The 111,365-nt window shown below is 49.5% G+C and overlaps 1 protein-coding gene across 1 annotated transcript; it reads right to left on the bottom strand.

Annotated features, from left to right (window-relative positions):
• Nucleotides 1–8,835: 8,835 nt before the first annotated feature.
• On the bottom strand, nucleotides 8,836–107,286 carry COL15A1 (collagen type XV alpha 1 chain; the record flags this gene model as incomplete). The annotated part of the gene is made up of 40 exons (XM_081103145.1): nucleotides 8,836–9,955; nucleotides 10,931–11,046; nucleotides 12,473–12,658; nucleotides 14,332–14,391; nucleotides 15,088–15,150; nucleotides 15,296–15,424; nucleotides 16,732–16,796; nucleotides 20,540–20,684; nucleotides 21,554–21,655; nucleotides 21,768–21,817; nucleotides 22,237–22,317; nucleotides 24,401–24,446; nucleotides 27,164–27,205; nucleotides 27,320–27,388; nucleotides 29,085–29,144; nucleotides 29,245–29,298; nucleotides 31,886–31,921; nucleotides 32,032–32,100; nucleotides 34,347–34,409; nucleotides 35,663–35,698; nucleotides 37,983–38,048; nucleotides 39,482–39,565; nucleotides 39,671–39,706; nucleotides 40,733–40,801; nucleotides 41,003–41,143; nucleotides 41,545–41,580; nucleotides 47,380–47,442; nucleotides 48,023–48,148; nucleotides 49,313–49,405; nucleotides 52,284–52,433; nucleotides 52,946–53,107; nucleotides 55,012–55,164; nucleotides 56,611–56,796; nucleotides 58,574–58,683; nucleotides 61,959–62,106; nucleotides 67,681–67,773; nucleotides 69,286–69,360; nucleotides 70,718–71,265; nucleotides 106,810–106,895; nucleotides 106,970–107,286. The coding sequence occupies 40 exons, from the start codon at nucleotides 107,284–107,286 to the stop codon at nucleotides 9,742–9,744; spliced, it is 4,428 nt and encodes a 1,475-aa protein (XP_080959271.1). The 3' UTR covers nucleotides 8,836–9,741.
• Nucleotides 107,287–111,365: the final 4,079 nt, after the last annotated feature.

The following is a 111,365-nucleotide window of genomic DNA, read 5'->3' as shown; positions in this document are numbered from 1 at the left end:
ATAAAACTAACCCAAAAATAGTTCATGTTTCTCTCCTGCTTAAAATCCCCCAGTGGCTTCTCAGAACAACCAGACATAAAATTCCAACCCCTTATTGTGGTCTACAAGAGGCCGGGTGATAAGCAGCTCTGCCCAGCCTTCCTGGTTTTGCTCACTTCACCCCATTTACTCTTGCTCCAGCTTCTTTCTGCCACTTAGACACACCAAGCAGCTTTGCACCTTGAGGCCTTTACATTTGCTGTTCCTCCTGCCTGGGATACTTTTCCCAGACCTGTGCAAGCCTGCCTGGTTTTTAAAAATATATATTTTTATTGATTTCAGAGAGGAAGGGAGAGGGAGGAAGAGAGAGAGAGAGAGAGAGAGAGAGAGAGAGAGAGAGAGAGAGAGAAAGAGAAAGAGAGAGAGAGAGAAACATCAAAGATGAGAGAGAATCATTGACTGGCTGCCTCCTGCTCGCCCCACACTGGGGCTGGACCCCACAACCCTGGCATGTGACCTTGACAAAAATCAAATCCGGGACCCTTCAGTCTGCAGGCTGATGCTCTATTCATTGAGCCAAACTGGCTACGGCAGCCTGCCTGGTTATCATTGTTCACAGGTAACAGGATGTTCAATGGGGCTCTTCCTTGTTTGGGAATCCAGCTAAAGCTTAGACATGAAGACAGGCCTGAGCACGAGAGTTGTCCACTATGACACCAGAGTCCTCTCCTGGGGCCAATAAAAAGTGTCAAAATGCCCCTACCAGCCTCCCCTCTCCCTTCTTCCTAATTTTCATGAGATGACTAAGAGACAGAGAAAGAGGGAGTCAGTCAGAATCATTTGCCTGGTGGGGAGTGCAGTGTTCGTGGTGAGGGGTGACCTTCCCCTTAAGTCAAATAGTGGGGAGGTTCCGAAGATTCAGACATAGAGAGGGGGTCCCCGAGGGAAGGGGAGTTTGGCATGCTGTCCCAAGTTGGGTATCACTTTCCAACTTGTCTTTGGACTTACCTGACTAAGGTCGAGGAGGATTGGCATCGTTACAAGATGGGAATAGAGGCCGAAGGGGAGCTAGGAAGTAAATTCCTCCTGTTGCCTTGGCAAGAATGGGAGAATTTCTCGTTGGGCTAAGCGGACATTACTGAAGGTAGTCGGGCTTGGGCCCACAGGTCCTCCAGAGGACTCACCAGCATTTGAATGCCTGCACAGAGACGGTATCAGTGGCCACTATTAGCCAGAGAAGTAGTAACAGCCAACCTAAAAAGGAAGACAGTTGTGGCCAGGTCAGTAAAGAAATGCTTGGCCAGTTTTCTCTCCTTCTGCTCCCCCCCATCCCCCCCCCCAAAAAAAATCCCACACCAGGTGAGCTGGGCCTTGAAGAAGGAAGGGGAGGGGATGGATATGTCAGAGCTTGATCACACTCCTTCCCCATCTGCATTTTTAACAGTCAGGGTCCCGCTCAAGAACGTTCTGTGTGAGGACAGGGGAAAGGGAAAAGAGACTTCAACAGATTGAGATCGAGGTTTAAAAGTAGGCTGGACTTTCAGTAACCAGGAACCCACAGAATCTTCCGGCGTCTGGCTGGGTGGGTACGTTTGCCCTCAGAGTACCTTGCTCACCCTTTCCCCAGAGTGCAGGTGGGGATCTGATCCCTGCAGGTCCCGCTGCCCAGGCTGCTGGTCCGCTGCCTCCCGCTGCCTTTGGCAGATGAAGGATTGGGAAGCAGGTGGAATAAATGAATCCAGACATTTTTCTTTCACCCTCTCGGCCTCCAGTGCAGCTTCTGGCTGTGGGCTCTTGCTCCCTTATGTCTTCAGGTCCAGCACAGACTAATTGTTGTGGTTTGATCCTAGCCCCTGAGCTCTGGTAACACATCCTCTCTCCTTTGCTCCTCTTTAGATGCTATCTGGAGAGTCTTATTGTGCCCTGGTCAGTTTCTCAGCTTTCCTATCACTGTGTAACTAATAGCCTGCATCCAATTCCCTCTGTTTGAAATACAGTGCTTTTTGTCTTTTATATGCATCTCAACTAATATACTTCCTCACAGGATTATAAGGGTCTATATGCTCTTAAAGGACTATGCTACAAATATAAGTATAGCATAGTCAGGGATAGTATTTGTAAGAAATCAAATTGTTTTATATTTATATTACATTAATATATTAATATTAATCAAGACATCTCAATACAACAGCGTCAAACATCTCACTCCAAATGGCATCTCTTCAGAAGGGTAGCTCAGCATCCCCTTCCCCCAATCAAACTCCTTATTTTATTTTTGTCTTCTTTTAGGAATTTTCAATATCCGAATTCACCTTACCTATTTATTTGTTTGCATGTTTATTATCTATCTCCCCTTCCACTGGAATATAAGATCCTTGAGGGAATTTACTCTGTCTTTTTTTTGGTACCCCTTTGTGCTCAATAAATAATGACTGACTGATTGACCAGCATCAGGGCCATGAGGAAAGGAATGTACACCATCCAGCAGCTAGATGTCCCTTTGGTTGTCTAAGCGATGAGTGCACTTTTATTGTATGTGAGATAAATGAGTAGAATCTGATTTCTAGGAAAATATAAGCAACCCTGGAATATGTGAAGGTAGAATTATTGAAGAATTTTTGAGGAAGAGAAGGACTGGATTTAGTGCTAATTTCACATCTAGGAGATCAGGCTTGTAATTTAGGTTAAACAACAACAACAACAACACGTGAACCTATTTTATCATCACAATTTGGAAAAGTCTGGAACATATTTTACAATCACATTATCAACAATTATTTACTCAAATGTTCCCCTAAACTCATTCATTTGCCTACTATCTTAATCACATGCCATTTATACAATTAGTTATCTAATATTCTTTAAGACAACATACTTTTAAAAACTTAAATACCTTCTTCAGCTTCAGATTGAATAAAAATAAATGTGAAGTTATGAATTTGGTGCTACTTATACCTGCATATTTCTAACGCACATGAAAATAAGTATATAACTACTAGTGCCCTGGTGCATGGATCCATGCACATTGAAAAGAAATTAATTAGAAGGTGGCCAGCTGGGCGGGACTGGGTTAGAGGGGTGGGACACACCCTGAGGCCAACCTCCCGCAGTCCCTCCCCAGCTGGCTTCATCTGGGGCGGTGCCAAGGCTTGAAGGGTGTCTGCCTAGTGAGCAGGGGTATCTCCGGCAGGTGGGGTCCCTCAGCCTGGCCTGCAGGGATCGGGCTGAAACCAGCTCTCTGACATCCCCTGAACATTCCCAGATTGTGAGAGAGCAGTTCTCAGGTGATGCACCCCAGAATTGGGCTCCCTCCTCTCTGGTTCTGGGGTGTGTCACCCAAGAACCACTGCTGCCAAATCACCACAGCTCGGCAGCGCCTGCATTGAGCATCTGCCCCCTGGTGGTCAGTGTGTGCCATACCTACCAGCCGATTGGCTGGTTGGCTGGTCGCTTAGCCTTTTATATATATACACTAGAGGCCCGGTGCACAAAAATTTGTGCACTCGGGGGGCAGGGGGGTGCCTCAGCCCGGCCTGTGCCCTCTTGCAGTCTGGGACCCCTCGGGAGATAACGACCTGATGGCTTAGGCCTGCTCCCAGGTGGCAGAGGGCAGGCCCAATCCCTAGGTGCAGCCCCTGGTCGGGCTCAGAGCAGGGCCGATTGGGGAGTTGGGGCGCCGCCCCCTGTCATGCACAGAGCAGGGCCAATGGGGAGGTTATGGCTCTACCCCATCACACACAGAGCAGGGCCTGTGGGGGGGGGGGTTGGGCGCCGCACCCTGTCACACACAGAGCAGGGCTGATCAGGGGGTTGGGGCGCCTTCAACTGTCCCGAACAGAGCAGGGCAGATAGGGAGGTTGTGGCCCCGCCCCCTGTCACACACAGAGACGCAGGGCGATCAGGGGGTTTGGGCGCTGCCCCCTGTCATGCTGATCCTGGTGCCGGGAGGCCTCACGGCTCCGCTGATCCCGGTGCTGGGAGGCATATTACCCTTTTACTATATAGGATAGAGGCCTGGTGAATGGGTGGGGGCTGGCTGGTTTGCCCCAAAGGGTGTCCTGGATCAGGGTGGGGGTCCCCACTGGGGTGCCTGGCCAGTCTGGGTGAGGGGCTGATGGCTGTTTTCAGGCTGGCTGGTGACTGAAGCTCCCAACTGCTCCTTTTTTTCTTTTTCTTTTTTTATTCTGGGCCAGCTTTAGCTCTGGCTCCAGCTCTGAGGCCTCTGCTGCTGAAAGCAGGTATCTGGTTTGTTTGGGTTCTATAATTGAAACACTGTTTCAACTCCAGCTCTGAGATCCCGGCTGGCTGAAAGCAGGTTTCTGGGGTTTTGTTTAGCTACTATATTTGTAACAATGTTTCAAACTGCAAGCTCAGAGGCCGACAGCGGCAGGCGGGGAAAGTTGGAGTCCTCCATCACTGAAGCAAGCAAGCCTCATGTTAACTTCAAGCTGCCTGGCTTCCGGCCGCCATCTTGGCTGGCAGTTAATTTGCATATCACCCTGATTAGCCAATGGGAAGGGTAGTGGAGGTACGGCTAATTATCATGTTTCTCTTTTATTAGATAGGATTAGGAAACATTGATTAGACATAGTTATAAATTATCCTGAATTATTTCTTATGAGATTTCTAAAATATTGCAATGCCCTCTACTCTGGGAGATATTAATTCTCTGCTCATTTTTATTTGGTTATAATTATTTCACAAATTTTGTTTCTCAGAAAGTGTACCTGATACTATATTTGGAGTCTTGACATTTCTCTTTTGTTCTTAGTCTGGCCGGCTGCAAAATTTTATTATTATAATTCTAAATCTATAAGATTATTTATACATTATCTTCTAATTTTTAATATTGCAAATGAGAACTCCAGTGTTAGTCTGAATCTCCTTATAGAATTCTATCATCATTTGAAATGCAGAAAACTTACCTTTATGCCCTGGGGTGGATTTTTTTTACAACAATTCTGCCCAGGATTATTTATAATCAACAGGTAATATTCTTTCAGCTCAGGAAATTTTCTTTCATTATTATTTTTAATTGTTTGCTTACATTCAGTCTTTTTTCCTATTCTATGGCTCCTGTTATATATAAATATCAGGACATTATATATACCACCCTCTTTTTTATCTCATGAATCTATTATTTGGTCTGTGTTCTGAGAAGATCATATTAATTCTTATGAGTTTACCTGATAACTCACTAAATCAGTTTTTGCGAATATATATGCTGAAATTCTATTTTATTTTGAGATGCATAAAATCACATATTTTATTTTCAAGAATTGTTTCTTGTTCTCCTCAAATTCCAGGTCATGCTTCTTTTGCCCTCTGACATTTCACCAAAATACAAATTTGAACTTTTGAAAAGTTAGCTCCTGTTTTCTGCAATAATTCTTTTTAATACAAACCATTTGCTCTGATTGATCTGCTAGTTCCCTTCTTGAGACTGCTTAATCTCCTCAGATGACTGAAGAGGTTTGGCAAATCAAATATTTGTTGATATTTATAAATATGAAAGTTTATACTGAAAAGGATTAATAGCTCTTTGGAGTGCTGTCAGCAATTGCATAAGTCACCACAAGCTTTCCCCAGCGTATCTTTGCCTGCAGTCCCTGCTGAGACAGCCATGTGGGTGGCAGATCTGATCCCATCTCTCACCTTTTAAATCGTCCCAGGTGCCACACCCAGTTGCAGAGTAAAGTCCAAACACCTTCTCCGAGAGTTCCAGGCCAGTGTGCTCCCACCACTGTGTATCATTCCATCCCCAAACCCCACACTCAGCCCTTTCCTGCTGCTGTATGTGCTTGATCCTTTTCCTTTCTTTTTTTTAAAAAAATATATTCTATTAAATTTTTACAGAGAGGAAGGGAGAGGGATAGAGAGTTAGAAACATTGATGAGAGAGAAACATCTATCAACTGCCTCCTGCACACCCCCTACTGGGGATGTACCTGAAACCAAGATACATGCCCTTGACCAGAATCGAACCTGGGACCCTTGAGTCTGCAGACTGACGCTCTATCCACTGAGCCAAACCGGTTAAGGCTTCCTTTCTTTTTTTCCTTCCTTCCTTCCTTCCTTCCTTCCTTCCTTCCTTCCTTCCTTCCTTCCTTCCCTCCTTCCCTTCCTTTTCTTTCTTTCTTTCTTTCTTTCTTTCTTTCTTTCTTTCTTTCTTTCTTCCTTTCTCTCTCTCTCTCTCTCTCTCTCTCTCTCTCTCTCTCTCTCTCTCTCTCTCCTTCCTTCCTCCCTTCTTTTCTTTCTTTCTTTCTTTCTTTCTTTCTTTCTTCCTTCCTTCCTTCCTTCCTTCCTTCCTTCCTTCCTTCCTTCCTTCCTTCCTTTCTTTCTTTCTTTCTTTCTTTCTTTCTTTCTTTCTTCTTTCTTCTCAACCTCCTCAGACCCTGTTTTCTGGTGATAGCAAACCTCGCATATGTTCGGTGGAGGGATGATTCCTTGCGTACAACTTATCTTGGGAGGGGCTGCCAATCACTGTCATGGGCACACAACACATGCGAGACCAATCAGAGTCCTTTCTAGGAACGATGTGATCCCAGAGGGGAGAGGGAGTCTTCGCTCTCCTTTGTGGCCACTCTCTGGGCTGGTGCTGTAATGTAAAGCTGGAGCTGCCTGGGAACAGCCCCTGCCGCATGAAGGAATCTTGTCCTCAGTTCGAGGGAAGGAAGCCATATACAGACAAAAGCAGAAGCAAGACACACACACACACACACACACACACACACACACACACACACGAGAGAGAGAGAGAGAGAGAGAGAGAGAGAGAGAGAGAGAGAGAGAACACAAAGGGAGGATGGCACTTGAGTCTCGTGCATCCTCTGTCCTTCAATTTGGTTTCATGAGCCAACACATGCCTTTTCTTCTTTTTCTTATGAATCTCACTTGTTTTCCTTATTGGCTAATACGCAGCTTTACTGGATTGCCGGCAGTTCCCTGAATTCCACACTGTCTCCTACTTGCACTCCCTACAGGTTCAAGCAACACCGCGCACGGCGCCAGCCCCACAAGATCCAGAGGGTGCAGGAATCTGGGGTGGCTCCTGTCACTTTTCTTTAGGCACCGCCTCGTGGCCACATCCGGGTTGGCCGAGAGGACTGCCCTGGACCTTCTCTTCATGCTCTGTCTCCCCGACCCCATCTCTCCTCAGTCCTTTGGGCCCTTCAGCGTCGGCCTCCTCTTGGGCCTGGCCTTGAGAGGGGTTGATATGGGGCAGTGCCTTTGCCCTTCTGATTCTGCTCTCGGGCTGCTTCAGGCTTCAGACCTTGAGTGCCCAGCAAGGACCCAAAGACCATTCACACCGCGAAGATGAACTCCTTCTGGCATATCTTTCCTCCCTTATTATGTCTGAGAGCACTCCTCTATTTCCCGGCCTTGAGGTCCATTCAGGAGTTGGGTGAGGGCTTAAGAGACCTTTCAGCCATTGTGTTTCAATCGTGTGACAAGATGTGGGTGTTACACATACCAGGTGATCAGAGGAGGAAGCGTGACTAAAAGCAGGCAGGTTCAGGGGAAAGGGTGAGGGCACAGATGAAGCAGGGTCTGCACTGGCTATTAACAAGAGAGCCAGGCTAGACCTAGGGTGGTTAGGGCTTTCCCAAGATGGGGCAGGGCATAAATAGCCCAGCAGAGGGGCCTCGGCAGCTTGGGAAGTGACAGGAAAGCAGTGTTCAGTGAAGGTCTTGAATGCCAGGCCCAGGATTTTAGTGGTCTTTCTCAGAGTCTGAGCAGGGCTGGGGTTGATACAGGGTCCCTTCTGGGAGGGCCATGGGTTATGCCCGCTCTGATGCACAAAGAGGACTGAGAAGTCAGGACATGAACATCAACACCACTTCCTGAGGTTAAAAAAAGGGGTCTCTCCTACTCGTGGCTCTCCCAGACCCCCATCCCACCTTGCCCCTCTGTGACCCAGGGCCATGTGGGCTCTGACCAAAATGGATGGCTTCACTTCATGGCCTCAGAGCCTCACACTCCCCTTCCTCCACAGCTCCTGTCCATCCAGGCACCCCAGCCCCCGTCACTGTCTGATCAACAGTCCACCTCTTGGGCTTTCCAACCTATATCTGTCTTCATTCCGTGACTCATTAGAGAGTTTCGCATCACTCCTCTATTTAGGAAGCCCCTAAGTGGAGGTTCTGGATATTTTTGGGGTCAATTTCCTTCCTACCTCAAGGACTATTCGTGTAGATTCACTTGGCTGAGTTTCTGAGCCAGCCGAACTGAATGGGAGGAAATATCCCGGCATGCCCTTTGCCTGGTGATGCTGTTTCTCCTGCAGGGTCAAGCCCAGAGGCAGGGAGTCACAGACTGGGAGCTGGGAAGGAGCGGATGGGCAGCTCTGCACGGTGGTTCCTTGAAAAGATCCTGGCACTGGAATGAGACAGACCCTGAGTCTGAAACCAGCCCCATCACTCAGCAGCTGTGTGACCTCCTGACCCTCAACCTTTTCTTTTATAAAATGGAGATAGAAACACCCATCTTACAGCGTTATGAGGAAAGATAAATAGTGCTTATAGTCTGATGTATAATAACTGGGAGCTGATATTATGCTTATTTGATCCCAACCTTCTTGAGAGAAAAAAGCAGACTTGTCCAAAGTCGAGTGTTGAGTCACAGTTCATCCTGTTTCCCACACTGGGGTTCCTCTGCCCACCCCCACGCTGCCCCCTCCAAGCGGGAGAGAACAAGCAGGAGCAGATGAGCATGATGGGAAAATCTTCCTGTTTTCTGATCGTCCCTGAGGACTACACAAGTGGCAGCGACAGGCTTCGTAAACCCACCGGGAGCCATTTCCACATCAGTGGTGGAGAATAAAGGAACTAGAGGGGAAAAAACCAAACAAAAGAAAGCGCCTGGAAAAGATGTTTTTATGTTCACTTACATGGAAAAAAATCAAAGTATACAGTATGAAATATAGGTATCTCAGAAAGGTCATCCTCATGAACCCATTTGTTCAATCGCAGTTATAATTCAAGAGTTGCCAAATGGGAAATCATAAAATCAGGGTGGGGGTGGGGGGAATGGGGTGGGGGGAGGGGGCACCAAAGGGAAAGGTAGGAATTACGTGTTATTTCTCTTCTAGTTTCAGATAACTGGGAGTTTAAACTTTTCCAGCAAGTCAGAGTGATATAAACAGATGCCATACTAAAATATGATGGTAGCAAAAATATAAAACTCCTAAAGCATGACGACAATATTTCAGAAAATAAAAACATTAAAATCTGATAATACCAGAAACTACGGATAGGATCATTTGAGCAGTTCGGTATCTCTGTATGAACAGCAGTTGCAAATGATGGGTGTATATTAAAGAATAAAGCATTGGGTCTGCACATAACTTAAAGAGGGGTAATATTTCTAAACACCGACTTTGTAAGAAAACATGAAGGACATCTTATACTCAACAACAATGGCTGAAAGGAGGAAATTACTTTCTGAAGGATGCAGCCGGGAGCGTGCCAAGGCCTTTTGTCTACAACGTGCTCTCGGCCACGTTGGGATGTGTTTGCACTGCCTGGGGTTTCCTGCAGCGTCTAGCACCAATATTCCCATCAGATGTTTATCTTTGATCTGAGTTGTTGATGTCTTCAGTTTTGAGTGTATTGAGGTACGTTTTCTTTGGTTGCTGTTGTGATGAACGTGTAATAATAAAAAAAAACCCCACCAATATTTACAACATTTAAACATTTTAGATTTCAGTGTCAACTCTTCACATAAGAAAAATTGGGGAACTCTTAAGGTCATGGGAAGGTCACTACTTCCTAGCGTCGGTCATGAAACTGTTTTCGATACAGAGAACAATTAGCCTACTCGCGCAGCTATATGCTTTCTGGTCCAGAATCTTCCCCGTGCTCAGCGGGGAGGCCAATCCCGTGACTGCTGTGCTGGCAGTTCGCCATGCTTCACAGTAGTTATCCTCAAGACGCACTCCATGGGGGTTGGAGCCATGCCAAACGACCTTCTGGGGCCTGAAAAGTAATTTTGTCGTGTTATTTTTTTCTTCTTCACGGCATATTTCAGTGCACAAATTGGCATAAGTTTAGCGAATTAAGTCCAACCCCCTAAGCCCTCCATGGTTTGACCCTGCATCATCTCTCCATCCTCAATCCTCTTTCTAATTACTAGTAGCTGAACACACCACGTTCCAACCACACCCAGCTCATACATGTTCTCAAATCAGACTCTGTGCTCTGTGAATCGGAACCTTCCCTCATGAGGACCCTTTGTCTAAACCAGCCTCTCTTTCATCCTCAGACCAGGGTTTCTTTCTCGTCTTTCAAAGTCCATGAAATGCTTACTCGTACAGAAGCCTTCTTGATTCTCATCCCCAAGTAACGGTGAGTACTTTCCCTGTGCTCCTATCATCTTATCTGCATCTCCATTTTATCATTGCAATGTTCTGGCTGGAATCACAGCTAGTCTGTGTCTGTCTTCCCCTGTAGGCTGTGAGCCCTGGAAGGGTAGGGGCCATGTAGATACTGTGTCTTCCAGGCCTGGCATCAGGTGTGGCATAGAGTAGATGCTGAGGAAAGATTTGCTGAGTTGTTCTATTCTTTTTTTTAAAATATATTTTATTGATTTTTTACAGAGAGGAAGAGAGGGAAATAGTTAGAAACATCGATGAGAGAGAAACATCGATCAGCTGCTTCTTGCATACCTTCTACTGGGGATGTGCCACAACCAAGGTACATGCCCTTGACTGGAATCAAACCTGGGACCTTTCAGTCCACAGGCCGACGCTCTATCCACTGAGCCAAAAACAGTTAGTACTGTTCTATTCTTTATAGCATACATAAGGATTTGAGTGGACTCTCTTAGCTACCTCCCGAGGCTTTATGCTGGCAACACCCCAGAGGGGCAGCTGACAAAAGCATCCCATGATTAGACTGTCTCCTAAAACTGTCTATCATACCATATACTTTGAGGCTTCCACCCCTACTTACCAAGAAGGATCTGTCATCACGTCTCGGCCATCAAAGGAGTATATTGGAACATGTGTACTAAACTGACCTCCATGGCCAGAAAAAATTGAGTCCCAATTATTGAAAAGTACTTGGCCCTATGGAGACAAAAATGTCACATTGGAATCATTATACATCAGCCTGCAAATGGACTAGCTATTTACTCATTTTTTTTTTAATTTAAAGATTTTTAAAATTGATTTTTTAGAGAGGGGGAGAGAGGGAGGGAGGAAGGGAGAGGGAGGGAACGAGAGAGAGAGACATCAATAGGCTGCCTCCTGCACACCCCCACCAGGTATCGAGCCCACAACCCGGGCATGTTCCCTGACTAGAAATCAAACTGGCAACCTTTCAGTGCAGGGGATGACACCCAACCAACTGAGCCACACTGGCCGGGACTATTTGCTCATTCTTTAAGGCCAGATGTCACCTCACACTGAAGTCAACCTCAATCATAGAGACAGAGTGGCGACTCAGGAAATACCTGTTGTCTGATTTTATCATCCATTCCTGAACCCTTTCAGTTTTACTATCTTATTTCTTGAACTAATTTTTCTTATAAAATGTATACAAGGCCCCATCCCATCAAAAGTGTGTTTTAGGTCTTTATTTTATTATTGTTTGAAAATATTTTACATGTATATACTGAGCTTCACATTTGTGTCAATCCACATCATGGAGATAAATCTCTTGCTCCTTTTTCTGAAGGAGCCCTGTTCCCTTCAGTTATTTTTATTCCAAGCATACAAATAATTTGGTCACAAATGGAAGTACTAAAGTCCCAAGGACCAGAGGGTCTCAAAGTACCTTTGAGATCTAGTGGGAGGTCAGGACCCAGGATGGATGTGTGTGAGCAGAAACAGAGCGGTACCTCTGCAGCTTTAAAGGAGTCGGCTACTTCCATGGTATAAGTATACCACTGAAGGATCCTATGAAGCCCTGCCTTGCCTCCAAGTGGGGGCAGAGAAATATCTTCCAGGCTTTGGCAGCTTAGATGTGTCGAAGACACCAAACCTGGTGGCAGGACAAGGTGTCTGCTCTGCGACCAGTGATTACCAGCTATTCTCTGATACCACTCAGCCAGTGCCCTACAGAAGGCATCTCAGGTGGAACCAAGAGCCCCAGATGTGGGGGTCAAGGAAACTAATTCTAAATTGTAGTGACTTTGAGCAAAGGTCTTTCTCCTGAGCCTCAGTTTCCTCATCAGACAAAAGAATAACTTCCATTTTTTATTGGAAGTACCTATTAAGATAATGAATGTAAAGTACTTTGTAAACATTTGAAAACTATGTAAGTGAAAGAGGTCATTATTCCTCCCTCCTGTCTGCTCCATGAGTCATACCATCCAGGCAGGAAGGCTACTGTAAATGTTAGAAAACTAAGATCCGAAGTCACACAGCCAATCAGGGACAGGCTGGGCCTGGAACCAGCACACTTGGGACGATGTCAGAAAGTGGCAACTGCCTCCAGTCCCTGTGGAGACCAGTGTACCCAGGAGGCAACAGGGACAGTATTTATTTTTACCTTGAGGTTTACTATTGGGAGGCTGTATCTCTCCACTTTCCTCACAACTGTGGAGAGATCTTGCAGATGGGAGGATAAGAATGCTCGGTAGGTGGACAACAGTCCTGCATGCCTGGCCTGCTGGAAGCACTGAAAATCAGCTCGAACGTCCCCAGAAAATGGCATGTTCAGAGCAACCAAGTGCAGCTGCAAAAAAATAAAAAAAATTAGAGAAGACAGTACAGTTAAAGAGTGAAAGGCAAACTCCAAGTCCCATAACCATCTCATGTTCCTAATGAGATCCCAGACTTCTTAGAATGGAAGGCACACCGGAGGGCGTCTTATTCAATCTCTACCTGGGGCTCCTAATGGTCCAATCTCTTCTCACTGTAGAGATTCTCTTTCGGGAATCCTACCACTCCATCATTATTGCCATGGCTTGGCTAAAGACTCTAAGTCTAAATCTCCAGACCAGACCCACTGTGGTGTTTCATATGTTCAGATCCTATTCCCTCCTGGAAGTCTCCACTCAGATATCCAACAGGTGCCTCAGGCTTATAGGTGCCTAAGGTGAACTCCTGCATGGTAAAGACAGTATGATAGGGAACATGCTTCTGGTGTCTGCCAAACCCATGCCTTGTTCTTTGCTAAAATGCCCTTACAACTCTTGTTTAAAAAAGTGGTCTTAGGCCATGCAATCTTGGCTAGTTTTGATTTGTCTGGGAGTGAGCGATTGACCCAAGATGACCCATGTAAACCATCTCTCTCAACACTCTGAATTGAGTCAGAAAGTATTGGGCTCTGCAGCTGTAAGATCACATTGAACTAGGGCCAGGATCAGTGCATGACAACCCAAGGTTGTATGTAAGCTTTGAAGATATAACCTATGTCTGTGTGTTGGGGTGGGGGTGGAAGGGAGTTAGGAAGAAAGATTTTTGCAAAAGCTGGTCTGTAAAGACAGTGGAGCAGACTAATAGCAGGGACAAGAGTTTCACTTTCTGCAAATGACTCTGGAAAGGACTCTCAGTTACCCAAGCGGAAACCTGGACATTATTCTTGAACTCCCTCATCCACGCCTCCCCTTATCCAGTCAATTAGCACATTTGCCCGCCCTCCCGCCCCCTGTTTCCTTTTCTTTCCAATCTGCCCACTTTTCTAGGTTCACTGCTATGATCATAGTCCAGATCAGCTGTTGCCAACCTTTTGGAACTCATGGACCACCAGTGGTCCGCGGACCAACGGTTGGCGACTGCTGGTCCAGATACTAGAGTAGCTGCCTAACTGGTGTTAGGACCCCTGGTCTTGTCCCCTCTAATCCATTTGTACACTAAACCCAAAGTAATTTCTGAAATGCTAATCTTATAATACCCTTTTCTTGCTTAATACTTTTCATTGTCCACTGGAGAAGGTCAAAGTCAGAAGTTTGGCTTACAGGCCCTTGATGACTAGCCCGTGCCCTTTGCATACTGAACGTCTCTTGAACTCTACTCCTTCAGTCAGACTGAAATACTCAGAATTATAGAAATGTACACACTCCCCCTTGCCTCCCGCTGTTCCGTATGCCCTCTGCCTGGAATTCCCACTCTCTTCCGCCCACCTGGCTTTCTCCTGCTCTCAACTGCCTTTTAGATCTTAGTTTAGAGGTCACCTCCTCTAAAGGAGGCAGACTTCTTCGACCTTCCTTGCACCCCCCCAGCATCCCTTTGATTGCCTCACCCAAACGACTTAGCACAATGTACTGTAATTACCTATTTTTTTGTTTGACTCTCTTGCTAGTCTGTTTGCACCTTGACAGTAGGAGCTGTGTGCCCAGCATGGGACCTAGCACATAGTAGACACACATTCAGCATTTGCAGGGTAAGTGCATGAATTATACTTACTGCAGGCCTCCCATAATTGACACTTGAAACAGACGTCAGTGGAGGCCGAAGCGGATGTGGCTATTATGTAAAAAAAAGAAAGAAAACAAACAGTTCTGACTATTTTCATTTCATTCAATCTGTTCTTCAGAGTACATTGAGGTATAAGTGCAAAGTTTCTGGAGAAGGTACTTTAGTTTGTCATGGTCTTTGGGCCACTCTTAACTGGGAATGAAAAAAAATAATTCTCAGAAAGGAAGGGAATATTTTCAGTCTTTTAGAAAGAGCACTGAATCAGGGAAGCAGAAGGCCCGTGTTTTACAGCTGACCCATTCCCTTAATAGAGCAAGTCACCTCTTCAGAGCCTGTTTCCTCATCTGCAAAATGGGATGATAGTACCTGTCTCGAAGGTGGCTGTAGGGTCAAGAAATGGACAATGTAAGTTGCCGACAAGTGTCAAATATTAAAGGGTTCTTTAAGATCACTTATGCCAACCATGATATATGAATAAACTGAGGCCGAGAGAGGGAAAGCCCCTCAACCAGAGGTTCAGCTACGACATGGAAACAGATCTCCAGACTCTGGGTCCAGATCTCCCTCCACTCTGTAGTGAGAACATTCTGTGGGCACCTGGTCATTCCTGGGCGTCCACCAGATACCGAACCACGCAGCGCTGGCTGTCCAGAGTTTGGAGAGTGTGGTGCCGGGAACCGGGGGGGGGGGGGGAGGGGGAATCAGTAAATGCTGAGCAAGACACAAGGCAGGAAAACTACTCACGTTGTTGCTGGAAAGCGCGGGAGGTGGAGGGCTGTCGGCAGGAATGGGGATCAGTTCTCCCAGCTTTAAGAAAAAACAGTACATTGAAAATCAGCCAACTGCAAACTGTTCACCTATTTTTAAAATGGAAAAATAACATTCACTGGAGTAGATTATTACTTTTCAGGGATATTTGGAGGCAATTTATTCAAGAAAGTTGAAGAATTACCTGTAATTTTTTCCAACCATCTCTGACACGAATGAAAAACTCGGTGCTGTCCCTCAGGTAGATGAATGTCCCTTCTATCACCAAATGTGCATTCTGCAGCATGTCGTCCATGCTCCTCAGGGCTGTCACCTGCCAGGGCGTTTAAAATTCCAAATACTACAGTTATCATGGGAGCCGTGGCACACTCAGAAAGCTGGCCTCCTTGTCAAGTCCAATATAAGCCACCCGCCTCTTCGTCAATGAAAAGGCTTATGGTACCATAGGGTGATACATAGCGTCCTCATAACCAAAGGACAGTCTTTTTGATAAAACAAAAAAAACATGAATTACTTTGGAACACAACTCTAAATTGTAATAGATATGTTAAAACAAGAAGATCATAGGCTGCGAGTATAAAGACATTTAAAAACTGTGGAGAGTGGCCTTTGTGGGGTGCCAATATCAGCAAAGTGGTCGGGAAGTTTGGCCACTTCCATTTCTGTGAGCTGCTCAGTGGCGCTGACAGGGTTAAATGTGCTGTCTCACGCTGCTGCTCACAGAGCTTCAAATGTGGTTTCATTTGGAACTTCAATTCTACTTAGGTCTTGAATCTTTCTTGCCTCGCCGGGTAGTTACAACATTAAATATCTGGTAGAAAACGAGGCTCTGTCATTTCTCTGTCTAGAAAGCTGCCAAAGGTTAGACCGTCACCTCGGCATAGCCAAGAGCAGACAGAGAAGCTGCAAAAGTCTATCGAAGAGCACCAAGTCTCAAAGAAATATCAGCCAAGAGAGCTTTTAGTTTTCATTCCAACTGAGCAGGATTATAAAAGATTAATTTTCACTTAGCCTTGAAGTAATAACTATGCCTCAAAATGGCTTAGAAATCCCCCAACGGCAGCAAATACCAAAATTCCATTATCTGCTGGACCGCTCTTTCACTTGGCAGCCCGCTTTCCCAACTAAAAGCCCGCAAAGATCACAGAGCGTTCGTAGGACTCCTGACATCCTGGGGAGGTACTGCCCCTCTGCTGGTGCATCATCGGAGTCTCGGGGCGCTCTGCCTGCCCCAGTGACCTGCAGAGCGATGGCCGCACAAGAGACATCCTTTGGCGGAACAGAGGAGGCTGAGTTACCAGCACGGGGCCTGTTGAGATACTGTTGACACTCCAGTGCTTCTGTTTTTGATGTCATATGATTGGTTCTCCTTAGTTTAGTGAATTAAGGAATAAAAGGGGACAACTGAAATCATCAATGATTTTGTATTCAGCATCTTTTTACTTACTAAGTCACCTAAAGAGATAATAAATACCCTCTGTGTGTGGGATTGCACCAATGCGGCCATCAGGGAGGCCTCATTCCAACATAAAGGTGTCGCAGCCCCTACACACTGTAACCGAAGTGCTGAGAAAACCCGTCTAAAGCAGAGGATGGATACGCACTGATCACTATACTGACCAGGTTTCTGGATCCGGGAAGCCCTGGCTGTCCTGGAGGGCCAGGCGGGCCTGGCAGGGCCACAGCTGTGACAAAGCAGAAAAGAGAAGTTAGAAAAAGCCACACTCTCCAAAAAACACCTCGGTGTTAGCTGGTCCTAAGGGGAGCACGCGCAGTGCTGCAAGCATGGGCGCTTGCCTCTGAACCTTGGGCACTCTGGACCCAGCACCGGACTGAGCCACGAGGACTGGTTCGGGGAAGTGCTGGGCTTCTTCTTCTTCTTTTTTTATTGTCTGAAGTTTTACATATGTCTCCTTTTTCCCTGCTTGACCCCCACCCCCACCCCACCCCCCCTCCAGCCATTCCCACCCCGGGCAAGCCCCCACCGCCCCAGTGTCGGTGTCCATTCGGGCTTCTTGATGAGAGCACTGGATGAAGCCCTGGCCAGGACTTTTCCATTTTATAAGTGAACACATCCCCCTGGTTCCTGTTGTTTGTATAAGTCAGTCTGGGTTGCGTTTTCTGTCACTCACATCCAAAAACTACTGAACAGAGGAAGCGGGCTCAGAAAGAGGAAGAGAAGGTGCCAGGCTGCAGAAGGAGGGCAAGTAGGTGAAGTGACAGGAGCCTTGGGGCCAGGAGACATGGCCTCAGGTCCCCGATTTCAGCTGTGTGATCTTGGGGAAACAGCAAGCTCTCCAAACCCTAGCTTCCTTATCTGTGAAAGGTAAGCAGGCATTTCTTCTTCACTGGGCTGTAATGAGAACTGAGGAAAATACAAACTAGGCACGTGCTTTGCAAATTGTACAGCATTCAATTTGCCAGAGGCTCTTGCTTTTGAAGAGTCACACAGCGCTTAATCAGATCGAGGCTACTGCCCTCTTCCCTAGAAAAATGCACTTGCACACACACACACAATTCTACATAAAACGTTAGTGGGATGACTGCTCCCTGAGGCGATCTTTGAATTTTCAAGAAGTTTATGGTTCCCCAACAAAACGGGCAAGCATAAAGAAACATTATTACAGCTATTCTTTTCTTCTCCTTCTACCTTTCCAAACCCCTATTCGTCCCTCAACTCTGCAAGGCTCTTGCAGAGTTAAGGATGTTTTGACTGTATCAGATTTTTCAGGTCATTGCCAGTAAGTTTGCAGTTCCGACACAGGACTTGAAGATCTGTACACAGGTGGTGAATGTCCAGTGGAGAGCAGGTAGAGGACTTGGATTTAGCCATGCCTCTTCCTAGTACTTGTGACCTTGAGCAAGTTTCTTAACCTCTCTGAGCTTCAATGTCTTCATGAACAAAATGAGTTTTATAGTAGTTTCCATTTCATCTCCCTCCCAAGGATGCTGTGAAAATTAAGTGGGTTAATGAATCTGGGAGTGTTCTGTAAACCGTGAATTGCTATTCATTATGGAGTCCTGGGGCCCCTAGTGTAGGGCTACTATGGACAACAGATCCTCTGTATCCTGTACTCTCCCTATAATGTCCCCCCTCCCCGCTCCTGTAATGCCTGCTCATCCCTCAAGACACCGATGGTTTATCAATTCAGCACCTTCTTTCTTTGCAGGACCAGTACCTTCACCTTCTCTTGGGATCTTCCCCTTCACCTCTACAACCATTTGGTTCCAGAAGGAGCTGCCATATTCTCATGTGATCCTACCTCCTGCCCATAGGTTGGGCACCTGGCCCAAGTCAGGCCAATCAAAAGCCTTTCCCAAGACTTGCTCCGTCCCAGGACTTTGCAAACAAAAACTGAGAAGAGAGGCCAAGATCTCTAGCTGACAGTAGAAGCTGTAAGCTGTCAGTAACCATATTTCCTTCCCACCATGCAGAGGATGTGGTCTGTGGTGAAGAAACATGAAGTGTGCATACAGAGAGAAGCTGAGACAAGAGACAGCCAGAGGACCCTCGCAGGGGTTGGGCCCCTGGTTCTGGTTGTACCTGAGGTCCTGCCGCACATCTGCGTCTCCCACCCATTGACGGTTCACCTTTCCTTGACATGCTGTATGTGTCACTTCTGCTGGGTCTAGTCTGAGTTACATTTCTGTCACTTGTAGTCCAAAGATCCAAGACTAAGTCAAGGCCCCAGCCCCAACGTCACCCACTATGTAAAGTTCTCCCTGGTGCCCACACATTGCAGATATCTTCCCAGGTGTGCTTCCACCACACCTGGCTCATGCCAGCCCAAATCACAAGAAGTGATGCAGCCATGCTATTATTGCTGCTAGTATTATTTTCCCACCATGGGCACAGTGGAAACAACACAGGCTTCAGAGCTACACTGACCTGGGTCCTAAACCTGTTGGTGCTACTTACTAGCTGTGTGACCTTGGCAAGGTTCCTAAATGTCTCTGGATCTCACTTTTCTCATCAGCAAAATGGGGATGCTGATACTTTCCTTGAAGGGCTTTGTGAGATTTTAATAAAATAATGTAGTAGACTGACTAGCAGAGTTCCTGGCATTGGTAAATGGAGATTTTCTTCTGTTTCACCCATTTTCCATTTGAGAAAGTGAGGCACCAACAGGTGAAAGAATTTTTACATAGAGAGTTAGAATCAATTCTGGTCCTCAAGTTCCATAAGGCCCAGGGATAGGCAAAGCAGTCAAGAAGTTTCCACCCACACATGAAAAGATACCCAACATAAGGCGTTTTTAGGGGAATGCAAATCAGAACCACAATGAGTATCACTTCACACACACTAGCGTGACTAGAAAAAAAAGGTAATAACAAGCGTTGATGAAGAGGAGGAGATATTGAAACTTTTTTTAAATCCTCATCCGAAGACATGTTTATTCATTTGAGAGAGAGAGATGAACAGAAAGAGGGAGGGAGGGAGGGAGGGAGGGAGGGAGGGAGGGAGGGAGAGGGAGGGAGGGAGAGAGAGAGAGAGAGAGAGAGAGAGAGAGAGAGAGAGAGAGAGATGTGAGAGAGAAACATCCATCGGTTGCCTCACATACATGCACTGGGACCAAATTCGCAACCTAGATATGTTCCTTGACTGGGAATCAAACCTGCAGCCTTTTGGTGTATGAGACAATGCTCCAACTAACTGAGCCACCCAGCCAGGGCTGAAATTGAAACTTCTGTACACTGATGGAGGGAATGTAAAATGGTGCAGCCACTTTGGGAAACAGTCTGATAAGGTTCCTCAAGGAGTTAAACATGTATGACCCAACAATTCCACTCCTAGGTATATACCCAAGAGAACTGAAAACACACACCCACACAAAAACTTGTACACGTATGTTCATACAGTACTATTCATAACAGTCAAAGAGTAGAAACAACTCAAACGTCCATCAACTTATGAATGAATAAACAAAATGTAAACTGGAATGTTAAGCAGCCATAAAAAGGAATGAAATTCTGACACACACTGCAATGTGGACCCTTGAAAGCACTGTGTTAAGTGAAAGAAGCCAAACACAAAGGCCACATAGTATGTGATTTCATTTATATGAAATGTCCAGAATAGGCAAATCTACAGATACAGAAAATACATCATTGGTCGCCAGGTTTGGGAGATGGGGGTAGAGGCGTGTTGCTAATTGGTACAGGGTTTCTTTTTGAGGTGATAAAACTGTACTGGAATTAGAGTGGCAATGGCTGCATAACCTTGTGAATATATGAATTGTAGACTTTAAATGGGTGAATTTTATAAATTATCTCAATGTTTTTAAAAAAGAAAGGAAGGAAGGAAGGAAGGAAGGAAGGAAGGAAGGAAGGAAGGGAGGAAGGAAGTTCCATTGGGGAAGCAGCCCTTTGTCAGTGCAGTTGACATGCCACCAGATGGCATAAGTGTGGGCACCATCGCAGTACTAACCTGCTCCTAGGATAGCTGGAGGTCCTGGTGGCCCTGGGGGTCCTGGTGGCCCAGGAGAACCAGGTCTTCCAAAGCCAGGTGGCCCAGGTAGGCCAGGAACACCGGGGGGTCCCTGGGGCCCAACGATAGTCTCCCCTTTCTGACCCTGTGAAGGCAAGGGCACAGGAACAGAAGAGAGAAAGCACCATTAACCACTAGAAATCCCCCCTATTCTTTTTAAGAGGACATTTGTAAGTAGTCAATAAATACTAGCTATTGTCAACATTATCCCCAATCTTGGGCACAACTCAAGTGGTGAATGCCCAGACACTGTGTTGAATGACACTCCCGAGTACCCCAGAGAGCCCCAAACTAGAAGATCATCTAGCCTAGCCTTTTCAGTTCACAGATAAAGAAGCTGAGACCTAGATTGTGGACAAGACTTTACCAAAGCAAACGGAAGCAGATCTGGAAATGGAACCCTGGACTCCTGGCTTTGCTGAGTCTGCCCTTATGGCAAGCTCTGGGACCAGAGATTGCTTATGGTCCCTGAGGGTCAGTGATCTCATCATACTCTTATTAGAGGAATAACTCGATTTCCTCTTTTGTGTCCTGGAGAAACTTGTTAGCCCAAGAAGATCAAGCCCATCTAAGAGCTTCCTCTTTGATGAAATTTCAAAAGAATGAAATCGCCCCTCTGAAAAATGCCTCCCTCACCTTCCATTCTGTCTCCACTATCTGATGTGTTCACTATTAACATCTTTTCATATTCAGCAATTTCCCACCGTTAACACGAACAAGGCAGCCAGTTAGAGACCTGGAAGTAACTTGAATGCTTATGGCGTTGGCCAGCTCCCTGTCCTCTGTGGGCCTCAGACAAGTCCCCCTCCGTCAACAAGAGGCTGACGCCCAAGTCCCACCTCAGCTTGTGGCTAATGACTGACTCTTGACTCTCCAACTGCCTAGTCATATTGGGGGGTTTCAGGGAAAGCGGTGACTTGACAAGGACGGTGGTGCGGAGGGGTTACTACTCACAGCCAGGCCTGGACTTCCTGGCCGGCCTGGAGGTCCTGACACAGAGAAGTCGCCGGGAGAGTCTCCTTTTTCTCCTTTAAACCCCCTGTCTCCATTCTCCCCCTGGAAGCAGAGAACATTCAAAGAACATTTAATACGAGTAGGAAGAACCAGTCTCTGACATACACCTGAGAACTTGGAAACACAGGCCCAAATTTAGGAGACAAATACTCACCTTCAAGCTGTTTATAAAATGTCTTAGGTAAGCTGGGTCCATTGGAGGGCCTGCAAAAGAAACGCCTCATAAAATTCTCAATCACAATCTCAGAAATTTAAAAAGAAGAGGCGCCACGTTGGCACCCATGATTATTTCCTAGTGGAAGTGACTCTGCATTGATTTAGCTAACAGAGTGGGCACTGGGCTTGGAGGCCGAAACAGTCCTGGCCTGGATCCCCACCTCAGGCACTGTGGGATCTTGGCACATCCCTTTAGGCCTCGTTTGGCATATGGAGCATGAATAATAGGAACTTCTAGTCTCTCCTGACAATGTTCCATCTTGGACATGTCACCCACGACTGGGTCTCTCTTGAACTCTGTGCAGCTTGCGGTCAGGGTGGTTATGGAATTAGCCTTACTTTCTGGCTCAGTTGGATTTCTCAGGGACAACAATCAAAGGCAAGATCTAGCCCAAGAGTTGAAATACCTGGTGGTCCCTGGGCCCCCTGGTCGCCTTTTTCTCCTTTGGAGCCTGGAAGACCCCAGGTTCCTTTTTCTCCTTTAACACCTGCCACCAAATACACATACATTAAAAAAAAAAAGCAGAAAATTCATTTTATATAAAACATTTTTTGAGACAAGTTTTTCAAATGGAGCCCCTTTCGCAAAGTCCACTCAATGAACAAAGGCCTATTAAGAGTTTAAAATCCTTCTCTGACTGATGGTGAAGCAGACCTGGAAAGGCTTGGTCTCGGGGAGACAGACACAGTGAAGCGTAATGGGAGGCAGGATGGGTAATGGAATGTGCCATCATGAAGAAACCAGCAGTGCATCATGGGAGCCCAGCAGAAGCTGGTTAACTCTCTCCCACAGTTTCACACACATGCCCGAGGCTCCACACCAAGTCAGGCCTGCAGCCTCCCCTCGCCTATGCCTGTGCAGCACGGTGGTGTCAGGGGATGACAGAGTTGAGAGATGCCAACTGTGCGACCTTCTACTCCCCGCAGTACTTGTGAGAAGCACCCTTTCTGCAGAACTGGCATCACAGGCAACCCCTTCCCCCAACTCTTTAGAAGGGGGAGAGGCATGAGCTCCTTCTGGGAGTTCAGCATTTAGGAAAAGAAGTGACCCCTCCCCCCACCTCGATGAGTGGTGGACACTACATTGTTGAATTCCTGGTTCCCAAAGGTCTGAGAGATCAACTGACCGCCGCCCTTGAACCTAGAGATAGGCACACAGCGTAGATGAAGTTTGGCTCAGTTTCCCAGCAGGAGGGTGGGGGACGGGAAGAATGTTATCAGGGGAATGATGCTGCCTGCGGGGGGGGGGGGGGGGGGTGTCAGTGGGAGTGGCAGTCACACCCGGCCAGGCCTCACTGATTGGGGAGGGGGGCTGAGGCCAGGACCTGGGAGCCTCCACCGGACCACAGTGAGACCACAGACAGCGGCGCTGCCCCGAGAAGGGGACAGCCAGCTCACCACTGCCCATGTGGCTGCTCATTGAGGGAGCAGGGTAGACCCACAAGTAAGAGGGAGGACAACCGGCTCATTAGGGCCTGCATCCAGACAAGTCTGCTCCCTCCCCTTCCTCCCAGAGAAACCCTACGAGGAAGGGGAAGCACTGGGGATCTGAGAAAGTAAATTCACGTCCACCCGTCCTCCCCAAGGCCCACCTTGCAGCAGAAGGAAGGGAAAGCCTTGAACTGGATCTGAGCATGGAATCTGAAAACAGCCTGGACTTTGTAACCAAAGTGACAGAAAGCCACGGGGCCAGACATCACCAGGAAGGCCACCACCTGGTGGGCTAAGGGTGACAGAGCCCAGCCACAGGTCAGTATTGGAAAGAAAAAAAAGGCTTCCCCTGTTTAAACTGCAAGTGTTCAGAATTCTCAATCAAAAGGGGGACAAAGGGGTGTGTGGGGACAGAGGACCAGACTGAGCGCTCACCTGCGTGCTCAGTTTCTGGAACTTTCCCACTCTCTGTGTGGTAGATGAGCTCCCACAGGCCTTGAACTTGCTCATCAAATGCTCAGAGCCAGGGCTTCTCATACTCTACTGTGCTGCACCCCAGCAGGGCGCTTGTTAAAATGCAGCTTTGACTCAGCAGGTCTGCAGGGAGGCCGAGGGCCCTGCATTTCTAACAAGCTCCTAGGAGATGAAGATGCTGCTGGTCCAAGAACACTTTGCAGCAAAGGTTTTCTGGGCTCCCCTGGCCCTGCCCTGTACTAGCTCTTGATATACTGCATTGTGGTGATTTTTAAACTACTCTCACCTAACAGTGCCTACGGGCCTGGGTGGCAGGGATGGTGGAGGATTCACCTGTCTCAGCCCAGTGCGTGGGACAGCACCAAGCAAGGAGGATTCAGTGGATGCTTTATGAATAAACTAACAAATGGACAAATGGAGCGCTTCCTGCTAACTGGGAGACTCAGCCAAGATGTGTAGGATAAACAGATGGGTGACAGAACCAAACAGAAATGCCCCGTCCCACAGCCTTTGCTCAGCTGGGAGCCCCTCCTAACACATACTAGAACAGCCAGTTCTTCCTGACCACTGAGTCTATGCCCATGGGCAGATAAAAACTATGCCAGCGGAGGCACGACGGTCTGGAAATATGCCAGAGAAATGTAAGGTGAAGGAGGGAGTGTGTACCGTGAAAGGTGATGAGTTCTGAATTCCCAGGATGAGCCGCACCAACCTGGAGAGAGAAAGGCAAAGTCATACATGTGAACCCTGTCCTGGAGTTTGCATGCACAGGTAGCCACTGTCCCCTGCTCCGGGGGAGTGTGTGGCAGGAGGAGCGACATCATGGCGTCAGGCCTCCTGGCCAAACAACTCTGCAAAGGGGAAGCCCAAAGATTTAAGACAATAAATGGCAGCAGGGTTGGTTTGGCCAACCCTGAGTATTGTTGGCCTCCTATTTTTTTTTTTATCAATGAATTGACTCACGTGAGAGGTCAAGCTAGTGATGTACCCTGCCACGAAGCTGGGATGCCATTAGTTTGGCTACTGCGTATGGCCAGGAATGAGCATAATGAACAGGAACTGAGGGTGGTGGTAATCAACAATGGAGGGATTATCATTAGGCTGGGAGGGCTATTCTGGACTCCATATTAAGTGCCTGGGGTCTGGAGTCCAAGCTGATCCCAGTTCACTCCCAGGTTCCTGCATGTCTTTACCTATTAGAACAGAGCCACTTGCCACCATGCTTTTAATAGTCTGTCTTCACCTTTTTCGCAGTTGATATGTGGAATCAGAATGATCCCCCTGGTGCCAGGATTCCCCTAAGCTTTTGGGGGGAGGGTCACAAACTGCTCAGGGGTCACTGATAGAAGATGGGGAAAGGGAAGGGAGGGGACTCTTTAGGGAAAAACATTTCTAGGTTAAGGATGAAAGCCCCAGCGCTAAGCTGATAATGCTGTGGTTTTGCTGGTAAAGTCCCTCCACTCCAGGCATGAGCTGTAAATTGTGATGGTTGGAAGGGGCTGTATTTCAAAGGGGTTTGCGCAATGCTGGATGTGAAAGGAAACATTTCTCTTTCAAGTGTCCATTTTGAGAGCTGGTCAAGGAATGTCGCTGGCCCAGCCCCCATGGTGTCCAGCAGCATGAAATAAAAACACTCTGCAAACGTGCTCTGATCTCCTCTTTGGCTTCTTTTCAGTAACGTCTAGACCAGTGGTTCCCAAACTTATTTGGCCTACCGCCCCTTTCCAGAAAAAATATTACTCAGCGCCCACTGGAAATTAATTTTTTTAAAATTTTAATAGCAATTAAACAGAAAGATATATGTATTAATGTTTCTACCTTTTTTGTAAAATATAGTAAAGAAAGGTGTAAATTAGAAACATTGAAGTTTGAAATTATGAAACTATTTATTGAACTCAGAATAGAAAGGTAATACAAAAAAAGTTAAAACAAATGCACCTGTGGCCATCACCGCCCCCCCTGGATCGCTGCAGCGCCCACCAGGGGGCGGTAGCGCCCACTTTGGGAATCACTGGTCTAGACCGCCACAGGCCATGTTTACTAAAAAGGGTCCTAGTCCGGGTCATGGTCATTGCAGTTGCATTTTTACAATACTCTCAAGCGTGTCTAGTGCTGTCCCATGGTTGGTCCATTAGAAACCTGGAATCGTGTTATCTGGGAGGCCCCCTGGGCCCTAACTCAGTCTCCCCTTCGGTACCATAGGAGGTGGGATGCAGCCACACTCCGGAGGGTTCCTCCAACACTCAGGTGTTATGTTTCTGTTCAATCCATCAGCGTAAACATGACCTGGCGTGCTGTTGTCCGCGCATAGATCCGGGCCCCCGGGTCGCCTTACACAGGCAGACTCTGTCTTCCAGGCCAGAGTTCCCAGGTCCTGGGCTGCAGACTTGGGTGCCTCAAAGTTTAGACATGGACAACGTTTAGGCAAACACACCGCCAAGCTGCATCATTTTAGAGCCTTTGATCCAAGCCTTCTCACCACCTCAATAGGCATCAATTATGAACTCACTTTAAGGAATCTTTAAAATTTTTAATTAATTTCTTTAAGAAATCTTTCTAAATTGTCATTTGCAAGCTCCTGAGAACAGAGGCCATCCCTGTGTAGTTCACCCCTGTGTCCTCAGGGCCTAGTGGGGTACTTAGCATTCGGTAAGTACTCAGCTAATATCTATTGAATGAGCGAGAGAATGATTACGCACAGTTCCATGACTAATGTTTGTGCATAGAGGCCCACCTTCCTGGGTTTCCCCACAGAAACGGGATTCTCCCAATACTGCTGAGACCTCAGGGACAGTGCCACTGACTACCTGGGTGGCCAGTCACAAGCCTGATCCCCTGGGTCACAGTGCCTGCACCTGCTGCCTGGTGGTCAGGGGAAGTGAGTAACAGTTCCAGATCTGTCAGTCCTGTGACCTTGAATAAGTCAGTGAGCTCGTCTGAGTCAGTTTGCCTCCTCATTATAAAAGAGAGAGAGAACCCTGCCTCTCCAGGGGTGTGCTGTGTGGTAATATCACAACTGGGAAAGGACAGCACACGGTCAGTTAGAGATTTTAGCCCGGAGTTCCCAATGCAAAGAGCACTGACTGAATTGCTTATTTTCTTGTCTATATTTTTAAGATGTCTATTTCCCCCTATCATACTGCTCCAAGCATGAATCTAATATGGTTACGATAGCAAAAGACACTGCTTTTTTATTGCGCTAAAGAAACACTGTCAGCCTGTGTACCCTGAGAAGACCCTGTATGTTTCATTGCCACAGTCTGTTATCTAGAAGCTTCTGGTCACTTAAGGGTCTATATGTAAGTGATACAAGACATCAAAGAGGACACTGACGGGTAGAAAGGGCTCAAGACAAAGACCAATCATCTTCTCTGAGTTGCTTTCTGTGCCAAAGCCGGCTCTTTATGACAGTGACCATATGCTACTTACTGGCATCTTGCAGTGTGGCCGGGCTGGTATGGGGAAGACAGCCTGTGGGAAGTGAGGACAAGAGAAGTGAGGCCATGGGGACATCTGACTTGGGCTTAGGTCAGTTTGGTGCCCACTCCCCCCTGAAGGCCTCTCCCCCACCCCGCCCCCACTTACTCCTTTGATGTTAATCACTGCTCCGGGTGGTCCAGGGGGGCCTGGAGGACCAGGTACGCCAGGTGGGCCCTGAGGAAGAAAGGCCATTCCTGAGTTCAGGTTGTTATGAGTACAGAGGCAGCTGCAGGATACTTCCCCCAGGTTTAGGGGACACAATGAGGAAAGGAGGACCCTCTAAAGCCAACTAATTTCTCCCATGGATGAGCCAGTCCCGTCTACAGAGCACGTCTACATAGTTGACCTCATTGCATCTTCACAACAACCCATGGGGAAGATAGCAGAGCAACAAGTATTATCTCTGGTTGACAGATGGATGATGAGGTCCAGAGAGGGGAAGTGACCTGCTCAAGGGCACACAGCAACTTATGGCAGAACTGAGACTGGCCCAGATTCTGACTCCAAGAGCCATGCTCAGCTGATACTGAGCCCACCACCTCTCTATCGGCACATCCCTAGTGTGGAGCGACAAGTGAGGGGAGGGGGTGTCGGGGGGAGAGGGTGGTCCTTCATGTGCTGTGGCACCGCAGAGAGTGCCTGATAAATGCAAAAATAAATGCAAAGCTCTTGCTGGGTAGCACAGTTATTTTCAAAGCCAGGTCATCCTGGCCTGAACACCATGCAGTGTTTGCTCCTCTAAGCCTGGATCCCAAGCAGGATGTGCGAGCAGGAGGGCCAGGCTCCGACCCAGGCATGAGGCATCTAGCCCACTCTGAAGCTGCTCGGATCATCCTAAGGGCAGGCATCAGTGCCTGCTTTTCCTAGTAGCCCAGCAGGCTTGATGGCTATGCGTTACTTCCCCAGTGCTTCAGGAAAGTTGTTTGTCTGGGTTTCTGGACATACAAAGCAGAGACAGCATGGTGCAAACAGAAGCAGCAACGGACTTAGAGCTGCATTTGCCCCTTAGCTCGGTGACCTTCAGTGAGTCACTTAACGTCTACAGGTCCCTGTTTCCTCTTGTGCAAAACAAGGACCCCACCTAGTGTCTCTTAGGATAGTTATTACCAAGACTGAGATAATATCCTCAAGAGCACATGGTACACAGTAGGTGCTCAATAAACTTTGGCTTCCTTATTCTAGACCAGTGGTTCTCAACCTTCCTAATGCCGCGACCTTTTAATATAGTTCCTCATGTTGTGGTGACCCCCAATTTCATTGTTACAAATTGAACATAATTAAAGCATAGTGATTAATCACAAAAACAATATGTAATTATATATGTGTTTTCTGATGGTCTTAGGCAACCCTGTGAAAGGGTCGTTCGACCTCCAAAGGGGTCACGACCCACAGGTTGAGAACCGCTGTTCTAGACCCTTGTTCCCTGCTGATGCCTCCACTGCCTGCCATCCTGTGAGGCCCCACCTAAGTGGCTGATCTACCTTTGTTATTCACTCACAAGCATTTATGGAGTCCCTGGGGATGTGCAAAGCCCCTGGGACCAGGTATCTCCCAAATCAGAAGACCTGGAATTTGAAACCAGGTTTCCCGAGCACGTGCACATGGCGGTCTCCCACCTCCCTCTGGGGTCTGGACAAGGAAGCTCATGCTCCATTGAGGCTTTGGTGGGAGGAACCCTGAGAGTGAGCTGGAGGACAGAGCTGGGCTGGAGGACGTTTGGAAGTGGCAGTGGAAGAAGAAGAAAAACATTTCTGAACATTATGTCCACAAGCCTTGCTCACTGGACCTGACACGCTCTCCTCTGGACCCTGGCCTTGGGGGCTCTGTCCCCGGGGTGGTGTGGGGCTGGAGCGAGGGCTGTGGCACTCACCGGCATCATGACCCCTCGGTCTCCTTTGGCACCCTTGAAGCCATTCAGTCCTGGGCGACCCTGAAACCCACAGAAGATGCCTTAGTAAAACCACTGCCCACCGGCCAGCCTGGCCCACGTGTCCTCTCTCACGTCCAGTGCAAGGAACACCAACACCTACAGGTCGTCCGGGGAGGCCAAATTCTCCTTTGTGTCCTGGCGGTCCTTTGGGCCCCTAGAGGCAAAACAAATACCAACCAGATCAGAAAAGAACAGAAACTCAAGGGCCAGGGAGATGGGGGGGCACCCCACCTGCCATTGTGGGCAGTGGTGACGGTGAACCACCGACGGGAGGAAGGAGGGCAAGGAGCAAGTATGAGGTATCCACCTGCCTGCTCCTTGTCTCCCAGCCTCTCTGTGCTCAGCTGGAAGCACATGCCCCACACCCTCCTGTAAGCTCTACCCCACCCCAGTCTCTGCACCCAACCCTCTCAGACAGTCAGGCTAATGAAGGAACCCAGGGAGCCAGACGCTGGCCAACACAGAACGTGGACCTTTGCCCTAGGTCTTATGTCCCAGGGCTCTCCATGGCCCCCACTGGAATAATGCAGCCCTGCCTCGCCCCTCACTGTAGCCCGTCCTGATAGCCTGCTCCTGCTCCTGCTCCTGCTCCAGTACCTGGTTTCTGCCTTGTTCCTACCTGTCTCTAAGGACCAGAACCTTGGCCTGGCATCCTAGTTTTCCTGCACCCCATTTATTCCAGGGCTGGCTTTCTATGTCCACATGCATCCAGAGCCACCACCCTGTTCTAACCTCCTGCAGGAACCTTCATGCCTTCTGACATACAGGGTGCCCGCAAGGCACCACCTCTTCCCAGAACAAGCTCTACGTCCAGGCCACGCCTTCCCACTCCTGTAGCCAGTTTGCCCTGTCTCCCAGGAGAATGACTGGCGTAAGCCTGGGGCCCATCTTCCTGCTGCCATTAACATAGATAGTCATGCCCCGGAAAACAGCAATTAAAGACTGAGTTGAAACAGGCCCTGTGTGTAAAGCACCCAGCCCAAGTTACTCTTAGGGAAAGAAAAGCAAGGACAGAGGAGTTAACAAGACACGGGACACCAGGTGGTATGTTCTAGTGCAGAGCTCCTCAAACGTCACGGTGCATCGGTGTCACCTGGGATCTTATGGAAATGCAGATCCTGTAGGTCTGGGGTGGGGCCTGAAGCTCTCAGCTGACCCATGGGCCATGAGTAACAGGGCTCTAGTGAGTTTGTAAGGGAACTCTAAGCTACACTAGTCACAAGGGCCATAGCTGGCCCACGTGGCACCTTTATGCAAGTTAGAAGAAGAAGGTGCCCCCTTACTGTCTGTGCTTGGCAAGCTGTGCTTAAGCTGGACTTGATGGGAACAACTTCCTTGGTCACCTGCTGCAGACTATGGCCAGCATTGCTAACTATAGGTGTTTCCCATAGTATTGGATGTTAATCAGTAACACATGACTCTCCCAGTCTGCCTTAGCCTTTAGCTACCCCTCTCCAGAGCATCTGTTCTGCCTGGTGTAAGGGACCAAGGCCTCAGAAGGCCCTGTGAAGAAATGCACTGTGGATGTTATGGGCTATTCATCAAGGACATATGTCTGTTAGAGCAATGTAGGTCCTTTCTCCCCAGGCCTCAGATCCAGCTTCAACCAAAAAAATTAAAAAAACAGCCTAAAAGGTCTCAGAAGAACGAAGGTGTTTATTGGAGGTAGTGGGGTGTAGTGGTCAAAACCTGGGTTCAGAGTCCAGAAGGCTGGGTTCAGATCCCTGTGATGCCACTTACAAGCTGTGTGACAATTGGCAAGTGACTTAACCTCTTTCACCTCCATTTCCTGGTCTATAAATTGGGGATTCTGATAATCACCTCTGAAGGTGGGGAGGATGAAATGAATGAGCTGTGTGAAGTATCAGTGCAGCATCTGACACATAGTGGATTGTCTACACCTGAATTTTCTTTGTTTTTTTGGGAGGAAATAAGATAGGGACGTTTAGGGTTCATCCTGGAGAACTGGTAGCTTAAAAACTGTTCAGCAGCCCAAATGGATTATAGATTCCTGGAGAAGTAAGGCAAGGAAGGCGCTACCCTGTCATCTAGTACTAACTCAATACTCTTCCTTACAGATGGGAAAAGAGAAGCCCAGACAGAGAAGAGGACTTGCTTAAGGCCTCATAGCAAATGAGCAGCAGATCCATGTCCAGAACCCACAAAGCCCAAAGCGACTTTCTGGGTTCCTTTCGGGGGTTCCCTGGGCAGTGGCAATCTTTAGCTGGCAAGACCTGTGATGTAACCATGAGTGCTCACCACCATCCGGTTCTCCTCTCCTTCCTGGACACACGGCTAAGCCACATTTCTGAGGCCCCTCCCACCCAGACAACTGGGTTCTGGCCAGTAGGATGTGCTAGAAATGATGTTCCTCATCTTCCATGATCTCTTTCCACCTCCTCAGCCTTGGCCTACCAGCTGAATATGTCAGTGTGGCCCTGAATCCACAAGATGGCAGAGTCCCAGACTACAAGCATCCTGGGTCCCTGAGTCACTTCTTGGAGGGAACATGCCCAACTAGGAACCACAGTGGACTTCATGCTGCTGTTGTGTTAAGCAACTGAGATTTTTATTTAATTGCAGTCAGCCTACCCTAACACACACACACACACACACACACACACACATTTTGTCACATCCTTTTTATTTTCACAACTGGGACAACTCAGTCTAATTAAACTAAAGTATGAGAATTGCCTCAAACCCCAGTCCAGACCCAGCTGAGAGACACTCTGGCTTACCATTGGTCCTGGGGCTCCGTGGACTCCAGGTTCACCCTGAAACAGGGAGACACAGACTAGTCACCCAGAGGGACATAGTTTGTGGCAGAAACAGAGATGGGATATCAAAGAGGATGTGTGCCTTCAGGGTCTGGTGACATAATTACCTTTTCCCCCCTCAGCCTTTCCAGAGGAATGTCCCCTGTCAGGATGGCACCCGGCTCTCCCTTCTCGCCCTGCAATTCAGAGAACATTTCAATGAAGTTGGACTCCTCCTCGCTGCCTTATCCAGAGGCTCCCCAAGGCCTCTCAGTCCCACAGCCATGACTTCTGTTGTTGCCTTCATCCCAGCCCTCCAACCCCACTGCTTGGCTCAGACATGACCCTCACTAGAGTGCTGTAATGGCCCCCTAAGCAACTGAACATTCTCTGCTCTATTCCCTCCCCTCCATGCACACTCCCAGGCTGGGACGCTGCCAGCCATCCAGGGCTCACAGACTGACATCCTTACTCTCCAGCAACCAGCCCAACAAGGTCCTCCCCACCTCTTGCTGCACGGCATCCCCGGGAACCTCTGACTCCTAATGTATTTGGTGGCTTGCTTTCCTAACAACTTGGCTCGAGGTCTGTTCCTACCAAGAATCCTTATTCCTGTTAAAACTTCTGAAATTGGGAAGGAGATGAAGGTATGAACCCTAGAGGCCTCTCTCAACAAAGGGTCCTGTGTCTCCATGGGGAACTTTGCCTCCAAACTCAGGCTCCTGTGCAACTGGACCAGGCAAAGTTTCTCAGTTGTTAGGAGACAGGGGAGGTGGCAGGAACACAGGGTCCTGCCCTCAGCAGAGCCATCTACTAAACCAGAAGGCTTCCAAGAAGGTATGTGTCCCGAGCAAAGGCCAGGGAGGGAAACCTTCTTTATCACTCCGAGGCTTTGGCCCCAGATTCCCATGCTGGCCCCTGGGGAGCTGGGCTGACCACGTTCAACTCTCCCTCCAATGGGCCAGAAGCAGCCAAAGCAAGCAGAGCAGCCTCTTCTCTCCGTCCCCCAAGCCCACACCTGACATTAGGGTCTTACCACTCCGCAGGTGAGGAAAGGCAGTCCTGAGCACGCCAGCAGCAAGAAGAAGCAAGTACAAAAGCATTAGAGGCAGAGCAGGAGAAAGCGAGTGTTCTGTTAGGAGTGGAGCAGAGCTGCCTGGGTGTCCAAGGTGGCAGAGGTTAGGGGAGGGTCCCTCTAGATCCATCTGACCTTATCACATAGAAAACGGAGTGTTTGAAGCAAGAGCTGCTCTTCCTTGACCAGGCCCCTTCCCAAGCCAGAGCTGCCCTGGACCCATCCCATCCCCATAGCCCCTGGCAGCACAATATCCCAAGACATCACACCAGGTAGCACCAACTTAGACCCCATTCCCTGCACACTGAATTCTCCACCTCCTGGAATTATGGTCCAACAGACACTGGAGGCTCCTCCTTAGGGCTGGTGTGGAATGGTGGGGGGAAGGAAGAAAGAGAGAAGCCTAACACTTCCTAGCCATCCCTCCTCATAGAGTCACCCCACCTCCTCAACTCCCCGAGGAAGGCTCAGGGTTTGCTCCCACTGGCTTTGCACGGACCTCCATTACAGCAATGACCACACTTTCTATTGGCTCTTTGCATGTCTATTCCTCTTATCTTATTTCTATATCCCTAGTGCTCCTTACAGGAATCTGGCTGGAATGGATAGAAGATGGACAAGTTCATAAATGGATGGATGAATAAATGCATTGACCCCAGTCTTTGCAGTCTGTTTATGGATGTCACGTCCACCCTTATCTATAAACACCAACTGGGAAGTTAATTCTCAGAGGCACATGTGCAGGGTACAAAGGCCAGTGCAGTGCTCTGGAAATTCCCAGGACATGTTCTGCATGTCAATATTTATTCCAAAGATTCCGGACCAAGACTGCCATTAATTATACATGCTTTCATCCAACAAGTCTTCTGAGTGCCATTTGTGTACCAGGCCCTGTGCTAAGAACTGGAGCTACAGAAAAAGGACTGGCTGACGTCTGCCCTTAGGGAACGCACACTCTCATGGGGTGCCCACCAGGCAGTCAGACAAAGCACAGCACATGTGATGACACATTCAAGGGAGTGTTGGTTGAGTCTTTTTCCAAACTCGGATGAAAATCAATTTCTCCACCCACAACCCACCTTCACTCTGGAGGAACCTCGAGATTACGAACGTTAACAGCTGGAAGAGTGATTGCTAACAGATATGGAGCTTCTTTGGGGCGTGATGAAAATGTTCTGAAATTAGGTAGTGGTGATGGTTGCACAACCTTGTGAATATACTAAAACAATGAATTTTACAATGTAAAGGGGTGGATTTTATGGCATGCGAATTATATCTCAAATTTTAAAAAATGTTACTTTCAGCCAATTTGAAATGTTTAGTAAATTCTGGAGCATGACCCCACCCAGACACCTGGGCCCCTCTTACCTGTTCTCCTTTGAGTCCTGGAAATCCAGGCACACCGGTGTCACCTTTTGGTCCTCTAGGGCCCTAGAAGGAATCATTGAGGGGTATTTTGCTGTTTGTTAAGATTGAAGAGCTTTATCCAAACGGAAGTATTTTTTTTCAAAAAGCAGAACAATAGAGAGTGCCATTCTCCTGGTAGATATGAATGATACTTTCTTGATTTTAAGAGGTCTAGGAACTGTGGTCTGGAGGAAAGAAGACAGCACTGAGCGTTAGGAGGCCCGGCGGCCCTTGCCTCTTTGAACTTCGGGTTTCTTAAAGGGGCACTACGGAAACTGCCCGGTCCTGCTGCCTCTGCCTCCGCATGGGTCCTCCAGGCCACCCTGCAGCCCACCTCTCCCCACCATTCAGCTTCCATGACTCCCCTCCCTGCTCTGGCTCCCTATTACCTGTGGGACGGTATCTAGAAATCTTAGCTTGATACCCAAACCCATCCCAGCCAGCCTCAGCATCTGGTCTTTCACTCCCCACCATACCACCGGGAGGGAGCCTTTTCCCTACCCTCTCCACACTCCCTGCTGCCTTTGCACTTCTGCCCATGCCATTCCTCCTGCATGAATGCCCATCTACCCCTTTGCAGAGCCAAATTCTGCACACCCAACGGTGACGTCTTCCCACCTCCAGCAGACACATACTATCTGTGACAATGTCATATAACCAGACATCTGCCCCCAAAGGCCTTTCAGCACTATTGCTATTTGGCTTTTCACAAGTCCCTGTCTTGTCTTCTGTGTTAAAGGGTGAGATACCCTGTAGAACACTTTCTACACAGAAATGCACTTTCACCTTCCGTGGTGGAAGCCCCCGAGTGTGGGGCACATAGATTTAATTACTGGATGTCTAGTCTATGCTGCCCCTCTCCCAGCCCCCAGTGCCACCATCCTCTCTGTAGGAACTTTATCTACTGTATCGACTTGAAATGCTTGGCTTGCATAGGAAGCCAACATGCGTAGGAAGCCAATCACTGGCTGGCCCTTGGGTAGAGAGAGATGAGTGACCCAACCCTCCATAAGGTGGTTACAGTGCCGTCGAGGAAAAAAGACAAGGACACAAATAACTGTTACTCAAGGCAGAAAAGGACCACAGCAAAGGTGAAAATAAAGCCCCATGGGACTGACCGGAGGGGAGGATCACTCAGATGGGGGCCAACAAGGGAAGGTTACATGAACAAGATGGCACTAGAGCTTGGTCATGCAGATGAAGAACATTCCAGGTGGAAGGAACAGAATGAGCGCCGCCATGGGGCACAGAGGGAAGACAGTTACTGTGGTACTTACTGGAAACCCTGGCAGCCCAGGCATGCCGTCCGGGCCCTGTGACACAACAAAGACAAAGCAGGTGGTTTAGGGGCAGCATTTCCAGAGCCAGCAGGAGCGCTGCATCTCCGGGGCCCACCCCCGCTCAGCACCTTCAAAGACTTAAGCATGTTCCCGCACAGTGGGGCTCACGATCCATTTTTGCAGAAGAGGATGCTGAGGCCCAGGAGAGAATGGAACTGGGCAGTCACACAGCTGGTCAGTGGCAGAGCCAGGAACTGTGCACAGGTGCCCAGAGCCCCCGACCCCCAGAGCCAGAACTGTCCGCACTGTAGGTGGTTGCCTCCTCTTCCATGAAATTGCTCAGCATCTGAAAACTCTGGGGCGATGAATGCTTCACTGGACTTCAACAAACATTCTCAGAAAACAGGTTCCTAAACTGAGGAATGGGGCCAAAGGGCGTTCTGGGCTGTGTGAGGGTGGAAGTGGGGGCATGTGGGCGAGACTCAGGTCTTTTCCCCAGGCAGGAGTGAGAATTTTAAAGGACCAGTCATTTGAAAGGCCCTGGGATGCAGTGAGTTTGTGGTTCCCTCCACATGGGGCCAGGAAGGACTCTTCTTCCTGCCAGCCCAGATACCCACATACCTATTAAAGGCAGAATACACAAACACACACACACACACACACACACACACACACACACACACACAGATATCCAGAGAGCAACACGTTTATCAGTATACTGTATACACAGCGGGGTCGAAAAGCATGAGGGCACTGGTTGGGACTTGAATCTTCCCAGGGAGGGAATTGCCCTGAGCAGGAAAATCCTGACCCTCCATTAGGGACGAAGGGGCCCCTGCGGGTCTGGACTTGCTGAAAACGAGAGGGTCTTGGGAAGGAAGAGGGTTCTAGGGGTGGGGGCAGGGCAATACAGGCAGACAAGGCCCATCTTAGAATGGAGATGCCAAATCTTCAATTTTAGTCTGTGTTTTGCTTTAGTATCAACTCACCAACACCTAAACCTCCAATAGTGTGGGGAAAACCAAGACCCCTGTGAACTGACTTTTGCTTGTTAGCTCATTTGCTTCAGGGTGTGATTATTGGGGCGCTCTGGGTGATTTTAGTAGAAATCAAGGAAAGGAGGCCCCATTGGATATAGCACAGAAGAGATAACACAATGAGCTGCTAGCAGCAGGAGATACCAGCTCTAGAGGAAGCTCCCAGATGTTTGCAGAGGTCACTGAATGGTGGGGTTCAGGCCACCCTCACTGGGGACTGCAGGAGTGGGTGGCCCAACAGACATCTGGACTGCACAGTTGTGGAAGTATAAGCCTCAATCTCCATGTCAGCCACACAGAGTGCCACAGTTTGCAAAGCAGTTTCATCTCCACAGCCTCTTATAAGCTGCTCCCAAACTAGTGAGGTGTTCTCAGAGAAAGACTCCGAGTGGTGTGTAGCAGAGATGGGCTGGAACCCCAAGGCTTCTACGGCTAGAGCTCTCCCCTGGAAGATGCAATGGGATTTATTGCACAGGCTGCAGGAGGAGGCTTCCTTCCTCTTAAGTCCTATTGTGCCGTGGACCGAGCCTGTGGACTTGCAGAAAAATAATGTCGCTTCTTTGTGTGTCCCTGGTGTCTCAAATGGGCCTAGAAAGACGGAAGCAAGTCATGTTCCCTCCTCTTGTGCCGGTTTGCCCATTAGCACAGATAGGTTTCTCTAATCTCTTCCTGTTCTGTGAAATGAGATCACGTAAATAAAAGCAGGCCAAAAGCGCTGCACAGACGTCAATCGGGTTATTACCGATGATTCTCTGATTTCCATCACACACATTTGTGATGCGCAGGACTGGAAGCTTCCTCTGCACTGGACAACACTCCCTGCATGATCCAACTAACGTGATAGCAACTTCTCAGAAATGCAAAGTTCTCTTTCCGCTCTACTTGGATATAGTCTAGCTAGCTCTATGCAAACCAACCCGACCTAGTTTCAACAGGGACATCTGGGTGGGAACCTCACTCTAGGCCAGTGATGGCGAACCTATGACACGCGTGTCAGAGGTGACACGCGAACTCATTTTTTTGGTTGATTTTTCTTTGTTAAATGGCATTTATTTATTTATTTTTTTATTGCTTAAAGTATTACAAAGGGTATTACAAATGGCATTTAAATATATAAAATAAATATCAAAAATATAAATCTTTGTTTTACTATGGTTGCAAATATCAAAAAATTTCTATATGTGACACGGCACCAGAGTTAAGTTAGGGTTTTTCAAAATGCTGACACGCCGAGCTCAAAAGGTTCGCCATCACTGCTCTAGGCAGCTGTGGATACATACCGGAGGCCCAGTGAGCTCGGGAATGTCGGAGAGATTCATGAATCCATGGGTCATGTTGATCAAAGACTGAAAAGAGAAAAACCAGACAATGAGACAGAGGGTGGCACATGTTCCACCATGTTCCTGGCAGTGAGGCTTTAATTAAACTCAGCCAGCATGGCAGAACGTGGGCAGGCTGATGACACCCTAAACCCACTGCCAGTACACGCTTGCCTCCCGCTGCTTAAAAACAGCTCGGAGCTGCCTTATCACTTTCCTCTTTCAATCAATCTTAAGATTGCACAACACATGAATGCCTTCTCTCTTTCCAAATTTTAAAATCTCCACAGAAGCTTGTAGTGTTCTTGGTTGTGTATACTAGTATTTGTACATGTGTGTGTGTGTGCATATGTGTGTGTCCATGTAGTTATTTTATTTTTTATTTTTTCAATTACAGTTGACATATACTATTATATAATTTTAGGTGTACAACATAGTGATTAAACGTCTATGTAACTTACAAAGTGATCACCCCAATAAGTCTAGCACCCGCCTGGCACCATACATCGTTATTACAATGTTATTGACCGTGTTCCCCATGCTGCATTGCCACATAGTCATTTTATATAATGGCATCAGGCTGTACGTATTCTCCTTCGCCTTGCTTTTTTTTTTCTCACTCAACCTTATAGCACAGAAATCTTCCCATGTGGCATTGGGAGGTATAGGCATTTTTAGTTTTAACAGATTGCCTGCCAAAGAGCTGTCTAAAGGAGTCATATAATTTACATTTCCACAAAGCATGTGGGATTGTCCATTTCATCACACCCTTGCCCACACTTGATATTTTAAATCATATATATAATACTTTTTTACTCTAGTCATCTTTTTTCTAATTATTTGGGATGTTCTGACTTTCTGTCGATTACTGTATTGCATGATTTCTCTCAGAAGGGCCACGATTTTTAACAAATGTGATATCCTAATAGTAAATGGACTGTGATCTGGTCCCAGCCCACAGCCCAGTCTTCTCTACAAATTTCCATCACTCTCTACCCACTCCCATGCCTTGGACACACACATGTATTCCTATTCTGTGTTTTGCCTCATCGTGCCCCTGCCACCTGAATTCTGGAAGTCCTGTCCTCCATGCTTATGTAGTAAAATCATTCTTAGCTTTTAAATCCCTGCTCAAAGACACTTCCTCCAGAAAGTCTTCCATATCCCAAACCATCTTTCCTCCCTTGTGTCCCCACTTATGTTCCTTTGCTTCTCTGTTACAGCCATTCTCATGACTGCAAATGCTGCCAACCAGCAGACAGGGTTCTGGAAGCACCAGGTGAGAGAATAGTGGTTCCAGGGTAGAGACAGACAGGAGGGGCATGCTGGCAGGGGGAAACTCCAATGCCAGATGCCGGCCAGGTGCCCCTTGGATAACCAGCAACCCTGAAGTTGTGGACAACCTTCTTTCCTTTAGCAAAGGCAGAAAATAGCCACGTTCTGACCTGGATGATACTCACACTAGGCAAGACCTCGATGCGCCCTGGTGGTCCCCTAGGTCCAGGAGGTCCCACAATGCTGGTGCCATCCATCCCTCTTTCACCCTGGATACAATAATGAGAGCGGAGAAACAATTCACTGTGCACGGATAACGCTCCCAGAACCAGGCGGGACAGTCCTCACACCCCACCTCAGAGCTGTGACCTCACCTTGAGCCCTGGGTCTCCTTTCTCTCCTTTGAGACCCTGGCAAAACAAAGAAACAAAGATCCTCCTGTTGTTGTTGTTTTTCTATTTACTTTGCTCCCTATCTACCCTTGGATCTTGCCATCTCTCCATACACACTGACATGGATTTTGCCTCAGGCAAGGGGAACAAAAGATGGGGGCAAATTCCCCTCCCAGAGTCAGAAGGAATACCCCTCAGAGGGTGAGGAGACCAGAGTCCTCTCCCAGCACAAGGGCTGGGGGGTGGGGGTCTTCTTGACCCTGAGTCTCAGAGCCGGCATCTGGAGGATGGGGAAGGTCAGACTTCCCCTGGACTGAGTGCTTAGCTCTAGGTCCCATGTGATAAAGATAATGAGGTTCCAAAGGTTGGTCCTCTTAACAGCAGGTGTCATAGCAGAAGATAGACACGTCCAGCCTCCCTGGGACTAGGTGCATCAGGGAGGGGCACCTTCAAGCACTGGCTTTGAAATGGGTCAAAGTGTTGAGTATTGAATGGGGCAGCAAGAAGGAGGAAATGAAGCAGAGATGCTGGATGGTGAAGGACTGGAGAGAGAGAGGGAGAGAGGGAGAGAGAGAGAGAGAGAGAGAGAGAGAGAGAGAGAGAGAGAGAGAGAGAGAGAGAGAGATTGATTCCCCACAGGATGTTTTGTGCAAAACTTCTGTACTGCTCCTCAAAGGAACACTCGGTAAAGAGCACCTAGGCTCCCACAGCTGGGAGCTGGAGGCACAGAGAGGGTGAGTTATTGAAAGTAGCAGAGCCAGTCCCCTCACTCCAGCATGACAGGCCTCGAAATGAAGTTTTCAAAAGACAACCTTGCCCAGCCAGTGTGGCTCAATGGTTGAGCGTTGACCTGTGAACCAGGAGGTCACAGTTTGATTCCTGTTCAGGGCACATGCCTGGGCTGTGGGCTCGATCCCCAGTAGGGGGCGTGCTGGAGGCAACCAATCAACGATTCTCTCTCATCATTGATGTTTCTATCTCTCACTCTCTCTCCCTTCCTCTCTGAAATCAGTAAAAATATATTTAAAAAGTAATTCAACCTACATTTGAAGCATTTGGTCCTGAGATTCTGGGTTCATGCCGTGGCCTGATGGTTCCAGAGCCTTCAATATACTAAGGAAGGAAGAAGAATGAGAAATTCAGGCCCAGTTCCTGAGCACCTGCTAGCGCCAGGTGTGGTTTTGGGAGCTGGAGCCTGGTGGGAATCAGCACAGCCCCTGCCCTCAAACGGGGGTTCAATCTACTGGTCTTCAATCTACTGCCCAGTAACCCTTAGGGCATATTGTTCTTCAACCACAGATAGGGTGCAAGTACCTCAAATTCAGGTTCCATTGTACACTCAGGGCCTGGGGGCCCTGGGGGCCCAGGAGGCCCTGGGGGTCCCATGATCCCGGGAGTGCCAACTTGTCCATTTTTCCCTGGGCGTCCTGGTGAGCCTCTGTTGCCGGGGTCACCCTGTAGGGAAGAGGACAGGCTGACTACCCACCCTGGGTTATACACAGAAGGAAGGACACAGACCCTGAGTCAGAAAATCATTCTTCAGGCTTAATTAGGCTGATGAATCTGATGGTTACTGCTTAATGGTACAGAGACGGCTGTCGGGCTAATTGACATTGCGCTCGATAGGCAGAGGCACTCATGTGCGCACACATGTGTGGAAGGGTGAGGAAGGAGAAACACTGCAGGTTACTCACTCCCCTCCAGCGCCAGCTGTCCTGTCCTCCCTGTGGTCCCTCTGAGATGTTTCTCTCTGCCCCACGCACTGATACCTTCAGTGCTCCAGCCCCACAGTCCGATCACAGTGAACCCAGAGAAAGGGAAGGAAGGAAGAAAAGCTTTTTTTTTTTTTTTTTTACCTTTTCACCGACTGAGCCATTAGGCCCTCTTGCTCCCTGAAAAACAAACAAAACAGAGTCAACAGGTCAACTGATATCTCCCTCATTAGGTGCGTTCAGAAGAGAATTTAGAACTATGGGCTCTTAAGTCACAGGATATTAAAATGGGTCTCTTCCTCTCTCGGTTTGGGCTGATGTCTCAAAGCTGAGTACATTATGAGAGTTGTCAGTTGCAGGCAAGTCATGCTGAAGGCTTGTGCGACCCATTTTTCAATGATTAGCTCATCACCTACCTCAAGAGTAAGAAGGAGTTGAAGTTTAACCACGGGGACTCATAGAGGAAGAATTCCCATGGCAAGCTGTCAGTGCACTGGGTGGTCCCTTCCCGCCGCTCCCCCCCACGCCCCCCAGGATGGAAGTAAAGGGGCACTTCCCCTGCTCGAAGTCATAGGAAGGGGCTTCGAGCAAAACCTTGCTATGTATTCACTAGACTTTTGGAGATATGTAAAAGGATGACTGACTCTCTTCTGGGAAAAAATCTAAAGATCAAAAGCTGCCTAAAATGGCCCCAGAAAGGGGGGGGGGGGCGTGTTGCACTAAGCAGGCTGCATGTCCGGCCCCAGGAGACACTGTCATACATTAGGGGACTGCATTTGGGGTTCTCTCTGGGGAATTATGAGGAAACCTCTAAAGCACCCTCAAGGGAAGGAGCCAGCAATTCAGGGCCACACAGAAGGCCCTGACACCTGATTATGATGTACTGCCCTTCTCCCCAGTCCCATCTCCCTGGGCTAGATTCCCTTTCTACACCCATTCCATAGAAATGGCGGAGTGGATAGTTCCAAAAGAGTCACGCTCAAAAATCAGATGGAGAGTCACATTGAATCTGAAGCAGTGAAGAATGCCAAGGCGAAAACAGGTGGAAAGCCAAAGCCAGAGGCTCCGGTCATAGAGGGAAACCAGGCGAGAAAAATATTGGGCAAAGTGGTGGTGGAAGCCAGGAGGAGGGTGTGGCTCTGACAGGGACATGGTTGAAATTCTGGAGCAAGGCACAGCCAAGGAGCCCTGCCTATCTCCCCTCGCCTCCCACTCCCACTCCCACTGCCAGTCCAAGAACAATAAGAGTTACTTCCTGGAACAAAAAGATAGGGCAGAGGCCCAGGGGCTAGGGAACCCTGAGAAGTCTAGGGGTACACCAAACTCGTAAGATCAGCTGTTGAGGTACCTGCCTGATGGCACATCCAACTCCTCCCATCCCCTTCCTGAAACCTGGATGTCCCAATAGTAGCTACTGCCTAACAACCTAACAATCTGTAAAAACACACACAGAAAACAGACCAAGAGGGAGAGTCCAATTTTGAAAACAAACCCACAAACAAAAACACCACACATCTGAGGGAAGGCAACAACGCCAACAATGGAATGTATGCCTAAGGGAACAGAGTAAAGAACACAATCCAATCAGCACTTGAAGGATGTGATATATATTCTCAGGGAGAAAAGGGAGGATATTACAATCGTGAAACAAACTATTATGAAGTAAGAACAGTGGTTATGTGGAAAAGAATCAAGTAGAGATCTTGGAAATAAAAATATGTAACTGTTGGAAGAAAGAACAGAAGAATAAGAGTTATTTCAATAAGAAGGTCTGAATAACAGAAGAGACACTCCTGGAGAAAGAACTACATAAAGAATAGGTTAGAGGCTCTGCATGAGGAGAGACAGTATTTGGGCCCATTCCACCAGCTCACAGATTCGGGGGCCACCACTTTGGAATATGAGAAGATCAGGCTGGGGATGGACGAGCTCTTCCTATTGGAATTTACATCAACAGGTAGAGTGAAAAGCGGGAGCCCCAAGGATAAGGGGCAGCAAAGACCCCATACTCCCCGAACGGCGGTGGTAGAGCTGTATTTCGTTCCTCCCTGAGAGAACTGTGCCGCGAGGCTCTGCACTATCTTGGAATTCCAACCAGTACGACTGCAAGTCTAGTGGTGACGAGGAAGTATGGAGAGACCAGTTATACAACAGAAACCCCGGGACAGAACCAGGTGCAGGAAGGACTGCTGCATATGGCAAAAGCATGGTTTAGAATCATTATCATATCAGCTCATCATGGTGACGGGATTTGCTAAGGTCGTTACTAGACTTCCTCACACAGGAACATCAAAAAAACGAATAAATTCATGGATTTTTAATTTTTATTTTATCTGTTGTGGTTTCTGAGACAGCACAGCTTAGTGCCTGTGGGTGCCCGTTGGTTTTGCTCATGGTGTTTGTTATAACGATAACTTCAACACGCTACAATGACAAGGGACTGTGGTTTATTTAGTTTCATGGAGGCCTACAATCCTGATTTTGTACCGAACATGGCTGATGCTGAAATAAGGTATAAAATGTGAACTCAGGCCAATAGTAGAAAGTTTAATTGAAATATGCTGTTACAAGCTCTAAACCCATGACTGACCCTAGTCAAGAGCTGCAGGCTGCTCAGGGTCTAGTGAAGTAAGTACCCTGCTCTTTATTATATAAGTACTCAGAGAGTTGCTCAGAGCCAAGTTGGGATTACGTGGCAAAAGGGAAGGTAATGATGATTTACTCACACTTCTCTTACATTGTGGAAAAGATAATGCAAACGCTGACATTTCAGCAGCTCAGTGAGATTACTCAAGGCCACTTTCTCGGAGCTTCACGTTCCTCAGCAATTCTGGGCACTGAAGAAAATGTCAAAGGACAAACTCTTTTCTACCTGGATGTCCTGGTATCTTTGGAGACTGAAGAGGACAATGAATGATTAAGATTATGAAAGAAATGCCCTAGCCAGCTTTGCTCAGTGGATAGAGCATCAGCCGAAGGCTGAAGGGTCCCAGGTTCAATCCAGTCAAGGGCACGTACCTTGGTTCCAGGCTCAATCCCCAGTCCTGATAGTGGCATGTGGGGGAGGCAACCAATCGATGTGTCTCTCTCACATGGATGTTTCTCTCTCTCTGTCTCTCCCTCTCCCTTCCACTCTCTAAAATATCAACGGGGAAAAAAAAATGTCCTCGGTGAAGATTAACAACAACAAAACACAGATTATAAAAGGAGGGAAAGAATGGCTCTGTTAATCGTAGGTAGATGCTGAAGACCCGGACAGCAGAATCTGCAGCGCAAAAAGCAGAAAGGGATTTTCCTGCGGCCCATCTCTAGCAAGTTCTTCAGCATACTTTCCAGAAGCATCTGTATCTGAGAAAGCAGGCTGCTCCTCATCTACTCCTTCCTAAGATCTCAGAATCAGTTGATCTTAATTTGGAAAAAGTAAATTAGGAATGCTCCTATCATGGAAGTCACCATAGAATTATCTATTTGATAAATTCTTAACGACCATCCACATTTTGAGAACAACCCCACATGTGAAAATAATGATTATATATTATATTTTCTTCCAGCTGAATAAGCTGGACCTTATTCTTTGGGGAAAACCCCACTTCAGACAACTTGCCCTGCAAATGACAACAGAGGCCAATTTCCTCATAGCACGAGGGAAGACCTTTCCCAGGTGTCCATGGGAGGCATTGCCTGGGCAAGAAATGAGTCCCTTGTCACTGGAGGTGTGCAAGCTGAAGAACAGATATTGTGGAGGCTCAAAGGTATCATTGGGCCCAGCTGGCTTGGCTCAGTGGTTGAGTGTCGACCTGTGAACCAGGAGATTCCGATTTGATTCCCAGTCAGGGCACATGCCTGGGTTGCAGGCTCGATACCCAGTGGGAGGTGTGCAGGAAGCAACCTATCAATGCTTCTCTCTCATCATTAATGTTTCTATCTCTCTTTCCCTCTCCCTTCCTCTCTGAAATCAATATATATATATATATATATATATATATATATATATAATATATATATATATAATATATATATATATCTCACACACACACACATATATATATAGTTAAAACTGTATCATTGAATCTTTTGTTTTGTTATATCCCTGAAATTATTCTTTTCTTTAGCATGATTTTATTATTTTACATCCAGACCATGCTCCTTGGTTTACCTTTTGTTTTTTCTGTGTGTTTTTTTTAAGGTAAATGTCATGTGTAAGTTTCCCCTTGAGCTCTCCAGATGCAAATTTGTAAGTCCTTCTAGAGTTTGCTTCTGCTTTTACTTCACCAGGAAGCAGCATATGCATACACAGTGTGACAAAATGAGGACTCATGGCAAACTTCAGGGGGAAACGTGATTTGTCTTCAACAATTACATCTGAGCAAGCCTGCTGCTCCGGCACTGCTGCTTCCCTGAGCAGCTGCTGAGCCGCTGCGATGTGTGTGTGCGGGACGTGTGTGCGGATACGGGCGTGGGTATTTTTAAGTGCCAGACAAGTGTGTGGGGGTGGGTGGGGGAAGCTGGTAAGAACAGGGAAGATGAGTGTAGGTCTGTGATGTTTCCTGCAAAATTTAATTTCTTATGAAAGAGTTGGTACATGTAAAATGAGTTCTACAAAGCTTGGTAATTACTTCTTTCTACTTTTTTCTGAGAAATGAGCTTTCCATGAAAATCCAGTTACTGGTTCAATTAAAATAAACACACTTGAAAACTGACAGAAACTGGAAATTCAGCTCAGTGAGGATGGCTGTGTCTAGCAGCCAGGTAGGGTATACAGAAGCCCTTGCCCGCCTCCCAGCTGGGAGAGATCCTCTCCCAAACACCAGAAAAGCTCAAGGCTGCATCACTAGGAGGCTGATCTTACCTTTATTGCCCTCCTTTGTGGGACATGGCTGATCTCATCCACCAGCCTGGGAGCTGGGGGGAGCAGGAACCCCACCACAGCACAACTAGGGGCTTACTGAGACGGAAGAGAGTGAAGGCATGCAAGGCTCTGGGAATGGGAGATGAAAATGGCGCCTGACAGAAGTTGCATCCACTCATCAAAGGCTAACAAAGGCCTGCGCTAGGTTTTAAGGATTCACAGACAGTACTGGGACTCTGTTTGTCGGGGTGAGGGCAGGAGCAGACAGATAAGCTAACAGCGATAGTGTCATTGGCTAAGCGGGGTCCCAGCAGAATAAATATTGTGCAAATGGGAAGTGCAGAAAGGAGAGGTGCTTTCTGCTGGGAAGGAATCTGGGAGAGCTTCCCAGAGGTCATATCTGAATGGGGCCTTGGAGAATGAGGGAGGGAAAGACATCTGAGACAGAGAAAACCATGTGCAAAGTCCAGGAAGCTGTGGGGGAAGAGCATTTCAGTAGGGCTGGCTGACCTGGAGGCCATCTGAGGGCTGGTGGGGGGTGGAGCTAGAAAGGCAGGTCGGGAAGGGCCTCGAGGGTCTACACATCCTTACGGTTTTTTCCTGGGGGCAGTGGGGAGACAAGGATATTTTCTCCTGGGAAAGGGCAGTGACTGAGGGGAACCCACTGCAGGAAGTGGTCCGGGCAAGTGGGTGGGAGCTGGATTGTGGGTGGGAGTTTGGGGCACCAGTGAGGAGCCTGATGCCGCAGTGTGCATAAGGAGAGATGAATGTCAGGCCAGGATGGACAGAGGGGTGAGAGAAGCGGACATCAGATTGGCCGGTCCTGCCGCCGGACAGATCATGGCCGGAAGGGGAGAGGAAGGGAGTTAGAGTGGACTCTGTTTCTGAATCCATGTAACTGGGACCTGGTAGTGCCCTTCACTGAAGCTGGGGACATGCAGGAGTGGGCAGGGCAGATGCTGAGTTCAGGACTGGCATAAAGAGCCCCGGATGGAGACAGCAGCAGAGAGGACCAGGAGGGGATTAGAGAGGGTCTTTCACAGAAGATGCAAGGTCAGCTTTAGAGGTCAGAGAGGGGCAGTGTGGGCCTGGTGGCTTCCAGGTGTTAGACCCTCCCACCTTCCCCTTACCTTCTCCCCTTTTGTCCCGGGACGGCCGGAGGCTCCGTCAAGTCCAGGCTGTCCCTTGGGGCCCTGGAGAACATCAGTGACAATCAGCCCACAACATCCTTGATCAGAATCAAATACAAAGGCTTCCTACATTAGGAGGCCAGGGTTGGGAGGACCCAGCAGGTGAGGCTGGTGCTCCAGGGCCTGTGCCTGGTCTATGGCGGAATGCCTGTCCTGGCCAGCAGAGGCTGAGCACCGATGGACGAGGGTCCAGTTTCTGCTTCGGAGGAGGAATCAGGGGCAGGGTGAGTACTAGATGGTCTCTGAGGGGCTCCCATCCCAGGCCCAGCACTGACGTCCTATGATTCCAGGATTCCATGTGAGTCTGCGTTTCCTACACTGACTAAATAAAGCAGCACAACACTGTCTGTGTAGGATGATGTTTTTCTTAGCTGCTGCTTTGTATGAGTCTTTGCAGTGACTTGCTGAGGATTTTTGTTTACAAACATTAGCTGGCTGCTCGCTCCCCGCTCCCCGCTCCCCGCTCCCCGCTCCCGTGGTGAGCTTAGGCAGCACTGGGGTCTGGGGTCTGGGGTCTGCAAGCCCCTCCCTGGCTGAAGGAAGACCTGGGGCCGCAGGGAGGGAGAGGACTTCAGCAGCTCACCCGGGGCCCAGGTTCACCGGCAGCTCCGTTCTTTCCAGGAGATCCAGGGGGTCCCATGAAAACATCAGTTCCTGGTTTTCCTGGATTCCCAGGTAAGCCAGGTGGGCCTGGGGGACCCGGGGGACCCTAAAAAATAGACAGTCTGTTAAGAAACATCAGAGGAGGGGATAAATATAGACTGAGCATATATGTTCTACCCATTCTCTCCATTGCTTACAACCTCCCTATGAGAAGAGACTGGTGTTCCCACTCAGCAGTGAGGAAACTGAGGCTCAGTGAGATGGTACAACTTGCTGAAGGGTCGCACACAGAGCTAATTAGGAGAACAGCTGGGGTTTGAAGCCAGGTCTTTCTGCGCCCATTTTATCATGTTTTCTCCTCAGGTGGATGCACACAATAAAAACCCAATTCACTGGAATCCTCAGAGATGCTCTGTTAACTCACTTTTCCGATTAATCAAGAGGTCAGTCAAACACTGCCTGTTGTGCTCACTCCGGTTGTTAAAAAGCCTCCTGCAATGTGCTAGTCTCTTTAGCCTCTGTCTGGGTCGGCCGACCCCATCAGCCTGGAAGACCCAGTAGCGAATCCTAAACCCTTCCCACCGGTCATGGCGAGTGGGCAGAGGGCAGAGTGGAGCCATCTGTGTGGGGGTTCAGCACAGGTGCTCCAAGGAAGAGACGGAGCTGAGGTTGAGGGCAGCGACAATGGTGTCAACTGTGGCTGTTGAAGGGAGGTGCTCCCTGGGGGGCAACTTAGGGATAGACCAGAGGGGCCCAGCCTTGGGCAGGAGGCCAGAGAAGCAGGAAACCCCAGAGGGAGAGAGGAGTGGAGAGGAGGGAGGGGGTGGCCTCTGGGTTGGGAGGAGTTCAAGAAGAGTCTGGAAGCCAAAGTGAGAAATGCTGCCCAGAGGAAAGGCCAGAAGGTCTCTGTAATGTACAGGGCGGGGTGGGGGCAGAGCCAGTCTGTGGAGGTGAAGGCCATGGACACACCTGCTGGCGAAGGCTGCCAGGGAAAGGAGGCAAGTGGGGAGGTGGGGGTTCTGAACGTAAACTTAGGCTCATACTTACTTAACAAAACTATCGACGTGGAGAAATATATACAAAGATATACAATATAATGAACTCCCAGGAGCCCACCGCCAGCCTCAACAATTACTGATGGTGGGCAATCTGCTCCGTCCGGTATCTGCCCTCGCTTCCCTCCCTCCCTCCCTCCCTCCCTCCCTCCCTCTCTCCCTCCCTCCATTGTGAAGGCCACCAGGCACCAGGCCGTGTCACCCCTCATACTCACTCTTAACAGCTCCTCACTGTGCCCCAGGTCACCAGAGCCAGAGCCGATTTCCAAGCCCCAGCCCAGGCCAGAGCCCTCCACCTCTGCTCCCACCTGCAGAGAAAAAAATTCTCACAACTTGGTTTCCACTGCCACTCCCCAAGGACAGCCACGTCACCGACAGTCTCCCCACATTCTGCAGCTCTGCTAACTTCGGCGTCCACCTTTCCTTCCAGCCCTTTCTCCCACTCTGCAGCTACCCTTCTCCCTCACCACCTCCCAGCTGTGCACCAACACCCAGCTGTCCTCAAACATGCTACATGCTTTCACATCTTCGCCCCAACCTCCTTTCCTGCTTTTCAAATCCCTACTCATCCTTCAAGACTCGTTCAATGACCACTTCCCCCACCCCATTTTCAGACAGAATGTCCTCTTCTGTGTTTCCACCAGCCTCTGTTGAGGTCTCGATTTCATGCCAGGACCACCTGACTTGAAACTCAGTTGTGTGCGGTCCATCAGCCACTCTAGACTAGGACTCCTCTGGGGTCAGCCCAATCCTGAGACACCTCTGGATGCCCAGTGCCAGCCTGAGCTCTGGCACCAAGAAGGCATTCAGCACATACCTGTTGAATGCCATCAGTTCCTCCAAAGAACAAAATAAAATCCCCTAAACACCCTTCTAGTATCTACCTAACCTCTAGCTGCTGCTATGTCACCTGCACCCAGCAGATAATAGGTTCTATTTGCCAAACGACCTTAGAAACAGAATGACCTCATGAGTACAGCAAATGTGAGATTTGCTGTTCAGCTTCTGGATCATGTCTGAAAAGGGTGGTTATGGACAGTGCAGAAAACAAAAGTAGAAAGTCCAGACCCTAAAACTCATCTCTACTTAACTCCTGGGAGCTGTGACCTTGAGCAAACGCTTAACCCCCTCTGAGCCTCATTTGCATAATAACTCTATATAACTAATTTGTTGAGCATATGCTACATGCCAGGTAAAGTTTTCCATGTATTAACTTACTGCATCCTCACAACAATTCAAGATGTAGGTACTATGATGCCCATTTTATTCATGAGCAAAGTGTGTGTGTGTGTGTGTGTGTGTTTGTGTGTGTGTGTGTGAGAGAGAGAGAGAGAGAGAGAGAGAGAGAGAGAGAGAGAGAGAGAAGGAGAGAGAGAGGAAATTTGCTACAGTTTTGTTGCACAACCAGGCTTGGATGCCTCTCTCACTCACTGCCTGGTAACTCTGAGATTTAAAATTATCCTAAAGACTTTCCAGAGTGGGTGCTCTCTTGATTGTCCTTATTGTGCTTTTAAACCATTTGCTCAGGAGTCCGGGCATCCATTTCCATGCATCGCAGATTCCTGCACTCAAGGGTGATCTATCTTCATTAGTAATATGTCAGGATGAAGTATTGCGTGTTTGTGTCTCCTTTTCTTTCTCTCTCACCCTCACAAGTACCCAACCCACATTCCCCACCCCCACTCCCCCACCTCCACCCCCACCCACACACACATACTTCTCTTCTTAGAACTTTTTAAAATCCCACTGGAAAAATCATAAGGGGATGGTGGAAACAACCCTCATGGTTCTACCACTTTGAGGCAACAACTGCTCACATTTAGGGAGAGTATTTCCTTCCAGGGATTTTACATGTGTCTATTTTTAAATAGTTAAGACCACACAATATGCTCAAGTTTATAACCAGCATTTTTCCACTTAACATTGTGTGGTATTTTCCCCTATCATAAAGTACCCTGAATAAATATAATTTTAATAGCTGCATGTTCTGTTATTTGAATATATTTTAATTCAACTAACCCGTTAGCTAGTTAAGCCATGTCCGATTTTTTTTCTACTATGGACAACACATTAAAATCCTTGTAACGTATCAAATGCTCCTTTACGATGGATTCTTAGAAGTTTCTGGGTCAACAATATGCGGTTTTATGGTTGCTAATATGTGCTGACAAACAATTTCCCAGAAGTAATAAACCCAGCAGCACTCCCACCAGCACAGCTGACCTCACCACGCCCTCACCACGTGCCAACTTCTCAAAGCAGAAAACACGGAGGGCCTAAGGACAACTGACCCAGTTTCTTCAACATCTCCATGGCTAAGAGAAGAAGAGGGGAGGCAGCCACAGATAAAAAGCGACGTAAGAGGCACGGAACCGAGCGCCACGTGTAGACCTTGTGTGGACCCAGATCCAAACGAACATCAGTAAGAAGATGTTTGTAAACTCCGGTATTAGATAACAGGAAAGAACCATTGTGAAATGGATAATGACATCGTGGGTAAGAAAAACAGAAAAGGTCCAGATCAGCCTACTGGCAATGCATATGAACATGTTTATGAGTTAAATGAGACGGCGTTTGGGATTTGCTTCCATATACTCCAGCCTCCTCTCCGCTCTGCTCTAAAAGGTGGGGGTAGGAGGTGGAACGCATGAAGCACAGTTGGTGCAATGACTTGGACCTCCCAGCCACCCTCTTTCCCAGGCAGAAAATGAGGCCCAAAGAAAAGAAAGGATGTGTGTGAGGTTACACAGGTGCAGCCAGAAACTCGTGTTGGAAGGGACGTGATCCCCTCCCCATGCACACATCTTTGATGCTTTCATTCCCTCTGCAGCCCTGCCCCAGGCTCCGTCTTTGAGGCTCCCCACTTCCAATGTGGGGACCTCCTGACATTTGAGATGGGCCTTTGCCTCTTTGGTGAGCTCTGCCTGTCAGAAAGCTCTCATGTCAACGTAAGGGACGCGTGGGACACGAAGCCAGGTGCCCTAGATTTTTACCTCTTGCTTTTTCCTCTACAAACTTCCGCTTCCTTGTGTGTTCCCCGGGCTGGAGGCCCCTCAAGATCCCAAATTGGGCAGTTTGCAAACCAGAAGGAAAACGCACCTCTGAGAAAGCCAGGGCCAGGCTCCTCCCAGGATGTCAGCCTTTCCTTCTCTCCTCTGTAAAGCTCCCTGCCTCTACACCACTTACCGAAGTGACCGGAGGGACCGTGGTTGCAGGGGTCACCGTGGGTATGGGCAGTGGGGGCCCCTCGGGGGGAGCGCTGCCCGACTCCTCCGCCTCAGCCCTGGACAGGGGCTCCTCCGTTGTGGCTGCTACCAGGTCTTCATCACTAGGGCCCTGGAAGCAAAACCCACAAAAGGAATCAATGTGATGTAATGTGCATGCTGCTGCCTGCCTGTGAGTTTTGGTGACTGTCACTTCTATGGCACTAGCCCAATTTCAAAACCCTTTCTTACCCACCACTCTCATTCTCCCTGACACAGTCACAGAAGCTCGTACTCCCCTTCTGAAAGATATATCTCCTCTAAACCCTCGTGCTCAGTGACGGGGCAGCCACTGCCCCTCCTCCCAGCAACCCCTTCCTGCTTTGGCCATTCGCCCTGAGAAGGTTCTTCCTGGACAAGCTATGAGGTAGCAGGGTCTAGACAAATATCTGCCCCCCTGACCCCTCTGCCATGCTCCCTCCATGGAAGGAGCTGTAGTTAGCGGCGCCCCGCCCCACCCCGCCCGCTTTGGCGCTCTGACAAGCTGAATGGGCATTTGCGGCTGGGAAGGAGGCAGCTGCTCCTGGCTCAGGATGCTCACCTCTCTGCCTCCTGTGAGCCACAGAGAATGGGGGAGGCACTTACAAACGTGACCGCTTGCTCAGGGGCTGCTGTGGGTGTGCCAGGAGGGGGGCCACCGGTGGGAGCCTTGCTGGCCTCCTCTTCCTCTTCCTCGTCCTCGCAGGTGCTGAGGGGCATTTCTGCAGCAGCTGCTGCAGTTGTCAAACTCCCTTCACTGACGGTACCCTGAAACAAAATTGGTGCGAGGGACCTGCCACTTCGTCCTCGCCTCTGGAGGGTGTGCGTGACCGCAGGGAGAAAACGGCCAGGCCATCAGATATTGGCCTGGCCACAGCGCCCCTTTCCTGGCTCATCTAAGACCTCTCAGACGGTCCCTTCCAACTCCCAGGGTCCCCTCCAGCACACCGAGCCTGGACATCTTCACTCACTGGACAGCTGCCACCTCCACAGCCCTGCTGGGTAAGTTCTAGCTTCTACCGAGTCAAGACTTGGCAGAACTGGGACCTGGTGCCTAGTTGTCTCACCTTGTGATAAGGGCTTTGCCTTTAAAGAAGTCGGGGGATGAGGGATGAGGGTCGAGAGATGAAGGAGAAGAAGGAGAAGGAAAAGAAGGTGATGGTGATCCTTTGGTTCATCAAAATCGACCATGGAACTGCCCAGTGGTGTGCAGAGCTGTCAGCTGGCGAGGACGTAGCCTCCCCACTGTAGAGTTCCACCGGCTGACATTAGGCCAGAGGTGAAAGGTGGGGAGCAAATGTGCGGAATGATTCCAAAGGCCAGTGCTGTGGGTGTGTGATGGCCTGACATCTCCCGCTAATAACTCACTCAGCAAATATGCATCAAGTACCCGCCATGTGCAGGGATGAAGACAGATTGATGAACAAGAGGTATATAATCCCTGCCTCTTGCAGCCTGGGAGAAGCCAGAAATGAACTAGTCACCAAGTTTATTGTTCATTACAGTTATGACGAGACCTTACGAGGAGAAGTGCGGGTACCATGAATGTGTCTGGGAGACTTCACAAATCTGGGCGGGCATCTCCCAGACAAAGTGGTGCTGAAGCTGAACTCTGATGGCTAAGCAGGAACTAAGGAGGGGAGGGGGGAGGAAAGGGTTCTGGGCAGAGAGGAGATGGTATGGGAAGATTCTGAGGCAAGAAGGGGGACGTGGAAGAGCTATAAGGTCAGCAAGGCTGAGAGGCCGAGAGCTGGGAAGGGAGGGGCCCAAGACTTTGTCTGTGAGGCTGGTCAGGCCAGGCCCTGCTGGCCTTGTAGGCCAGGTGGGGTGGCAGTGTCTGCAGGACGGCTGTCCCCACCAGGAGGAATCAGAGAGGCTGATGGGGTTGGCCAGGCTGGAGCCTCAGCCATTGCCTGGGCGGGGGCTGGGGGGCTCAGTCCAGGGCAAGGTCCTGGCACTGGAGAAGGGTTAAAGGGGTGGGGTCCACCATGTGTTGAGGTAAAAAAATCAGTAAGACTTTGTGGTTGATGGGATGTGGGAGGGAAGAAAGAGGGAAGAGGATCTGGATTAGGATTGGATAGGATGCTCCCATTCATGTGAGCTGGGAACGCAGGAGGAGCAGAAATGAGTTCGGGTTTAAGTCTGCTGAGCTTGAAGAACTTGTAGGATACTCATTCTAGGGACATTACAGGGACAGGCTTGCCAAGCGTCCTGACTTTAGGAGCTGGGAACAGAGTCCCCATGACCCCCAAGGAGAGGGTTGAGAAGTCCTGGCTATGCTCTTGGACCCCGTGGGGCCTGCTTGCACCCCAACTCTCCACCACCCTTTGACAGCCTGTATGCATGCTCAGAAACAGGCCATGGCTGAGCCCTGTCACCTCTCCTACTCAGGGCCCAGCACACTTCCTGCCTGGACCTGACCCCTGCTGGTGGACGCGGTGACCCTGTACCAGCCCCGGGACTCACCCCCATGTCCCTGACTCATCCCCCTAGCTGGCTCTCCAAGGACCTGCAGGGTCTTCACTGCACACCCCCTCAGGAGGGAGTATCTGGTCAGGAAGGTGCCCCCAACCCATTCAGGCTCCTCTGGATTTGCTGCACAGAATGAAGACTGGCCCTTTGAGAGGGCAACGTCTGCTACCAGCCATGACTTCAACTTTCCAGCACCTTACCAGACTGACCCCTTCCTCAGGCTCCTGCGTGGACATGAAGAGGGCCGGTTCCCCGGTGGGCACTGTGCTGGCCTCTGCTTCCCTGTCAGTGCTGGTGGGCATCTCGGCCTCCTCCATTGATATCGCTGCCGAACCTTCTTCAGTGTCTGGACTCTGAACAGAAGACATCACGGGGACCAGCTCAGTGATCCACAGCCCTAGGGCTGGAGGGAGCAGACAGCCAGGACCCCTCCTGCACCTGTGTCCTGTTGCTTCAAAGCATTTGCACATCCCAGACCTCGCCTTATACCACTGCCCTGACTGGGGCACCCACACAGAAACTTTGACCTGCACGCCACCCAAGGTGTGAGCACCCTGGCCAGTATGGTGCCTGTGTGTTCATCCCACTCCTTCCTGCCAACCTCAATGGCTGGCACTCATCAGCTGCCATCTACCTTCCACTACTCCAGAGAGTGAAGCTTCCACTGAGGGCCCAAATCATGGTGCTGGGACAAAACCCAGTCCCGGATGCACAGCTTTCTAGGGGTAGGGGCTCTCCTCACTCTCCTAGCCCAGTGCCTCTGCCTTCCATCCCTCATTGCCCTCCCCAAGGTCCCTCTGACAGACCCAGCTCATGCCCTGCTCTCCCATCCTTTACTCAGTGGGAATCCTGGCAGGATCTCACATTGTTAACCAAACCCAGAGTGAGCCAACACCACCCTCTCCTGGAAGGAGACACAGCCAGGGAACCACACTCTACCTCCAGGCTTGCTTCCCCCATCCTTTCTCCATTCAGGGCCAGGCGAACTTTCTAAAACCTACTCTGACTACATCACCTCCTTCTTTACTACCCTCAGCAACTTCCCATTTCTGCTGAACACGCCCAGGCTCATTCTCATGGCTTCCTCAGACTCGGAGGCCCCTTCAGCCACGTTTCCCTGCCTTTCCTCGCTCATGCCTGGCCCAGCAGGTCTTGGTATGCTCGTGCTGACGCCTCCAGGCCAGTGGTTCTCAACCTTGGCTGCACGTTAGAATCACCTGGGAATCTTTTTAACATCCTGATTTCTGGGCCTCACCCTCCGGAAATTCTGTTTCTTTGGTACTAATGTTGTGGCCCCAACCCCATAACAAAGAGACAGAATTTCCGGAGGATGAGGCCCAGAAATCAGGATTTTAAAACGATTCCCAGGTGGTTCTAATGTGCAGCCAAGGTTGAGAACCACTGCTCCAGGCCTTTGCTCCTGCTGGTCCACCTCCCGGAACACCTGCCCACTCCCATCTGCTAGGCCACTTCTAAGCATCCCCTTGGTCTCACTTTCAGCATCCTCTCCCCAGGAAGGCTTCGAGTCTGGGTTCTGGCCTCTTTGGGGTGCTGCCAGAGCCCCGTGTGCTTCTCCTATTGCACCTCTTACCCTCTGTCCCCAGGAAGCAGTCTACCCTATTTACTTGGTGCCCAGCACCCACCATCTGCTGAATGAGTCAACAGATGACTCAGTCTCCAAATCACTCAAACTTGGTCCCACAGGCTGTAATCCACATTCTGACAGCGACTGCTTCCACTGAGATGCCCACCAGCCCCCAGAAAGAGGTGAAGTGGAGCATGCACTCCAAGCTACTAACTGGAGTGTCCCTTTGCCCAGGGTCCTGGGTGGACATGGAGAGGGCCGGGCCCCCGGTGGGCACACTGCCCCCCTCGGCTTCCCCTGCAGTGCTGATGGCCACTTCGGCGTCCCAGGCAGTGCTGATGGTCACATCGGCTTCTCTGGCTGCTACTGTCGTTGCCAAATCTTCTTCAGTGTGTGGGCTCTGAAACAAAGACATCACGAGGGACCATGTCAGTGGGCCCACAGCTCTGGTCAACGTGCCTGTGGCTGGAGAGAACAGAATGTCTGTACCTCTCTATCAACCTGCATTTCTGTAGCCCCTTTCCCTCTGAGAACTTCCTTATCTGGACCTCACCCCAGCCCTACGATAGTCCCAGAAGCACAGCATCCCAGAAGAGACTGCACAGCACCTGTCTGCAGGCACCAGTGGCTGGGAGACCACTGCCTCCTGAGCCAGCCTGCTCCCGCTCCGACACCTCTATCTGGACGCATCTACCTCCCTGCAACCTTCCCGCGTGCCCATCCAGAAGCCATAGGAACAAGAGGACAGTCTTTGCCCATGACAGTGCTTCACGACCTGCAGGCAGCAATTCCATCATCTTCTCAGCCTTGACACCTGCTTCCTCTCTTTCTCTGTGACTTACTTTCCTTCGGATGCACACCCTTCCCTGAAGGTTACACAGCAGATGCAGGAAATGGAAGGAGAGCAGCTTTGACTGCCGGTGCTACCAAACTGACTATGTTTGACCTCGGTTTCCCAAGGTGGTGGTTGTTTTTAATTGGGGATTGTTTTGTTTCGTTTGCAAACGTGTAGTTCTTTTGGATACTGAAAGCTTATCAAGGTTAGATAGATTTCCTTGTTGCAGGATTTCTCAGAGCCTGTAAGGAAGAAATAAGTGGAGCATTTCCTACACTTATTTGACAGCAGAACCTTCTTTTCGTATAACATATCATGTCCTTGCAGAATTATTGTCCAACACACACACACACACACACACACACACACACACACACACACAGGAGAGAAGATGAAGTTACAGATTTTACTAGTAAAATGAGACTCTTTCTGACACAACTTCAGCTAAAGTCCCAAAGGGCTTTATAATTAAGTACAACTAACTAATTAACTGTACAGTTAAGTACAATTCCACCGTCATCATATGCCTTCCACATGCTAAAAGAAGGAGCCAGGCCACTTATGTGGGATGCGCTGAGAGCCCATGAGGTGAAATCAGTTACACCGGCATTAGCCTCTCCCCCTGCCTCCAGGCTATATAAGAAAATGAAAATACCCCATACTGGGAGAGTGAGAATTCCTTTGGAGAGAATTTTAAATGGTTTCCCCCCTCCCTTCTGCTCACTACAAACCATTTGGTGAGCTGGATACGTATTCCATGGAATTTGGGAGACAAAGAGACTGCATTTTTTATACTACACTGAACTGGGCTTTGAAAATAGGCTGTCATCAGACGTGACTCGGAGAGTATGAGCATTTTCATGCCAGGACAGCGAAAAGGATGAGCGGACCCTGTGGGCCATTGTGAGAAAAATACATGTGCTCAACTTTGGTATCCAACTGTGTCCAGCATCTTAAAAATTGGCTTTGCGGGTCTAAAAGCCAATTACCCAACCACAGAGTGGACTCACATGTAGCTAATCTGATTCTGGCTCAGAGAACGGAAGAGGCTGTGCATCTTCCCAATTGGGTGGGAGGGAGGCAGGTGCCAGGGTGAGGGCCCAGCACTCATTGCCAGGCAGGTATGAGGACCAGCTGCATCTCGCCCTGGTGCATCCCTGGAGGGCTTCTGGAGCCCTGCGACTCCTGCTGCCCCTGTCCCAGCAGGAGGGAGGCAGTCTCTACCATATTCAACTAAAACCCTCGTGGCCCCCCGGAGTGCCCAATACAAGTCACCATCAAGTCTAAAATAAGCAAACATATTTACTACTGACATAGCAAATGAAATTCACTATTCACTCACCTCTTCAGTGACATGAAGGAAGGCCCCATCCCCGGAGCCAGGGTCTGTAACGGGGACCCCGTTCATAGCATCGACCTCCTCCAGAGTGTCATTCAGGATGTCACCAGACCCTGGGGAAGCAGGCGTTCTGTAATTAATAACTGCATTTTGTGGTCTTGAAAAAGAAGAGCTCCCTCTTCACCGACTGACTTGAAAAGATGCCCAGGATACAGGATTAAGAGAAAAAATCCAAGGCAGTATTACATGTGCCCGAGGCCTGCGATCGGCCTGCATTTTCTGCCCTTTTTCAGAGGGGTAACCATTTCAGACCGAAGTTACAGCCAACGTTGGAGCTCCGAGCTTTAGGTACAAGGTCAAAAATCAGCCCACACGCCCACAGTGGGGCTGGCTGAGCAGACAGAAAGCAGCATTACTGGTACATGTGGTTTCCGCCACAGTTTCTGCCACAACTGCAGGGCTGGAACCCAGCTTTGGCAAGTCATTTAGCCTGTGCCTCAGGTTCCTCATTTGTAAACTGGGGATAATTCCCATCTCGTTATGTGCTACAAGGATTAAATACATTAATACAAGGAAAGCATCAAGGGCAGCACCTGGCATAGAGTTAGCAATGGATAAATGATCCCTCATTGTCAGTGTGGTTCTATATTTGTAAAGGAAAAACAATTACATATGAGTACTCATGTTTTATCAACATCATATAATTAATATAGTCACTATAGAATACATATAATATATGGATATATATATGGATATGTGTGTGTATAGATAAACAACACACGCTTGGCTAAACCTCAATGTTTAATATCGGTTTCCTCCTGAAGAAACTACTATTTTTTTGGTTCATGCAACTCTTCATTGATTAAACTGTTACCACAAGTACATATTTCTTTTGCAATTTAAAAAACACATGGAGTCCTAAAGCAAAGAAAAGGAAATTATATAACATGAATACATGTGTGTTACATACAGGCTGGGCCCGGGGCTAAGCATGTCTCATGCCTTTCCTCACTTAATCTTCCCACTAGCCTATCTCAACTGCCTGCAAGGACCTTCCCACCACTTCGAAGCTGATGGGCAGAGTCAGGACAGAACCCCACATTCTCAGTCTCCCCACTATCAATGCACTCCGTGTGTGTCCTGCTCTGACCACATGTCAGCACCTTATTTATTACCCCCACCTGCAGAGGAGAAACAGGCCCCACAGAGAGGGAGTGGCTGGAAGAAGCCCGTGAAGCCAGGTCGATCTGTCCTGTGCCCAGGCATTTCCACACATGCTGTGTGCATGCATGCCCCATAGTATGAACGGTGTGTATGTGTGTGGAGGGGAGGGGGCAGGTAGGTGCTGTATTATTCAAGCCATTATTTGCACACACACATCCTGTAACTCTCATGCATCCTTCCAGCTGCTACCACCAGGGGGTACTGTGCAAGCAGCTAGCCAGACCCCAGGCCTCAGAGTCCCCACCTCTTGGAGGATGGAGGTGAGGGTAGTGTGTGCCCTGGGGCAAGATGGTGTCAGGGAAACTTGCATAAAACTATTGGGTGGCTTCCCCTAGCCTGGGACCGGGCTCTCTGGGTTCAGGCCCATTTCCTTCACCAGCTGAACATTCTAACCAACAAGAACGGGAACGTCTCAGCCAGTCCCGTTGCCTTTGCTTGGCCTTTTGTTTGCCAGAGAAGGCGTCTGGCTGATCACAGGGAACAGGCAAGTTGTGCTTGGATCTGGGTCCCTGCCTGGATTTGAATCCCACCTCCTTTGAACCCACCCCTCAGTCTAGGACAGGCCCTCACCCCAGGGCCCCACAGCCTCTGCCCCCTCCTTGCCTGTCCTCAGAAATCCCAATTCCACCCAGGAGAACAGCATTGCAGTCCATGCACCACTTCCACATCCTCTCATTACAGAAGACTGTGGACAGACAGTTAAAAATCTGAAGCTTGGGAAAGTTAAGCAACTTGCCCAGGCCCGGCAGCCAATAGGTGGCTGAGAGGGATCTCGTCCAAACTGTCTGCTCCCGGCCAGCCCCACAGTCTTTCCACAGCAACACCCTGACTCCTTGGCTGTGTTATGACTTTATTAAATTATCAGACAGTTTTTTCTATTCAGGACTGCATACCTTCTCTCACCCACAGACTGCCCTAGTTATTAAAATAACATTCATTTACTGATGGCAGAAGTAGAAAGAACAGTGATACGTAAGATTGTAAAAGACATGTAAACTACTGAACTACAAACAAAAAAATTAAAACCACCCACAATCCTACCACCCAGAAAATATTACTCATAGCATTTTGGTGTATATTATTCTAGCACACACACATGTACGTACACACACATTGTTTTCTATGGGTAAATGTAAATGTAGATGTAAATATAAATAACATATTCAAAGTTAGGGTCATAGCACACCTACAGTTTTGAAAGGTGCTTTTCAGTGGAGCACACCTTGAGCATGTCCCTGGGCCATTCAATCTTCTGCATCACCAAGTTCAGGGCTGCACATATGAATGAAATATAATTTGCTCAGCCAGTCCATACTGTGGGCATCTGGGTTGTTTTTAGGCCTTGAACCTAAATCTCAGTGCTCTGGCGTTGGCTCTCACTTTGGTCCGAAACAGTTATCCCTCTGATAAAGGGCAGAACACGCTGGCCGATCTCGGGCCTTGAGTACACGACTAGCTGCTGCCTGGGGATCGTGTCAGAAGTTGGGTTTTTGCCAGTGCTCCTTTGTATCGCTGGGTAGGGACCGGAGTCCTGGATGGGGAGCCAAGAGGCCAGACTGCCCCAGGGGCTGCTGCTGACCTGCTGGGCCTGTCCCTCTCTGATCATCAGTTGGTTTTCCCACATGTGCCACACAGGAGTTTAGATGGCCTGACCCTCTGAGAATCAGGGAGTCTGTGGCCAAGGCTGGGAGGGGTGGGGATTCTGGAGTGAGGCCTGGGCACTGGCTCTGTCCCACCACTCATGAGCTGTGTGACTGTGGGCACGTCACTTACCTTTCCAAGCACTGGTTTTTCCATCTGTAAAATACTAGCTAATCACAGCAACTCGGAGATGTGTGGTTGGGCTTGGAGATGACGTATGTAAACACTTGGTCCACAGTAGGTACTTAATAAGCAGCAACAATTGTTACAAGCTTTTCTGTTAAACCCCAGATCCTTCTGGAGGGGTAGTCTGGGGACTGAAAGTTCAGCTATCCAAAAATAAAAGCCATCTCTGCCATTTACAAGCCAAAGAGCCTCAGCTGGGTGACTTGATTTCCCCACCTTGTTTGTCAAAGGCAGAAGGTTAGATGAGGTGCTCTATGTTCCCTACGTCACCCAGGCTGACGCACAGTCATCACGCAATAGAAAACCACCATAGGCGAAAGGCACACCCAGGACTTGCCTTGCTCAGCGCTGCTGTTCAGGATGGCACTCAGGTTGGTGGTTTCCAGGGTCCCCTCAGGTATAGGCTCCCCAGAAAGTTCCGAATTCTCAGAGGGAAAGGTTGGAGTTGGAGGTGTGTTAATGGGTTCAACTTTTGCTTCTTTAGGCTGAAGGAAGAAGAAGAAGAAAAAAAAAGGGACCCAAAAACATTTACTTGGCAGGAAAGCAGGGGGAAAGGGCAGTGAATAATATCACTGGAGAAAATAATATATCCACAAAGTTCTGAGTAAACCCAGAAGAAAGCTTAGACCTGCCTATTGTGTGCCTGGCCAACCTGCCAGGCCCTGAAAGAGGTGCATGTAGGAGTCATTTAATTCTGTTCTGTTTACAGCAAGACTCTGCCAGACTTGGCTGAAGCTCCCTGAGCACAGAGACCACATTTCCGTATCCCAGGCTGGGAGAGAGGAGGGAGGTGGTCAGTAAAGATCTATTAGATCAGGGAATGAATGAGTAAATGAACACACAAATGAATGAAGTAGGCTGCATTCAGTGAACGCTGTCTAAATCCAATCCCAGATGTGCGCTGGCCATGAATGCCTCTGAGTATAAGAGATGGGTGTGGCTCCCTTTCTTGGACACTTCAGCTTCTGTGTAGCTTTTCCAAAGCCAGTTAATACCTCCACCAACTAGGGAAAAAAGAAACAAACAAAAAACCCCAACAGTGGGAAACACAGAGCAGTTCAGAGATCTAGGCAGAAATCTTGATGGGCAGGGGTCGGGGGTCAGCAAAGGCCATGACATCATCCCCAGACCCAGGCTCTGGAGAGACAGGGCATCCCAGTGTTCAAACAGTCTCGTCCCTTTCTGAGCTCAAGGGGCTGGGGGATGAAAGGAAGGGTCCGGCTGACCATTGTTGGGCCTGTGATGTGAACCAGAAACAATTAAGGCACTAAGACTTCCGGATTAATTTGTGACTGCAGCCATCACTAACCTATCCTGACTAATAACAGAAAATTATTTCCTTAATGTCAGAATCTAGTGTATAAACAATGACTCTATGGTCCATCAGAACAAGGAGGGTTCTTATGGATCTAATGGTTCTTAGAATCTAATGGTTCAGTTCTGACAATCAATCTTGGGTCAAATCTCAGCTCTCTACTTATTTGCTTTGTTATATTGGGCACATCATATAACCTCACTGGGCCTCATTTCCTCCTCTGTAAAATGGGGCCAATGAAAACTACTTATAGGGTATAAGTGCATGGAAGTGCTCAGGACAGGGCCATAGTATGAGCCCATCAATGTGTCAATATCACTAGAATCCTAAAGTTTGAGAAAGAACAACACCTCGATAGTGATTTTCTCTGGTATTAAAGATGTTTGTTTTATCTTTTTAGTTATCTGCAGCTGTGGGTTAAAATAATGAATATGAAATATTTGTGTGCTAAAAAAATAATATCATTTGTTGTATTGTAAAATCTCCAGAACAATAAACGAGGTGGGGCTAGAAGTCTTCAAGGAGTTGGGCCTTGAAGAATGAAAAGAGCTTCCAAAACCAAGGATGGAAGAAGGCATTGGAATGACAAAGGACACAGCATTGTCTGGGTCTGACAACCTGTGCTTGGTGAGGATTCCAGGACAGAAGCAGGGGGACAGAGCCAGGAGGCGGAGAGAGGGAGGGGGCTGGATCTTTGGTGAGAAGTCTTGCCTGGGCCTGGGCCATCTGTGGGGTGTTAGGCTGGGGAGTGGCACGGGCAGGTGTGTACTTTTGAGAGTTCACCCTAGTGCTAATGAGAGCACAGGTTTGGGGAGTTGAGGTTAGGCCAGGAGACCAGGAGGCTGCACTGAAGAAGCCCAGTGAGGCAGGAACCAGGGTGGCATTGTGGGGGCAGAGAGCAGGGTCCACCCCAGGCGGGGCTGTAAAGGCTTTTAGGACTTCCCCATTCCTCCCAGCTGCTTGGTGACCCAGCAGGGGAGTTAGGACCCTGTCATAGGCAGCTCCTCTCCTCTTCCTGCCGCATCCCCCTGATGGTCTCTGGAAATCCCGTCTCCAGCCTGGAGCAAGGCCGGTGGCTGGAAGTGAAGCCTCTTTACCAGGGACTTGGGCTTTGAGACGAGGCAGGTAGGGCAGGTGAGGATGCAGGAAACGCAGGACAATAAACGAGGTGAGGGTGGGCTGAGCTCTGTAACTCCAGGTGGCAAAGGCTGAGTTATATGAAATCACCGACTCCAGTCTGTCAACCATAAACCTCTTTTGGAATCTCCTAAAAAGGGGGTCACAAATCCCCGCTCAGGGCAGAGCGTGAATCTGGGGAGCTGACCCTTGGCGGTTGGTTTTGGGGGGTTAGTGTGGATGGAGACCAGTGTGGTCAGTGACAAAATAGGAATGTCAAGTCTTAAGACTTTTTTTTTATTAAAAGTGTGGTAATTTGCTGAGCCCACACTCATATTCAACATGTATTTCCTGAGGCCTTACCATGTGCCAGGTCCTTGGTTAACCCCTGGGGAAATGGAAATAAATAACTAAGATAGGGTGGCTGTCCTCAAACTGTTGAGCTATGGGGACACACAGACTCAGACCCAGACACAACAAACTGCGATTGAATGTGACACATGGGACAGCAGAAGTGAGAGCCAAGTGCGGGGAGGGAAGCTGGCCACGGCCTCCAGCGAGGGGCTGCGTGCGGACGGGTCCTGATGACAAGTAGGAACTGGCCAGGCACAGAGGGGGCGGAAAGGGCTGTCTTTGTAGACAGAACCCAGGAGTGAAGGCGTGGACGAGGGGGACGTGTTGGGTGTGTTTGGAGAACTGTGAGAATTTGGGTGTGGCTGGAAGAGAGATCTTGGCTGTGAGTCAGAATCACCTGCAAAGCTTTTGGTAAGTACGGCTTCTTGGACCGCACTTCAGACCTTCTGGGTTTGACTATCAGCCTAGGCAAGAGTTTTTTTAAAGACCTCCCCATCTCACTGCCTTCCCCCCTCCCCTTCCGAACACACACACAACTTTGATGCACAGCCAGGGCTGAGAACTACAGGAATATTAATCTAACTCGGCATAAGATAGAACTTTCCAGAAATGGAAAGGTGTGTCAGCAGAAGCTGACTTAGCAGGGAGAAGAAATGGGGTAGCAGGGACTCCTGCCTTAAATGGGGAAGGAGGTGAGGAGGGGCTGGCTCTTTAAGGCCATGATGCAGTCTCAGGTCATGGCTTCTGTCTTGAAGGGTGGCAGTTGGAAAGGGTGAAGACAGGGAAGTAATATTCATTCCCAGAGAGAAGCCAGACAGAGAGGGAGGGGAACGTCTGAGAGCGAGAGGGAAATTCCCCCAACTTGGAGCGGGGCAGCCCTGGAGCTCCTCCAGGAGATGGTGAAAGGGGAAGTCCCAGCTCAGGGTGACATGACCGAGGGCGCTCTGGTCCCTCCCCAGGGGACTCGCCCTGCCACCTCCCCCCTGGGCAGTCTTGGACAAAACGCTACACTCTTCTTCACCTCAGTGCATCCTTGGGGGAATGAATGGAAAAACCCAGCAGCCCGGCAAAAGGAGGCTGGAGGGAGGGAGTGCCCTGCGGGAGCGCAGGAGGTTCTGATACCCAGGATAGGCATCGGAGCCTCAGGACCGCAGCTCCGGGACCTCCAGGCCCAGAGCCACAATTCCTCAGGACTAAGGGCAGCCACAAGGGTTTGGGGAGGGGGGTCCCAAGAGAAACAGGCCCCCTAACACATCACCTTAACCCTCACAAATAGCCTCTAGTCAATAGAACATCCACAAAATTCACTGAGAGCTGCCTGTGCCAGGACTGGCCCGTGCGTCTCCCACGGGTCCATTCATCCCACTTTCTCACCCCGTGAAGCCGCCTGCGCCATTCTGACCGAGGAGGAAACCGAGGCTCAGGAGGTGACGTCACTGGCTCCCGGTCAACAGCCAGTAAGTGGCAGAGTTGAACTCACACTTGGTGGGACTCCGATCTATACTGGTTCCCTTAAAACCACTGAGGAGAGCAGGTTGGGGAATCTGGGAAGGAAGTGTTTGGGGTGCCCCAGAGACCATTGAGCCCATCAAATGCCTTTTCCACCTCTCCAGACACTTTGGGGATTTACTCCGTTCTCATTCCCCGCTGCGATGGACACCCACATCTGCCCTTCACTGCATACCCTGCCCCAGGACAGGAGGCCCAGCTAGGGCCTGACTCCACCACCCTGTGACCCTGGCAAAGCCACCCTGTCCTTCTGAGCGTCCATCTCCCTTGCAGGGTTGTTGCAAGGATTAGATTAAGTCATATATACAAAGCACCAGCCACACAGCCGGCGTTGAGAAATGCTGGTCCTCTTCCCTCCCCTACCCTTTCTCTACTTCTGTCCAAAGCTGCCCATCTCCAATGCCCCCTCCATTAGGAAAATCTCCTCCCTGACCAGCCCCTCCCCCTGATCATCTCATGCTCTCAATGCCTGCTCCCCTCTCCCAGGGCCACCTTGGGTCCTGGCATCTTTGCCTGAGTTGGCCTCACTCCTAACTGTGAACTGGTGCACTGGGGGCGGCCGGGGGGGGGGGGGCGGGCGCAGCATCAGGCTAGAAGGCTCAAGAGACCACCATTCTGTGCCCTGGACATACTGATGGAGTGGCCAAGGGCTGATGGGCACACAGGATTGCAACACTGCTCAGAGCCGAGGTGGCCACTGTGGACCCTTGACTTCCTGCATCAAAGCTGCCCAAGAACTGACAACATCACCCAGGCCAGCAGCTCAAAGGCATGGCTTGAACCCTGGCTGAGGCATAGGGGACCTGTGCTCTAGCCTCAGCTCTGCCCATGCACCTGAGAGCCAGTTTTCTGCCCCTTGCTGGGCCTCAGCTTGCCCGTCTGTAGAAAGGGCACCTTTAAGAGGTGACCGTTAAGTCCCTCCAGCACTAACAGACTATGGTCCCGTCCTTCCCCACCCACACCTCCGCCGCCAGAGGTTTACAATGTACAGCCTCTGCCTTCCTTCCATCTCTCCGCTCTTCGATCAGAGAGGAGTTTGTAGAGTGAGCCAGACCGGTTGAGATTGCTGGGCTTCTGCGTTCAGTGACTCAGACACTGCTGGCTGTTTTCATTAACGCGGGCTCCTTGGTGTCTCCACAGTCCGACACGGTGCTTTCGACACCACTTCCTTGTCTGGGACACGGGGCGCATTCCCAGGCGGGTGGAGGCCTGGCCTCTGGGAGGATGGCTGACTTTCCCATGGGGTCAGAAGTTAGCTCCTGGGAGGACGTAGCAACTTGCAGGAGTGGGGGCCCTGACTTCCTTCTCATAGCCAGAGTCGCGAGTGAGCAGATGTTACCATAGCCGCCATTCAGGGACACATCCTTCATGCCGTGCATGGGTCTGAGACCTGGCCTTGTACTATCTCATCTAACCCTCTCAACAACCCCACCGGATAGGCTGTTGTTTTATGGACGAGGAGTTGAGGCTCAGAGAGGCTGAGCAAGTTCCCCAAGGTCACAGAGCTGGGAGGCAGCAGAGCACAACGTTTGCCTCTGGACAGCCTTCTCATGCTGCAGCACAGGGAGCACTCAGGTCACTGGTGTTCCCATGCACTGGGGTTCTGCAAAATGCCCTGTTGGCCAGTACCCTCCTGCTCTCCCCAGATGAGCTGACAATGGAAGTCACCGATCTGAGGACAAAGATGTCAGACCTAGGCATGCTCCAAGAACTCTCAGGCCTCTAACAGCTGACCCAGATGACCTGGTGTCACTCCAGAACTCACCGGGGCTTGAGTGTAGGTGTCAGCTTCTAAGATCTCAGCGACTCCATCTGTGACTCCGTCTGTCTCCAGAAGCCCGCTGGCCTCTCCTGATGCCTGTGTGGAGGCAAATGACACCAGGTAGAGGGCGCAGTTTACAGCTGGAAAGTCAGGGAAACTGCCTCTGATGGAGGAGCGCGCGCACACGTGTGTGTGTGTGTGTGTGTGTGTGTGTGTGTGTGTGTGTGTGTACAGAGACAGGGAGAGTGAAATTGAGGAGAGCATGTGCATGGTACACATGCTTGGTTATTGTTTTTGTTTCCTTCCACATTTTATTGCTCAAACAAACAAACCCCCACAACAATCAATTTACAGTCTCTCTTTCATACCTACTTGCATTTTGTCCAGGTTCCCTTTAATCTCCCTCTAGAGGCACTCTCAATCTTTGCGTGACTGTCATGGGAGTTTTACATTGGGAGCAGTTACATTGGAAGTATGCCTTCCTATCGCCACCTCATCTTCATAATTAGCCACCTAGTGGCAGTCAAGGAGCCTGGTTGTGTGGACTCCTGCCTTGTGTCTACTTTTTCAATATTTTTCAATCGTCACAGCAATGCATAGAGGGAGGCACACGGACACGTGCGGCTTCCCTCCTCTCAGCTCACAGACATGCCGGGCCTGGACCCCGGCCTCGGCCTTGAGGAGTGCGGACATGCTCACAGAGCCAACCCCACCTGGGGAGGCTTTCCAGCTAAGCAGCGGTCTTCTTTACTAAATGAATAAAATCAACTCGTGTTTTGTTTGAGGGTTGATACCACCCAAAGGGGAACCGACAGTCTAGGGCTCTGCCACGCTCTGCATCATGTATGGACGCCCTGCATCATGTATGGACGCCCTGCATCATGTACGGCTTCTGCCTGCACGGCCTTTTCCTATTCCTCTCACCACCACTCGCCTGTCGTTGCTCAGGCACTGACTCCTCCCTGACCTGCTCTGGCTCCTCCTCCCTCACCTTCCTGCACGTCCCTGGACTTGGGGGGTAGGTGTGGTTTATCCCTTCACCTCCGGCACCCCCCCAGGTCTGCCACCTGGCAGGTGCTCAGTATCCCGTGAAGGCAGGGAGGAAGGAACAGAGGGAGGAAGGGGAAAGGACCTATCTTTTTTCTCCCCGGCCCACCACCCCACTTCCAACTCAGGAACTGATTCATTTGCCAAGCATAAAAGCTAAATTTAGGTTCACTCTTAGAGAAATTTACACCCAGGGTGCCTTAGAGTTTTAGCTTCGATTTTAGAATCCTGACACCCTTTCTTGGCAGGAAGTCTGGAAACCAGGCCACTGACTGCCTCAGCTGCAGAAACACCTAACACCTTAGAAAAAAACACAACCCCCCCCAAACACCAAAGAGATGGCTGCAGCTCTGAAAAATAATAAAATAAAGCCCAAAAGCCCAAAATAGGACTTGAGGCAGCACTTGCCAAGATGAGAGATTTTAGAGGCTCCATGACGTTGGGGATGAAGAATTGCCTGGGCACCCAGCCTTGCCCTGGCAGACGGGTTGTTGGGGCTGCAGGGCCCACTGTATGGGGTGGCTGGGGGCGGGGGCGGGCTAAGGGAGGATGGGAGCTCACCGAGGATTCTTCGGCTTCACATCGCTTCTCAGGAGCCCTGGGGTCAGAGTGGATGGTGAGCTGCTGTATGGACCCCTGGGGAAAAGCAGAGAGGTCAGAAGCCACCGCTTGCACGTTTATAGTACAACCATCAGTGGAAACATGATTGTTTTTGTAACGGAGAAGAACCGGTGACAGGGCAGTATTGGCCGTGACAAATAAACCAAGCCACCCCTAGGCCCGCGCTCATTTGGGGGCGGGGGTGGTCTTTGCTTGAGCCAATGTAATTTGAGCCCCACTGTCTGGACAGCCCCTTGGGGAGTATTGTGTTCAAAGCACAGACTCACACAGCAGCCTCCTAGCTGCTCTCAGGTCTCCAACTTGTCAGGGGCAGCCCCTAAATGCAGTCTCCCTCTCCAGACGGGTCTTTCCCCTGCGGCCGGAAGCTTCTCGGCTGGAAGCCTCGCCCCAAGAAGAGCTGCCAGCCCGCCTCCCTCCCTCCACACTTTCCTCCTCTCCCCATGCCTGACACCTCATTCTCCACAACCCACCCAGAGTGAGGGTTTAAAAGTTGTTCACTGGATTTTCACTTCTTAAAAATCGCAGTCTTCCAGCACACCACAGGTAAACCCAAGCTCCACCCCACGGTCCTGTCTCGCATCAGTAAGCCCAAAGTCAGTCCACGTGCTGCCTAAATAACGTAGGGTTTTTTTTTTAGAATGGCTTGTTCATTATAGCCCATTCTGACGGTAAAGTCAGTTTTCTGATATTTTTTCAGGGCACACTGTCCAAAAGGAGAGAGAGAAGCTCTCTCCCTCAGGCATTCCAGCTTGTGGCACCCTCTGCTGAAATCACTGCATCGGCCACCCTCTCCAAAGACACACACCACCGAAGGCTCTAGCAAACCCTCCTCTTCTTATAAATGAACCAAGTGCTTTCACACAGGCCATCTCGGCTGACTCTACCACCCCATGACGTAGGGTGTCTTCTCCCCACTTCCCGATAAGAGAACTCAGAGAGGCTCAGGGGACCCACGACTGTCTAACCCCGTGGTCGGCAAACTGCGGCTCTCGGGCCACATGCGGCTCTCTGGCCCCTTGAGTGTGGCTCTTCCTAAGCCTTAGGAGTACCCTAATTAAGCTAATAACAATGTACCTACCTATATAGTTTAAGTTTAAAAAATTTGACTCTCAAAAGAAATTTCCATCATTGTACTGTTGATATTTGGCTCTGTTGACTAATGAGTTTGCCGACCACTGGGTTAGACTCTCACCCATCAGGATACACTGCACACTCAGGACTGGGATCCAGTATTGGGTTCCAGCCTAGCGTGTTTCCCACCGTGCATGCATGCCTCTTGGAGGACACAGGGATAAAATAATAACCAGCATATTCGCTCATGTTTGCTACTCAGTGTCCAGCGGCCTCCCTGATCTGCAGGGCTTGGACTCACGATGAATTTCTCCAGCTTCCTGGCTCCTGCACTGCCCACGAAGAGCCCGGTTCTGGGCTCGAAAAGCAAGGCCCGGGAGGACCGCTGGAAGGGGGCGTGGCTGTGCTCCTCGCAGTCCACCAGGAGGATCACTTCCTCGCCCTCGACCATCACAGCAAATCGGTTCCACCTGTGGGTCATGGCGGGCACGGAGAAGGCGGCAGCCTCCCGGGACACGGGGGAGCCGGGCTCTGTGTAATAGAGGATGACCCGCTGGTGGCCGTCCTCCACGGCCGAGAGCTGCAGGCCCAGGTGGATGACCGTCTGGTCGGTATCCATGATGGCAAAGAGCATGCCTCCTCGGTCGCTGCTGGGCTTCACGGTGACGCTGATGGCAAAGTCCCGGAAGAAGGTGGGCGGGATGAGGACGCTGGCCGGGCGGCCCACGTTGGCGCCGGGCCCGAAGCTGTAGGCTGGGAAGCCGCCATAGCCTGGGACAAAGGACACGGATGGGGACAGCGGGAGACCAATGATCTCCATGAGGTCCACGTGGGCCTGGGAAGCCGGTTCTGCAGGGAGGGAGAGAGAGGCCACGTTTCACATATATGTTCAACTATGCTTGGAAACGAGGAAGGAACGGCAGAGGTCACCTGAGATGACCTCTCCCCGAGGCATGTTAACCTGCACCGTACAGTGTAACAGCCGTGAGCCACGTGTGGCCAGCGAGCTCCTGAAGGGTGGTTGCCCCCACCGAGATGTCTCATAGTGTGAAATACCAATTTCCAGCACTTAGTTTAGACAAAGGAATGCAAAATACTTCATTAATGATGTTTACATGGATTACATGTTGAAATGATAATGGGGGGGAAATACTGGGTAAAAGAGATAGATTTTTTAATTTTTTTTAAAGAATAACATGAGAAACAAGCATGTGCTCTCCCCACACCCCCTGACTGAAGAAAGAAAATACCGCCGAAACCGGTTTGGCTCAGTGGATAGAGTGTCGGCTTGCGGACTGAAAAGTCCCAGGTTCGATTCCGGTCAAGGGCATGTACCTGGGTTGCAGGCACATCCCCAGTAGGAGATGTGTAGGAGCCAGCTGATCCATGTTTCTCTCTCATCGATGTTTCTAACTGTCTATCTCTCTCCCTTCCTCTCTGTAAAAAATCAATAATATATATATTTTTTTAAAAAAAAAAAAAAAAAGAAAGAAAATACCAATTCAGCAGGAGCTCTCATGAACTCTCCAGTCCTCTCCCCGTGCCATGCCCAAGAGGCAGCCCTGGGGGCGTGGAGTGCCCACTCACACGCGGACTCTGTGTGTTCCTTAGGTGAGGATGTGTCTCTAACACAGTGTGGGACCACTGCATGCCTCTAAACCCCATATACACGTTGGCAAGCCGCATGTACTCTTCTGGCACTTTTTTTCTCTCACTGTACTTTTGAGGTTTGTCTTTGTTGATGAACAGGGCTGTGTGACTTATGCTTTAACGACAGTACTCTATGGTGCAAATAGCCATAATAGCTTTCCGTGGATGGAAAGTGGGGTTTCCATCATATTACAAACACTACTGCTATGGACTTTCTTATACATGTCTCCTCGTGTGTGTTTACCTGCACAGGTAATCCCACCATCTGGGGGTAGGATTATTGGATGATAAGGGGATATACACTCACAACTTCACTGAATGTTGCTGAAATGTTCCCTGAAAGCCCTCACTGGTTGCTCAGTGGTTAGAGCGTTGGCTGCAGATTGATGGGTCCCGGGTTTGATTCCGGTCAGGGCACATACCTCGATTACAGGCTCATTCCCTGTTGGGGTGTGTGTGGGAGGCAACCAATCGATGCATCTCTCTTACATTCGTGTTTCTCTCCCACTCCCCCAGCCTCTCCCCCGCCCTTCCACTCTCTCTAAAAATCAATGGGGGGAAAATATCCTGGGGTGAGGATTAAAACCCAAATAAATAATAAATAAAATGTCCCCTGAAGCAACTGTGCCATCTTTTATTGAGACATAATTGACATATAGCATTGTGTATCTTTGAGGTGTATGTAATGTGTTGCTTTGACACACTTATGTAGAGCAATATGATTTCCACCTTAGCTTTAGCTAACACCTAGGGCATGTCAGGTAATCATCATTCCTTTTTAGTGGTGAGAACGTTTAAGATGCACCTGTGCCATTTTACATGCCCGCCAGCAGTGCGTTCTTGCCAACATGTAGAGGAGGCAGGGGGATGTGATTTGGGTGAGGCCCCCAGGGCTTTCCAACTCCAGAGATCACATTGATTTCTTATTCCCCTCCAGTGCCTCATGCTGCGGCAGGTCCTCCTTCTACCTGGAATGCTGTCCCTCTGTCACCCACCCTACCCAGCCTCACGCCACTCCGTTATTTTGCCAGGATAACTCCTTTCCATCAAGACTCAGCCTGATCTCACCTCCCTTGAAATACCTTGTTTCACCTCCTACACCCCCACCCCCTCCTCCCCTTCCTGAGGCTGTATTAGATGCACACTGGGTCCTCCACCATAGCCCCCAGCACACTGCATTTCACTCTAGGGGGACGTGTCTCTCTCACCACTGGGCCATGAAGACAAGGCCCCACCATTCATCTCTGTGTTCCCAGCACCCGGCCCAGTGCTGATGAATGAATGAATGAATGAATGAATGAAGTCCAACCCGCTCCTTTTTCAGAAGGTGTAAGTGAGGTTCAAAGAAGGAAGGGGTTTGCTGGCTACGAACTCAGATCCGATTCTCAACCCAAAGCTTTTTCTCTCCAGTTTGGAGCACGCATTAAAACAGAGATTAATTAAAGTACGACAGACCCCCAGAAGGCATAAATAAAATGATGGATGAATCTGGTTCAATTTAACGACAGAGAAATTTTTAAAATTTTGGAGAGCAAAATAAAAATCCCCACAATGTAAAATAAAATCCCCAAATTGGACAAAAATATTTGCTACATATATTACAAACCACAAAGTAATTATCCAGATACACGAAGCCAACAAGTAAGCAGGAGGGCAACAACCCAAGAGAAAAATGGGCAAAGAATAAGAAATTCTTTCCACAGCAAAAGAAATAAAAATGGCTCCTAAACACAGGAAAAGACAGTCAACCTCACTCAGAATGAGAGAAACGTAAGTTACGACTACAAAGATATACCCTTTCTTTCCCTATCAGCTCGTGAAGATAGACCACTGGCTAACATGCGGAGTTGGCAAGGGCTGGAGGACACAGGCCATCTCATGCCATGCTGCGGAGGGGGGGGGGGGGGGCGGAGGGAGAGAAATTGGTGTAAAATCTGTGGGAAGCACTTTGCCGATATTTATTCAAATCACAAGTGCACAGGTACTCTCCGATCCAGTAATGACACCCCTATGAATGTTTTAACAGATAAAATTACATGAGTACAATGTGAAGCATGATCAAGAATATTCATTGCAGCATGGTTTGAAATGTATAGAAGTGTCCATCTTTGGGAACGGTTAAATAAATAACAAGTTTGCCCTAGCTGGTTTGGCTCACTGGATAGAGCGTCGGCCTGGGGACTGAAGGGACCCAGGTTTGATTCCGGTCAAGGGCTTGTACCTTGGTTGCAGGCACATCCCCAGTAGGGGGTGTGCAGGAGGCAGCTGATCGATGCTTCTCTCTCATTAATGTTTCTAACTCTCTATCTCTCTCCCTTCCTCTCTGTAAAAAATCAATAAAATTATAAAAAAAATAAATAACAAGTTTTTATTTATTTATCCCTACAATGAAATACAATGCAGCCTTTAAAAAGCTGTGATCCCAGCCTGCCTGGAGTGGCTCAGTGATTGAGCATCGATCCATGAACCAGGAGTCACGGTTTGATTCCAGGTCAGGGCCTGAGGTTGTGGACTCTGTCCCCAGTGTGGGGTAGGCAGGAGGCAGCTGATCAATGACCTCTCTCATCATTAATGTTCCTAAATCTCTCTCCCTCTCCCTTCTTCTCTAAAATAAAAAAATATATATTTTTTTAAAAAGATGTGATTCCAGCTATGGCAGGTGGCTCCGTTGGCTGGGGCATCATCCCATACAATGAAAGGATGAGGGTTCGATTTCTGATCAGGGCACATACCCAGATTGGGCTCGATCCCCAATTGGGGAGTGTATAGGAAGCAACCAATCAATGTTTCTCTCTCTCTCCCTTCCTCTCTCTCTAAAATCAATAAACATATCCTTGCCCTAACTGATTTGGCTCAATGGATAGAGCGTCGGCCTGAGGACTGAAGGGCCCCAGGTTCGATTCCAGTCAAGGGCATGTACCTTGGTTGCGGGCACATCTCCAGTAGGGGGTGTGCAGGAGGCAGCTGATCGATGTTTCTCTCTCATGGATGCTTCTCTCTATCCCTCTTCCTTCCTCCTATAAAAACATCAATAAAATATATTAAAAAATAAACATAGCCTTGGGTGAGGATTAAAAAGAAAAAGGTGTGATTCCTTAGTTATTAACTTGAAACAATCCACAAGATGTATTAGGTAAACAAGGTACAGAATAGAATCACTATCAGACTTTTCTACTTGTACATGGTGTGAAAAATAAAGACACTGACATATTCTTAAAGATATTCACTCCTTCCATCCCCCTTTACACATTACAAAACCTTCTCTTCTTGCTTTTACTCACTCAGATATAGCCCATCTCTGTATAAGTGGGGGGGGGGGGGGGCGGGGAGAAGGAGGGAGGATGGAGAGTGAAAAGAAATAGAAATAAAAGCAAACACCCCACTGAGATTTCTATTCTCCCTCCACAGTTTAAAGATAAAAACAAAACAAAACCCGGAGCACCCTGCTGACAGCCCGCTTTCTCCTTCCTTTGGCCCATGAAAGCTTTCCCTTCTTTCCCTCCAGTTCCCCTCTCTCTCCCACTGAGAACAGGACAGGGAGCTCCTCTGCAGGGATGCCCCGGGCTTGGGGGATGTGAGGTTCCACCAGGAGCAAATGGGCCAGAGCCTCTCACCGGGTCATTTGTTTGAAGGTGGTGTCCAGGGTGTCCCAGGGACAGGTGGGGGTTTAGGGGGTCGGGGGCAGGGGCTGAAACATTCCCACAGGGACGCCTGCTTAAGCAATACAGCCCAGGCTTCCACGTGGCAATTCTGGGAATTCTTGGTCCCAGACAGATTCTGCTTTAAAAAATAATCCCAAATCTACCCTGGTTTAACAGACAGGGAGACGGTGGTCAGGAAGAGCGCTCCATCACCAGGAGACGCAACCAGGAAGCAGCAGATGGAGCATCTAAAGGGTGGACGGAGGGAGGTGTGGTTCTGCCTGGGGGGACTTGCAGTCACAGGTCTCCTGAGCGGGTGCCCCTGCCGCCGAGGCCTGACTCGCACGGGGAGACTTAGTGCGCAGGCACCAGCTGCAAGACCTTATTTCCACTGGGTCGGCCACAGAGGGAGCCCAGCCACGAATCTAGAGGAAGCCCCAGTCAGCACAGCCCTGCTCTCAGCAGCCCCACCTCCCTCCACACACATTGTCCCACGGCATTGTCCAGTGGCGGGGAGCAACCCCTGGCCTGGAGTGACCTGTGCTGAGGGCTGCACCTGGGCCTGCTGGCTCATTTACCCTTGGCCTCTGGCAGAAGGGCCACCTGCTCAGGCAGCCACCAGGGAGGGGAGGGGAGAGAAGCCAGAGCCAAGACAAACAGGCCTAGCATTTGGTCCATAGGCTTGTCCTTGAATGGCTCCATGCTGGGCGGGAAGGGGTGGGGTCCGGGGTGGAGATCACAGCTGGTGGGAAGACAGCCTACCATCCTGGAGGGGCAGACTGGAGGGGGGCATGCTGGTTGGGGGCTGATCATAGAACTCTGGCCTCAGGAACCTCGGGGCCCTTCATGGGAGGGCACCACACTTCCCCCCAGATAATAGTACCTACCTCAGAGGACATTGTGTAACTTGAGTAAAATAATATTCCTAAAATGCATAGCTCATGGGAAGTGCCAGGCAGAGACTGAAGCCCCGATAAAGGTTAGTGAGGCCAGGCTGGAGGTCCCAGGTCTAACAAGGGCCTCACTGCATGCTCCAGGCTCCCTGCCATCTCCAGGATGCCCGGTCCACGGGCCCAGAGGCTCCCAAGGATGCACACAGCCATGGGGCAGCAGGGGGTCCAGGCAGGGGAGGCAGGACTCTTTAGGGGAGTCCCAGCTCTTCCATCGACTCTATCTGTGCTCTTTGGCAAACTGCTTCCCCTCCCTGACCTCAGTTTCCCCATCTGTGTATCAAGGAGTCATACAAGATAGACTGTCAGAGCTGCATCCACTCTGACAGGTGTTTTCAGTGCCCTTAAAACACCTCCTGGAGCTGAATCTAATCTCTGTCTCAATCTCATGCCATTAATGGGTAGGGATAACTTTATTTACAATGGGGTTCTTCAACATACTTTTCCAATTCATTGACCTGATAACATTTATAAAGCCCCCACATCGTGCCTTGAGTGATGCTGGGATATGGAGCTGAACCTAGAATGCAGGTGGTGAGGAAGCTCGCGGTCCAGGTGTCCAGCTAGCGGTCATCTACTCAAAGTTCCAAGCCTTCATGGATGAGGTCGAAATCCCATTCGAGACACCCTCTGCTTCATCTCCTCATCCTCCCCCTTTCCCTGTCTCTGTCTATGCTCACGCTGTTTCTTCTATTAGTAACAGCCTTCCCCATATTCTCACATTCTCACAGCTGATTCTTTCCAGGCTCACTCAGCTGTATCCCAAGACACCAGCGTCCCACCCCTGCCCTACACACAGAGCCACAGGCATCACCCCCATCAGGGCTTGGTACAAAGCAGGCACTCAGCAAAGTGGCCGAAGGAAAGGGAACAGACAGACGCCACTGGGCTTCATTCCCCTAAAGACTTCGGTTCCAGAGTACCTCTCTGGGGTGGCCCCTCCCAAGGGCACAGGGAGAGGAATCAGACTGCTTCAGAGATGGACCAGGAAAGGGAAAATCTGAGTAGTCACCGCAGGGTGCAACTTTCCTCCTAGGGGTCCAAAGCCAGTTTCCATGGAAGCTGGGACAAAATCCTAGCAATAAAGCAACAAACAAGGCAGGGTTCGGGTTCTCCTTCCACATAGACAACAGCGACCCGCCCAAAGGAGGTGAATAACTGGTGGAAACACCCCCCTCTTTTCCTCCTCTATGGACTCCAAGATATCTGGCGCCTCTCCTCCCCAGTTGGGCCTCAGTTTCTCGTTCTGTATAATGGGCTGATTCAGCTTGTCCATCGGTGGGGTCCTGGGCTTTGGAGTCTGACCTCCCAGGGAACTCTATCTGGCTTTGCAAAGCTCCAGCTCACAGATGACATCCGGGACCCAGCCCAGTGCTCCCGCCTGTTAGCATTTAAGGGGCTCAGAAGCGTCCCTCTGGCTCTGGGTCAACAAGGACTGTGGAGAAGCCAGACAAGCAGAACCTGAGTGGCTGAGGACATCCCAGGACTGTGCATGGCACTGGCCCCTGGCGGTCATATGGAGAACTACACCTTCAAGAAAACCACGGAAGGGTTGCAGCTTGAAGAGATAGGTACTCAGTCTGTGCCTGGGGAAACTTGGCAGGTGGGGGGGGGGGGGCGGGGAGGGGGGGGGGTCCCTGCAACAGAATTGAAGAGAGAGGCCTGGAGTGCAAGTCTGAAGTCACGCAGGGCCAAGTCAGGACTAGAATCCAGGTGCCTGCCTCCCGTCCTGTCCTTTTCCTACATCAGCTGCCTGGGAAAACAAAAGGCGCCCCTTCCACATCTCTCATTCTCACCTGTGGCGGTGAAGGCCCACAGGACATGTCAGTCAGCTTTAACAGGGGCACGCTGACTGCTTCAAGCTGGCTGGTGTATTCCCTGGGGGCAGGACCAGGAGGTCCAGAGGACCCCATGCTGCTATGTCCAGGGGCCGGAGCCAACAGACTAAGGGTACACAGGCAAAGTTGGGGCGACTGCCCTGGGGACCCCAGCAGGGCCACTCTGGCCTGGGTTCCCCTAAACTCAGTCCCTGCATAGAGAGGAGGTTCCCACTACCTCTCTTGCTGCCAGCAGCATGAGCTAGGGAGCCACAGAGAACCCACCTCCGTGTCCCTCCTCCTTGCTCCTCCTCAGGCTGTCCTGCCTGGGAGGGGACATTGTTGCATCTTCTCAGGACTGTTCTTTCCCTTCCCTTTGGATAACCCCTACAGGGAGGTGGCCCCTGAGACTCTAGTTGTACCAAAGTCAGACCTCCTGGCCCATGTCTTCCCTTCCTCCCACCTCCCTGGAGAGTTCAGCAAGCCTTAGACTCTATACACAAAGAGCAGCTCACCATCTAAAAAAGGCGTTTCCTCTGCCATACACCCGCTGAAAGGCCATCTGGTTTATGCTTGCACATCTCCACTGCTGGGGAGCTACTTCCCCCCACAGCAACGCTGGCCCCTGCTGGACAGATTGTGCATGGCCGTGGCCCCTGGCGGCCATATGGAGAACTGCACCTTCAAGAAAACCAAGGAAGGGTTGCAGCTTGGAGGAATACTCAGTCTGTGCCTGGGGAAACTTGGGAGATGAAGGGGGTGGGGTGGGTGGGTCCCTGCAACAGAATTAGAGAGAGGGGTCTGGAGTGAAGTGGGTACCTTCCTACTGGGGTTCTCAGCTGGGCCCAGCTCTTCCAGCTGCTACATCTTCGGAGCTTTCTCCTGGTGAGCTCCAGCATATCTCCCTGGAGCTCCCACCTACCCGGCTGGGCCTAGCTCTGCCTTCTGGGACTGTTCACAAGTCAGCCTCAGCTTCCACATCATGGCCTCTCAGATATTGCACAGAGCGATGGGCCAGCCTGGGAGGCATAGTCCCTGTCCTCGCTGAGCCTCAGGTTCCTCATCTTTGAAACGAGAGGCTTGGACTAGATGGTTTCCCAAGGCCCTTGCTAGGTCAGAGAGCCTTCGATTCTGCATTTTCCTCATCTCCCGTCTAATTTCTCTAACCACCCTTAACTGTGGTTCCTTCAGCCCACAGCCTCAGGCCTGGAAGGAATGACTCCAACAGCGATCAGGACAAACCCAGCCCTCCCACTTGGCGTTGGACAGAGCGGTCTGGCCAGAGGCAGGGAGTGATGTGCCCAGGAAAATGTCACAGCTCCACCTAAAAGGAGACATCGCCCCACCCAGGCTGGAGGCCCAGAGGCCCTGGGCTCTACCTGACTCCCTTCCTGGGGAAAGTGAGCACAACAGATTTTATGCTGCATGGGGTCCGTCTGCACCCAGTAAAGCTGCAAGAGGTTCTTAGAAAAACCTACCACCAATGCATTTCTTAGAAAAAGAACCGTTTCCCTGCCAGGGCACAAATCCTGGATCAACCTCGAAGGGAGACCTGGGCTTGCCAACAATAAAAGACCTCATTTTTCCAAACTACAGAAGAGTATTTTTCTACATGTAACCTTAGACCGCCTCCTTCCCTTTTCCGGTTTTCATATATAGCATAGGAATTTTCCTGCTCAATGAACTTACTGTGTGAGCTCCCCTCCCTCCTCTCTCTCTCTCTCTCTCTCTCTCTCTCTCTCTCTCTCTCTCTCTCGGGCCTCTGGCCTAAACTGAGAATAGGATGTTTCTGAAAGGAGCTGGAGGTGGGCAAAGCCTGGCAAGGCGTGGGCCCTGCAGTTGGCTGCCCTGCCCAGCAGCTGGAAGAGCAGGGCCCAGCTGAGAGCCCCAGTAGGAAGGTACCCACCCAACACCCTCTCCGGTTTCCAAAGCATCCTTTCACCTGTTCCTTCCTCCAGGAGGAGGGCAAGGCAGGGACCATGCTCTCATTTCACAGAGGAAAGAATCAAGCCCCAGGGAGGGGAATAACCCACTCGAGGCCCCAGGGCAGGAGCCAGCACTGAAGACCCAACGCTGGGCTCTGCCCGTTACAGCCCACTGCCTCCCAGGCTTCCCTTGTGACCTGGGAGAGAAGGGGTTGCACATCCCTGGGTCCCCATAGTTCCTGTCCATCCCTCCACGCAAACACCCTCACTTCAGTCTGGTGGTCAGTCCCCTTCCTTGTCTGTTATGATTAGAGATGGGCCACTGGGCATGGACCATGCAGACTCGTCTCACAGTCCCCAGCCAAGGGTGACCTATGGATAAATGACAAGAAACAATGAACCCGCAGCTTGCTGTGGGCTTGCTGTGTGACAGGCACCGCCCAAAGAGCTTTCTGCCAATCATTTCATCTTCACTACTGATTCTCTGTGAGGTAGATAATTTTATTGTGCCCATTTTACAGGTTGGAAAATCGAGGCTCAGAGAAGTTAATTTCTGCTCCAAGGTCATGAGGATAATAAGCAATTGGATTCTGGATTCAAACCTCAATCGGTAGTATAGCCTGGTGTGAACATTCCAGCCCCGGCCACACATCAGTGTCACCCGGGAGCTTTTAAAAAGTCAAAGTTCTGCTCTTCCATGGCCCGGCCTGGGTGAGTTTGGTGCCCTCTCCAGTTGGCAGCCACAGGTAAGGGTTAACCCCTAAGGCATGGTTGTCAGACAGACCTAGGCTTGAGTCCTGGGTCTGACATTAACTGTGTATGACCTTGAACATGTCACTTCAATCCTCTGTGCAGTGAGCTCACAGCATCATTGGGAGAATGGACAACGCAATGAGGGCTGTGCCCAGAACACTCAGGACCCAGTGTGAGCCCTGGCGAACTGGACCCGGCTGGCTCTGGGCCAGGCATGCGCACACCCTTGCCAGTTCCCCTCACAGTTGCTGAAAGGACTAATAATATCATTAGATAAGGAGTGCGACTAGGGAACTGCGGAGGTCAGCCTGGAGAGAGTGTGGTATGACACCTCATTCTGAGACCCAGGTCTGCTCGCCACCACCCCCCTAATTGGTTCCCGTGCGAGTCACACAGGCCTCAGGAAGCATGGGGGGGTCTTGCTGTCTTGCTGAAGGGAGGGTCTTCAGAGCCCTCCTTTGCCCCCTGCCCAAACCTCTGTTCTGAGGACCTGGGTCTGGACCCATCTCGGGGACCACGCGCACTGCCCCACGTGGCATGGCTAAAGCCGGCAGGTGTGAGCAGACGTGAGCAGCCACGGGCATCTGGGAAGAGCGCTGTAGTCAACTGCTCTGGATTTATGGGCCTTCCTTTTCCATCTGGGGAACAAGGACTCTTTGAGTGGGACCAGGGCCTTGAATCCTGAGGATGACATCAGCTGGAATGAGTCATTCCTCGGCAGGCGGCTCTGGAGGGCTGGCCAGGGCTCCGCGAGGAAAACGGGCCTGGGGGGAAAGGGGCCTGCCGGGGGCACACGAGGGGCACCAGACAGGAACACTCGATGACCTGCTGGAAGGGGACACCCGACAACTCGTGGCTCCTGAAAACCGCCAGGCTCGGCACTGGAAGGGGACAGGGAACCTGGGCAGGCAGGGTCAGTGTAGACGCTGGACCAGAGGGTTTCAAACTGCATTCCCCAGGGCCAGGGGGAGGGGCAGAGAGGGGGCCACGGGCAAGGGGAGGGGGACTGAGGAGAAGGCCTGCCCCTGGGCCCCCTAACACACACTCACACACAGATTCACACTCGTAAAAACATAGAATACTTTTGCCTATTCACAACACACACTCACACATAACACACAGAAACACACATCTTCACCCACACTCATCCCACGCTCATGCACACTGACACCTTCACATGCTCACACTCACACCGACTCACACAAACACGTCCATGCACAGATACTATCTCACACGTTCATGCACACTTACCTGCCCTCATACACGCCCTCACACCAAACAATTCAGACTTAATTTGGTTAATATTGGGTTCCAATTACAGCCTCATGTGAAGAAACCCACCTGCAGTTACAATCAACCCACTGAACCCCTTCCCCGTAACGGCTGCTGAATTGGGGCGCTGCGGGGAAGGCCTCTGCCTAGTGGCCCACAGAGGGTGCAGCCCACTCCTTCTTCCCTAGATGCCTCTGCAACGCTCTGGGGAGCGCTGACTGCACTTCCTGCACACAGGGTCCCAGTCCCTCTGGTGTGGGTATGTTTTCTGTGTTTTCTTCTTGTCGGTAAAACCTCCGAATATCAAATTTGGCTCATGTCTTCAAGTGTTGAGCCCAATGAACTCATTTTCTTGGAAGCAGTGCTAGAAGTGGCTGATTAATAAATAGGAACAGCTGACCTGGACAGGCGCTACCCGGGGCTTGGCACAGAAGCTGGCACAGGTAGGTGCCCGATAGATGCTAATTTTATGAATGTATGAGTAGACGCATACTAGTAGCTCCTGTGTATTGAGCCCTTACTGTGTCCAGGGCACCAAGTACTTTACCTGCAGAGCAGTGGTTTCAACCCTGGCTGCACCGATCAGGAGATGTTTCAACACACCAATGCCAGGCCCACCCCGAGAGATGCTGCGTCAGCTGGTCCAGGAGTGGCGTGGGCATGGCGAGTCTGCACAGCTGCCTAGGTGACGCTAATGCACAGCCTGCATTCTTTACAACAACCCTAGTCTCACTGTTCCCAACCTACAGATGAGGGAACAGAGGCACAGAGAAGTTGAGTAGCTTGTCCACAGGAACACAGCTATTGGGTCCCAGAACTGGTGATTGAAACCCTCATCTGTCTGATGCAAAAAGTTGAGTCTCTCTCTGCTCCTCTCCAGGAATGTCACCTCAACCCAAGGCTGACCCACTCCAGGGAACACACCCTGATCATGGCAGCCTCCCTGACTTTGGGCACATCTGCCTCTCTATTCCCATTGTCTTGACCACCTCGCTCAGCACCGCCCTTTAGCTATCAGGAGCTCCACTGCAGCAAGAGATGGTCTCTCACGGCCTTCATCTTCTGAACAGGTCTGGAAGGGTTGGGGGCTCTGGTCGTGCTGGCCACCTGGCAGCCACTGCTCTCATTTTGGCAGACCTGACACATGTTCAGAGCTGGGAAAAGGATCTCCCAGCAGCATGGCGTTGGGGAGAAAGACTCAGCCAGCTCTAGTTTCAAATCCCAGCTCAGCACAGAAAAGCTGTGCAACTTTGGACAAGACACTTCACCTATCTGAGTCTCAGTGTCTGTATCTGTAACATAGGAACAATGCCAGAGAGTTTTGAAAATAACCTGAGACAGTAGACAGAAAATACTGAGCAGAGAGCTTAGCAAAAGCATGCAGTTAATAAAGTACGGTGGCTATGGTTATTATGATGACAACATTCTTTTCCTCTCCCCCGAACTATTGTCTAGAATTGCCATGAAGGGTAGTTTCCGGAAATCTTCCCTCTCAGCCTCAGTTTCTTCACCTGCAAAATGGGGTAATACAACCTCCTTCACTAGGTTGCAGTGAGGGTCAAATGTGAAAATGCTCCCTCAGGTGTGCCTGCCCAGGTGTAAGAAACAACATGGACGGGGGGCTCCCAACAGGTGCCTGGGGCTGAGAGTGCTTTTTGTTTTTCTCAGATTAGTGAAATCTGAACGGACTGAAGTGCTATAATGTGGCCAATATAACTTCATAGGCAGAGTTTCCTGCCCCAGCCTGGCAATGGCTTTAGTAAAATGGGGCCAAGCCCGAGGAGCTGAAACCTGGAAATCTGGTGTGGCACCCCACTCCATCCCCCAACTCACGCCTAACGGCAGCTGCTGGAGGCGGCCGTAACTAAACTATGATAACAATGGCCCATGTTGACTATAGTGGTTTGAATGACGGCCTTCCAAAAGCCATGTCCATTGAACCTGTTAATGTGACCCTATTTGGAAGAAGAGTCTTTTGCTGATAGGATTAAATGAAGGATCTCAAGGTGAAGAGATAACCCTGGATTACCCAGGTAAGTATTCCAACAATAAGTCCTTGGAAGAGACACACAGGGCAGATGTGACAGGGGAGGAGGGGACCTTGTGACGATGGAGGCAGAGACTGGAGTGATGCCGCCCCTGAGCCAAGGAATGCTGACAGCCACCAGGTCCTGGAAGAGGCAAAGGGGACTCTTCTCTTAAACCTGCCAACACCTTGACTTTGGGCTTCTGGACTCCAGACTTCACAAGAATAAATTTCTTTTGTTTTAAGCCAATAGTTTGTGGTGATTTGTTGCAGCATCCAAAAATCTAATACATTCACTGAATGTTTGTTATTTGCCAAGTCGGACCTAGATTGGGTCATTTAATACTCACAATAACCCAGTGAGGAAGGTGCTCTTGTCTCTATAAACGAGGAGCTTGAGCCCTGGCCGGTTTGTCTCAATGGATAGAGCATTGGCCCGCAGGCTGAAGGGTCACAGGTTTGATTCTAGTCAAGGGCACGTACCTCAGCTTCAGGCTCAATCCCTGGCCCTGGTAGGGATGCATGCAGGAGGCAACCAATCAATGTGTCTCTTTCACATTGATGTTTCTCTCTCTTTCCCTCTCCCTTCTACCCTCTCTAATAATCAATGGGAAAATATCCGAGGGTGAGGATTAACAAAACATAAACAATAAACAAGGAGAGTGCGCTGCAGAGATATTTGGCCACACAGCCAATAAGTGCAGAGATAAGACTTGGACCCGGACAGCCTGAGTTCAAGCTCCATAGCCCACCTCCCCTTGGACCTGCTTAACCAGGACACCAGTGCTTCTCAAATATGGTTCCTGGACCAGCAGCATCGGTATCACCTGGGAAGTGATCAGAGATACAAACTCATGGGCTCTACTCCAGCCCTACTAAGTCAGAAACTATGCAGTGAGGGCCAGCCCCTGAGCTTTAGCCCTCCAGGTGATGATGCACGCTCATCGTCATCTGCCCTGCACCGTGCTGCTAAGGGTCGGTGGCCAGCAGGAACGGAGGCCAGCTATGGGGAATCATGGACAGGAGACATGAACAGGCAGAGAGCAGCGGGGCCGAGACTCTGGCTCAGGACTGGACAGAGTCAAACCCTGACAGGGCCCCAGCCAAGATAGAGCTTCCTTCTAATCATAGCACAGCAAATGAGGGACATCCCAGCCACACTGATGGGAGGCTGAGTCCCCTAGTTAGTAGATGCCACTAACAACAGGAGGGCCCCAGGGCTGGGGGTGGGGCAGCCAAGCAGCCTCACATGGCGGATGCAGAGAGGCTTGCAAGCTCCAGCCCACCATCTGGGTGTGTTGGGCGAGGGTTCTGAAGCTTGTGGTCTCAAGAGAGCTGGTCCCCAGGGAAAGCCCTCTCCTAACTGGGAGGAGCCCACGCCTTCCAGGCGGGCAGCGACAGCCACTTCCCTTGTCTCCCCAGCAATCCTGCCCCACATTAGGCTTAAGGTACCTGAAGACTTCCAGGGAAATCCACGCCAGCCACATTAGAAGCTGGGCCTCAGAGTGACTCCTTCTAGATGCCTACAAATGAGTCACCATCTTGCCCAAGAAACCCTCCCTGGCTGAGATTCCCCGGAAGTTCCATTCCTCCCTGCTCTGTTATCTGTTCACTCACTTGTGTCTCCCACAGGACTGTGAGCCCTCCAGGTAAGGATGCATCACCTACTTCATCTCTATATCTCCCAACTTCTATCCCCTCCTCCCTACTTTGTTATCTGTTGATTGTGAGCCCTCCAGGTAAGGATGCATCATCTTCTATTTCATCTCTATATCTCCCAACTTCTATCCTCTCCCCTCTAGCACAGGGCCTGGCTGGGGTGAGCAAAATCTGAGCACTGATGAATGGATGAATGAATGAATGAATGAATGAATAATGCACATGTGAATGAATGAGCTTAATAGATTCTGGACAACAGTGATCATATGCTTATCTTATTATATAGTATTTATTATCATCAATCACAAAGAATTCTAATGAATGTTAGCTATTGTCATAGTAATCCCACCAGCACCATTTAGCACAATATGCATTTAATAGCCTCATTCTCATCTGATCCCCATGATGAAGGTACAGTGGAACCTTGGTTCTTGAACTTAATTTGTTCTGGAAAGCTGTTCAAGGAGCTATCTGTTTGGAAACTTTTTTTCCCATTAGAAATATTGTAAATTGAATTAATCCATTCCAGATCCCTAAGTGATTCCCTGTTTTAAACTTTCTTGTATACAGTACATGTCTAATGTATAGTTTAATCTTTAAACACTTTAAAAACAAAAAGGACATGAAATGTATAGTAAAAAAAATTTTTTTTGTACACACGAGAACTTACCTTTAATGTTGAGAGCTATTAATGACTGAATATGGAGAGGAGGGATGGAGGGATGGAGGGATGGAGGGATAGAGGGATGGAGGGATGGAGGATGGTGGGATGGAGGGATGGAGGGATGGAGGGATGGAGGGATGGAGGGATGGAGGATGGAGGGATAGAGGGATGGAGGGATGGAGGATGGAGGATGGAGGATGGAGGGATGGAGGGATGGAGGATGGAGGGATGGAGGGATGGAGGGATGGAGGGATGGAGGGATGGAGGATGGAGGATGGAGGGATAGAGGGATGGAGGGATGGAGGATGGAGGATGGAGGGATAGAGGGATGGAGGGATGGAGGGATGGAGGGATGGAGGGATGGAGGGATGGAGGGATGGAGGGATGGAGGATGGAGGATGGAGGGATGGAGGATGGAGGGATGGAGGATGGAGGGATGGAGGGATGGAGGAATGGAGGATGGAGGGATGGAGGGATGGAGGGATGGAGGATGGAGGATGGAGGGATGGAAGGATGGAGGATGGAGGGATGGAGGGATGGAGGATGGAGGGATGGAGGATGGAGGGATGGAGGATGGAGGGATGGAGGGATGGAGGAATGGAGGATGGAGGGATGGAGGGATGGAGGGATGGAGGATGGAGGATGGAGGATGGAGGGATGGAAGGATGGAGGATGGAGGGATGGAGGGATGGAGGATGGAGGATGAAGGGATGGAGGATTGAGGATGGAGGGATGGAGGGATGGAGGGATGGAGGGATGGAGGGATGAAGGGATGGAGGGATGGAGGGATGGAGGGATGGAGGGATGTTATTGTTGGGAAGGGGAGTCCCCTTCCATAAAAATACTGGGTAGCTCTTCTGGGGCTCTTTCTCGCTCTAGTCTCTTTGTTCCACTAGAATTTGCTTCAGGCTCCCTGGGCCTCTGTCTCACTAAAAATCTATCCAATGATGTTTGGTTTTGCCTGCGTTTTAACACTTGCCTGAAGTGAAACACTACATTGTGAGTGAACAAGTTTATCGCATGCTTGCTACTTCTTTGTCAGGGTGATATTTGTCAATAAATACTTACAGCACAATATCCAGAGATGTTAACAACGCAAGGTTTAGCAGTAAACTGACTCATACTTGCGCATTCTCTCCTTTGTTTGTTACCAGAGAGACTCATGACTCATCATGCAGGTATCAGCATGAAAGGGTTGTCCGGTCGAGAATTGAAGATTTGTTCGACAACCGAGACATATTCTTCTGTGAGCAACTTGGTCGAGAACCAAATTATTTGAGATGGGAGACGTTTGAGAACTGAGGCTTGACTGTATAATGGAGTACAGGCACCCCCTGCTTTTCGAAAGTTCGTTTTACACCACCTCACCGTTATGAAAGACCTACATTAGTACCTGTTTCCATGAACTGAAAGAAATCCAAAGAGGATTTTGCTTTTATGAAAAAAGGAAAAAAGACGAACATAGCACCCAGTACTTGTTTTGCAGCAAGCGCTATGGAAGCAATGCGCACCCAAGCGGCACTGCCAAGCTCCTTCCCTGGGCAACTACACTCAGCATCTCAGGATCAAGCTCCCGTAGCTTTGAACTGTGTCTGTGAACATCTGTACATGTTCTCGATGTATTTTGTGCACCCGCTAGCAAGACGTGTCCGACGGTAATTGCTTCTACACTTTATACCACTGATGGTGAACCTATGACACGCATGTCAGAGGTGACCCGCGAACTCATTTTTTTTGGTTGATTTTTCTTTGTTAAATGGCATTTAAATATATAAAATAAATGTCAAAAATATAAATCTTTATTTTACTATGGTTGCAAATATCAAAAAATTTCTATATGTGACACGGCACCAGAGTTAAGTTAGGGTTTTTCAAAATGCTGACACGTTGAGCTCAAAAGGTTCGCCATCACTGCTTTATACCATTTCGGCTTATGAAAGGTTCATAGAAATGCCCTACATTTCAGGCAGTGAGGGAAACCTGTGTTTATAACCTCCTCACAGAGGCTTGATGCTAACTTTTCTGAGGCCGAGATCTTTCTCCATCCTTCTGGCTGACCCTTAAGCAGAAGGGCTTTGAACGACCAGCCTCCTGCAAAAGGCCGTCCTGGCTCTCACCCACCGACTGTGTTAGGAGCGTCGCTCATAAACTCACTGGCCTCTTAGACTTCAGACTAAACTCCAGCTGCGTCCACCTTCCCCCGCCCTGAAACAAGGATCTGGGTGGGGAATGTGAACCACATATGCTTCCCCTTCTCCATTATCTACTCTTAAGGTTCTTGAGATTTTGCTGGAGGCCTCAGGGAGCCTGCTCATGGCTTATCTGGGTGTTAGAGTTGAGCTGGGGCCACTGGGCAAAATCAATGGGACAGGCTAGTCCTAGAGGTTCCAGGAACAGAACAATACAATTCCTGCTCCTCATGCATTCCCCCACCCCCACGCTCACCCCCGCCCCATGGGGTGGGAGGGCCATCATGGTGGGAGGACCTTGGAAGAGTAATTCTGGCCATTTTTTAAGTCTAAGTGAGGCATGTCCTCGGGTGTTTCTTGCATTCTTTGGCTTCGTTGACAACCACATGGTCAATAAAATCTCTTAAAGAGCTGCTAACCACATTTCTCAATTCACCCATAATTTACATTATCCCAGCCCCAGAGAATGCAGCCACACAGGGAGACAGAATCCTCTCCATCTTTCACTCTATCCTGGTGCCAGCTGAGGGTCCGGACTTGATCACAACCAGCATCCAATGGTCAATCTTATCTGGACGTGACCCTCGGCTGGACTCTGGGAGATTAAGAGGACTCAGACTCTGGTTCTCAAGTAGCTCTCAGCCTAGTAGACGGGACAGGACACCAACACATACAGCTGATACAGGCCTGAACTGAAGGACAGGGCACTTAGATGGGCCTGGAAGGCCTTGCACAAGTGAGCATGGTGGAGCCGGCAGAGCACACGCAAACCCAAGGGGCTGGAGGAGAGGAGGCAGGAAAGCTGGGGGGAGATGAGTGATCCCGGGGATGGAGCAATGGGACCCAGATAACCTCCAGAATTGGAACAGAAAGAAGTATGAATCTTCGTAAATACAGATTTAGAAGTGTTGAACCAATATGCATTAGCTCATTTAATTCCAATTTGATAAGGTGGGGACTATTGCTTTCCCATTCTGCAAATGAGGAGACTGACGCCGAAGGAGATCAAGGCCACAGAGCTGGTAACTGAGATGGTTGGGACTCACATGTGGGTCATCTGAGGTCCTTCCCAGCTCTTTCTACTCTTAATCACTTTTTCACTTAGAGACGGGAGTCAGGCTGTGGAGAGCCTCGACTGTCAAGCCAAGGAGACTAAAATGTACCCAACAGACAACAGGCGCCTCGGCAGGTTTCTGAGGAAGGCTGCAGCTGACCATTTTAGGAGGCATCACCACTTCCCCTCGAGCTGCTGCCCCTGGCAGTCGGGCCCCTTCCTTCCCCTTGCCAAGGAGAGGGTGGGATTGGCGACCAGGAATGTGGAGTGAGGGCGGCAGTTTGGCAACAGCAGGAGACATACTTTCCTGCAGCCTCACAGCACTTGGCATGTTATGCCCTGGGCAGAATCAAGCTGCCCTGGGAACAGCCCAGGGCGTCCCAACGGATGAGCTCCTGTGACTTCACTCCGGACAGAGAAGCAGCCCGGGGACAGGATGAGCTCATGGCTCCAGCAGGCACTGTGAAACCTTCACTGACCAAGGCTGACAGAGGCCGGGGGACTCAGTGACCTTCAGAGCCGGGAAGGACCTGAGGAAGCGCCTAGTCCAATGTCCCTTATATGAGAAAACTGAGACCCAGTCTGGCAATGTGACCGGCTCAGGTGTCTGGGTTATGTCACGTCCCCACAGCTACCTACTACCCAGGCCCCTCTCACCCACTGCTCTACAGAAGCCTACAGAGGAGTGGGAAAGTGCTTGGTACACAGCAGGGGCCCAATATGGGAACGAGTGCGTTTGAGTCCGTAGTGGGGGCCTGTGGTCCACACATACAGGGTGGGGCAAAAGTAGGTTTACACTTGTGAGTACGTGAAACACAGTTTATTCTTGTTTCGCTGCATACACACGACCTACTTTTGCCCCACCCTGTGTAATGACTTGGATGCTGTTGAGCAGGGGAACAGATGGCATAAAAAAATTTGTCCTGCAGCTGTTACCAAACACACTGCTTCTTTCTACCGATTTTTCCTACTCAATTGTGCAGAGACCTGCTCTCTGCAGGATGTTAGAGCCCCGTTTGGCTCTGAAATGGGATTTGAGTTTAAGGAACAGCCAGGACAGATGGTGACCCTGAAGTCACATTTTGAAACAGGCTAACTCTTGTTTAATCGGGATGAAAGCACTTGACAGTCTCCAAATGTTTGCTGGAGGAGGAGCCTGTGCACCTCCAGAGTCATGGACCTTCCAGAATGAGTACCCAGGAGACGCCCCTAACTGGAGACCTGAAACTGAGGGTGACTTCCAGGGGACCTGAGGTGGGTGAGCCTCACTCAGCAGGTGCAGGAGAAGGATGTGGGGTTCAGCATCACAGAGACCTGCATGCAAGTCCTTGCTACACCACTTACTAGCCGGTGACCCTAGACCAGTTCTGTAACTTCTCTGAGCCTTACTTTCCTTACCTGGACACAGAGATGACAATACCCAGCGCTCAGGTTGGTGGTGCAGGGTAATGTCAGGTGCCGAGCCCATCTTGTTCATCCATTCATAATTCATTCACAGATATTATCAAGCACCAACCAACACGTGCCTGGCACTGTTAGTATTAGAGGTTCATGGGAGAATAGGACAGATGTGTCCCCTGCCTTCATGGCATGTATGGTCTTGTCCCTGGCTGGGCTGGAGAGTCGTGGGGGGTGGGCTTTAGAAAATTGATGCCTTACTTCCAGCCCAATCAGAATCTCTGGGCATGAGGCCCAGGCCTCTGCATGTTTTAAAAACTTCCAGGGATGCTGCTATGCAGCAGGATGGGCCCATGGTCTAGGGGAGAGCTCTCAGCCCCTGAGTGCCTGCTGTCTCTGCTCTGCGCGCTCCTCCAGCATTACCTGCTGAACGCCTCACGCAGCCCAGGAGGGAGGACCTCTGCTACCAGATGAGGACACCAAATTGCTCTTTGGGGGCAATTTTCTGAAGTCACACAGCCAATAAATGAAAGAATTGGAATTTGAAGTCCATCTGATGTTTCCAAAGCTCAGCTCTAAACACACACATGAGAAACCCTCACCGTAGGTAAATGTCTTCCCCTGTCTTTCCTCCCACAGCCCTGAGATGGGAAAAGACTGCAACACATCCATGTCAAGCAGCACTCGGAACGTCAGGGTGGTGCGACGCCACCCGCCTGGACATCGGAAGACCCAGTGCTAGAGCCAGTTCGTCTACATTTTTGGTGTGACTCTCATCCTGTCCCTCTTCTCTCTGAGCCTCCATCTTCCCATCTGTAATTTAGGAGAGTTAGAATTGATGGTTCTGAGAGTCCAGCGTTTTCTGGTTTCTCGAGGTTCCCAGCCAGGGGCTTTGATGGAACTGAGGTGTTTGGGGGATCTTTAAGCCTTGTCACAAGGGGGCCCTAAGCCCCAGCTGTTCGAGGCGCATGAATGGCAAACTGTACCTTCTCTCACAAGGAGCCACTATGCGGCACAGACCACACTGGGCAGGAGGCTGCCTCCAAAGGGCGATTCTTAGAAACCCTGAACTTGAGTGGGACCAGCCAGTCTCCCACATGCATATGCATGAGCATTTTTCACATTCCACCCAACCTCCTATGCTAATGCAGCTCCACATACTTATTCCTGAAAAGGTAAATGCAGATTGCCAGAGGAAAGCTTTTCCATTAGCACACACACATCTATTCAGTCAACTAGCATTTATTGAGCACCTGCTGTATGGAAGACACCGTTCTAGGTGCTGGGGACCCAGCAGTGACAATGAGCTTTTTCCCTCATAGAGTGGATGCTTCTAGTACAAGAGCTTTGGAGAGCAATCTCCATCTTGTCAATGGTAAAAAGCCAAATAACAACAACAAAAGACAGTGATAGCCCCTTTCACACACAAGTGCACTAGGTATTTGTAGGCAAAGAAAATGCTTACACAAGAATGGATTCTGCACCCGTTGCAATAATTTTGAGCCTCCCCTACAAATTGGGGACCTCAAATGTAAATATAACAATCTCCACTGAAGCATCCTACTATCTGAAAGAGAGGACCATATACCTGAGGGCCTGAGTCTAGCCAAAGAGTCCCCCACCCCCTCCCAGAGTTTGGAAATGTAATTAAAACCTCCTGCTTTTATCTTTGAAAGCACTTAAGTTGAGCACTTCACACTATAATATATATGAGCTATTTTTTTAAAATATAAAAATGTTCTAAATTATTCCCCACTTGTTACTGGACTCCCCATGACCCCACCCCAAATTACCAACTGCTGCGTAAAATGGATACAGGAAATAAAGAACTTGGCTTTGCAGGGGGTACTACACCACCCAAATCCCAGCACTTCTAAGAAATTGCTCCCCTATGTCAAGACATACAAAACCTTCCCAGCTGAGTTGTTCCCCCCAAGACCTGGTTTCTGTTCCTTGGTGGGAGAATTTTGCACTGTGTGTATGGATATGCCGTTCCCTGGAATACAGAGATCCAGGGAGACGAATATCTAAAGAGATAACATCAGATCCGGACAAGCCTCAGAGCTGGTCCAACCTCTTCGCTGTGCAGACAGGAAGAAGCTTTTCAAAGCCAAGGCTAACTGGAGTCTAAATGCAGAGGGCAATTCTTAGAATCCTTTCCCCATGTGACCTTCACGACTCTCAGCCAGGCAGCTGGGAGGCTCTGGGTGGCCGAGGTAGGACCAGGGACTGCGTTGGCTCAGGGTTCTCTATAGATAAGGAAACTGAGGCTAGACGAGGATTAGTAAATCATTCAAGGTCACCAGCTAATAAACGCAAAGCCTAGAACCAAACCAGCTCTGACGCAAAGCCCAGGCACTTGACTGCCATGCTGCAAAGCCTGCATTTCCCTGTTCTGTGTGCACTTCAGCAGGGACCTGGGTGACGTGCCCGTTCTGATGCAGCAGGTCTAGAGCAGGACCTGGAGCCTGCATTTCTAACAAACCCCTGAGGGATGCCGATGCTGCTGGGGCAGGGACCACAGCAAGTCTCTAAAGGAGGAAAGGCCAAAGAGGATTTCAAGACAGCAGGAGAGTATTCCAGACTGTGGGAGGCACTAGCAAAGGCTGGGAGAAGGGGATATACCCATTAAACCCAGAGACCAGCAAGGCCTCGGTGTGGCTAAAACCAGAGCATGGGCAGAGATGTGAGGGGAGACGAGGCCTCGGGCTCCAGCCCAGAGAGGGGGATGTTGCCCTGGAACAGAAAGCACAGGAGGCTCTATGAGGGGACATGCATGATGGGACCTGCATTTTGACGAGCACTCTGCAGTGAGAAGATGTGCTAGAGACGGAGAGAGTGGAAGTCCTATTGGCAGGGAGTTGCTATGACAATCCAATAGTGAGCATGGCACAGGTGGGGCAACGGGTTGGAAGTGACAGACGGATGCCAGACACAGCAGGAGCAGAATCTGTTTCTTTGAAACAAAGCTATGGTACTCTTTCCAGGTGCTAAGCATTTCTCAGCCACTCCATTGCAGTAGAGCAATAGTGCAGAGATGACAAAAGCTGACAGCAGAGACAATTCCAATGGCATCTCAGAATTGTGGACTCTTAGAAATGGGGCCCACCAACCACGTCTCCCAATCTAGCCACAGTCCCACGGTGAGCCAGCATCTCCTTTTTTTGCAGATTCAGTATCTAAGTTCAAGAGTGGCAGTGGCTTGGTCAAGCTCCCATAGCCGAGCCCAGAACCAAGGAATCCCATCTGTGGCATACTAACCTAGGTGAGTGCTGTGCATTATAGAGGATCCCCCAGCAGAGAAAATAAAGACAGCAGTAATCTGGCCACACTTGCAAATAGTAAACACACAAAACCATTCTATTAAACTGGAAGCTCATAGTCTAAAAGGGGAAGGGGTAGCCCCTGAAATGGAGCCATCTACTCTAGACAGTTAAGCCTGAAGTAAAATTAGAAAATGTGTCACATGGAAAAACTCTGCAGTGAGAAATGGTGTTTTTTCCTTCCTTTTTCTTTCTGTGGGAGAGTGAGCAATTTGGCATTTTAACGAGAGAGAGAGAGAGAGAGAGAGAGAGAGAGAGAGAGAGAGAGAGAACACGTATCTGTGGTCTGTTTTGTACCAAATACACACAGTTGTAGGATACAGTTTTGAATCCTGACTCATGGAATGGGATGTCAGTGCAGGATCTGAGCAGGGCTGAGCATTGCTAAACTGAATCACTTCTCCCAACTGTCACCAAGTTTGGCCAAACTGAACTCAGAATGTTCATGCTGACAGTGCTTTTAGAGTTTACTTGGTCCAATCTCTTCATTTCCCAGATGGAGAAGCTGAGGCCCAAAGAGAGACAGATATTTACCAAGATAAAAGAAGAATAGGGGAATGTCAAAGCTATACTTCCACTGGGTTATTCATTCCCTGCCAGGGCCAGGCACAGTGCTAGGTGCTGGGGATACATGGAAAAATAACCCCACTCTGGACTCTCGGGGTGGCCCACCCCATATTCCAGCCACTCAGAGCTGGGTGGTTTGAGATCAGGCTGTGAGGACGGATATTCTGTGAGATGAGGCCAGAGCAGCACATTGGTGGTCTTCAGAGGGTCTCAAACGTCATGCTAAGGTGTGTTACAATCATTTTCTATGGTTGCTATAACAAATGGCCACAAATTTAGTCACTTCCATCAACACAAATTTATTACCTTGTGGGGCGCAGTTACGGTGTTTTGGCCAGGTTCAAGCCTCGGACTAATGAAAGGACAGGGTCCTCTCATTGCCACGTGCAAGTCCCAGCTGGAGGGCAGGGCCCTCCCAGCACAATTATAGCCAACAGCTATGGTTGTAAGCTTGAACCTATGGTCCAAACACGTGGCCCCACGTGCCTTGTGATAGAGTTCGGGTGCATGTAGTTAAGTGAGGTGGAAACTCACGAGAATGCTGTAAACGTGATCATGCCCCTACTTTGCCTCGTGGCATCTGCTATAAAATAAAGACACGGCTTGTGGGCGCTGACGCTGTCTCCTCATCAGGGAGCAGCGTCCCACCGAGACCCAGCTTTCATTCTCTTATCTATCCTTCCTTAATCCTTTCACCCCCCCCCCCCCCCCACTCAGTTTACCTTTGGCCGCAACATTACCTTATGATGATTCTGCAGGTTAGAAGTGCAACACAGGTTTTCCTGTGCTCTTTTCAGGAAGCTTTAAGGGAAAAATCCATTTTCTTGTCTTTTCCAGCTTCTAGAGGCCACCCACATTCCTTGGCTTGTGGCCCCTTTCTCTATCTTCAGCACCAGCCAAGAAGGCTGCTCAAGTCCTCCTCACACTGCATCACCCTAACTTCCTCTTCTGTCTCCCTCTTCCACCTTTAAAGACTCTTGTGATCACACTGGGCCTACCTGGGTAATCTGAGATCCTTATCCTTTTTTCTGTTGAGCTGATTATCAACATTAAGTCCATCTGCAATCCCAATTCCCTTTTGCCATGTAATCTAATCTACTCAAAGTTCTGGGGATTAGGATGTAGATACCTTTGAAGGCCTGCTACTCTTCCTACAGGTGGTAAGCATGGAAAGATGACAAAGAGTTCTAAGAAGGGGTGACATCATCAGAGTTGGTTTTACAGAGCTGCTCAAACTTCAATGTGCACGTGCACCACCAGGGATCTTGTTAAAATGCAGATTCTGATTTATTGGGTCTGTGGGTGGGAGTGGAGATTCTGCATTTCTACTAAGTTCCCAGGTAGTGCTGATCCTGCCTGTTGGTGGACCACATTTGAGTAGCAAGAAGCTAGGAGATTGCCATGGCTGCCATATGGGGGATAGGGTATAGGGAGGTAAGAATGGAGGCCAGAGGACAAGCCTGTGTGCTGAAAATAAAGACAGAACTCGCTACCACTAAGACTGTGTGGCTGGAAGGGGAGAAGCAGCTGGCTGATCCACCTTCAGATGGAGTTCTGTGTGTGACATTGTTGAAACTGCATGAATTTAGGTTCCGTTTGTCATCAGCTTTTGAACTCTGTCCTACAGGATGGAATGGTTATAACCTTCCAACACCGGAAAAGCATACCCCCCTTTTTCTTTCATGACCTGACATGTATGTTCTATCCAGCCCTGCTCTCACCCCCCTCTGACCTCTCCACCATCCATGGCAGTGATGGCTGCGGGTGGTCTCCCAGCAGGGCGGAGGCGCACAGACTTTGCTGTGGTCAAGAGTTCATAATGCTGGTTTTTCACTAAGTTCTCCACAGTCTCAGGCTTTGAATGATTCATTCATTAATGTATTCAAATGCTCACTGTGTCCTTTCCAGGCCATGTCAGATGTCGAGGAAGCATGGATAAATAAAACAGGGTTCCTGCCCTCAAGGAATCCACAGTGATGCGGGAGCAGGGAAGGAAGGACGTATTGAACTGGTCACCAAGGACAGGCCTGATACTTATCCCATTACTCCTCATAGTAGGAATGATTGTGCCATTACAGATGGGAACATAAGGAAAAGAGACGTAACCGGCCCCAGGTCACTCAATGGGAAGTAGCAGAGCTGAGATTTGAACCAGGGAGACCTGGGATCCCAGAGCTCATGTGCATGAGCGATACCCCCTGAAGCTCCCTCTGGGGTCCAGTGCCAGCCCTGCCATTCACTTGAGCTACAACCATGAGCGGGGACTTTCCTCTTTGGGACTCAGGGTTGCTACCTTTGAAAGGAAGCTACTGGCCTGCATTGGTTCCTCTCACCCCTGGCTGCACTTTAAAAGGCACACCAAGAGCTTTAAAGGCTTGCTGTCACCGCAGATGGATTAATGAAGAATCCTGGAAGTGAGGGGGGACTGAGCATCAGGTCCCTTTTGAATCCCAAGGTGACGCTAAGGTGCAGTCAGGGTTGAGAACCACCAAGGTCCTTGTGACCTAAGCCTTTGCATTCTAATTTCCTGAAAAACCTCCTCTTCTCTTCTCTCTCTTTTTAAATATATTTTTATTGATTTCAGAGAGGAAGGGATAAGGACAGAGAGAAAAAAAGAGAGAGAGTAATTGGCTGCCTTCTGCACACCCCACAATGGGGATTGAGCCTGCAACCCAGGCATATGCTCTGATCAGGAATCGAACCGTGCCCTCCTGGTTTATTGGTGAACGCTCAACCACTGAGCCATGCCAGCCGCGCGAAACCTTCTCTTCTTATAGCCCTCACCACAAGGCATATGCAAAATGGATGAATAAAATGGGGGAGGGGAGGAGAAAAGGGAGGAAGGCAGCCCTGGCTCCTCTCAACTAAGGATAATTTGGAGCAGTAATTCTGGCACTGTCCTTCTAGCTGTTATTTTCTCCTTTCAAATTAGAGCAATAGCAGCAGTGGACAGAGACCGAGGGAGGTGGGCATTCCCAGGTGCTGTTGCTGGGAGTGGAAGTTACCATCGCCTTTCCAAAGAATGCAACGAAAGCCTTCAACACGGGCACGTGGGAGACCCAGTAATTTCTTTTAGGAATTTGGGCTAGGAAATAATCACAGAAATGGTCACATACAGACCTATAAGAATAGAACCATCACAACAGTATTTTTATAATAGTCCTCAACTGGAAACAGCCTGAAGCCCTAACAGGGGACTAATTTAATTATGGGACATCCACATAATGAAATACTATTTCAGATACAAAAGGGTGTTAGGGAAGAATTCTGTTGGGGAAGTGCCTCGGTGGTTGTTAAAGGGGAAAGGGGAGGCCAAGCAACAAAATACAATGCACAGAATGATTTATTATTATAATACACATGCATATTTAGGCATGGAAAAGAAACTTGAAGGACAGCCCACCAAATATTAGCAGGGCTTATCTCTGAGTCATGAGATAACATGTGATCTTTATAAACTCCTTTTATTTTCTCCTGTTTTTACAAGGACTATTATTACCAAAATTTTTAAATATTGTTGAAAAAAATAAATCTCCTCTTTCAAAGCTTGCTTACCTCCCTTCCTGCCCCCATCCGCCAGTGGAAATGGGCGTCCCTACACCTGCATGAGGACTCAGGATAAGCTCCTTAGCATGCAAGCCAGCTCTCTACTACTGGTGGCGAGTCCCTCCAGAGTGGGCACTGGGTCCAGTGCAGCTCTTAAGCCACCCTGCCACTCACCCCAGGGCACCTCAGAGAGTGTAGGCAGCAGGAACTCTGGGAAGAAGACTAAAGTCTACAATAGTACCCCAAACACACATGGCAGACAGCTTTGAAGATATCAACAGATGTGCACTTTGGAGGAAGCTAGTTACATAAGACCTCCTGGTGGTGGAAGAGGCTTTAAGCTGGGCCCCATTTGCATCTCTCAGTGATGGGCTGAGTGACTCCTGGAGAGACCTTAGGCAGGGCTACTCCCTGCAAGCCAGATACTAGCCAAGCTCCCCAAACCCTGGAGGGGACTCCCCCGTACCTGAGATCAGGGGTCCTGGTCACTTGAGAGAGGCACCAGGACTCTCAGAACAGTTTTCTGTCCTGTCCAGTCCTTTAAGTCACCCACGGCATGCAACAAGTGTGAAATGATTTGGATTGGATGAAATTGGTGGGTTATGTCAAAAGAGTTGAGTTGAGTTCTGTTGGGGATAAGGGTTAGGTTGTACTCACTAGGTGACCTCGGTCTCATGTCTCCTCATTAGATCCTTCCCAGGAAGAGGTCTGGACCTTCTCCCAGGTTCTGTTCTAACCCAACACTTTTCTCTCTGAAGTTGGAGTGGAGCAGAGAAAGGTGATCAGTCAGCAAACCTGGCTCCTCCCAACATTTCTGACTCATCTCAGCTGCCCTGTGTCTATAGTAATGGCTGAGATCCCACAGCCTGCTGTTCTGACTTAGAAGCTTTAACTGCTCGTTTGTTCTCTTCACTGCACCTGAATGTCTTCAACTGAATCTTATTGTAAGATCGCCTCCCTTTTAATAACCCTCACCTGCCACTACCACTACGACACTCCCAGTAAATCCAAGCATATCAGGAGGAGATTATGTGATAAATCAATCTATACTGAATAATTTATGGCTTAATAAAGGAGGTAGGGGTGAGTTCTCTTACCAGATTTTAAAACATTACAAAGCAACCATTATCAAGACCATGTGGATTTTAAAAAACAACAACACATATGCATGAGAAAGCAACCAGTAATATAGAGTTTCCAGGAAATAAATTTCTGTATTTCTGTCATTAAAAGAAAAAATTTACATGATAACCAGAAACAACAAAATGATGGAGAAACAGCTCATATTTTAATTAGTATCTGGGAGAATCCAGTGTACTACTTTGGCAGTTACACCCCAATCTATAGTCCATTTTAAATGGATCAAGCTGTAGACATTAAAAGGAAATGGGAAAGCAAGATCATCCATTTAGCTGGCAGAGAAAATATAAATATACAATTGTTTACAAAACACAGGCTATCAGGAATAAGTGGGGATCAACTAGAAAAATTGTTTATACAATTAGATGGCATGAAAAAAGATAAAGGGCAAAGTAACAGCAGTGTAAACTCACACTAGTTGTGAAGGCTACTAAGAGAAATAAAAACTAAAAGCTCAATAATGTACCCTGACTACTCAGTCCTGGTCGCCCCGGAGCTGGCAGAGCTGTAAAAAGAGTCGGGATGACGTACATACTGCAGAGGACGTGGTAAATTGGAGAACTCTCTCTAGACCACAGGCTAGCTAGCCGCTAGACTACCCATTCATTCCTTCTTTGATTCACTGAGAATTTGTTGAGCACCCACTCAGCCAGGCCCTGTGCTGGGTCCTGGGATTCAGAGTTGGACAAGGCCCAGTCCCTGCCTCACAGAACTTCCCATGTGGTAAGGGAGACAGACAAGTAACTGAGGCCACAGTCTAGTCTGGAAAGCCCTGTGACTGAGAGATGGGTGAATATAGTATTAGCCCAGAGGAGAGACCCAACATGCCTGGCAGAGCAGGAGGGCTTCCCAGAAAGGAAACCTAAAGGATGAATTGGTTTTGCCAGGTGGACAAGGGGAAAGGCATTCTCAAAGGGACCAGCCTGTGCAAAGACACAGAGATGGGACATCACATACCTCATTCAGAAATCTACAGTGGTTTGGTGTGAGCCCAAGGGCTCCGTGTGAGTGGCCAGACCACAAAGGGCCTGCTGGGGTAAGGAGCATGACTCCATCCTAGGTATAATGAGAACCCAGCAAGAGCAATTAAACTAGGAAGTGGCATGATTAAATGTGTTTCTAATAAAAATCCATCTAACTACATAAGAACTATCCAACTAGTTCTGTCTATGATGGGTGAGTCTGTTTGGGAGAATCTAGTCAAAGAAAATAACCCAAAAGAAAACAAAAGGTCATTTATCTAAAGATGTTCCTAGCAGTATGTTTACTATAGTAACAAAATAATAAAAGCCTAATATGCAAATTGTTCAACTGGCAGTTCGACCTGGAGTTCGACCACTCGCTATGACCTATGCTGGCCACCAGGGGGTGGCGTGGACCATGGTGGGCATCGGTAATGCAGCACTGGCAGTGGGCGGCAGTGAAGGTGTTACTGGCCCTGATAGGCCCCAACGAGAGTGGAACCGCGCGGCAGGATAGTGGAGCAGATGAGTGGGTGGCACCAGACCAAGACTGGTGTGAGCAGGGGGCCTGATCGCCCCTGGATGACAACCTGCTGCCCAGGCAGGGGGTGGGGCCACTGCCTGACTCCCCATGGGTTCACACAGGAGCCAGTCTGTGAGGTCGGCCAGGAGAGAGTACACTGCCTGCCTGGCTTTTGTGCGGCACCACTGGTCGGCCCAGAGGCCCATGCTGCACCTGGCCCACAGCATCTGACCATGCGCACTGCATCTCCGTGTGGGGACTCAGGTGCTGTGACTCAGGCAGAGGGGCGCATGTGGGGGCCCAGGGCCCAGGTGCTGCCCAGGGCCCAGAGGTCAGCTGGGACCTGCCCTTCCATGCCAGACACTCACACTTTGATTGCTGGCCAGGCCTACGGACCACACCAGTGCACGAATGTCATGCACCGGGCCTCTAGTAGTAACAAAATGGCCAAAGTCCAAGTGACCAACTCTGGACAAATGAAGCATGACCCACACTTCAAGGTGCTCCCATGGGAAATGGAGATGAAGAAACATATTGATCATACAGAAACGGACTGTGGCTGGGGCCTGGAGAGAGAGATGAAGGGCTGTAGGGATATAGTGATAAGAAAACTCCACTGGAGAGATCCAGGGAAGGCACCCTGAAAGAGGTACCATTTAGGCTGGTAGGTGGGATTAGAGACCTTCAAGAGAAAGGGAATGTGAGAAAGCGTGCTCTAGACGGAGATTAGTTCACACCTGTGCAAAGTCAAGGAGATTGCAAAATTCCAACTATACATGGGGAGCTGTGAGTGGTTCAGCGTGCTGGCAATTTTCAGTATTCACTTTGCTGTAAAACACACAAATGGGTGTGAGGCTACCACAAGCATCCCCAACTTCAAACAAAACAAAACAAAAAATCAGCCAGTAATTAAAACACTACAATCATTTATATTCATCACAACATCTAATGGTATGTGAGCAACAATAACTCATTACCAGTCCTGGCATAGGCAAGGCAGGGAGCCAGGGCTGCAAAATCCCAGGTGTGACTCTTCCTTCTTTCTCACTCAGGAAAGCACATGAGACTGCCAGTGAGCAAGAGCGAGATAATTAGAGGGAAAACCTGAACCTGCTCTGATGAGTTTTTAGTATTTCTTCAAAGAAGACCTACGAACAGCAAACAAGCACATGAAGTGATGCTCAACGTCAACGTCATTAGTCATGGGGGAAATGCAAATCCAAACCCCCAGATACCACTTCACACCCACTAAGATGGCTTTAATTAAAAAATGGAAAATCACAAGTGTTAGCAAGAATATGGAAAAATCAGAACCCCTGTACACTACTAATGAGACTGTAAGATGGTGCAGCCACCGTGGAAAATAGTTTGGGAGTTCCTCAAAAACTTAAGCATGGAATTACTCTATGACCCAGCAATTCCCCTTCTAGCTATACACATAAAATAATTGAAAACAAATATTCAAACAAATCCTTGCATACAGATATTCATAACAACACTATTCACAATAGCCAAATATCCCTATGAGTGGAAGATGAACAAAACAGTTGTGGTATATCCATACAACCATAAAAAAGCATAAAGTACGGACTCATGCTACAATATGATGAGCCTCAAAAGCATTATGCTAAGTTAGAGAAGGCCAGGCACAGAAGGTCATGTATTATATAATTCCATGTATGCAAAATGTCCAGAATAGGCAAATCCATAAATACACAAAGCAGTTTAGTGGTTGGCAGGGCTTGGTGAGGTGTGACTGGGGGGATAGGGAGTGGCTGCTGAATGGAATTAAGGTTTTCTTTTAGAGTGATGAAAATTTTTAGGAGCAGCTAAAAACAACGGCTGCAAAGCACTGTAAATGTATTAAATGCCACTGAATTGCACAGGTGAAGATGGCTAGTTTTATGTTATGTGAATTTTACCTCAAAAAAGTAAATCAGGATATCTAAATGTCCAATAAATACATGAAAAGATAATCAACTTAATAATCAGGAAAACATAAATGAAGACTACAGTAAGATTCTAATAGGTACCCATTAGAAAGGCTGGAATTAAGCCCAATGACAAGACCAAGTGCTGGTGAGGATGCTAAAAAACAAGGACGCTCATACCAGGTTGGTGGCTGTGTACCTGTGAACAACCAGGTGACAGACATGCTGTCTGTTCATGTGTTGTCTATTTGGTTGGAGGATTTGCATACCCTGTTACCCAGCATTCCACTCTTAGACACAGAATCAACAGAAATGTGTGCACATGTGCACCAAGAGACATGTACAAGAATGTTCACACTATATCATCCCCAAATGGGAAAAATATTGTTGAAGACAAATGGATAGATAATATACATGTTATTAAAACAGTGGAATATTATATAGCAATGAAGATGGATTAGCTACACATGCAACAGCATGAATGAATCTCAAAAACTTAATATTCAGTTTTAAAAGGCAGACACTGAGGACACATTTGTAATTCCTTAACTAATAAAGAACTTAAAGATAAAAAATAAAAATAAATAAAAATAAAAAGGCAGACACCAAAGAAGACATCTTACATGTATAAAGTTCAAAATCAAGTAAAATGGAACTTTGGAATTTGGGGATACATGTTTAGGTCCTAAAGTTATTTTTAAAAAGTAAGGAAATGGTCAAAGTGATAGTTGTCTCTGAGGGGAGGGAGGGAATCACACAGCCAAAGGACACAAAGGAGCTCCCGGGAGCTATGCTATTTCTTTTGTGTTTTTTTTAATATATTTTATTGATTTTTTTACAGAGAGGAAGGGAGAGGGATAGAGAGTTAGAAACATCGGATGAGAGAGAAACATCGATCAGCTGCCTCCTGCACACCCGCTACTGGGGATGTGCCCACAACTAAGATACATGCCCTTGACTGGAATCAAACCTGAGACCCTTTAGTCCCCAGGCCGACGCTCTATCCACTGAGCCAAACCGGTTAGGGCTATGCTATTTCTTCACCTGGGTTATGTGATGTTTGTACTGTGAGAAATCATTGAACTGTACTTTTTAATTTATTCTCACCCGAGAATATGTTTATTGGTTTTAGAGAGAGGGGATGGGAGGGGACGGGAGGGGAGGGGAGGGGAGAGAGAGGGAGAGAGAGAGAGAGAGAGAGAGAGAGAGAGAAGGAGAGGGAGAGAAACATCAATGTGAAAGAGAAACGTTGATAGGTTCACAATCAAACACTTTAAAGAAAAGTAAATAATTTGCACATATCAGCATTTTATCTGGAACAAACTACTGTTGACACTACTGTCCCTGTCCCCACAACAACCTCATCTAAAATAGCATCTATCCCAATGACACTGAACTTTACTACTCAGCCATGACCCCTTAGGGACACAAGGATGGATGTGAGGGCAAGGGTCCCTTTCAGGGTCTCTTTAAACAGGGTGGGCAGGAAACCCTGAGGGGCCCGGAAGCCTTGGGCATTTGGGACTCACTTTCCTCATCTGAAGGACCGAGACAGTAACAGTCCCTGTCCCCACCCTGTGGAGCCATTGCGAGGACGGGATGAATGAAGTATGAATGTGTTCACAGCTCTGCCTGAGCATATGAAGCGATTTACAGGTGTTAGACTAATTGAACTGCATGCAAAATTTGGTTTGCAAGAGGATATTTCATGCATCTAGAAGATTCTGAGTCTCAAAGGGACACCAAATACCCATCATTGCAAATGGCCCTACCCAGGCCCTGTTCAGCTCCTGAGGGCTTCCTGACACTCCCTTCTTACATGATGGATGAGAACAGGACTTCCTCTGTGTTAGCAACCACAGCTCTGACCTGTCTCCCAGGGATCCAGCCTACAGGCGCAGGAGGAAGAAAGAGACACCAAAGTGTCTCTCCCCAGAGCCTTCTTCCTTTTGGGGGTGAGGGTTGCAGCAAAGTTCACCGAGGATCACAGGACCCGAAGCTGCCTCTGCTGCTGAGTTGGCAGTAACCTATATCACATGCAAAATTGCAATGTTCCCACATGGGCCATGGTGCTGAGAAGCCAAGACTGTGCTCCAGCTGCCCTTTGATCTGCAAGAAATGCCAGGCTGGACGCTCTGGCAGGAAAAGCTGTCATCGCGTTTGGGTCTCCCTCCCAAGGAAACAATGGTCCGCGCTGTCCCAGGCTTCCTCCAGCACACAAAGAGTTAACCAGGGCCACCCACCCACCCAATCCCCACTTTCCTTCACGGAGACACCTCTATCGAGACTGTGTTCTAATCTCCTCAATCCAAAAGGGGTCAGAGACCACTGTGGGGAGCACAGCTCTCCCACAAAACTGCATGGAGGAAGGGCGGAGCAAGGCACGACTGGAGCCTGCAAATCTGGGCTCAGCTCTGCCATTGGACGGGCCACTTCCGAAGCCTCTCTCATCCTCAATGTCCTCTGCTGTAAGGATGCCTGCATTGCTTTCTAACACAGCTATTGCAAGCACCACGCCACAATACCTATCACTTATTTTCTGCCTGGTATGCGCCAGCGTGTGGAAAGCATATCATTTCTAATATCTCTCTTAATCTTCACAGCAGCCCTAGGAGGTCGGGTGATTTAATTATCGCCCCCCCCCCTTTTTGAATGAGGAAACTGAAGGCCAGAGAGGGGAAATTAATTGCCCAAGGTCACCCAACTAGGCACAATTCAACCCCATGCTGCCTGACACTACCTAACCAAAACATGTTTTAACTAATACCCCACGATTCTTCCCACCGCCTCTGGGTCCAGGTGGGGAAAGTGAGCCTTGGGAAACAGAAGGCACCAGATCCCCTGGCTCCCAGCCCATAGCTCTTCCCATCACCCATGGAACCACTGCCCCGTGGAGGTGACTCCCGAGGTAACTCAGCGCTAAGTTAGGCATCAGAGCAATTCAGTCCCGTTATTTCTTTCGAGGCAACGGCGCCAGGTGTCTCTGCTGGCGGTCATGCTTCCGCACCTGGGTACAGGGCGGGCACCACACCTGCCCTGACAATGAGTTGGGCAGCACGCACGACCTGGGCGCGGGCACTGGGCGCAGCTAACTGTCCCCGCGGAGCCTCTGGTGCCCTCCGGTGCTTCCAAAGGCTCTGGATGCCCAGGACTGGAGGGGCCACGCCTAACTTAGACATCTTGGATGCCCAGGGAGCGCTCCATCCACCCCAGCTGCCCGGGACTCCCACCCACCCCAGGAACCCCCTCGGGAAGCCGCGGCAGGACCGCCAGTGCGCACGGAGCGGCGAGGACTCCCTTTTATGTCCAGGAATGAGGCGCGCACTGCAGCCGCGCCCGCCGCCAAACCAGCTTCCCCGGGGCGCGGAGGCAGCGGGTGCCACCCTCCGGCCGGGTAGCTTACCTGTCTCCGCGCGGGTCCGGGCAGCAGCGGAGAGAAGCGCGGAGACCCAGAGCAGCCACAGCAGGAACCGACTCTGCTCGTTCCTCCTGCAAGAAGTGGCCGAGTGAGAGAAGGCTTTGCGGGCAGGAGGGGCGCGGAGGAGCCGGGGCGCGGGTCTTACCTTGGCTCCATCTCTCGAGTCTGCCGAGCCCCGAAGGCGCTAAGCGACCGAGCTCCGCGGAGGCGACGGGGCCCTTCCTGCAGGGAACAAAGGCGGCGCTGGCAGCGGCCGCGGCGGGCAGGCTCCCGGCTCCGGCCCGCGCCCTGAGTCACACGCGCTCTGAAACCCGACTCCGCCGCGCCCAGCGCTCCCTCGCGCGCCGCGCCGCGCCCACCTCGGGCAGCGGTGGCGCACTCCCACCCCAGGACCTCCCCACGCCCCTTTCCCTCCTCGACAGTCTCGCACTTCCCGGCCGCCAGTGCCACCCCCAGCGGCATTAAGTAACCTTTGGGAAAAGCCCGGAGACCCAGCCGGTCCGGGAAAGCGCTCCCTCCCACCCTCACGTCTGTCCCCGTCGGAGCTGCTCCACGGACAAAGCACTCTCCATTCGCGGGCCGATGGCCCACGGAGGCTGGAATCACCGTGATCTGGGCTCGGAGAGGTGGCGCCAATGTCCCAAGTTCACACAGCTGGACCGAGCTCTTGGCTGCCGCGCCCCACCCTGCATGCGTGGCCCCCGGAACCTGCTTGAATGCTCTGGTGTGATCCAGTTTGGGTGGTATAATTGATACACATAACTAAAAGCAGCAAAGCTAATCCTAATGAAAATTGTAAATACATCTAATATTCCAGCGTTTTCCTCTCTATACCTTGCCGGTACCCCCACCCCCAAGTATAACTTCACAGGAGGGCAAAGGTTTAAGTTTGTTTTGCTCTCTCCCTAAAATAGTCCCTGATGGTGGGAGATGCCAATACATTGGAGGAACAAAGGGACACAGTCCTATGTCAGACATCACTCCAGGGGCTTTTCTTCCTGAATGCACTAAACAGCCACAGAGGGCTTTGGCTCTGTGGTCAGTTCCTGCTTTTCATCTGATACCCCTTCCTGGAGCGAGAGGCACCACCTGCCAAGTGAAAGGTAATTTGAATGAGCCCTGCAGGGGAGAGGGGATGGGCACGGAGATGGTGGCTAACGTTTATTGAGCACTGATTATGTCCCAGGCCCCGTGTTAGAGGCTCTGCCTGTGTGGTCTCATTTAATCCCCACAACAGCCCTGGGAAGGTGGCCCTGTAGCGATCCTCTTTTCACAGATGAGGAAGCTGAGGTTTAAAATGTGCTCAGACGAGTGCATGTCAGGTGTCAGCATCCACGCTCTTTGCCACTCATACGACCCGTTCACGAACAAGAGGATCGGACACACTCCCTGCCCCCAAGAATGGAGTTGCCCTGGAGACACAGAACACTGAGGCATGAAATGGTTAATGCCGACCCGACCCAGGCGGTGAGGACTGGAAAGGAGCTCTGGCCTGGGGGTTAGGAGTCTGGATTCCAGTTCAGTTCTGGCCCTGGCTGGAGAGTGAAGTTGGGCAACGATGTGGCCGGCTGTGGTGAGTCTCTATGAGGTAACTCACATGTCATAGTGCTCTGTTGCCTGTGAACTGCTGTGCGGATGTGAGGGGTCGGGTCTGGGATTAATGAAAGCAGTCTTTGGGAAAGGAAGAAATCAATGTGGCCTGGAGAAGGCAGAAGAGGCTTCAAAATGGGAGAGAAGTTAACTCAAGTGCTGGGGTCTGCTGCGAGTTTTTGGGGCCAAGAGGGAAGGGGAAGGCAATACTCAGAGGAACACACACCCAAGTAGCAAATGGATAAGAACTCCTTGGCTGGAGAGGAGACCAGTGGGTAGGGAGGCGCTAGAGTGCTAAGATCTTGAAAGGCAGGCTCATTGATGGGTATGCACGTGGCCGTGAAGGCCATGTGAAATCATTGGTGCTCCCTGGGCATTTTGGAATCACACATAACATTTACTATGGGCAGAGCCATCTCCCTTCTGCCTCCATCTATCTAATAAAAGCCTAAGCAACCGTTACAGCTGAACTATCAGAATGACCGGTTGCTATGATGTGCACTGACCACCAGAGGGCAGATGCTCAATGCAGGAGCTGCCCCCTGGTGGTCAGTGCACTCCTAAAGGGGGAGCACCACTCAGCCAGAAGCCAGTCTCACGGCTGGCAAGTGCAGCTGTGGTGACGGAAACTTCTCCCACCTCCGTGGCAGCACTAAGGAGCAGCGAGCCAAGCAGTAAGGAGTGAGCAAGCCGGTGGTAAGGAGTGAGGGATCCCAGATTGCAAGAGGGATGTAGGACTGCTGGCTTAGGCCCGATCCCCTTGGTTTAAGCCGGCAGTCCGACATCCCCCAAGGTGTCCTGGACTGCAAGAGGGCGCAGACAGGGCTGAGGGACCCCCAGCCTCAGTGCACGAATTTCATGCACCAGGTCTCTGTTTTATTGATAAAAGAACAGACCCAGAGAAAACATGCAATTTACCAAGTCACCTACCCAGTGAGTGTCAGACTGACAAGGTCTCAGAGCAAAGGAGGGAGACACCCAGGAGAAGGAGGGGATGGGCAAGGTCTTCAGATGATGCTGAGTTTACATAGAGTCAGAAGACCTTCAAGGTCGTGAATTCCTTGTCATTGCAGAGACAGACCCTTTAACAAATAAGAGGTCATAGAGAAGGTAGGAATTACAAGTGTGGGCTGGGTGGTCACACTGAATCCTTATGAGCTATATAAAACGAAGGGAAATCTGTAAAATGAAGATGACTATGGTTGCTTCCTCCCAGGTTATTGGGAGGATGTAAGGTATTACTGAGATATAAAGCATTTATCAGAGTGTCTGGTGCAAGACAATGCGCAATGGATGTTCCCTTCTGTTATTGTGATATTCTGCGATGATGATATTCTGGCAGGGACATGACTGGCAAGAGAAAGGCAAGGCCCCAGCCCTGTCCCTCCAGGAGTTGAGGCACCAGCAGCCAAAGCAGCCCTAGAGCTAGGGTGGCCTCACGTGGAACTTACACACAGGCAGACATTCTAACAAAATCGTCCACTTCAGGTGCCTTTGTTAATCTGTTCATACTCTCTGTGACTATGAATTCTCTCCCACTTGCAGCCATTCTGTGCTGCATCTACTTTATTTTATTATGAATTACTGATCATAGGGAATTTGCCTTCTTAATTCTGTATTTGCCTGTTGCATATAAAGTAGCCTACCAACTGGGAATATACTGAATTTCTTAGAACTATATTTCTATATTGCTTAGAAAGAGCCACATCAACCACAGTTACATAATAGTTCTGGTCGCCCTCATTAGTATGTTATCTGAAGGATGAAGGCATAGCTTTGTTTTGATTGGTGGGTTTAATTGTGGTCTAGTTCATCAGTCCAAGATATATATGCATAAAGCAGCAGACTCTAGCAGGGAGATCCTGTGAGCACATTTTATATTTTGTTGGTTCGCTGTAAGTATCTGATAATATCCAATTCACTGAAATCTAAAGATGAAAGTCCCCAAAGCACATTTGTCCGCTATAAATTGGTGGACATAGATGCACATTAATATTGTTTATTTTGCACCAACTTCACCTGGGAAGTGAGGTCATGTTCACAGGCAGTAATGCTCTCATTTGGAGTTCGGCCTGGAGATGTTAACTGTGACCTCAGACTGATGGAGGCCAGAGAGTGTGTCCAGCCTGTAAGCTGGAGGGGGTCCAAATGGTCCCAGTGCAGGTGTGGGAGGGATGGGGGCAAGACGCCAAACCAGGCATTTTGCCTTCAGCCAGACTGTGTTTTGACGGTTTAAGCGATTTCCTTCCATTCAATATGAAGCTGTAGAAATAGCCAAGAGGAAGCTTCGTGTCATACCCAAGCTGGTCTAAACTGTTTACCATGGCTTCAGTGCAGTTTGTGAGATCGGCACGTGTGGAGACATGGGGATCGCCTGTCCCCTCCCAGGACTCAGCTGAATTAGTGGGCTATCCCATTTTCCTATAATTCATCCAAGGGTCTTAGAAAACTCAGTCTCCAAAAGCATTCTCCAGACGGTCTCAAGCAGCTGGAGGGGACACACAAATGAGTGAAAAGCATTCCAAATTTTGGTTGGGGAACACGTTACCAGGCACACGGTGCACATCTTTCCAAACTGTTTCTTCGGTACAGCTAGTTATATCTGTTCTGCTTCTTCTGCTCTTGAAATCAGATGAGGCTTCACCCACTGGTCTGCTCTCACCCACACTTCTTTTTTTCTTTTTTTAATATATTTTTATTAATTTCAGAGAGGAAGGGAGAGGAAGAGAGAGAAAAACATCAATGATGAGAGAGAATCACTGATCGCTGCCTCCTGCACACCCCCTTACAGGGGATCGAGCCCTCAACCCAGGCATGTGCCCTTGACAGGAATCAAACCCAGGATCCTTCAGTCCTCAGACCTACACTCTATCCACTAAGCCAGTGGTTCTCAACCTTCTGGCCCTTTAAATACAGTTCCTCATGTTGTGACCCAACCATAAAATTATTTT

Source organism: Myotis nattereri, assembly GCF_964212035.1.
Source record: "Myotis nattereri genome assembly, chromosome: 12".
In the NCBI taxonomy this organism is placed as follows: domain Eukaryota; kingdom Metazoa; phylum Chordata; class Mammalia; order Chiroptera; family Vespertilionidae; genus Myotis; species Myotis nattereri.
The sequence above is the reverse complement of the archived record's forward strand: the minus strand, read 5'-3'. Positions and strand labels throughout refer to the sequence as shown.